Genomic DNA, 103136 nt, shown 5'->3' with positions numbered 1-103136 from the left:
CAACAAGTATGTGTCTACTATGTGCCAGGGGCTGTGCTCAGTGCTGGGAGAACAAAGAGAAAAATGAAGAGATTACGTTCTACTGGGAGGGCAACAACATGTACACAAATAAGTCTGAAATAATTAGAAAAGTGATTTTAGGTGTGGGAACGTCACTAACAATTGGGGGGATCAAGAAAGGCCTCATTTAGGAGGTAGCATTTGAGTTGAACTTTGAAGGTGGAATTAGGAGTTTCAAGGGCAGAGGTGAGGGTGGGATCCTATTCTACTCTGCAACAGCATAGAGAGAGGCGGCAATATTCTATTATGGCGACCAGCAAATAGACCAGTTTGGCATAGAATATATGAGAGGGACTACTGTGAAATCATTGCAATAGTTCATGGGATAAGCGAGGAACACTTAAACTAGGATGGTGACCATGTGCTAGGAGAGAACCAGGAGGGATGCAAGAGATTGTGAAGGTAGAATTGACATGTCTTGGAAATTGATTGGATAAGAAGGGTGAGGCAGAGTCAAAAACCAAAGGTTATAAACTTGGGTGATTAGGAGGATGATTGATATTGGGAGGAAAAATAATGATCCACATCTCAGGTATCTAGCAGTCATTGGGTGATACTGGAATGGAGATTAAATGAGAGAAGAGAGTTAGATGTAGGTAAGTGGGTAGTCATAGATAAACATAATTGAACCCTGAGAATTGAGATCAGAAAAGGCCTATAACAGAACCCTTTTGTGTAACCACTGGATATAGTGACAATCAATACAAGTTCATTACCACTAGCAAAGACATTTGAAAGAGCGTTAACATTCAGTGTTCTTCCTTTAGGATGCTAGGTAGCTTGATCAAAACTGACTTTCTTCAGTACATAATGCACATTCTTTAAGTCAAGTTTATTGCTGCATGTGCCTACTAGAGCTTCCAGACAGGGTATCTCAACTAGCAGCCTTATAAAGCTGTATTTTATAAAATATTAATTGATATTTTTTGTTTTTACTTAAGTAACCTCTGTAACTTTCCCCCCTTCTAAGAGAGCCATTCCGTATCAAAAAGAAATTTTTTTTAAGAAAAGGCAGATCAGCAGAAAAAAAATACATCAAGAGGCTCTGAAAATATATGCAGTGTTCCACACTTGAACCACTTACTTCTGCAAAAGAGTAGGGGGAGGTGAGAAAGATGATTGTTAGTACAATAATACACCATTGTCTAAATGATAGGTTTTTTTTTTTTAAATGAATGTGACTGCTGTAAACTTAAAAAAAATCACTTTCATTTTGGGAAAATACCCTTGAAAGACTCATTTCTTGGAAAGTGTATATAAATCTTATCTCTTCAGAAATGTGTTGTCTTCATATGTTTACTGCATTTTACAATATGAATGGAAGTTCTAATTAGGGCTGCTGACATCACCGGAGTAGTGTGCAGTTTTATGCTCGGCTAAGTCAGATTTACTTTGTTGTCATCAAAGATGTCTGTTTATTCATTTCTCTTCTCTGTCATGTTCATTTTTTTTTTCAAATTTAAGTTAGAGAAGTATATAGTACTTTCAGGAAATAACTTTCTACTACTTAAATATTTTCACCTGTTAAATGCTTGACTTTGGGAAATCCTACTCCCACTACAAAAGGGGTTTTGTAATAGGCTTCTCGCTTCTCTGTAAGTCATACATTTCAGGTGACATATCAAATGAACTGTGAGACCTGTTGTGAAATAGATGACCTGTTTTACCCTGAGGAAGTTTAAGGGCAAGTCTAACATAAATAAAGGAAGCCAGAGAAACATGAAGTGATTCTGAGGAACTGAACTTAATGGAAGGGCTGGAGAAGAAATGTTATTGCTTTAGCTATTTTCTAGGACTGAGAGAGCTGGGAATTCCTCAACCCTAATGTACTTAGACTGTGTTATTTGAGGTTACAGCTTTGTTGTTAAGTCCTCTACACAATCAGTCAATCAACAAACATTTATATTAGCATAAAATGCCAGGCACTATGCCAAGTACAAGGACCAGTGTTGACTCTGGCTTCAGAAATCATCAGGACTTCTACTAAAGTCCTACAGTATTCTTAGAAAGAGTCTAGCTCCTGGTAGAAATACTTAAATCCAAATTTGGTAACTTATTCTTAAAATTATTCTTTCTTTGTAATTCATTGGTTTATAGAATACTGACGGTGTTACTATGAGGTCGTTTGCTTCAGTCTTGTGAACTTAATTTGTTCTGCTAATCAAATCTTTCTGTTTTTTAAGCAATGCCAAGTAATTTTGGTGTTTGCTGCATGGTAGCATATTTTGAGGTCTCAACTTGTTGGGTCCCTTCCCACTGTTTTTCATTATGTCCCTTGAAATAATTGCCATTTTTTTCCCTACCAGTTGAATTTTTCCCCCTCTAGTTTTATACCCTTTAGTAGCTTGGTATGGCATTGAATCTGTAAATTAATTTAGTTAAGCATTGTAATATTATATTGCTATGACACAACCATGACTAATATTTGTCCAATTGTTTAGGATTGTCATTACTATAAAGGTTTTATAGTGTATTCATATAATTCTTGTGTGTTTCTTGGTAGTTTGCCTCCCATATATTGTATATATTCTGTAATTATCTTGGATGAAAGTTCTTTCTCCTTGCAGTTTTGCTGCTAATATACAGAAAGGCCAATATTTTTATGGGATTTATCTCATATCCTGTTACTTTGTTAAATTTAGTGTTTTGCCTTTTTGTATAGGTTTTTCTAAGCTTGAATTTTTCATTGTCATCTTCAAAAAGTGCTAATTTTGTTTTCTCAGTTTATTTTTCTTGTCTTTTTGCTATACCAAGTACGTCTATGTCAATAATGATGACAGTGGATATCCTTAGTCTACTTGTTATATTATTTGAAAGGCCTTCAGAATTTTTCCATTATAGATAACACTAGCTCTTGGTTTATATAATCTCTGTTTAACAAATTAAGGAATGACCCATTTATTCTGATGCTTTTAGATATTTTCAAACACAAAGGTGTATTTTGTCAAGCTTTTTTGTTTCTTGATGATTTTTACTGTTTTGTTAATATATTTTGTTTATAGTTTCCTAATATTGAGCCAGTTATGCATTGCTAACATAAATGCATTGTAACATATATTCTTTTTAATGTTTTTGTAACCTCTTTGTTAGTATTTTATACAGCATTTTGGCATTGAAATTCATTAGGGTTATCAGTGTTATAGTTTTCTTTCTCTGCTTTATTTCCCTCTTGTTTGGGTATCAGGACTGTATTTGTCTCAGAACGAATTTGGTAGGATCCCTTCCCCAATTTTTGTAAACAATTTATAAAATATTGGAATTAATTGTTCTTTAAATCTTTAATAGGATTTGATTGTAAATCCACCTAGTCCTGTATACATCCTGCCCCCATCCCCTTACCTCTGACAGTTCTGTTATGGCTTGTTCAGTTTCTTTTTCTGAGATGGAATTATTTAAAACTCCTTATTTCTTTTTCTGTTGTTTTGGGCCATCTGTATTTTTGTAAATATTTTTCATTTAAATTGTCTGTGTTGGAGAGCATATCGTAGGCAGAATAGCTTGTAATTATTGTATTTCCTCTTGCGAATTTTCATTTTTTGGTTTTGATATTGATAGTTTGGTTTTCTTTTCTTTATCAGATTTGTCTTTTGCTAGTTCTTTTAAAATAGCTCCTAGTTTTATTGCCAATTTACAAAAATAGTTTTCCAGTTTTGTTAATGTCATTAATTTTTTTTTGCTGTTTAGTTGGTGTTTTGCTCTATTACTTTTCCAAGTTTTGGGTTTTTTTTTTTTAGATATCCGGTTTCTGGATTTGTTTGTTCTCTCTTTTTTTTCCCCTCCCTCCCCCAATTACTTTTCAGCAGCACTCAAGTATTCAAAAAACTACTTAATATGTGGTCAATTCTAAAAAAAATATTATTCAAGGTCAAAATAGAGATATACATTCTCCACTTTTACAACCCAACTTTTCCAACTACAATTTTTATTGCTATTTGATACAAATTTTAAACAGAACCAACATTATAAAACTGTAGTGTTCTTTATATGTACAGTACACAGCTTATTTCAGTAGCTTTCACCATTCATTTTCTCAAAGGATGAGTTGAAGGTAATTCCATAGAGAATATGTAATTATGTCCTTATGAGACCTTTTTCCCCCCAAAAAATCAAGTTTTCTTGTCATTCGGTCGATAATGTGTATTAGTAATAAGATTCTCATAGTTTCTTTTTTGCAGCATGCTGTTAGATAATTGTTGACAAGATATGGGCCTTTTTCCTTCTACTGCAGAGCTTGATGCTTGACTACCACTAGATCCACAAGAACTATAAAGTGGTCCAGGACCATATGGCTCATACGACTTTAGGACATTCAGTACATTTGGAGAATCAGCTTCATTTGAATTCAGGAGCCCTTGCTTGATTGGTAACAATGACACAGGTGGACAGGGACAATCCTGAGGTAATAGGTTTGCAATTCTGTTTGGAACATGGTATCTGTTTATATTATATTCTCTTCTCTAATTGGCTCCTGTTGCAGATTCAAGTTCAAGAGTAACTACATTAGATTTCATTCTTTTCAAAGATGGTTCACCAAATTCCACATTGACAGTGTCTACATTTTGACTGCAAAAATATTCTCTTCCTTGATTACTAGACCATGGAGAGTCACTTTTAAGAGGATAGTCAGAGGAACCATTGACATTATTGCCTACTATGCCAGGTTGAGAAGATATGCTCAGAGATTTTAATTTTGTTTCTGGTCTTTTTATTCTGTCAGGTACTGGAGAAGCACTGGTTTTAGAATGCATCTCCGACTGCTGTCCAATCACACCTGTTTGAGCTCCAATATTTTGTTGTGGTCTGTGAGACTTCAGGTTACTTGGGGCTAAAGTGCTAGAGTCTATTCCTGAAGAAAGTGGAACTTTGCTCAGCAAGGGTAGGCACTGCTTAGCTTTCTCTGGCTGCGGTGACTTTGACTGAGTTGCTAGAGAAATCTTAGATTTATGTGAATAGGTAGATAAGGGAGGCATATCCTTTCCAAGTAAAGCTGGTGGGCATCCAGTACGCCTACTTTTAACTGAAGACTTATTTCTACCATTTTTATGAATGTCAGGATTGTATTTGTGCATTAATCTCTGATGCATCATTAGAACTTCTGGGTAAAATGTTCTGTAAGTACAAAATGGGCAGGTGCTTGTTGCTAATAAGCCTTTGCTGACAGAAACAGCTGCACGTTCTTGGGCAGACCCAATGGATAAATTCAAAGGCTTTTCCTCAGAGTCCATGTTTGGTTTATGTTTGCAGTTAGGAATACTCTCTTTTATTTCATCTATGTTATTTACTTCACTTCCATGGTTTGCAGTATCTCCTCTGCCAGAAAGACCATCCTTCTCTGTTTTACAAACAGGGTTGTTTGCCTGAGGCTCAATTACTGATTTCTTTTTTAATTTGTCCAAGTACGGAGTGACTACATTTTTATTCATTTTATTAGCACTGTCGTCAACTGTATTTTTACTGGAATCCTGAATATCCTTATTTATGTTTGAATGTACACTTCCCAAAACATTTGGAAAGGCAGAAGGCATTTCTTTATGTTGTTTTGCAGCTGTACAGCCTTTAGTATCTTTGGTACCATCAAAAAACCTTTTCAAATTTTTGGTTTGAGCACCATCAGTTGTTAATAGCATATCTTCAGTTTCCCGACTCAGTAGTGAGTTTTTGCCATCATTCTTTACTTCAGTGGTAATATCAATTTGCTTGTCCTTGTGATATCTCTCTAAATGATACCTCAGAGAGGTTTTCTGAGCTGCAGCATATTCACAAAATTCACATTTGTACGGTTTTTCGCCTGTTGAGTTCTGAGATGAATATTGAGGTAATAATTTGAACGGAAGTACTTTCCACAATAGCTACACTCTCCGGATGAAGCAAGATGTTTAATTTTTCCTCTTTCCAAGCCATCTTCATTTTTATCTAAATGAAGCACTTCAGAAAGTCCATCTTCTGATCCATCTTCAGAACCACCTTCCACTCGATCCATTGTTCCATTTTCATCTAGAGCTGTGGCTGAATCTGGAGAATATGTTCTGTGTTGCCTTCTCTCAATAGAAGTTGGAGATTCAGCATCAGTTCCCCTTTCTCTTTTATGAACTCTTGAATGAAGAACTAGGTGATGGTATGTTCTAAAAACCTTGCCACACTCAGAGCAATGTGTTGGTTTCTCTTTATTATGTGTTAATTTGGGATCCCCATCCATTGAAGGCACTTCACCACTGGTGTGTTTAATCTTTTCTTTGTCTTGTGAAAGGCCAATTCCTGCACAACTGTTTTTATTTGTTTTGGACTTCCCAGTACTTTCAGTATGGCTTTTATTGGCATTCCAAATCTCTCCAAGTTCTTCTTTATCTGAACATGAATCATCATTGTCTGTACTTCCTTCTTGTCCAGGTTCTTTCAGTTCTCCACGGCCAATAGTAACTTTGCCTTTGGTAGCCAACTGCCATGCTTGATATGTATTAAATGGATCCAACTCAGCGATCCATTTTGCAGGTTTCTTAATTTTTTCAGGTGTTGGGTTTGGTCTCAAGTTTAGAAATTGAAGAAATTCTTTCCTCTGAGATGACATTCCTCCTTCACTAGAGTCAACAGTTTGTTTCACTAGCAGAAATAGACTCTGGTGTGCTCAATTAGGCTTTCTTTATTTGGAAATAGGAAGCCACAAACCATGCAGATTTTGTAAGGTGATGTGACAGTTTCAGCTACTTGCTCCTGTACAACCTCATTTATTGTTATTGGACTATCTAAGCCTTGCTGTAGTTTGTTTCTGGACCCAGGTTTGCCAATGTGTGTCCTCATATGATTTGTAAGGAACCAAGGTTCTTTGAATCTTCTTCCACGTACACCAGTAAGTGAAAAAGTCCTTATGTTTTTTCACGTGGGTCTCAACATCAAAGACTCCACCAAATGTTTGCCCACAGACTTCACAACTAAATTCTTCATTTTCTTTGCCAGTCTCCTTCAGAGACTCTGTTCTCACTTGACTTTTGTCAAGAGGACTAAGATAACTCTGCTTCAACACAGAGAACTGCTGGTTCACAAAGTGTGGGTGGATGTTAAGATCTTCTGGATGTTTAAAAGTCTGTTCACAAAACATACAGTCCAAAGGCATACGTCCTTCTGCTTGTATTAAAAATTTATCCTGAAGGTTTTTGTAAGAAATTGTGTTGGTCCTTTTTATTGATATTGATGCATCATTAATTTCCATATGGGAATCAACTGTGCTGGCTATAACATCTGGCCCATCAATATAGGCTAAGAGAGGTTGAGTTGGTGTGTTTCTGCCACCTTTCAGATATATTTAAGAGGAATAATGTCAAAATTCCCTCAGAGAATTTCTGGGGTTATAATAAGGATACTTTTATGATGTATAACCTAAAGTAGGTGTCAGTGTTATGGCAAATGTTACAGATGTCCACAATTAATTTTATGCTTATTTTTGTAAGGTAGAGGAATCACTGAAGTAGGTGAAGTCATCTCCATAAACAATGTATAAAGATTCCTAAGACTGTTTCAGACTTGTTGTGTATCAAATCAGCATAAAAATTAGTTCTATTTACATCTTCATGTAATTTGAATGATCCAGTTGAGCTGGAAGGAGTCAATCCCAGCAAGGTTGATAATGAATTTCTAATACCTCAGGCGGGAGGAGGGCAAAGGTGGGCTGGGCTGAGGAGGTGAGGGACGCCTGGGGAGGAGTGTGAGGGGGTGCATGGAGCAGGGAGAAGTGCGCCCCCTAATCCTCCACGCGTAACTACTGCCTGGGGGCAGCGGGGCTCGGGGGCCGGGGGCAGGAGGAGGAGAAGGAGGAGGAGGAGACGAAGATAGTGGAGAAAGAGGAGGAGGAGGAGGAGGAGGAGCTATTGGAGCTGCTGCTGGAACTCCTGCTGCTGCTGCTGTGGAGGCTGCTGTGGCTGCAGAGGAGGAGGAGGAGAACAGGCTTCTCCTTTGCAGTTGGGGATTGTTTGTAAATTGTTATGGTGCAGCTGTTGCTCCCTCCTCGCTCTGGATCGCCAACCCCCAATACCTCACCTCCTCGCCCCCTCCTCCTGACCAGCTCGGGCAAGCCAAGGCTCCGCCCCCTCGGTCTCCCCAAGCGCCCTCCTCCTCCTCCTCCGTTCTCTCATTTGTTGATGAAAGTGTTTAAAGATATAAATTTTCCCTTAAGGACTGCGTTCCTGCTTCTGACAAGTTTTAATATGTTGTCTCTTTGTTGTCATTTTATTTAATGAAATTGTCTGATAACTTTATGATTTATTCTTTGACTTACTAATTCTTTAGTGTTAAATTATTTAGTCTCTTTAAGCTTGAATGCTTTCTTCAAGCCGTTTATTGTTAATTTTATTGTCATATGGAAAATATTTAATATTTTTGCTTTATGAATTTATTAGATTTTTATGCCTTAACACATCACCAGTTTTATTGTGTGCATAAATAGTATTTTTTTAAATAATTACATGTAAAAATAGTTTTCAGTATTGATTTTGAGCTCCAAAATTTTCTCCCTTCCTCCCTTCCCCCCTCCCCCCCCAAGACAACAAGCAAACTGATATAGGTTATGCATGTGCAGTTATGTTAACCATATTTCCACAATGGTTATGTTGTGAAAGAAGAAACAGAAAAAAAGGAGAAAACCTTGAAAAAAACCCCAAAGAAAGTGAAAATAGTATGCTTCAATCTGTATTCAGACTGCATTGTTCTTTCTCTGGATGTGGATATCATTTTCCATCATGAGTCTTTTGGAATTGTCTTGAATCATTGTATTGCTGCAAGAGCCAAGTCAGTCATAGTTGATCATTGTATAATGTTGCTGTTACTTATGTTTTCCTGGTTCTGCTCACTTCACTCAGCATCAGTTCATGTAAGTCTTCAGATTTTTCTGAAATCATCCTGCTCATCATTTGTTATGGCACCACAGCATTCCATTACATTCATATACCACAATTTTTCCGCCATTCATTAATTGATGGTCATTCCCTCAATTTCCGATTCCTTGACATGGCCAGTTTTTGTGACATTCACAGATAAGAATAATGTGTTTTGGGGAGCAGAGCCAAGAGTGCAGGGTAAAGGAAGGGACTCACCTGAGCTCTCCCAAATTCCCTTTCAAGCAACTTTGAAAATAACACCTCAAATTGAATTCTGGAGTGTCAAAATCAACAAAAGGTCGGGGTGAAATAATTTGGTCAACAAGGAAGGTCTGTCTCACTGGGTTGGTGGTCAGACCTGGAGCCCAGTGCAGACCACACAGTGTAGGCATTGGGAGGCAGTTGAATCAGTGGTGGCAGCAGTTTTGTGAGCTCTTAACCCACAGATGGCAAGGGAGTCAGACAACTGGTCAGAAGGAAATTACAGGGGATCTGTGCTGCTACTGGGTGCAGAACCCTGTTGCATTGGCCATACACAGTTCTGGGTTGCAGATCCAGGGCAGAGAGGAGCACTAGCTCACTAGCACTTTGTAGCTACAAGGGTACAGGAGCCCTGGTCAGGGTTTCAGGGCAGAGAGGAGTGCCTATAGTCACTCAGACCAGAGTACAGGCCAGGAGATCAGTGCCCACACTTCTTAGATCTTACCACCTTGGAAGAACTGAAAACTTAAGGACCCCCAGAGCTAGCTCTGAAAACAGCAGCATGAAAAACCTGAAACTCGAGACAGTGTCCCTTCAACCCTAGGAGTAGAGCCCAACTTTAATATAAAGTTATAAGTCAAGAAATTGGCTGAGAAAATAAGCAAAGAACAAAAAAAAGAATCTGGTCATAGAAAGTTACTATGGTGACAGGGAAAAATCAAGAGGGAAACTCAAGACAACAAAGTCAAAGCTTCAAAGTGCAAAGCTTCAAAGAAAAATGTGGATTGGTCAAAGGCCCAAAAAGAAGTCCTGGAAGAACTCAAAAAATATTTTAAAAATCAAATAGAGGTAGAGAAAAAATTGGGAAAAGAAATGACAGTAAAAAAGAAAATTATGGAAAGAGATTCAACAGCTTGGTAAAGGAGGCACAAAAAGTACTAAAGAAGATTACACTTTAAGGTACAGAATTGGCAAAATGGTAAAAGAAGCACAAGAATCCACTGAAGAGAATTCCTTAAGCGTAATTTGGCAAATGGAAAAAGGTACAAAAATTCACTAAAGAAAAGAACTCCTTAAAAACTGGAATTGGGCAAATTGAAGCTAATGACTCCGTGAGTCATCAAGAAACAATAAAAGAAAATCAAAAGAATGAGGGAAAAAAATGTGAAATATCTCATTGGAAAAACAACTGAAAAATAGATTAAGGAGAGATAATTTAAGAATTACTGGATTGCCTGAAAGCCATGATCCTGGACCTGGACATCATACTTCAAGAAATTATCAGAGAAAACTACCCTAATATTCTAGAACCAGGGGGTAAAATAGAAATTGAAAGAATCCACCAATCACCTCCTAAAAGAGATACCAAAATGAAGACCTCCAGGAATATTATAGCCAAATTCCAGAGCTCCCAGGGGATCAAGGAGAAAATACTGCAAGCAGCCAGAAAGAAACAATTTAAATATTGTGGAGCTACAGTCAGGATAACACAAGATTTAGCAGCTTCCACATAAAGGATTGGAAAGCTTGGAATGTGATATTGTGGAGGGCAAAGGAGCTAGGATTACAGCCAGGAATAACCTATCCAACCAAACTGAGTATAATCCTTCAGGGGAAAAATAGATATTTAATGAAAGAGTTGACTTTCTTTTTTAAATTTTTTAAATTTTAAATTTTTTAATCTATTTTGGTTTATCAACAATCACTTCCACAAGCTTTTGAGTTTTAAATTTTTCTCCCCCTCCCAATCTGGTATAGGCTATACATATACATTCTTATTAAACTTATTTTCACATTAGTCATGTTCTAAGGAAGAATTAGAACCAATAGGAGGAACCACAAGAAAGACGAAACAGAAATAAACAGAAATAAAAATATAGCAAATAGTATGCTTCAATTTGCATTCAAATTCCACAGTTCTTTCTGTGGATATGGATAGCATTTTCCATCATGAGACCTTTGAGGTATCTTAGATCCTTGCATTTCTGAGAAGGGCTAACTCTATCAACGTTAGTCATTGCACAATGTGGCTGTTATTGTGTATGATGTTCTCCTGGTTCTGCTCACTTCACTCAGCATCAGTCCATACAAGTCTTCCAGGTTTTTCTGAAGTTTTTGAAATGCTCTCCAACCATTTTGGAGAGCAGTTTGGGACTATGCCCAAAGAGCTATAGAAATGTGCAGTACCCTTTGACCCAGCAATAGCACTTCTAGGACTGTATCCCAAAGAGACCATACAAATGGGGAAAGGACCCACATGTACAAAAATATTCATAGCAGCTCTTTTTGTGGTGGCCAAGAATTGGAAATTGAGAGGATGCCCATAAATTGGGGAATGGCTGAACAAGTTGTGGTATATGAATGTAATGGAATACCATTGTGCTATAAGCAATGATGAGCAGGTGGAATAGCTGACTTTCAAGCATTCCTGATGAACAGAGTGGAATAGAAAATTTGACTTTTCAATACAAAACTCAAGAGAAGCATTAAAGGTTAATAGGAAAGAGAAATCATAAGGGATTTAATAAGATTAAACTGTTTACATTCTTACAAGGGAAGATGATACTTGTAACTCCTAAGAATTTTCTCATTAGGGCAGTTAGAAGAGGTATACATAGACAGAGGGCACTGAATTGACTATGATAGGATGATTTAAAAAAATTAAAGGGTGAGAAAGAGGGATGCACTTGGAGAAGGGGGAAGGGAGAGGTAGAATGGGGTAAATTATCTCACATAAAAGAGGTGTGAAAGGAAGAGTTTTTAGAGTGAAAGGGAAGATGGAGGATGGAGTTGAGTTATGCTTGAACCTTACTGTCATTAGAATTAGCTCAAAGAGGGAATAACAAACACATTTAGTTAGGTATAGAAATCTATCTTGCCCTACAGAGAAGTAGGAGGGGAGGGGGATAATAGAGTGGGATGATAGAAGGGATAATAGAAAAGGGTGATAGAAGATTGGGAGAGGCAGTGTTTGGAAGCAAAACAGACTTTTGAGGAAGAATAGGGTAAAAGGAGAGAGTGGGAGAGGAGGAAGGGAGGGGAGAGGAGAATAGGGCAAAATAGGATGGAAAGAAATACAAAATAATCGTAACTGTGAATGTGAATGGGATGAACTCAACCCCCAAAATGGAAGTGAATAGCAGTGTCTTAAAAAGCACAATCCAATAATTTGTTGTTTACAAGAAACACACTTGAAGCAGAGAGACATACACAGAGTAAAGGTAGGGGGTTGGAGCAGAATCTATTATGCTTCAGCTGAAATTAGAAATATATTTATACCACATCACACCTATCAGATTGGCCAACATGACAAAACAGGAAAATGATAGATGTTGGAAAAGATGTGAGAAAATTGGAACACTAATGCATTGTTGGTGGAATTGTGAAATGATCCAATCATTTTGGAGAGCAATTTGGGACTATGCCCAAAGGGCTATAAAAATGTGCATTTCCTTTGACCCAGCAATAGCACTTCTAGGGCTGTATCCCAAAGAGATCATAAAAATGGGAAAAGGACTCGCATGTACAAAAATATTTATAGCAGCTCTTTTTGTGGTGGCAAAGAATTAGAAATTGAGGGGATGCTCATCAATTGGGGAATGGCTGAACAAGTTGTGGTATATGAATGTAATAGAATACTATTGTGCTATGAGAAATGATGAGCAGGCAGACTTCATAAAAACCTGGAAAGAGTCATATGGACTGATGCTGAGTGAAATGAGCAGAACCAAGAGAACATTGTACACAATAACAGCCACGTTGTGTGATGACTAATATTGATAAACTTAACCCTTCCCCACAATACAAGGATCTAAGACATCTCCAGAGGTCTCATGATGGAAAATGCTATCCACATCCAGAGAAAGAACTATGTAGTTTGAATGTAGATTGAAGCATGGTGTTTGCCCTTTTTTTTTTCTTCTGTTTTGTTTCCTCTTTCTGGTGGTTCCTCCTGCTGGTTCTAATTCTTCCTTACAACATGACTAATGTGAAAATAAGTTTAATAGGAATGTATGTGTATAGCCTATATCAGATTGTGTGCTGTCTTGGGGAAAGAGTGGTGGAGAGAGGGAGAGAAAAATTTAAAACTAAAAAGCTTATGGAAGTGATTGTTGGTAAATCAAAATAAATTAATAAAAACATTTTTTTAAAAAAAGAAATATACGTATTCCTTAGTTATTGCTGTAGAGCTATCGTGTCCAACTTTTCTAAAGTTTTAATCAGAAGATTAGCTTTTTTCTTTTTCATCTTTGTTAGACTTATCTAGGTCTAAAAGGGGCACATTAAGGCCTCCAACTATTATAGTTTTGTTTTCTGTTTCTCTATGTAATTTGATTAACTTTTCCTTCAAGTACTTGGATGCTAAATCTTTTGGTGCATATATATTAATGAATTGATATTATTTTGTTATGGTACCTTTAAAACAGAATATAGTTTCTTTGTTTATCTTGTTTTACTACCTACACTGTTGCTCTATTTGACGTTGTGATTGCCCTCTTGCTTTTTTAATTGTCTATAGCATAATAAATTCTGTGCCATCTACTGATTTTATCTCTGTGAATCTTTGTTTTTTGTGTTTCTTGTAAACAACATGTTGTTGGTTTTTGCTTTCTAATCCATTCTACCTTCCTCCATTTTATGGGTGAATTCTTCCCATTCTTGTTCACTGTTATGATAGTTAAGTGTGTGTTTCTTTTCACCAGAATCTCTAATTCTTTTCCCTCTTTTCTTTTTACCTCCTTTTTAAAAAAATTAATTTATTTTGATTTATCAACAATCACTTCCATATGCTTTTGAGTTTAAAATTTTTCTCCCCATTCCTCCCCACCACCCTTCCCAAGACGGTGCACAGTCTGATATAGACTATATATATATACATTCCTATTAAACTTATTTTCACGTTAGTCATATTGTAAGGAAGAATTAGAACCAATAGGAGGAACCACCAAAAAGAGGAAACAAAACTCAACAGAAGAAAAAAGCAAATAGTATGCTTTGATATGCATTCAAACTACATAGTTCTTTCTTTGGATGTGGATACCATTTTCCATCATGAGACCTCTGGAGATGTCTTAGATCCTTGTATTGTGGGGAAGGGTTAAGTTTATCAATATTAGTCATCACACAACGTGGCTGTTATTGTGTACAATGTTCTCTTGGTTCTGCTCATTTCACTCAGCATCAGTCCATATGACTCTTTCCAGGTTTTTCTGAAGTCAGCCTGTTCATCATTTCTTATAGCACAATAGTATTACATTACATTCATATACCACAACTTGTTCAGCCATTCCCCAGTTGATGGGCATCCTCTCAATTTCCAATTCTTTGCCACCACAAAAAGAGCTGCTATAAATATTTTTGTACATGCGGGTCCTTTTCCCATTTGTATGATCTCTTTGGGATATAGCCCTAGAAGTGCTATTGCTGAGTCAAAGGGTATGCACATTTTTATAGCTCTTTGGGCATAGTTCCAAATTGCTCTCCAAAATGATTGGATCATTTCACAATTCCACCAACAATGCATTAGTGTTCCAATTTTCCCACATCTTCTCCAACATTTATCATTTTCCTGTTTTGTCATCTTGGCCAATCTGATAGCTTACCCCCTTTTTACAAACAAGAAGGTAGTACACAAAATAATCTGAAAAACAGTGGTGCTCTATATTGAAGTGATCTATTCTTACTCCTCTGTGTCTCCTATATATACCAATGCCAAACCCCAGCTTCTGGTCCTTACACTTCTTTCCCTTTAACCACCCCTTTGTGATCAGCCTTCAGAAGTTGAAAGTTGTTTTGCTTATGACTGTTCCCTCCCTGTATCTAATCTCTCCTAAATCTCTCCTCCCTTCTTGTGTCCTTGATGTTTGATGTATTAGCGTCGTCAAGCAAAACAGATTCCCATGTTGGCCATGTCCAAATATGTTATTTCATTTTATGCATGAGTCCATCACCTCCCTATCAGAAGATATGTAGCATGCTTTACCTCTAGTCCTCTGGAATTGTGGTTTGTTATTGTATTGACTACAGTTCTTAAGTCTCAAAATTATTTGTCTCTTTAATAATTCAATTATATTTTATTTTCAGTTGTGAATTTCCTCCCTCCTACCTTCCCTCCTTCACCCATTGAAGAGTCCCAAGAAAACCAAAACCTGTTACAAATGTGTATAGTCAGAAAAAACAAATTCCTAAATTAGCCATGTTAAAAAAAAAGATGCTTCAGTATACACTCTTGAGTTCATCAGCTTCCAGTGTAGAAGTGGATAGGATTGTTTCAAAATGAGTTCTTTGGAACTGTGGTCAGTCATTGTGTTAATCAGAGTTCCGAAGTCTTTCAAAGTTGTTTATCTTCGCAATATTGTGGTTATTGTATAAATTATTCTCATGGTTCTATTCACTTTGCATAGCATACAAGTCTTCCCAGGTTTTTCTGAACCTCTCTGTCATCATTTCTTTTTTTTTTCCTCAGCCAAAGACAAGGTTTATTAGAACATTGATCAGCGTGGGTGAGATTTAAAGAATCCACCATATTGATCAGTCTCTTAAGGAATCTAAGCATTTGTATCGCTAATGCAAGTGGGCCAGATCTTAAGAATCTGAGCCCCTTAAAGGAGGCCTTATATACCAAAAGACTGTGGGAGGGATCTAGGAGAGGCCTATTAGTCTGGGGTGACTAGAGGAGGGGACTAAGGAGGATCTGGATGGGAGTAGCCAGTAAGCCGGGTGACAGAGAGGGAACAGAGCACCAGGGACCTGTACCATGTGGCCAAGGAAGAATGGAGGCTAGATAGGATTAAGGTTGGGAAGTGGCTGGGGTCCAGAGGGAGGTAAGTCTGCCACCATTTCTTATGACAACACAATAGTATTCCATTAAGTCCATATATCATAATTTGTTCAGTTATTCTCCAGCTGATGAGTACCCTTAGTTTCCACTTCTTTGCTCTAACAGAAAGAGCTTCTGTCAAGATTTGTAGGTGAATCTTTTTTCTCTTTCTCTAATCTCTTTGGGAAATAGACTTAGTATTGGTATCACTGGGTCAAAGATTATACACATTTCAGTGACTTTTGTGGCATAGTTCCAAACTGATTTTCAGAATGATAGGAGCAATTCACAGCTCCCTCAATAGTGCCTATTTTCTTACAGCCCTTCAACATTCATCATTTTTTTTCTTTCTTTTTTCTTTTGGTTATCCTTGCTAATATGATGAGGTGAGGTAGAACTACTTAAAATTTTGCCTTCTAGTTGCTCATAGTAATTTTTTTCCCCTTTGACTTAGAAACCCTGAGATTCTGGCTATGACATTCCTGGGTACTTTCAGTTTGGAGTTTCTTTCAGTTGATTAGATTTCATCTATTTTTACCTTGTCTTCTAGTTCTAGAAAGTTTTCTTTTCTTTTTGCTTTCAATTTTAATTTTTTCTCAGTTACATATAAACAAAACATTTTAACTTTTTTTAAAAAAATTTTTAATTCTATATTCTCTTTCTCCCTCCCCTTCTTGAGAAGACGAGCAATTTAATACAGATTATACATGTTCAGTCATGCCAAACATTTTCATATTAACCATGTTGCAAAAGAAAATGCAGACCAAAAAACCCAAAAAATAATAAAGTTATTTAAAAAAGTGCTTCAGTCTGCATTCAGACTTCATCAGTTTTTTCTCTGGAGGTGGATAGCATTTTTTTTTTATCATAAGTCTTTTGGAATTGCTGGACAGTTTTCTTTATGATTTCTTTTTTTTTTCTTATTTATTTATTTTTAGTTTTCAATATTCACTTCCACAAGATTTTGAGTTCCAAATTTTCTCCCCTTCTCACCTCTCCCCAACCCCAAGATGGCATGCATTCTGAATACCCCTTTCCTTAATCTGCCCTCCCTTCTTTCCCCCACCCTTCTTTTATCCCCTTCCCCTTCTATTTTCCTGTAGGGCAGGATAGATTTCTATACCTCATTGCCTTTATATCTTATTTCCCAGTTGCATGTGAAAACAATTTTTAGCATTTGTTCTCAAAACTTTGGGTTCCAAATTCTCTCCCTTCTCCCCTCCTCACCCTCCCTCATTGAGAAGGCAAGCAACCTGATAGAGGTTATACATGTGTAGTCGTGCAAAACACTTCCATAGTAGTCATGTTGTGAAAAACTTCCCTCTATCCTATCCTGCCCCCTTTTTATTCTATTCTGTCTTTTGACCCTGTCCCTTCTTAGAAATGTTTGCTTCTCATTAACCCATTCCCCAATCTTCCCCCTCCCCGCCATCATCCCTTTGCTCTCTTATCAGAGCAGTTTTCCTTGATAATTTCTTGAAAGATGATGTCTAGGCTCTTTTTTTTGACCATGGCTTTTCAGATAGTCCAATAATTTTTAAATTATCTCTCCTGGATCTATTTTCCAGGTCAGTTGTTTTTCCAATGAGGTGTTTCACATTGTCTTCTCTTTTTTCATTCTTCTGGTTTTGTTTTACAATGTCTTGATTTCTGATAAAGCTACTAGCTTCCAATTGCTCCATTCTAATTTTTAAGGAGGTATTTTCTTCAGTGAGCTTTTGGACTTCCTTTTCCATTTTGCCAGTTCTGCTTTTTAAGTCATTCTTCTCCTCATTGGCTTTTTGGACCTCTTTTGCCATTTGGTTTGGTCTATTTTTTAAGATGTTATTTTCTTCAGTATTTTTTTGGATCTCCTTTAGCAAGCTGTTGACTTGTTTTTCATGGTTTTCTTCCATCATTCTCATTTCTCTGCCCAGTTTTTCCTCTACTTCTCTTACTTGCTTCTCAAAATCCTTTTTGAGCTCTTCCATGGCCTGGAACTGACATGTGTGTGTGTGTATATATTTATATATATATACACACACACACACACATATATATACACATATATACATATGTATATACATATATATATATACATATATATTTTTTTGGGGGGGCTAGGCAATGGGATTAAGTGACTTGCTTAGGGTCACACATCTAGTAAGTGTTTGTATCTGAGGCCGGATTTGAACTCAGGTCCTCCTGACTCGAGGGCTGGTGCACTATCCACCTAGCTGTCCCCTTGATTCATATGTTTCTTGGAGGTTTTGGATGTAGGAGCTTTGACTTTGTTGGCTTCTTCTGGTTGTATGTTTTGATCTTCTTTGTCACCAAAGAAAGATTCTATGGTCTGACTTTATTTTGTGCTGTTTGCTCCTTTTCCTAGCCAATTACTTGAGTTATAAACTCTTTGTTAAGGTAGAGGTCTGCTTCCAGTGTGGAGAATGTACTGTCCCAAGCTTTGGGGGTTTTGTGCAGCTGTTTTCAGAGATACTTCTAGGGACCTATAAATTTTGAATTGTTCCAAGGTGGTACAATCAAGGGCAAAGTGTTTACTCCTTTCCTGGTCTGGGCTCTGGCCTATGAGTGACCACAAGCACTCTTTTCTGCCTTGGAACTATGAGGAGGCTTCCCTCTTCACTGCCACCACAAGCTCCACCACACCAGAACTCCTCCTCACCCCAGGATTGTCACCCAGAGCTGTGACCCCGAGCCAAGCATGGGCAAAGCAACAGACTCTTGCACCAGCACCAGCAGAGATCCTTGGAATCCGCCTCTGATCAGCCACTTGATTCCCTCTCCATCTGTGGGCTGAGAGCACTAGAAGCAGTCGCCAATGCAGGGCTGTGCCAGGATTGGGGCTGGACCAAGCTCCTCTCTCACCGAGGTCTGACAGACCTTTCCTACTGACTTTCTGAGTTGTCTTTGGTGTTTGTGGGTTGAGAAGTCTGGAAATCACCACAGTTCCTCTTGATTCAATCCCCTGAGGACTGCTCCAGGTTCCCTGAGGTCTGGTCTTTGTCTGTGCAGCCTGCATGGCCCATGCCAAATTGTGATCCTCTCCTAGCCCTGTGTAACAGATCTTTCCGATCAACCATCCAGGTTGTCTTGGGCTGGAAATTTGTTTCACTCTGTCTTTTTGTGGGTTTTGCTGCTCTAGAATTTGTTTAGAGCTAATTTTTATGGTTATTTGGAGGGGTTTGGGGGAGAGTTCAAGCAGATCACTGCTTTTACTCTGCCATCTTGGCTCTACCTGATTTCTTGAAATGTAGAATCCAACTTTTTTGTTTGCTTGTTTGATCATGTTTTTCAGAGAGTTCAATGGTATTTAAATTCTCTCCTCAGCATGTCTTCCAGATCAGTTGTTTTTAAATAGTGTATGACCTTACATTTTCTACTTTTTTAGCCTTGTCTCATGGAGTCACTGAGTCCTTTTGCTACATCCTAATTTTCTATGACTCCATTGCTTGGATAAGGTTTTTCTCCTTCTGTTCTAAGCTATTTATTCTCATTCCAGTTCTTTCTTTCAGAGCTCTTATTTCACTTGTAATTTCAGTTTCTATCTCTTGCTTCATTTCTTCAAGCCATGGTTGTAGTCTTTGTGGTCAAACCATTCTTTTCCCCTCAAGGACTTTGCTTTTACTAGTTGTGGAATTACTGTTCTCTTATTCTGTGTTTATCTCAGAGTACTAGCAGTATCTGAGACCAAGGGCTGCAGTCTTCTGACCCCTGCACTTGTCCCCAGTCAGGATGCACTTGTGAGGTTTAGGTCCCTTTACTAAGTTCTTGCCATCTTCCCTGGAAGGACCCCAGAACCCAGCACTCCTGGCTGCCTTTCTGTACAGTCTTAGTCTGGATTAAGGTGCATACCATTCTTTCTATTAGTGTTCTTTCTCTAGAGGCAGCTAGATGGTGTGGTGGCTAGAGAGCTGGCCCTACAGTCTGAAAGACCTGAGTTTAAATCTGGCCTCAGACACTTAACTAGCTGTATGACCCTGAGAAAGTCATTTAACCTCTGTCTGCCTCAGTGTCCTCAACTGTAAAAGGTGATAATGATAGCACCTACCTCCTAGGGTCGTTGTGAGGGTCAAATGAGATATTTGTAAAGCACTTAGCACAGTGCCTGGCACATAGTAGGCACTTAACTAATAAATCCTTATTTCTTCTCTCTCTCTCTTACTTGTCGCCTTGTTTCCCTCCTCATTTTCCTGCTTCCTTCTTTCTTTCCTTCCTCCCTCCCTCCTTTCTTGCCTTTCTGCCTTCCTGCCTTCCCTCCCTCATTCAATCTTTTTTTTTTTTGTATCTCTACTGGAGTATATGTGGGAGAGCTGTGGTCCTCTGTCAGCTTTGACATCACTATTTTAACTAGAAGTCTGGTCATCATATTTTTACTGTCCTGGAGAGTCCTGAGGCAGAAGGGGAGTGACCATGACATAGTAGGAAAAAAATGGGAAACCAGGAGATGGGAGGCCATCTGTCTTATCTTGGCCCTCCCATTTACCAGCTGTGTGACTCAAAGCAAATCACTTCTACTCCCTAGGCTTTGAATTTCCTTGCCCATGAAATGAAGTGGGGAGGTGGAGGAGAGGGCTGTGTGATCCCTTCCAGTTCTGACATTTATGATTCTAGAATGCACTGTTCCCCAAAGTGCCATGATGTAATCTGGACAACTTTTATCATGAGCTCACGTGAAGCTTCCATGTCAGCCACATTGATAACAGGAGTTCACATTGACATAAGGCTTTTTAGGCTCTGAAGAGCACTTTGTATACATTAGTTCACTGGCATGTTGAAAGTGTCTTCCTCTGCTAAGTCATTACAAGTCTTGAATGCTTGTTAGTCATTAGTCAACAAACATTTTTGGAGAATGTGATACTATCATGAGGGAGAAAATGCCTTCCATGTGTATAATGCTTTTCCAAGTACTTCCCTTGTTTGTTTCATTTTCTCTCTGTAACCATCCTTCGGGGAACTGGGGACAGGTATTACTCTGCCTATGTAAGAGCGACTTTCATAATCCAAATCAAAATGGCTATAGCCACCTGAGCCCTGAAGGGAGAGCTCCGTGGGGCTCTTCCAGCAGAGGGAATTCTGCCAGCCACCTGGTCCAAGGACTGGGGCCCAGGTGGCTGCTTCTTCACAGTTGAGGCCCCTGGAGAGTGTGCAGCTCCCACAGGCAATAGAATTCACCGAGGGGAGCGGTGGTTGAATTTTTATATGTGTGGTTTTCAAATATATATGCAAAAACCCTGTGGATTGAATTGTCTGTTTAGCTCTTGCCAATGTTATGCACACAGTCTACATGGTAATGAAGTGAAGGCAGGAGGTCCCTGGAGGTGAGTGGTTTTGAGTTTTTCTATTAAGTCCACATGCACCGAAGGCATGAAGAGAAGCTGAGGCCCTCTCAGAATGTTCCTAATCTCTGATTATTAAAACACTTAGCTGAAGAACTGGCAATCACAGAAAAATTGGGGTCATCCCTGGGAAAGATGGGTGGGGAGACTATTGTGGCGAATGTTTGTTTTACCTCTCAGATTGGTGGTGGTGGTGGGAAACATGCATATGAAATAGGCCTAACCTTTTTCTACTCCAGGAAAATGAAAAGTGAGAGGAAGTAGAGACTAGCTACAGCAGGATGGTCAAGAATGTGTGAGTGTGTGCCCCCTGGCCTGGGGCTTACTGCACCTGTTCTGGCTTTGTTTACTGGCTTTGTGGCCTTGGACAAGTCATCAGGCAATCGAAGGAAATCATACATATAAGGCACTTTGTAAAACCTCTTCACAATACTATGGGAAGGTCAGCTATTACTGTTGTGTGACCTTGGACATTTTTTTCATTTGTAAAATGGGAATGGGCAGAGTTGGACAAGGTGAAGTGCTATGGTCCTATAAATCTTTTAAATGTCTTACAGTTTTCTTGATTTCACCTAATGCTACCTGAAGATTGTTAACCAGACTCTAACGCACCAGGGGACGTGGTCTTTCCAGTTGTTCTGTGGCTGTTTTCTAATCTACATGTGTCAGTGAGAGGGGGGCTCTGACTTGTCCCCAAGATGTGCCTTGATTTGTTTAACTGGAATTAACCAAACTCAGTGGATAAAGAGCAGGGCTTTACTCAAAAGAACTGAGTTAGAGTGTTCTCTTTACTTGTTGTGTGACTTCAGACAAATCATTTTATTCTGTGCCTCTATTTCCTTATCTATAAAATGAGCAGGTGGACTAGATCAGTGGTGTCAAAGGCGGCATTGCTGCCCCCCCCATCAGCCCCCCAGTGTGTGGGTGGAGAGCCAGATTAGAATGTAGTTGGGAAATGTTTAACAAAATAAATAAAACGCAATAGAACATAGATAAAATTAATGTGTGTTTTTCTAAGTCAATATGCTGCCTGCATGGGGTCCTTATGGATGGTCCAGCGAGTTCCCCACCCCTGATTCTAGTGGCTCATCTGTAAGATGAGACTGTTGGACCAAATGATCCCTAACATGTCATTCCACTTGGAATACTCAGTGCTGTGGTGTTATACTATTTCTACTGTCCCACACTGCCTTTCTTCCATTATTCAGTAATTAGCAGGGGTAAGTACTAGAAATAGTTATTAAGCAGATGAGCAAGATTTGAAGGCCAAGAGCTAGTCAAGCACTTGGTAGTTCTTGGAACTAATAGAGGCAATGTGGTGACCTCAATGAAGAAGTGGCCTCTGGCTCAGCAAGACCTGAGTTCAAGTTCTGTCCATTACACATACTGGTTATATGAATATGGGCTAGTCATTGCATTGGAAAAGGACTTTCTTACAACAAAGAAATCAGAAGTCTGCATCTGGACCCTCCCCACTCCCCCAAATAAAATAAAATCAAGATCTTCTGACTTTAACCCAAACCTCAATTATTTCTGCTGAGATGTTGTTTCTCAACCACCAGAGCAACCTGCAATCAGGCAAAGGAAGGCTTCATCTCTGTCAGTTCATCAGAAAATTAAATGGCCCTTAATATGGTGATACCAGAAATTATACTTGTCTTCTTAATAAGTTTAATAGCTAACTTCTAATGAATTTACCTTTAACTCTTTAGGGACAATTTCTCTCACCACGAATCACATTACTCATGTGGTGTCAGCTGATTTCTTAAGAGAAATGAAATTATGTTGGCTGCCAGGGGCACTGATTTCTGTGGAAATGAAGCCTGTAGTTTTCTGTGGACCACATCATTGGTGCTTGGAGGCTTGAGCTGTTTCTGCTGAATTATTGAATTTACCTTTTGTTCTGAGTTTTAGTGATGGGTTAGGGTGTAGGCTGTATATGGGCAAAATCCATCTCCATTTACCCTTTTCTTTAAAAACAAAACTAAACTAAACTGTAGTGGCATCTTTGAAAAGCAATAGCAGCCCTAGGGGTGGCAGCCTGGAATGCTTTGCTCCGGGAGCCAGATGTGGATTTGAATCCTAGCACCTAATGACTTTGGTCAAATTCCTTGCCTCTCTGGGCCACAAGTTTCCTCAGTGTCTAGTGAGGGCTTTAGATTTGATGATCCCCAAGATCTTTTCAATTCCAACATTTTATTGTTGTTGTTCAGTCATGTCCTATTCTATGTGATTCCATTTGGGGTTTTCCTGGTGAAGATACTGGAGGTGTTTGCCATTTCCTTCTCCAGCTCATTTGACAGATGAGGAAACTGAGGCAAATGGGGTTAAGTGACTTGCCCAGGGTCACACAGCTAGTAAGTTTCTGAAGTCGGATTTGAACTCAGAAAGATGAGTCTTCCTGACTCCAGGCCCAGCACTTTATTCACTACACCACCCAGCTGCCTCTTTTTATTAACATAGCAACATATTAAATTCAGATAGGAACCACATTTTAATCCAGTTTGAGCCATGCTCAGGAGTGTTATGGACCTCATGTTGGTCATGTTTGACGTGGTCAGACAACATGTGGTCTAGGCTTAAGAAAGTGATAGAGAAAATGTTAATTATGCAGATTAAGTTTAAAAATGTGTCATGAGCACTTTTAAATTTTCTTTCTGGAGATCCAGTTGTTAAACATTTATCAAGACACCCCTCCCTCCTATAACAGAAGGAGACCCAGTTGTTAAACACTTACCAGCACACCTCTACCTTCCCCTAACTAAAGGAGAGCCAGTTGTTGAATATTTGCCGGTACACCTTGCCCTCCTCTAACTGAAGGGAGCCTGTTTCTTTGCAGTTGTTTCTTGCCTCTCTTCTGAGAAGCAGTGCTCCAGGGGAGTGCAGTTGCGTTTATCACTCATGGACTAGGGAGCTTCCTAAACCCAGTTGAGTTCATTCACCTTTAGAATAGGAAGGGATCCTAGAGGCCAGTGCTCTCATTTTATAGAGAAGAAAACTGAGGCCCGGAGAAGGGAAGATGCTCATGGTGGTGAGCAGGATATAGGGTTAGAACATTGGCTGTATTGTTTGTATTACCTCGTGGATCAGGAGCAGTATTGCTTTAGTGGAAAGGGAGCTAGACTTGGAGCCAAAACACCTAGGTTCAAAGCACAGCTCCGTTGCTTACTATTTATGTCATCTTGTGAAAGTAGCTTCTCAGAACCTCAGTCTTCCTATCTGTAAAATGGGGTGACAACACTTGTGATACCTATCTCATAGGGTGAAAATGTCATAGAAATGTGAAATGTCATTTTTTGTAGGGGAGGTGGCTTTTAAATAACACCTAGGAGGACAGGCAGAGGGTTTTTTTTTTTGAAGCAATCAGGATTAAGTGACTTGCTTAACAGCTAGTAAATGTCTGAGATTGGATTTGAACTCAGGTCCTCTTGATTCCAGGGCTGGCGTTCAATCCACTTTGCCACCTAGCTGCCCTGTAGACAGAGTTTTCAAAAGCATAGGTCAGAGGAGAATATCCCAGTCTGAAAGCAAAGATGTGAAAATAGGAAAATGCAAGGCTATAGTTCGGGAATGGTACGTAATAAATGCTTCAATTTGGATGAAACATGAAGTACTTGTGGAGGAGCGATGAGCGGTAAGTCTAAAAAGGTAGGTTGGTGTTTGAGCGGAATCTAATCTCAGAGCTGTAGCTTAGTAGAAATGGATTTGTTAAATCATTTCTTCAGAATAGGGGCTTTTAAAAAATTGATTGTTTTTTAAATTTTTTTTTTTTGGCTAGGCAATGGGATCACACAGTTAGTAAGTGTTAAGTGTTTGAGGCCAGATTTGAATTCAGGTCCTCTTGACTCCAAGGCTGGAGCTCTATCCACTGTGCCACCTATTTGCCCCTGAACAATTGTTTATTGATACTTTTTGATTTTACACTGAAGTCAATTTGAACAGATCTCTGCCTCCTTATCCCATTACCACTCCTGGAACTTAACCTTCCCTTTTAACCAAGAAAAACAGTTAACATATAATTGATACTATGACTACATGCAATATTCTGCTGTAGAAGTCCCCAGCCCCTCAACTGAGAGGGAGGTATGTTTCATTATCTCTTCTATGGGACCCTTATTGGTTCTTCAACATGCTGAGTTAGATTTCCTATTGGTGGCCTCTTCATTTATGTTGTTATAGTTATATATCTTGGTTTTCTGATTCTTCTTATATAACACTGCATCAATTTCATGTGACTTCCCATGTTTGTCTGAATTCCTCTTATTGTTCATTTTTTATTGTATGAGCATCCATTGCATTCATATATCACAGTTTGTTTGGCCATTCCCCAATCACTAGGCACCAGCCAAAAACAGGCTTTATTAGAGGAGAAAATATAAAGAATATGAAGACATTAGCCATTTAGAGGAAGAAGAGGATGGGAGTGCTCCTGATGCAGGAAAGGAGACTGGGACATCCATGACAACTTTCAATTTGACCTGCAATGAGATCTGCCCACAATGATGGACAGTAAGCCCATCTCTTCCAGAGGACAGCCCTGCTCATACTGGTGAGTTTCTTACTGCTTTTTGCTCCCTGTTGCTTCCTGGCTCTGTGTGACCCTGATAACCATTAAACATGGTCTGAGAAATCCAACTAATCTGAATACTACCCCAGGTTCAAGTAGATCCCAGCCACTGTTAGTTGATGAGGACAAAAAGCCAGACAGATTACCAGGTCAACTATAATTAGTTTTGAACAGTGTGGGTTGTATCATCTTTCATGATTCCCTATTACTTCCCTGTTCTCCCTTGCACTGAAGCAGAAGTGCTATCCCTCTCTGATGTATCGTGGGGTGAGGAGGACAAGACATGATTATAACATTGCAAAGTGATTTGTGGTTCTATTTTTGGCTTTGTATCTCCAGCCTAGGACCATGCCTTGCACACAGAAGGCACTTGATAAAACTTGTCAAACTAAATTGAACTGGTATGATTTGTTGTTGTTGTTCAGTTGTGTCCAACTAAAAAAAATATTCCTTCTTTCCTTCTGATGAATTTTCAAGGACTGGACCCCCAGGCTTCCCTTTCAAAGGAGATTTTTTTTCAGTTATCTTTTCTGGGTTCTCCTGGACCATTTGCTCTGGGCCTATGAAGAAGGATCAAGAACCAGGTCAAATGATTTCATGAAAAAACCCAGTGGTGGTATTTGGATGGCAGAGGGAGAGGACACTTCAAGAACTCCGGGTATGCAATAGTAAGAGAGCAATCCTTTTAGATTTGTACTGTGCTTCCCTCATGAAAACAAGCCTTTGAGAGAGTGAAGGGGACAGAACCAGGAGAACACTGTACATGGTAACATCAATATTGTATGATGACCAGCTGTGAATGACAGCTATTCTCAGCAATACAATGGTCCAAGACATGGTTCCAAAGGCTTCAGAATGAAAAATCCTATCCACCTCCAGAGAAAGAACTGACAGCATATTATTTCTCTCTCTCTCTTTTCTTTCTTTCTTTCTTTCTTTCTTTCTTTCTTTCTTTCTTTCTTTCTTTCTTTCTTTCTTTCTTTCTTTCTTTCTCTTACTTTCTTTCTTTCTCTTTCTTTCTTTCTTTCTTTCTTTCTTTCTTTATTTTTCTCTCTCTCTCTCTTTCTTTCTTTCTTTCTTTTCTCTCTCTCTTTCTTTCTTTCTTTCTTTCTTTCTTTCTTTCTTTCTTTCTTTCTTTCTTTCTTTCTTTCTTTCTTTCTTTCTTTCTTTCTTTCTTTCTTTCTTTTTCTTTCTTTCCTCCTTCCATCCCTCTTTCCATCCCTTTTTCCATCCATCTTTCCTTCTTTCCTTCCTCTCTGTTTTTTTATTGATTCAAGTTTTCTTCCACAAAATAACTAATATGGAGATATGTTTTACATGACTACACATGTATAAACTATATCATATTGCTTACCCTCTGGGGGAGGGGGAGGGAAAGAGGGAGAAAATCTGAAACTCAAAATTAAAAAAAAGAATGTTAAAAATGGTTTTTACATGTAATTTGGGAAAGAGAAAAAATGTTACTTAAAAAAAAAGAAAAGAAAAGACAGCTCTGTGAGTTAGATAATGTATATATTATCCCAGTCTCTGGGATATATCGAGTCTCTGAAAGGTTATATGTCTAAGACGTGATTCGAGTCAAGACCTCACTACTTCAAGTTCACTTTGTTCTTCTAGGTCACGGTTCCTCCTATTATTGCATCTACCCTATTATGACTAATTCAGAAGGAGAAATGCTCTAGGTTTCCTCAGATTAGGAGATTAGAGTTCTGAGAGTAAGTTAACTCCACAGGGGGCAGAACTCCCCAGGCTCAGCACAACAGAGGGACATTGTACAAAAGATAATGACCAGCTGTTCTTCATCACTGTGGCAGAAAGAGGAAATGGGTTTGTGTTGCTCAAGAATTTAGGCTAGACATAAGCAAGAACATCTTGCATAGCATTTTTAGAGATTGAAACGCAACAGATTTTCATCTGAAGAGACCGGTATATCCTTTGTATAATGTATAAGTTCCTAAGATTGGACAGGATCTTAGGAGTCAAGCCCCTTCATTTAAAGCTGAAGAAACTGCAGTGGAGACAGAAGCAATTTGGTCAAGTCATGTAGGTAGAAAGTGGCAGGGCCAGGATTCAAACCGAGGCCTTCTGGGGACAAATCTGGCTCTCTTTTCATTATACCTCATTGATATGCCTGACATAAATAATGAAGAGGGGAGAGGGAATTTGGCCACATCAGGTGCAAAAATTGCCATTCGATGGTTCTTGATGCGTTGGTTGTGATTTAAGAAGGTGACAGAGTCTAGACCCAGCAAGGGCCCTTAGGGACCAGCAGGTTGAGTGGTTCCCTACCTTATTGAGTTTGAAGACCCCTTTTTAATCCAGAAAAATGTCATGGATCTCCACAACATAGCTGTCATTTTATTAGCATCTTTCAGCTGAGAAAATATACAATAACAAAAAGAAACTATGAATTCAGTAAAACTTTTACATGAATTTGTATTTTATTAATCATAAAATTTACATATATTCATACATATGTATGAGACATTCAGTTGCAGAAGGTACAGTTGATTAATTATGGATTTGCAGACCCTTTGCAATAGCTCTGTGGCCCACAGTTTGGGAATTCTTGATCAAGTCCAAGCCACTTATTTTACCAATGAGGAAAGAGATGCAGCGAAATGAAGTGACTTGCCTGAAGTCACACGGGTGCTACCTGTCAAAGCATGATTTGAAGCTGGAATCTCAGATTCCGACTCCAGTGTTCTGTCCACTCCTGAGGCAGCTAGGTGGCCCAATGGATAGAGCACCAGACTTGTAGTCAGGAAGACCTGAATCCAAATCTAGACATTTCCTAGCTGTATGACCTGGGGCAAGTTACTTAACCTGTCTGTCTCATTTTTCTCAGCCGTAAAATGGGGATAATAATAGCACCTGTCTTTTAGAGTTGTTGTGAGGATAAAATGAGATATTTTCAAAACCTTAAAGGACTATATAAATGCAAGCTATTATTATTATTAGGGACAGCTAGGTAGTGCAGTGAATAGAATGCTGGGCCTGGAGTCAGGAGAACCTGAGTTCAGATCTGGCCTCAGACACTTACTAGCTGCGTGACTCTGGGCAACTCACTTAACCTGTGTTTGTCTCAGTTTCCTGCCTCCCGGGATTGCTGTGCAGATCAAATGAGAGATTGTTTTGAGGATCAAATTATAAAGTACTTAGCGCAGTGCCTGGCATGTAGCAAGCACTATGTAAATGTTAGCTTACTAGTTATGTGACCCTGGGCAAGTCACTTTATCCTGTTTATAAAATGAACTGGAGAAGGAAATAGCAAACTACTCCAGTACCTCTGCCAAGAAAACCCCCAATGGGGTCACAAAGAGTTGGACATGACTGAAAAATGACTGAACAACAACCACAAAATTGCTGAAATAAGTATTTATGGAGCTTTTCATCCTTTCTCCAAGATGAGATTCTTTATCTTTGTACCAAAGATGGTGTATGTGTACTTGTGAGCTCCTATACATAGTTGAGCCAGTTTTTGTTTTTGTTCTTGCATTAGAACAGAATTCATGAGCTGAAACCAAACTGAGATTTCTAAATTAGTTTCAGCTGAGGTCCTTTGCTCAACTAGGCTATCCTTTTTTTCTGTTTGTTTTTCCTCATTTTGAATTCATTTCTTGAGCTTGGAGCAAAAACCAAACCAAACCAAAACAAGTCTCTGAAAATGACCTAGTTGCTGATCCAGCTACTCAAGGTCAGCCTAATATCCCAAGGGATGGGTGAAAGCTAAGTAGGACTCCAGGTCATTATTTTCAGGAACACTCAGTACAAAGATGGCAGTGAGCCAATCTTGTTAGTACTCTCAACTGCAATGAGTGAAATGGAGGTCAAGAGGGCGAGGAAGAAAAGATGGATTTTAGAGGGTGTAGGGGAAGGAGAGTGCTTAATACCCAATCAGCAAAGACTAGCTGATGCCTGGATGAAGACTGAGGAAATTAATGGATTTTTCTTTATTTAGTTATTTTTGACTCTGCCAGAGCTGTAACTAGGAATTCTTTTACCTGGGGCAAAAGTTGTGTGTGTGTGTGTGTGTGTGTGTGTAAAATTGTTGCAGTGGACAGTGTTCAAAAGAGTCTAAATCATGGCCCCATGGAATTTGTAGTAGAAGTTATTCCAGAAAAGGGGCTGATGGGACACTAGGCATGGCCGTCTAGAGTCAGGCAAGGGTGTGGGGTCATGCACATTTATTGTCAATCTTCTGAACATCCCTCATATATGCAACCTTCTCTGACCCTGCCACCACCTGGATGCAAGCCCTTGTCACCTCATACTTGGACTATTGTCCAAGCCTTCTGCCTTAGGTCTCCCCTCCCTCCAGTCCATCCTTAACTCACTTGTCAAATTGATATTCCTAAAGTTCAGGCTTTGCTAAGTCACCTGCCTTCACCTCACCCATTAAGTAAACTCCAGTTACTCCCTATTACCCCATGATCAAATAAAAACTCCTCTGTTTGGTATTTAGAGCTCTTCATAACTGAATCCCTTTCTACTTTTCCAGTCTTCTTACACATACTCTTCTCCATGTACTCTGCAATCCAGTGTTCCTGGCCTCTTTGATGTTCCTTAAATGAGACATTCTATCTCCCAACTCCTTTCATTTTCACTGGCTGTCCCCCAAGCCTGGAATACTACCACCTCCTCTCTCTGCCTCCTGGTTTCCTTCAGTCAATCAGTCAGTCAGCCACCAGCAAGCATTTGTTAAGTGCATATTGTGTGCCAGGCACTGTACTAAGTGAAAGGGATGTAATGAAAAGCCCCCCAAAAGCAAAAAAAAAATCCCAAAAAACAAAACAAATAACCCAATCCCAAAACCAAACCAAACCAAACCAATCCCTACCTGTAAGAGGCTCACAGTGTAATGGTGGAGACAACAGGTAAACTACCATGTATGAACAAGGTATATACAGGAAAAATTGGACATAACCTCAGAGTGAAGTCACTAGTATTAAGACAGATCAGGAAAGGCTTATTGTAGAAGGTGAGATTTTAGCTGAGACCTGAAGGAAGCCAGGGAGGTCAGAAGATGGAAATGAGGAGGAAGAGAATTGAAGACAATGAGGCTAGACAGTGAAAATGTCCTGCGTTAGGAGATGGAGCATCTTGTGTGAGGAATAGCAAGACCAGTGTCACTGGATCAAAGACCATGTGGAAAGGAGAAAGGTGTAAGAAGACTAAGAAAGTCTGAAGGGATTGGTTGTGAAGGACTTTAAATGCAAAATAGAGGAGTTTATAATTGTTCCTGGAAGCAATAAGGAGGCTTTTTTGTTGTTGTTTGTTTTTTTGCTTTTTGATGAGGCAATCGGGGTTAAGTCACTTGCCCAGAGTCACACAGCTAGTAAGTGTTGTATCTGAGGTTGGATTTGAACTCAGGTCCTCCTGACTCCAGGGCTGGCACTCTATCCACTGTTCCACCTAACTGCCCCAATAAGGAGGTATTGAAATTTACTTAATGAGAGTGGCAGGGGATGACCTGAACTTTGTTTGTTCAGTCATTTTTCAGTCATGTCTGACTCTTCATGATCCCATTTGGGGTTTTCTTGACAGAGAAACCAGAGTGGTTGTCCATTTTCTTCTTCAGCTCACTTTATAGATGAAGAAACTTATGCAAACAGGGTTAAGTGACTTGCTCAGCTAATCAGTATCTGAGGCCAGATTTGAACTCAGGTCTTCCTGACTCCAGGCCTGGCACTCTATCCATTGCATCACCTGGATGCTGACCTGAACTTCAGGAAGATCAATTTGACAAGCGAAGTGAAGATAGACTGGAGTGAGGAGAAACTTGAGGCAGGGAGATTAATCAGAACAATAATCCAGGAGTAAGGTGGTGAGGGGGCCTATGCCAAGGTGGTGGCAGTGACAAAGGAGAGAAGGGGGCACATGCAATAGATGTTCAGAAGGTAGAATCAACAGGACTTGGCAACAGGTTGGATATGGGAAATTAAGCAATTAAGGATGACACCCAGGTCAGGAGCCTTGGTGACTGGAAGGATGGTGGTACCCTTGACAATAAAAAGGAACATTAAGGAGAGAGGAGAGCTTGGGGAAATGATAATGAGTTCGGTTTTGGACATGTTGAGTTTCAGATGTTGAAAAGACATACAGTTCAAAATGTCCAACAGACAATTAGAGATGTGAGACCAGAGGGTTAGGAGAGATTTTAGGGATGGGTAAGTAGATCTGGGAATCATCAGCATTAAAATGACCATTGAATATGTTATGGGGCAAGTGACTTCTCTTTGAGTTCATGTGGTAGGTAACTGCTGCTTAAAAAAATCGACCACAATGAAGAAATTATTGAGGTTAAAAAGCCTCTAGGTTTTATTATGCTTAAACATAGGTTCAGATCTCAGACCCCAAACAAACAAGCAAATAAACCTGAATGAAGATTAGGATTTTAATATGACCTCTTGTGGGCAAAATTACATCAGAATGACATCGTGCATAAGACAGATTCATAATCCCATGCTTCCTTCAATGTCATAAAAGTTGAACAAACTTAGTTAAATGTAGTTATAATCTCATACATCCCCCAATAAAACAACCTAGTTAAACAGATTCTACAAGTAAACCAAGTCAAGGTTATAGATTAAACACTGAGTTTGCAAAATCCTACACTCACAAAACCATTTTTAAAAAAAGACATAATGGGCTAATTGAGAGGAAGAGATTTACAAGTCATGAAGACTTGGCATCATGAATAAAATATTTTTTTAAGATGCTGTATTCCCTTCTTCTGCACATTTGGTTTCTTATCCCAGGAATGTCAGAAGTCTTCCCTTAACACCACCATTTCATGAGTCAGGTTTTGGTCAGGTGAAGTTAATATTAATAGAAGGAAAGCTTTCAGTTAACCAAAAGTTGCAGAAGAAATGGTCCTGAGCCTTGAATAATAAAAATTAATAAAAATAAATCAAAGATGAAAAATTATCACAAATCCATGGGAGCTGATAAGATAATTATAATATTGAAGGAGAAGAAAACAGGAGTCAGTACAGAGCCTTGAGGGGTACCCACAGTTAATGGGCATGACTTTAATGAAGATCCAGCAAAAGACATTGAGAAGGAGGGGTCAGATAGGTAAGAGGGAATCCAGGAATGAGTAGTAAGTGTCATAAAAACCTAGGGAGTAGACAATGTCAAGAAAAAGAGGGTGATTGACAGTGTCACTTGCTGCAAAGAGGTGAAGAAGGATAAGGAATGTAACAAGGTCATTAGATTTGGTGATTAAGAGATCATTGGTAACTTTGGAGGAAGTAGTTTCAGTTGAATGATGGGTTTGGAAGCCAGACTTCAGAGAGTTAAGAAGAGAGTGGGAGAAAAGGAAGTGGGTAGATGGCCTTTTCAAGGAGTTTAGCCCCAAAAGGAAGGAGAGATGTAGGATAATAGCTGGTGAATGGATGGATTAAGTGCGAGTTTTTTGAAAATGGTGAGACACAGATGTTTAGACAGCAGGGAAGCAAACCAGTAGGCAGAGAGAGACTGAAGACCAGGGAATGAGTAGGGATGAGAGAGGGGGCAATCTACTGGAGAAGATAAGATGAAAGGGGATCACTTGTGCATGTAGAAAGGTTAACCTTGGCAGGGAGAAGGGCTACTTCATCATGTTAGAGAAGGGTGAGGGAGGAGATAGTGGCCAAAGGCATCTGAGTGAATTTTTTGAGTGAGGTTCTCACCTAAGAGAGTTGGAAGGGAGAGGATTGGGAGGTTCAAGGAGGGATGAAAAGGTTTGGAAAATATATACAATGTACCACATTCATTGTCTCTATTACCAGTGAAGAGAGGTGTCTTTTCATGTTTCTTCTTTGGGGTCTTGTTTGTTTATTGTATTTTGACAACATTTAATTGTTTTATGTTAATTCTTTCTATTCACATTGTTGTAGTCATTGAGTATATGCTTCTGTAAACACATCTGATCTGTACTAGATCCTGTAACTCTTTCCTTCTTCCCTGTATTTATTGTATTTGTTGTTTCATATTTTGTTACAATAACATTCCTTTACTTTTAAGTACCATAACTTGTTTAACCATTCCCTAATTGATGGGCATTTACTTTGTTTCCAGTTTTTGCTATCATAGAAAATGCTGCTATAAATATTTTGATGTATATGGGGATTTCTTCTTATCAAAATCCCTGCTGAGATATAAGCCTAGAAGTGGATTCTTTAGGTCAAAGGATATGGACATTTAAGTCACTTTATTTGCATAATTCCAAACTATTTTCCAGAATGGTTGTGCTGATTCACCTAGCTCCACCAGAAATGCACTAGTGTGTCCATCTTACTATAACCCCTCCAACACAAATTATTCCCGTCTTTTGTCACCTTTGACAAATTGCTAAGTGTAGGGTGAAAGAAACTTCAGAGTCATTTTGATGTGAATTTCCTGATTCTTAGCATTCTTTGATATGGTTAATAGTTTGAAATTCTTTTGAGAACTGTCTTTTCATGCCCTCTGACCACTTATTTATTTAATGAGTATATGACTCTTGGTGCGTTTCAGCTTTACTCCCTTGCTTTCTGACCCTTCCTTTGGGTTTTCTTCATGAAACAAGCCCCACTTGCTACAGAGCTCATTAGCAAAGCAAATCCACTATTTCTGTCAAGAAACTTATTGCTTTAAAGAAAGTATTTCATTTCCAACCTCTCTGCTGAGGATAAGTTTTCCACCATCTCCTTTCTCTGGGTTACCTTCACTCCAGGAGGCTGTGTTTGAAGGCAGAAGAGTGACCTACTATGCTGTGTTTGCTGAATGCAGTATTTATGACCCACTTTGATGTGGACCAGACAGATTCTAAAATCAAGACGGTCAAAATTGCATGTGTTCAAAGACCCCAATGGGTGCAAAGGAAACTGGTTTTCTTTACGCAGAAAAAAAAGAAGTCACAGTTTGAGGAATAACTGAACATCTCAGTGCATCGTCACCAGCTAATGCAGCAATATACACAGTAATATATATTAACACCCTTGGCATTGACTCATGATACTTCAGTCCTGTCAAAAGAGCCCCAGATATATTCAATTTTCTTCCTCTTCTTTTCTCCACAGGAGACGTTTCCTCATCAAAAGTCTGTGAGCTGGCCTGAATAGGAAGGACACAGCTCTTGTCTTTGCTGATGAGAAAAGACTACATGTGTTGACAATGAAGGATTAGGAAGAGAAAATTGTAGTAGAAGGCAAAGATGTGAGGGAGAACGGGGCAGAGCTCTTTCTACTGAGATCTGGGTGATGCCACTCTCACTGCCCCTTCTCATGATATTTTGGCAGTGACTCTTGCAGGACATTGTCATTACTAGCTTGGTTCTGCATCTATGCTTGTGTGATTTAAAGGGGTCAGAGAAAGCATAAGAGTTGTACCACTCAGCTTGATATGGGAGGGGGAATACTGCTTGGTAAGACATTAGAAAGCTGTTGGAACAAAGAAGCATTTCTATGCATAGGGAGGCAGGGGCAGTGAGCTGAAGTGGAAAGCACACTAGCTTTGAAGTCACAAGACCTGGTTTGAATCCCAACCCTGCTGGATTAGGACCTGTGTGACTGTAAGCAAGTTATTTTGTGCCTTGGTAAAATGAAGAGATTGAATGAGATGAGCCACAAAAGTCCCTTCTTGTTATTAAAAACTAACATTCATTTTTTTTACATGATTGCACATGTATAAACTATGTCAGATTGCTTACTGCCTCAGGGAGGGAGGAGGGGAGGATAGAATCTGGAACTCAAAACTTTTTTAAAAAATGTTTAAAGTGTTTTAACATGTAATTGGGAAAAATAAATATATTAAAAGAGAAAGAAATGCTTTGCTTAAGGGAAAAAAACCCTGACATTTATAAGATTACAAAATTCGCAAAGCCTTCCACATGCATTATCTCAATCAAGTCTCACAACAACTCTGTATACTAGGTAGTACCAGTATTGTCATCCTTATTTTACAAGTACACCATAGTCAAGGGGGAAACAATAAGGCTCTGAGCTTGTAGAGACCTAGGTTTATCTTTGAGGTCCTGACTCCAAAGAGAAGTGAGATCAAGTTTATCTCTCTCTCCAGAGTAGTTCCAGGGAAACTTCTAAAACAAAGTATCTTTCCTGTCTAGAAGTCTCTCCATAGTGTGGGTACCAGGATCCCTTTTAAAGGGAGTACTCAGTATCCAATATGGATACCAGGTAGATGACAGCTGAAATGTTAAAGATGCAAGTTATTGTTAAATCATTTTTCAGTTTTGTCCACTTTCTCCATGACCCCCTTTGGGATTTTCTTGGCTGAGATATTTGAATGGTTTGCCATTTCTTTCTCCAACTCATTTTACAGATGAGGAACTGAGGCAAACAGGGTTAAGTGACTTGCTCAGGGTTACACAGCTAGTACATGTCTGAGGAAGAATTTGATTCATGAAGATAAATCTTTCTGGTTCCAAGGCCAGTGCTCTACCCACTGTACTACCTAGAGGCTCCTAAAGATGCAGATGAAATACAAATGCAATGAAATGCAAAAACTATAAAACATTTAAAGCAACTCATTACACTCATTATGCTCTGGCCAGAAAAGAAAGACAACTTTGTGGGACTGCTGAATAGGTAGTTCTCATTTACCACAAGCTTGCGTTGTCCAAGTAACTTGCAAATTTCAGATCTCCTGGACAACCAGATTTTTGTTTTCTTTATTCTTTCAGCCGTAGCATGTTCCTGGCTACGGTCATCTTTTCCTCTGAAAAGCTTGTGGTTGTGGAAATCTTTTGATCAGCAGCAAATACTCTACCTAGAGACTCTCAAACTCATAAAATTATCACTAAAGCTAGAAATGTCCATTTAGGAAAAGAAACAAAGACAAAATATCTTACTTACCTAATTATTGCAATTGCCTCTTTTATAAAAAATTAAGTCTTTTTTTCAATCAGCAAAAATCTACCTTCTTTTTTTTCTCACCCCTCTCCCCAAATTGTGAATGAAAAGCTAAACCAATATTATAAACGTGTATAGTGAAGCAAAACAAATTTCCAGATTGACCATCTCTCTCTGTGTGTCTCTCTCCCCAAATATATTTGTGTTTGTGTGTGTATACACACATAGATAAACACACACACCTATACATACATATATGCATATATACATACACATACATATATGTATATATTGTAATGACACCTTTAAATTTTTGATTTCCTTTTATTCCTTGTGCAACTTTTGGTTAACTGAAAGCCTGTCTTTTATTAATATTAATTTTATCTGACCAATTAAATTTAACTTTATCTGTTCCATGGAATGTAAAAATTTACTTAAAACCTTAAATATTCCTTAGATAAGAAGCCAGAAGAAGAATCTCAATTGTCCCTGACTCCTTGGTGACATGTAAATATTCCCCCTTAATAAGCCTATTTGTTAATTCTCTAAATGTAGTTTAATCTGTAACCTGACTTAGTTAACCTAGAGATTCTGCTTAACCAGGTTTGTTTATGTATGGGATTATGACTCTGTTTAACTAAGTTTGTTCAACTTTTATGACATTTAAAGAAGCAAAGGATTATGAATCTATCTTTTCTTTAGCTTTTCTAAGTTCTAAGGTCTAAGAAGAATGTATAAGATTGCAATATATAAAAGAATTATTTCTGTCACTCTGATATAATTTTGCCTACACAAATCCTAATAGTTATTTAGGTTTATTGTTCTTTTTGAGGTATGTTTGAGCATAATAATAAAACCTAGATTACATATATGTAAATGCATATATAATTTTATACTGAGTCCTTCAACTCTATGAAGAGGTGGGTAGCATATTTCATCACTAATCTTCTGGAATCATAGTCGATCGTTTCTCTGATCAGAGTTCCTAAGTCTTTCAAAGTTGTTTGACTTTATGACATGGCTGTCTATAAATTGTTTTCCTGATTCTGGTCACTTGACTCTGTAGCCATTTATGCAAACCTTCCCAGGTTTCTCTAAAACCATTCCTTTCATCATTTCTTTCTGCAGAAAAAAAAATTCCATCATCTCTATATACCATAACTTGTTCAACCATTTCCCAATTGATGGGCACACCCTCAGTTTCCAATTATTAGACAACACAAAAAGAGCTATAGATATTTGTGTACATCTCTGGGGTCCCAACTGGGGAAAAGCCATAAAATACAGCAATAAGTTAAGAGCCATAAAAACTTAAACTCTGTGAAAAGTGGAAAAACTGGATATGGTGACCTGTTAAAAATAATAACTTAGATACTGAATTATAACTTAGACACTGAATAATAACTTAAGACACTATGACCTATGAAAGCCATAACAAGCATATCATGACCCATATGTGACTCTATGGCACATGATCAATACACAAACTTATGTTTGGGTGTAATGTTGCCTTAATGCTCAAGCTCATTACTAAGCAGAAAACCAAAAACATCCACCAATCAGTAGTGATGTACTCTCCAGCCCCTCCCTTTATCTGTTTTCTATGATTACCACAGGGATTTTTGGGGTTCTTGAGCGGGCATCTGCTAAATTGTCTGGCCGCCACCCCAGACCAAAGATTGCCCCTGTTTTGTAAGTATTCATGATGATTGATTAAACTGCTACCTGTAATCAGCCTAGACATACTTGGCTTCTTCCTTTGGTATCAAAAGAATACTCCAGGGGGCAGCAAGGTAGCACAGTGAGTAGAGCACCGGCCCTGAAGTCAGGAGGACATGAGTTCAAATCCGGCCTTAGACACTTAACACTTACTAGCTGTGTGACCCTGGGCAAGTCAACCCCAATTGCTTAAAAAAAAAAAGAATACTCCATAGTTATGGGGGAGGGACAGCATTCCCCAGCCAGGGGAATTCTGGACCTTACAACATCCTTAGTTGAAATTTGCTTTGCTTTGGAGTAATCCCTTCCTCTCTCTATCCTCATTCTATTTCCCCTTCTCCCTTTTCTACTTTTCCTTTTATTTAACTGTTGAATGAAATATATTTTTGTACCTAACTCTGTGTGTGTGTGTGTGTGTGTACATGCATGCATGTGTGTTTGTGTGTGTGTGTTCTTTCCTTTGACCAATTCAAATGAGAATAATCTTCAAGTGTCATTGGCTTCCCCCACTCTCTCCTTGTTTGTATAGACTCCTACTTACCCACACTGATTGTATGGGATAATTTTCCCTAACATTCTCCCTCCCTTCCCACAAAGATCAAGACATAACAGAACCACTCTCAGGCCTTCTGTCTAATTAAACTCTGTCTATGACCCCTCATAATAATAGTGTTCGGAGGAGACACATGTATCATCTCCCCATATTTGAATGTAAGTAGTTTATCCGCATTTAGTTCCTTATGATTGTGTATTTGTGTTTTTTATGTTTCTCTTAAATTCTGTGTTTAAATTTCAAAGTTTCTATGCCACTCTGGTTTTTTTCATCAGAATTGCTTCTAAGTCCTCTATTTCATTAAAGATCCATTTCCCCCTGTAGGATTATAATCAGTGTTATGAGTAAGTTACTCTTGGTTGTAAGCCCATATCCTTTGCTTTCTGGAATATAGTATTTCAAGCTCTTTGCTCCTTTATTGAGGTGGCTGCTAGATCATGCATGATTCTGAAATGATCAATATTGAATCCTGTATCATTTCTTATTGATCCTATTTACAGTTGATTACCTTTGGTCTCCTGTAATTGCTTAAATCATGGCTCTTTGCCTCTGAACTTAGTTTAGAGATTCAGCTGGTCTGTAATGGGTTAATTTTAGAACCCATTTCTCTTTGTAAGCACTGATCTAATCTTGCCTCAAGGAATTAGCTGACCATGAGGGATGTGTGTGAACATAAGGGAGTTGGGCTTAATGTCTTTATACCACTAAGTTATCCTTCAAGGACATCTAGTTTGCTGGCCAAAATGTCTGGACCACTCTCTTGCAGTGGGTTCAAACAATGAACACTTCTTAGTCACAAGGAAGAAGGAGGGGGTAGTTGCTAGTTCCTCATTATCAAACTTCTGACCAATCATATTGTCCTCCATGCCTCAGCTATGTAACCAATCATGTTGTCTTCAACCCCATGATGTCACCTACTTTGTTCTGTTCTTTGTTCTGTACTCCCCAAACTTAAAACTATCCCACTCATTTGGGGTCTCATCTTATTGAGGAAACTGAAATCCTATTTATTGGTAGATTCATGCTTTACCAACAAATTGGTTTTGTTCAGGACTTTGTGCCTCAATTTACCTTATTTTTTTTTTAGGCAATTGGGGTTAAGTGACTTGCCCAGGGTCACACAGCTAGTAAGTGTCAAGCAGTTTACCTTATTTTAACTATTACAATACTGACTATGGTTCTTTGTTACTTTCTTTGTGGTTGCTTGTAATATTTTTTCTTTTACCTGGAAACTCTAGATTTTGACTACGGGATTTGGGGATTTCTTTCAAGAGCTGACTGGTAGATTCTTTCTATTTCTACTTTGGCTTTTTGTTCTAAAAGATCTGGGTAGTTTTCTTTCAAGACTTCTTGAAATAAAATGTTTAGACTCTCCAGTAATTATTTTTCTTTATCTTTTCTACAGTTATTTTTGTTATGGGATACCTTACATTTTCTTTTATTTTTATTTTAATATTTCTGGTTGTCACATGGAATCATTGGCTTCTATTTGGTCCATTCCAATTTTCAGAGTGTTTGTTGCTTGGGCAAGGTTTTGTGCCTTATGAGCTAAGCTGTCAATTCCTTTTTTCCCATAGCTCTTATTTCTTTTGCAATTTTTTCTTTAAGTGCCCTCATTTTAGGTATAATAAACATTTTAACTCTTACTTCACTTCTTCTAGGAATTCTAGTTGTGTCTTGTGCAAGCTGTGTTTTCCTCTGAGGCCATGTTTGTCGATATTTTGAAGTCATTCTCTTCTTCTAGATTTATGTCTTGAGCATTCCTGCCACCATTATAGCTTTTTATTGTAGGATTGTTTTTTGTTTGTTTATTCTTCTGATCTGCTTTCTCACTTCAAACTTGAAATTAGGCCTAGGCTTTCTGCATGTCTGGAGGGAGTGTCTGAGCTGGTCCTTCTGCTACTTTCTTGGGGGTATTGAGTGTTATGTTATTTTAGGATCTCAGACTGGGTGGACCTAAAAACTTTTAGTGATCCAGGGCAATTCTGATTGCTGCCTCTCTTGGTCTGAGCTCTGCAAATTGCTGACCTTGGTTTGAATCTGAACAACAGGTCTGTGGCTTGCCTTCTGTGGATTTCCAGTAGACTGCTGCTGGATTCACCTACTATCAGCCAGCTGGAAAGCCCTGCTGGTTCAGACCATAGGCTTCCCTCTGTTTTCGGATCCTTGCCCTGGTTATTCCTCTACTTGCTTCAGACTAGGCTAAAAATTGGGACTGAAGAGCCTGCTCTGTTCCTGGTGTCTGAGCCACACCACTGCTTTCTTCCAATTGTTTTTCACTCAATATATTTATTAAGGCCCACAACAGATCCTTACTCTGGAATGTCATCCCCAGGCATAGGTCCTCTTCTTAATCTGCCCTGGATTTATGACTTGGAACTGAATAGTGAGTGACAGAGCTGCCATATACTAACTCTTGTTTCTGCAATCTGCATAGTTACAGTATTCGTGCATGGGTCTGGCACCTTGTCTTGTCCTGGTGCACAGCCTCTTTTATGGTCCTCTTTTAATCCCTGGGCTCTAGAATGCTCAAAATGGGTCACCCCTTGCCAGACCCCATCCCCAGTGAGCTGGAGAAGGAAATGGCAAACCACTCCAGTATCTTTGCCAAGAAAATCCCAAAAGGGGTCACAAAGAGTAAGAGACCCCTAAAAAATGACTGAACACCAATATCAGATATACCAAGCAATAAAACATTATTTCCTACAAACACCTAAATAATCATCCCCCAAATGTAACTAAAATGAATTTTCACAACTCCTGGGTCCTAAATGTGGACATCTGTTAAAAAACAAAGGATTTTTATTTCATGAATACTATACTCTCCTCTTTTGTAAAATGTTTTCTTTATAGCAACTCAGTCAAGAAGGAAGAAACCCATGACATATATTTTGTTTGGTTTTGGTAATCTTGAGTATTTTCTATGAATATAGAAGACTGATTTTTAATGGATTAAGTCTACCTTTAGCAACATTTAGTCAGTCATAATTTTGAAAGAAAGATGATCTGTTAGCTGGCATTTATATAGCACTGAAGGTTCACAGAACACTTCACACATGTTATCTCATGATATCTATCATATCTGTCACTAGGCTGCCAGCTCTCTAGCATGTTTTTAATAATCTGTTGTTTCTGATAATCAGAAACAACTGTTTTTTAATGCATTTTTCTGTCCACATAACCAGAAACTTTAATATATTGTGTTTCCTCATGATTTACATGATCAGCTGCTTCTTCAGTGCCTTGACACAATAGGAGGCAGCAATATTTGGAATTAAGCTCACTGAAGGCTGTCTGTGATCTAAAGCTTGTCTATAATCTATCCTGGCTGGCAGCTAGCCCTCTTGATGGGCTAGTCTGGGGCTGGGCACAACCTAGTTTGCTCCTTGAAATAATAGTGTGCTCTCCCTGTTAGAAGAACAACAGGTAAGACATCAGGAGTTTCTAAGGATTCAGAACATGCCATAGCAAAGATACTTCTGTAAACATTCCACATTAAATGTCAGACATTTTATATTTTTTGTTTTCTTTTTTAAAAAAAATTTTATTTTTATTTTCAGTTCCAAGTTCTCTCTCTCCCTCCAGCCCCTCCCCCACACATTGAGAAGGCAAGAAATACAATACACATTATACATTTGAAATCATGCAAAACATATTACCACATCAGCTATCTTCTGAAAAAGCAAGACAAGGAAAATAAAGAAAGGAAAAAAATAACATGTTTCATTTTGCTTTCTTGAGTCCATCAGTTTTCTCTCTGGAAGGAGATAGAGTTTTACATCATGAATCCTTTGGAGTTGTGGTGGATCACTATGGATCAGAGTTACTAAGTCTTTCACATGTGATTATTGTTACAATATTTTTGTTACTCTGTACAATGTTCTGGTTCTGCTCCCTTCACTTTGCATCAGTTCATATAAGTCTTCCCAGGATTTTCTGAAACCATCCCATTTGTAGTACATTTTAGTACAATGTAAGTTTCTTGAGGGAAGGAAGTGTTTCATTTTTGTGTTTGTATCCTTACTGGAGAGGGAAATGGCAAACCACTCCAATATCTTTGCCCCCCCCCAAAAAAACCAAATGGGTCATGAAGAGAAACAACTGAGCAAAAATTCTTGCTGCCCTGTACAAGTCAATAGTTTTGTTAAGTGCTTACTATGTGCCAAGCACAGTGATAAAATCTGGGAATAAAAATACAAGCAAAAAGAAAGACCTTTTGTGCCCTCAAGGAACTTACACTCTAGTGAGAGAAGGCAACAACATAAAAAGGAACTGAAAACTGGGAGAGAAGAAGTCAGAAAGTCAGGAGTAGTACCCAGAGAGTGGAGTGATACTTCCTCAAAATAAGATCCTGAGAGAAACTCACCAATAAAAGGAGGTAGGGGGATATTCAAGGGTAAGAAGGCCTTGGGGATAGGAGTCTGGGAGTATGACAGGGGAAGTTCAGAGACTCAGTAGCAGAGACAGGAGAGGAGTGAAAGAGTGAACATGGCTGACCTGGACACTTATTCAGAATAGAGGTTATGGGAGGAACTCACCAGTTAGAGGAGGGGACTACAGGAATGGAGGGATTTTTCAAGGCAAGAAGTTTGCTGTTGAATGTCTAGAAAGTCAGGAGAAAAGTTAAGGAGATATTTAATAAGTGTACAACCTCTGCTGAAGTAACTTTCTGATTTTGCATATAAGTGTTTTCCCCAGAATGTTTTGAATCTTTGGACATCAAAGACAGGTGGGAGTGCTCAGCTGGAATATCCTTAAGGGCACTACTATAAAAGGCAGATGTAAGAATCCTGCTCTAGTCCCTTGTTTGCAGGATTTTGGAGAGAGAGAGAAAAAGAGAGAGAGAGAGAGAGAGAGAGAGAGAGAGAGAGAGAGAGAGAAGAGAGAGAGAGAGAGAGAGACAGAAAGAAGGAAACAGCAATGCTCTGTATCATTTTCTTATATGCATTGTGTGTGTGCTTTTCACTAAGAGACAGAGACAAAGGTCTGGCACCAGGTACCTGCAGGAAAGGGGGGGGGAGGCTTCTCCAGGGTTGGCTTACTAAAGTAGAAAACAAATAGCCAAGGTACTAAGCCAAGCAGTCAAATTTGCCTGGTAGGCAGCCAAGACTTGCAGTCAATGATTGCTAATTGAATGAGCCACATTTTTGTACCCACTTTGATTTTGGAGACTGAGAATGATGGTGAAACTCCTTTACCAAGATAGTCTATGCGTTCATCTGATATCACCGTGAGAACAAAGAGCCACGGTGTTAAAGAGAAGGCAGGAGGATTGGAAATTCAGACTTTATCAGAGACATCAGTGGTTATTTTAGACTACAGGTTCCCAAAGTGGGCGATACCAGGGAAGTGGTAGTAGCCTTGGGTGCAATTGAGGGGCATTGAATAAAAATAAGGGGGCAGTGGAAGCATAAGGAAAGAAGAGAAGATAAGAAAATTTTGAAAAACTGTTTATATGTGTTTCATCCATTGTGTAACATTTAAAGTTGTAGGAATTACATTATTTTCCAAATAAACATGCTAAATGCAACTTATAACCTAGTAATATACATATCCTTTTATATGTTTTGAAAAAAGGGAAGTAATAGGGAAACACTGGAGTTTATTAAGTATATGTGGGGATCAGATATACCTTAGGAAAATTTCCTCCGCAAATCTGTAAAGAATTGGTGTGGGGAGAAATGAATTAGGGAGAAAGTTGGGAAGCTTTTGCAATATTCATGAGGTGATGAAGTCCTGGATTAGAAGGGGACATATATAAGAGATTTTACATACACACACACACACACACACACACACACACACACACACACATACACACACACACAACTAGTATGTGACTGGATATGTGAGGAGAGTGAAGATGACACTGAAGTTTCAGACCTGGATGACTGGAAGGATGTTGGTACCCTCATTAAGATGAATGGATTTGGGGAAAATGGTTATGAGAGGTAACAAACAGGTCAGGATCACATTAAATGATAAAACTAGGAGACCTGTAAAAGAAAACAAAAATAGAAGAGAAGAAGAATCTTCTAGGAAAAGCACCCAGCAAAACACATCAAGGCCAAGGCTACACTTCATATTTGCCTCAATAGGATGATTAGTGCTTTATTCTTCTTTTTCAATCTTGTTCTTAATTACCTTTAGGATAAAAAAATTAAATATATCATTCAGTAATGCTGTGTTTACTTAGATTTTTGTCCTTGTTATTAATAGAAACACTTGGAAGCGAATTATATACACACACACACACACACACACAAACACACACACATCCTATTTCTTTTTGAGAAAAGAGTCTTGCTGCTTTTCTCAAAGTAAATTTTTTTTTGTTTTGGTTGGTTAATGGGGTTAAGTGACTTGCCCAGGGTTACACAGCTAGTAAGTATTATGTGTCTGAGGCCAGATTTGAACTCGGGTCCTCCTGAATCTAGGGCCGGTGCTCTATCCACTGCACCACCTAGCTGCCCCTCACAGTAAAGTTTTTATGAAACTTAAAACATTTACATCTTTATCACATCATGTTTTCATTCTAGCCCCTCTTTGAGGATATGTGTGTGTGTGTGTGTGTGTGTGTGTGTATGTGTGTGTACACCTCATAATTTCATCTAGAAAAGAGGTGGTACTGTGCAGACCTAATATACACATGAATGCACAGTCTTTAAAAAGGAGATGGATGGCAAGCCTAAGAACTTATTTACCTAGTTATTTAGGATAGGAACTTGAAATAAATAATAATCATAAATTTAAAACAGTAAAATTTAAAAAAAATTAAGATCTTTCATACGTGCATATGGTATAGTAAGCCAGAGATGTTTGAGTATTGAAACAAAAAGATTCATTATATTAAAAAAAATAAGCTTTTAAAGACTACCTGCCATGGTTATAGACATTTGGTGTGAAATGAAGAAGTAGGGGTATGGTTATGACAATACCAAGACTGTCTCTTCAAGGGCACAGATTAATCTTATAAAGGTGTTACAGAATAAAGTTTCCCTAGCTCTGGGTGATTCCATGTAAGAATCATAATTAGCCTGGTTTTTTTTTTGGTGCTTACAAAATGTTTATTGATTGAGTTTTATTGTCACATTTAGTCTGTACTACTATGGTGTTTTTGTTTCTTTATTAATTAATTGATTTATTTTTAGTTATCAACATTCACTTCCACAAGATTTTGAGTTCCAAATTTTCTCTGCATCTCCCCCCTCTCCCCATCCCACAGGATATTATCTTTTTTAAAAATGAAAAAGATTACTCATTAGTGGCACAAAAACTCTTTTTGCTCTCACTCATTCAATCTTCAAAAAAATTTAGTAAGCACTTGATATGCTCTCAAAGAGCTTACATTCTGGTGGTAAGATACATCTTGGACACAAGTAAGTAAATATAAACTATACACATGCTAATATAAAGTAATTTCAACAAGGAGAGAGTATTAACAAATGGCGGGGGGATCTAGAAGGGCTTCCTGTAGGAGGTACACAGTGAGCTGGGCTTTGGTTTTTCCAAAACCTTATCTTTTTGATAAGGGATAGCTTTGCCAAGATGCAATATCTTGTTCAGGAAATAGGTAGGAGGGCAGTGTGGCTGAAATGGGGAGTGCAGGAAGGGAAATAATATGAAATAAGGCTGTAATGATAAGTAAGAACTAGATTGTAGAGAGTTTTAAATGCCAAGCTGAGGAATTTGCATTTTATCCTAGGGGCAATAGGAAGCCAAGGGTTTTGAGGACGGGGTGTGACATGGTGAGGTATGTGTTTTAGGAATATCAATTTGGCAGGTGTATGGAAGATGGCCTGGAGAGGAGAGAAATTTGGTGAAGGGTGACTGATTAGGAGACTATTGCAATAGTCCCGGGGAAAGGTAACAAGGCCCTGAAATCAAGTGATAGCTGTGTATGTATAGAGAGAAGGAAAGGATGCCATAGATGTTGTGGAGGTACTTCCTTCCTTCCTTCCTTCCTTCCTTCCTTCCTTCCTTCCTTCCTTCCTTCCTTCCTTCCTTCCTTCCTTCCTTCCTTCCTTCCTTCCTTCCTTTCTTCCTTCCTTTCTTCCTTCCTTCCTTCCTTCCTTCCTTCCTTCCTTCCTTCCTTCCTTCCTTCCTTCTTTCCTTCCTTCCTTCCTTCCTTCCTTCCTTCCTTCCTTCCTTCCTTCCTTCCTTCCTTCCTTCCTTCCTTCCTTCCTTCCTTCCTTCCCTCCTTCCTTCTTTCCTTCCTTTCTTCTTTCCCTTGCTCCCTTCCTTCCTTGACTTGGTGATAGATTGGATATGGGGATTGAAGGAGAGAGAAGAGTCAAAGTTGGCTCCAAGTTCATGACCATGGGTGATTGGAAGATGATGATGCCCAGAACAGACATAGAGAAGTCTAGAGGACTCTGAGATAAATTTGGATGGAAGTACTATGAGTGCATATAACACAGCATCAATGTATCCTTCCTATTGCCTAAAACTTGATACATATGTGAACTATGTAAAAGAGGAACTATGTGATGCAGAAAACACATATTGTTGCTGTGGAATAATTTCACCTCCAACTGAGAAATACTGCAGGTACCTAAACATACCCAGCCTCTCATGCATTATTGAAGAATGATCCATTGTTATTCATCTCACACGGATTCCAAGCTACTGCAAGGTCACAAAGGCCCTTCCGCTAATCTCTCTTGGACTGTTCTGGTTAGGATGAAATACAAGCTAGTTCATACCACAAGCTGATTTTTCTGATAACTTCTTGTGGTGTTGTGGGCCTCACTGTTAAACATGGCAACCATTCTTGGGAGATAAAACTGCTGTGGAATTGAGAAATTGAAGCCCCAAGGTAGACATGAGTCATAAATAATACGTAGTTATAACTTACAAAATGGATAAAACTTACAAATTCTTTGGGCCAGTTGCTAACAATATTATTTGAGCCGCTTGTACCAATTTGTCTTATCTAATGACTTAGGAGAATTAGATAGTTGACCCAAGACAGGTGTTTTAAAAATGAATTATTTTTTAAATAAGAAAGTATTTATACATACCCTTTAGTGAACTTCAAAGCTTCCAGAGTTGGGCAATTTTTTGGACATTATTTATGATGTACTAAATGGGAAAATCTACCTATAAATGTATATAGTGCCTATTATCACTGCTATGGGGCAGCAAGAGAACCTGAATATTCTCCTTTTTGAATCCATTATTTTGGACATTGGTCTCAGGGAGGGAAGACAGATAGGAAGCAGAAAGAGAAGGTGCCTTTAGGAAATGCTAAATAAGGCAGACTAGAAATTCTGTCACAGAGGGGTGACAGGGGCCATGGACAGGAGGCTCATCCCCTAGCATCTGCCACCTCTTTTGAGACTCTATTTGTCTTTTAATAATTTAGACACACTTTGTGTGTGTGTGTGTGCGTGTGTGTGTGTGTGTGTGTGTGTATGTGTATGTGTGTGCCTGTAGGAGGGTATGTATGTATAAGTAGTCTTGAAACTATAAATATTGGGGCAGCAAGGTGGTGCAGTGGATAGAGCACTGGCCCTGGATTCAGGAGGACCTGAGTTCAAATCCAGCCTCAGACACATAACACTTACTAGCTGTGTGACCCTGGGCAAGTCACTTAATCCCATTGCCTAGCCAAAAAACAAAAAAAACCTAACAGCATTAAGGAATAGTGGACAAAGTCATTTAAAATATCTCAGGTTTGAGTATAAGTAGCATACCAGCAAAACACTGCCTTTACCCCTATTGTTTGAGGAGTGATTAGATATAAATTAATTGTCTTTAATTTATAGCTTGTTTCGTTATGAATGAAGAAAAATAGCAGTATTATTTGTATTTATAAATTTATAGTAATTTGGGTTAAAAAATGAATTTCCTACATACAAATAAATGCTTCACCTCTAAGAACAAATCATACATGTGTATAGCCCAGTCACAGCCCTAGAGTGAGGCAGGCTGTGCTGGGGCAGTGGTCCTGCAGACATAATCTATGATGCAGATTTCTCATATATGGTTAGTCCAGAACTGTCTTTATAAATAAATCCAAAAATGAATCAAGAACCCTAAAGCCCAGGTACTTATTTAGCCAAATTCTCCTTCTCCAGAGTAGGGGAAAGATTAATTTAAAAACATGTTGACCTACTTCGTGTGGCTTGCTTGGTGCTGCATAGTGATTTTCTGTTCTTTTAGAACCCCTGTTTGTGCCTTGTCCCAAAGCCATACCATGAACCAGATAGGATCAATGTGTGCTTGCCTAGGATCATCTGGGGCATTTGCCAAAAGATATCCAACCTGTATACCCATGAAGGAAGACCCCATGTCAGTTGACTGGTTCACGTTGGGCAAAGGGCAGCATGTGGAAGTACTTTTCTCTCTTCGGTGGGACGCAATAATTTTTCTTCAGGTAAGGAACCAGTGGGAGCTAAGTAGAAGGCCTGTCAACTGGTGTACTTGCTTTTCCTTGAACCTGATGGTCCCTTTCTATCCTCTTCACCTTTGCCTAGGCTGTCTTCCATGACTGAAATCACTCCCTCCTCACCTCTGCCACATAGAATGCCATGCTTCCTTTAAGGGTCACCTTATGGGGCACCTCCTATGGAAAGCTTTTACTGAGCTCCTTAGAGTTCTCTTAAGACTTTTGTTTGTATTCCCAGCATGTAGGGAAGTTCCATGTAAATAGTCAGCTCTTAAATGCTTATTAGATTAGATTGGCTTGGACTAGATTCAACTCTCAGTCTTTGAACTCTACTTCTGAATTTTGGAGGTCTACAGGAGGGAAATAATGATGGCATCACTCTATGAAGGGTTGTCTAGCCCAACTTGGATTAGACCAGTGCTTGTGTGGGGGTCAGGGAGGCTTTCCATGCTCAGTGGGCCCTGGAGTTAACTCCTTCAAGAGATCCAGAAGTAAATTATTGTTTGTTTTCCTGACCACGTGAGCTTGTGTCTCAGTAGTGCAGCGGTTGTCTTCTGAAAGGATCAAAAAGACTTCTTTGTTTCCATTATGTGATTCTAGAGAATGATAGAGGGGCAGGCATAAGAGAAGAAAGATGTCTGTCCCATGTGGTGAGGCTGTGTACAATGTAGAAAGGCCAAGAAGATCTTGCTTGGGGCAAGGACTCCACTGCTAGGTGAATGCCAGGGAAGTTCTAGAGCCAAAGGGGAAATACAGGGAATCGTCATTTGATGGTGCTATTTAAAGTGCCAAAGGAGCAGCAGGATGGTGCTGAGAGATGGGGATGCAGAAAGAGAGTGAAGGAGTGATAGTGGCCTCTGGCTACTGGAGGGAGGGAGCACATAGACCCCATAGGAGAAGACAGAGCAGCTGACACTGAAATGGCTTTGAGAACTACATTAGCAATGCCTGAGGCAGGAATTTTACTGTGTTTTGCTGTGAGGTTTGGGGAGACAGTGGCTTAACATTTAAGGGGAAAGGAAATGAAGTTGAAGGGAAGGAGGGGGTTATAGTTATGAATTTGTTAAAGGGCCCTGAATACTCATCTATTCTCTACTTTTGGTAAATGATTTGTTAGCTTCAGTGCTTGCAGATGTCTGGAGGTCTTTTGAGAGACATGGGCCATAATTCTGACATTTCCAGTGGAGATGGTGGGGGAGGGGGAAGGGGAAGATGTGTAAAAAAATAAGCCATGGTAGTTATTTAACTTTTTTCAATATTTTATTGATGTTTTATTTTTACATTATAAATGTTCATGGATTACTCCCATTTTGTGAAAGGTCTTTTGTAACAAAGTAAAATAGTAAAATTTTAAGTAAACCTAATAGTACAATGATCTTATCTGAAAGAGAATGTAGCATTTCACATTGTAACACCACCATCCCTTTTCTATTACACCTTTAATTTTTCTTTCTCTTAGTCCCCTCCCCATTGGGAAACAAACAAAAATCAAATTTCTTATAACAAATATGCATAGTCAAGAAAAACACATTTCCTCAATGGCTGTTTATCTAGTATGTATGTGTATATGCATATATATGTATATATACTCTGTGTGTGTGTGTGTGTTATATGTGTGTGCATGTGTGTGTGTGTGTGTGTGATGGATGTCCATCAATTGAGGAATAACTGAGTAAATTGTACTGTAAGAAATGAGAAAATAGATGACTTTAAAAAAGACAGACTTGTGTGAACTGAAGCAGAATGAAGTGGAAGTGGAGGAACAATTGATAATATATCATCAATATTATAAAAATGAACAATTTTTGAAGACTTTTATAAACCAATAAAGAATAAAATAAAAAAAGCTAGGAGAATTTATACAATAACAAGAACACTATAAAAACAAATAACTTTGAAAGTCATAGCAATTATTTTAGGGAGAAGTCTGATAGGTTATATTAATATATTGATTTAATAATCAATCGAGCATCAGTGTTAATCAATAACTTTTGGAGTTGCACCAGTGGAGGGAATTTCCACATTGGGAGTTTCCTACAGTAGTGAAATCATAAATGTCGGTCGGAAAAAAGGAGTAAGACCATAGGATTAGAGCTGACAGGAGCTTAAGAGGTCATTGAATCCAAACTCTCCTGCCTTCCCCCGCCCTCATTTTATAGATAAGAAAAGCAAGGCTCAGAAAGGTGAAGTGACTTGCCCAAAGCAATTCAAGTAGTAAGAAGCAGAGCCAGAATTGAAATCTTTTTCAGCTTTTCAGATGTTTGGGTTCTTGATAAAAAGAGAATTTAGATATTTATGTAACTACAGACCTAACTAAATTTGTAATTCAATAGCTCTGAAGGCTCTTCTCATCATTTACCTTTCATCATTCCAGACTCAATTCCCCTAAAAAGACTCTCCTTTTCCTCCTAAATACTCTCAGCAGCCACGCTCACTCTCTGTTCCTTATGACTACCTGCTCAGAGTTATCTTCCTCCTCTGAGCTACCCCCAGCCTTTCCCATCCACCTGTCAGATATTGAATGAGATTCAGTGGATAAAACTATATGCTGCGTTCTGCATTTTGTTCCTGAATGAGCCTCCAAGAATATTAAATAACAAAATGAGGAAACAGATCCTGGATAGTGATCAAGGATATTCATATTTCATGAACAGGACAGCAGAGTTCCAGAGAGGCTTGCCCATGCTTCCGGGGTAGGAATGAATAATAGATAATTGACTTCAGAGCTGGATGGGACCCCAGGGACCATCTAATCCAATGCCCTCATTTTCTTTTTTTTCCTTTTCCTTTCCTTTCCTTTTCTTTTATTAGGCAATTGGGGTTAAGTGATTTGCCCAGGGTCAACCAGCTAGTAAATGTCAAGTGCTTGATCTGAGACCGGATTTGAACTCAGGTCCTCCTGACTTCAGGGCCAGTGATCTATCCACTGTGCTACCTAGTTGCCCCCCTCATTTTCTAGACGAAGAAAATGAGGCCTGGTGAGCAAAAGGATCTTGTCCAAGGCTACTCAGATGATAGTAGCTGCACTGAGACTTATGTTTCCTGACTTAGCATACAAGGTGAGAGACTCAGTTTACATTTTCTAGTATAAGGTCACTTTTTCCAGTGGAGAAATGTCCTGTGAAAATGCTCATGGGGACACCAGTCCCACCTGGAGACTTTGAGGCCATCAGAGAGGCAAGCATAAGCTGCATCTAATTGTTGTCCTTTTCTACTGGCAGAAAAACACATACGCAGGCTGAGTAATGTGTCCCTAGGCATGGATGCAAGTATGCCCTTGTATTCTTTCTTAAATCTGGGACATTCAGATTGGTCTGTGCAGACTTAAAAGGGTATATGTACGAAGTTAGGGGAAAAAATTTAAGAATCGCAGAGACTAAACTGCTTCCAACCTAGTTTTTAATATTTGGTTAGCTGAGCTTCCCTCCCTCCACACAAACTTGTGATTTCATGCTTGTGAGAGAGCTTCCCTCAGTGTGGAAAATCCCTCCACTTAGAAGGATCAATAACTTCTCTATAACCTAGTCCTAAAGCAGCAATTATCTGTGACTTCGGTTTTTTAAATATTTTGATAACTAGATTTCAATGTAATTGATTTCCTTTGTAACTCTATGCATTTTATTTTATACATTTAAAAACATTCTGAAAAGGAGTGCATAGGCTACAAAAGGGGATCAGGTGCACAAAAATTGTGAGCATTGCTAAGGTACCTCAGGTGGCACCAAGCTTACCAAGAGGTCAGGTCACTTGCCCAGGGTCACACGGCCAACATGTGTCAGGCATGGGACTTGAACATTTCCCAACTCCAAAGCCAAGTCTGCTGTAGCCTTCTGCCCTTCTGCAGGTATGGATGTTAATGGTAGAAGATGTCCACATCTTTCCTGAATATCAAATAACTATCAAATGAGAAGTCTTTGTATTTTAAGGTAGCAATCTCATTTCATTCCCTAAGGCAAAAACAGCAAATGAGTAATCAAACAGTGCTTGTTAATAAGGGGGATTTCAAAGAACTGTCCTTTCATTAATATGAGAAAGGGAGAATCAAAAGGAAGTATTTAAAACTGATTTGATTATATGTTTTCACCCAGAAGTTTAATAACAACCTTCTTATCTTCAGGGAGGTTTTATAGACATAGAGTTTAATTAGAAAAGACGATTGCTACTGATAGGAATGAGAAGAGCGGAAGGATGGAATTCAAAGCCAGTTTGGGATAGAAGGTGTCACTTTTAGAATTAATCGATCAACAAGCGTTTCTTAATCACCTATAGGCAGGGCTCTATGTCGGGTGCTGAAGATAGAAAGACGAAAATGAAACAAGAGTTTACTCTCTAGAAACTTATATTCAGTACAGAGAATCCTGGAACTTAAGCTAAATTGGATTTTTTTTTTTGTAGAATACTGGAGTGGAAAATGACCTCGGAGGAAATCTAATGTTGTCGTTTGTCTGTTAGACCTATTATCCAAAGAAAGACGGTAGAGGGATAGCCTCTGGAGGGATGTGATTGTCTCTTTGTCTTGGTATCCCCAGCTCTTGGTACATGCCTTGCAAATAGTAGGCCTTTAATAAAAAAAATTTTAATTAAACTTAACAACGGAAGAAACTGAGCCCTAGCGAAGCTGTCACTTTCCCAGTGTTATATATATTACCTCCCTTCCCCCAGTAGAATGTAAGCTCCCTTTGTTGTTAAGTCATTGCAATTTGTGTCTGACTCTTCATGAAAAGAATGCATTTGGGTTTTCTTGCCAAAGACACTAGAGTGGTTTACCATTTCCTTCTCTAGTTCATTTTATAGATGAGGAAACTGAGTCAAACAGAGTTAAGTGACTTGCCCAGGGTCAGACAGCTACTAAGTATCTGAGGTCAAATTGGAACTCAGAAAGATTAGTCTTCCTGATTCCAGGCCTGGCACTCTATCCACTGCACCATCTGGCTGCAGTAGGTCAGAGAATATCTCCTTTGTACCTGTATCCTCAGCAGCTAGGACGGTGCTTGTCACTACGTAGATATTTAATAGATGTTTGTTGAACAAGTCAAGACTAAAATCTAGAACTCTGACCCCTAGTCCAAGTTCTTTCTAGTAGCGAGGGCTTTTGGATGCCTAACCTAAATTCCCCCTGCTGTTGGTTTAGCCTCTTTCCCCATCTGTCCTTATGAGGAATTGAAAAATAGAAGCTCAGTATCACCTATTATATTGTTTTTGCTCTGCATGAAGAACTCTGCAATTTGTCTCCATTTCAGATTTCTTTTCTGCAGTGAAATAACCCCAATCTCTTTAGCCTTCTCTGGAGCCGATTATCTCCCAATTCTTTTGTCATTTATAACCAAGAAACGCTGGCTCTTAGATTCCTGTTCAACAGAGCTTTCCCTCATTATTTCCTAACCTTTGTACCTTCTATGAGAACACGCTAAATCAAGCCTGTGGATTCTTGATACGGATGTCTGGCAGACTGCAGTGTTCACAGAGAGGTTTCCTGCCTAAGCTCCTTGATGAAAACCAGGGCTCAGAGAATGGGCTGGATCTGTGGCAAATGAAAAACAATGACATCTCTGCCTGCTCCAAAGTCGACACGTGGGCAACATGCCCGTACTAAGGTCTCAATGCCAGGGCAAGGCTGAGCTAACACCAAGAGAGAGGTTGTAATGGGAGCTCTTAAAAAAAAAAAGAATCTCCAGCTAATTAGTTTAGGTGAGCAATTCTTTTTAAAAGGGACTGTTCTTTCAGCTAACTTGTCATGTGTGAAAATGAGCACTGACCCAGAATTCTCTGACAGAACTAATGCTGCACCTGAGCCAGCCTGTGCCCAGGGGGAGTAAGAAAGAGCCCATGACCAGGGAGAGAGAATTAACATCGAGAATCAACAGCTGAAAGAGTATTTCGATTTTAAAGTATGAAGCATATCAGACTCCAGTGGTTTGAACAACAGGACCCAGATGGCCATCTCTGTTATGCCAACTTAAGGTACAATTCCTGCATCACCCAAAAAAGTACCCAGTTTTATCTTAAGAGTGGCAAAACTTCTGCCCACAGTTTCAAATCGGGTCACACGGTTTTAACCTGCAATCAGAATGTCTGAACCAGGGGCTCTTAACGGGGGTGTGTGTGTGTGTGTGTGTGTGTGTGCGCGTGTGCGCGCTGTGTGTTTGTGTTTATGTGTCCTGGACCTCTTTGGCAGGCTGATGAAGCCTGTGGACCCTTTCTCAGAAGATTGTTTTTAAATGCATAATTAATCAATTAATCTATAAATATGTCATAAATGCCTACTAGGTTCCAGGTTGGCACCTTGTTGGGAACGTTGGGAATACAAAAAGAGGCAAAGGGCATTCCTTGCCCTCAAGGAATTTATAATCTAATGGGGGAGACAACATGCAAACAAATATATACAAAGCAAGCTATAGACAGGATAAACAGGAAATAATTAACAGAATGAAGGCACTAGAATTAAGAGGGGCTGGGAAAATAAAAAATGAAATGGTAGTTGAGACTTGATGCTGGGAAGGTCAGTAGTTGGAGTAGAGGAGGGAGAGCATTTCAGGCATGGGCCAGCCAGAGAAAATGCCTGAAGCTGAGAGGTGGAGGACTTTCAAGGATTACAAAAGAAAGAAATGAGGCAATATTTTTCCCATTCAAGTTTACAGAACCCTTTGAAATCTATCTACAGACCCCTTAGAGGTCAAGTTAAGAGCTTCTGATCTAAATAAATGTCTGAAACAAACAAAAAAAGAATACAAAAACCCATCATTCAGGGCAAGAGATATGCCATTGTTTAAAGTAAAGGTGATGTGTACCAGATGGACTCAGGGTGCAGATTGCGACTTTTTTTGGGACATGGCCAATTTGGGAATTTGTTTTGCTTGACCATACATGTTTGTAAAAGGGTTTGTTTTTCTTGCTTCCTCAATGAGGGATCAGGGAGATGGAAGAGAGAGAGAAGGTAGATCTTTATGAAAGTGAAATGTAATTTAATTTAAAAATAAAAAAGTAAAACTAAAAGTATTAGTAGCAAGAAGGATTTAACCAAAATGATATTTGAAAATAGGCGATTAAAAAGTCAGAGACTATTTCCCTTATCTTGAAATGTCAAATATTTCCATAGTGAGTTGATCGGTGTAATTCCCTGTTCATCCTTTAGTACTTAAATTGTATTTCTTTCATTAGGATTGTACTGATTTATTTGGGCAGTTGTGGTTTGGAGCCAATCCTTTGCTCTGTACCTCTAAAGAAGGGGATTAGATGCAGAGTTGGACTCATTTGCTACCTTCTCCATTCCCTTTTAAAATTTCTTTTGATATCTTTTTATATATTACTTTTGTTTCTTAATATCTCCCTCTCTTCCCTTACAAAGTGAGCCATCCCTTGTTTTTGTTTTTTTGGAGGCAATCAGGGTTAAGTAACTTGCCTGGGGTCACATAGCTAGTAAGTATTTGAAGCCACATTTGAACTCATGTCCTTCTGACTCCAGGGCTGGTGCTCTATCTACAGTGTCATCCAGCTACCCAGAGCCATCTCTTGGAATAAACAATAAGAAAAAAACAGCACTTCAGCAAAACTAACTAATGCATTGAGTTGGTCTGATAATCCATGCAGTGGTCCATAGTCTGTCCACTTTTTCAGAGAAGGGAGGAAGGGGCATTGTCTCATCTTTTCATCAGTTGATTCCTTTTGGAGATAGACCTGAGTGAGTAGCAGAGCTGAGAATGGATCTAGGTCCTGGAGATTGGGGTGTTAGGGCGAGGATGGAAAATCTGTTTATTTTCAGTCTTCCTGTGGGAATGGTTGCTGGCTGAAGAAGCACTTAGTGATTGTGTGTGCTATTATCTGGCCCAAAAGAGAATGTTCCTGGACGCTGAGCTTCTAATGAACCTTAGCTACTTGGACTGAGAAGGTGGGGTGACTGGGTAGGGATTTCCTGGGTAGGCAGCTAGATGGTGCAATGGATAGAGCTGGGGCCCTGAAGTCAGGAAGACCTGGATTCAGATCAGACCTCAGACACTTTACTAGCTATATGACCCTGGGCAAATCACTTAACCTCCATCTGCTTCGGGGGGGGGGTCAGAACAGCACCTACCTTACAGGGTCGTTGTGAAGATAAAATGAGATAATATTTATTTTTTAAAAAGTACTTAGCGCAGCATCTGGCACAATGTAGGCACTACATAAATGCCTATTCCTTTCCCTTCCCCCAGTGCCAAACTCTTGGAGAGAAGAGCCTAGAACAGCCTTCTAGAGAAAAAAGGATCTTGGAATTGCCTGTCAGCAATCTCAGATTCAAGAATTCTGGGATCCACCCTTCCAGAGAGGTGCTGTTATTTATTTGTATATAACTCTTCATGACCCTGTAGACCATACTGTCCATGGGGTTTTCTTAGCAAAGATACTCCAGTGGTTTGCCATTTCCTTCTGTAGTGGGTTAGGGCAAATACAGGTTAAGTGATTTGCCCAGAGTCACGCAGATAGTGACTGTCTGAGGCCAGATTTGAACTCAGGCAGAGTCTTTCTGACTCCAGCACTCTATCCACTGTACCACCTGGTTGCCCATGGAAGTTCTGACATGCTCTTTTTTTCTAACTTGTGCTACCTTGCTTTTACTGGTGAGATCCTTGAGGCTCACTAAATTGGTGCCAGCCTTAGTATGGACAACTGATCCATTTTTAGCCCTATTGCAGTTCAGAACTCCCAAATTAAAAAAATTCATCAGTCTCAGCCTCCCCAGGAATAGAGATTACAGGTACAGGTACATATCATCATACCCAGCTCATGCATATAATTTTAAAGTGAATTATAATGAGTATTTCCTCAATTACTATATGTTTAATGCATCAAAATGTTCCTGAATAGATCAGATTTTAAAATATCCTTTAAACTACTTGTAAGAGGGGGTGGTTGGAGAATACTTGATCAATTTGATGTCCTCAATCAAATTGATGAGGTTACAGGTTACAGGAATAGGGGAGTCCCTGACCAATTTGATGAGTTTCCCAATTAACTTGATGAAATTATAGAGTATGTGACTTTGTTTGGAAACATCCTAGGGACACCTCTTCCATGGAGTGAGTCAACATGGCCTTTGGTAACTTTAAAAATAAATTTTTGTTTATTTTGTTAAATATGTCCCAATTACATTAAAATTTTTTTAACATTAATTTAAAAAAGTTTTGAATTCTAAATTCTTTTCCACCCTCCCACTGCTCCCTTTCCCCTTGAGAAGGCAAGCAATATGATATTGATTATATGTGTGAAGTCATGCAAAATAAATTTCCATATTAGCCATATTCCAAAAGAAACCTACGCAAAAACAAGAAAAATAAAGTGAAAAAAGTATGCCTCAATCTGTACTCAGAGTTCATCAGTTCTCCCTCATAGGTCCTTTGGAATTGTCCTTGGAATTGCTGTTACTGTGTACAATGTTCTGGTTCTGTTCACTTCATTTTGGGTCAGTTTATGTAAGTTTTCCCAGGTGTTCCTGAAACTCTCGTGCTCATAATTTCATATAGCACAATAGTATTCCATCATAATCATATACCACAATTTGTTCAGCCTGGCCTCTTGTACCTTGTTGAGATGATGTAGAGCTCCTACCTGGTTCCCAGTGACTTAATCCTTCAAGGTGATTGGCAGGCTGCTATTAAGGAGGATTTGACTCTTCTTGGAGGAATATACCCTCTCCAAGGTGTAGAAGAAAAAGCTGACAGGCCAGCCCAATCTCTTTTGGACTTCCTTTTTCACCTTTGCCAGTTTAGAAGACAGACTCATGTATATCTGAGCAGTTCTCTCTCTCTCTCTCTCTCTCTCTCTCTCTCTCTCTCTCTCTCTCTCTCTCTCTCTCTCTCTCTTGTCTCTCTCTCTCTGTCTCTGTCTCTCTCTCTGTCTCTGTCTCTCTCTCTCTGTCTCTGTCTCTCTCTCTGTCTCTCTCTCTCTGTCTCTGTCTCTCTCTCTGTCTCTGTCTCTCTCTCTGTCTGTCTGTCTCTCTCTCTCTCTCTCTTTCTTTCTGTGTGAAGCATCATGCAGTTGTTTTTATCCTCCCCCTCAGGTAATGGCAATAGTTACCTTTGGGCAGAAGCAAATGAGAGTTGCATGTGTTTACAGGTGACCTGAGAAGGGAGATCTGGAGAATTGACTTTCCCTGCTCATGAGATGAGAACAACCAGGGTAGTGATAAGAGTCCCTGCAAAAACAGATGACAAAGGAAAACAAGGGTGTGTCTACTTGGAACAAGAGGGTAGTTCATAAACAATGTTTATGAACTCAAAATTCCCATGTGGAAGAGAGGGAATATCAAATACCATAGGCAGTAGATCCTAGAATCTAACCCTCTCAACAGAGAAGGGAGATTTCCTGGGCTGCATGGGTTTTGAGGTTTTCCTCTTGGGTAACCTCAAGTTTGAGAGTTTAGAGATCAACTTATGGAGAGAGAAAGGCTTTTTCCTTCTCCAGGGTTCTTCTTGGGGGCAGGTAGGTGGCACAGTGGATAGAGTGCTGGACCTGGAGTCAGGAGGGTTCATCTTCCTACTAGGTGTGTGACCCTGGGCAAATCACTATACTCTGCCTTAGTTCCTCATTTGCAAAATGAGCTGGAGAAGGAAATGGCAAACCACTCCAGTATCTTTGCCAAGAAAATCCCAAATGGAGTCAAAAAGGGTTGGACATGACTGAAAAATGACTGAAAGTACTTCTTGGATGCATAGTTCCTAAGCAGTGTACTTGGAAAGTAAAGCCAATGAGTTATTTCAGCAGGCCAGGTCTGATGTTAGGAGATCTGTTTTTCTAGAGCCCCAAAATATATTGACTTCTTGGGGAATTACAAACCACTGAAAGACATTGAGTGTGAGAGAGAGTGGTACTTAGCTAGATGATGCAGTGGATGGAGCTCTGGATCTGGGATCAGGAAAACCTGAGTTCAAAACTGTTCTCAAACATTTGCTAGCTGTGTGACCTTGGGCAAGTCACTTAACCTCTTTTGGCCTTTATTTCCCCAACTATACAAGGGGATAATAACAAGATCTGCCTCACAGGGGTTGTTGTGAGGATCAAATGAGATAATATTTGTAAAGTACTTAGCACAATGTCTGGCACTTGGTAGGTGCTTTAAAAAATGCTTATTTCCTTCCTCTCTTCCTTCTGTGAAAGGGCAAGGGATTCACCAGATTGTCAAAGGGCTGGCCTGATGACAATGCCAAGTTCAGTTCCTTTCTGGGGATAGCTAATATGTGTTTCTGTATCTATTTACGGATTCCTATGAGTACTTTGAGTTTTCTGCATTTTCTGTGGAAGAAATAAGTGCTGTCTTATTCATATGCCTTCTTATCCTGAGTGCCTGCATGAGCTGGAGCCCTGTTACCCACTTTGGGGGAGTTGAAACACAAGGCAAATGTAAGTTTTTAAAGGGATTTTCCTGGAGTTACTTCAAATGGCAGCAGATAGCAGATAGAGTGCCAGGCCTGGAGTCAGTACTCAAATCTTTTCTCCAGACACTTACTTGCTGTGTGACCCGGGCAAGTCACTTCACCCTGTTTGCCTCAGTTCCTCATCTGTAAAATGAACTGGAGAAGCAAATGGCAAATTGTTGCAATTTCATGGAGTGTTGTGGGGGGTCATCTCAAAGAATTCAGAGTTGGGCCACCTCTAATCCAAGAATAAGCATTTATTGAGGATTGATACCCCTCAGAAGTGGACTAGGTTCCAAGAGGAACCAGCAATTTAGTAAAACAATATAGGCAAATTTATAATGTAATCATGCTGATTACACAACAGAAATTATGAATATTATAAAGGCAGGAGAGGTTTGTCAAGGGATTAGGTAATAAGGGAGGGGTCCCTTCTATGGTTCAGTGGTCAAACATCCTAGTCGTGCTGCTTTCTGAGTGGCTAGCTATTGTGGTCCTGCCTGGTTAAGATGCATTGTTAGGTATTATGGTCCTGTCTTGGGCTAAGTGGATGATGTGATTGTGGTTGTATATGAGGACACACCTGTTCAAATACGTGAAGTGGATCTGGGGGCAGTGGCTTGCTAGGGGCAGTGGCTGTATTGAGTCTGGGGGATGCCTTATTAGGATTTTTTACTCCCCCCAAAGAGCTGAGAACCAAAATTTTCTTCATTAAAATAATCTTTACCTCATATTCTCAAACCAGTTCAGTATGCGTTTTCTTTTTAATGTAATTATTTCCTAACTTATTACCTAAAGGAGGAGGAATAAGGAACTAGGAGTAAAATGTGATCGAATCAGAATAAAAAAAGAAACCATATCAATCAACCCCAACTATGATCAAATCAGAATAATAAAAGAAATTGTGTCAACCAACCCCAACCATTTTGTTCAGTCATTTTCTGGTTGTATCTGACTTTTGGTGGCCCCATTTGGCAAAGATACTGGAGTGGTCTGGCCTTGCCTTCTTCAGCTCATTTTACAAATGAGGCAAACAGAGTTAAGTGACTTGCCCAGGGTCACACAGCTAGTAAATGTCTGAGGTCATATTTGAACTCAGGAAGATGAGTCTTCCTGACTTCAGGCCAGCACTCTATAGATTGTGCCACCTAGAAGTACCCTAAACTGTGGTACTTCCCAAATCCCAGATCCTTAGTTTTTGTGTAGAGCTACAGGTATCTCTCCTAGAGGTCCCATACCTTGAGCCAAATTCTGAGGCAACATATCTGTGTAATGAGAGTTAGGGTATAAAGGGGTGGGGAACCTTCAGGAGAGCTCTTTCTCCCTCCCACTCTCAAATCTCCTTCTCTACTGTGACTAACACTGGAGGGGAATGGTCTCTTCTGCCAGACCCAGCTAACCCTTCTCCCAACTATCCTCCCTGGCATGGCTCTCTGCATCTATGACAATGCTTTATCCAAACTCCACAGGGCACCGTATTTTAATTATTAGACAACACCAAAGTGTAAAGAGCCTTGGTCAGGGACTCAGGAAACAGGAGTTTGAGGTCCAGCTCTACCACTAACTAGATGTGTGACCCAGGATAAGTTCTCCTTCTCTGAGCCTCAGTTTCCTTGTCTGCAAAATGAGGGGTTACAACTAAATGATCTCCAAACCCCTTTCCAAAACTAACAGTCATATGATTTTAGACCTCTTCCCCCAGGTACAAAATGGTAGCACCTTATTCCTAAATGAAATTCTCTGGGGGCAGCTAGGTGGTGCAGTGGATACAGCACCAGCCCTGGATTCAGGAGGATCTGAGTTCAAATCTGGCCTCAGACACATAACACTTACTAGCTGTGTGACCCTGGGCAAGTCACTTAACCCCACTGCCTAACCAAAAAAAAAAAAAAAGAAAGCCAAAAAAACCTAAATGAAATTCTCCAGCCTTTGTTCTCTTATGTCCAGAGATTAAAAGATGGATGGAAAGCATGTGTTGGCTGTTGCAAATAGTTGCTAAAAGCCATAGATGGATTTTTAATTTTTCTTAGAGCAGAGGCATAGTTCTTTAATACACATCAACACAGTGAGAGAGTCTGGCTTCTTCAACAGAGATGAGGGCAATAGTTTAATCTTTTTTTTTGATGAACTAATCTAACAACAGAGGTGAATCAGACCAAGACATTTTAATTGCTCTTGTAATAGAAGGTGGCAGTTCTCCATTTTCTTTTTAATAGCTTCTTTAAAGAGCTGTTCAGCTTGTTGCTTCTTCTAGGAAAAAAAAAAGAAGGCAGAGTATTTCATCACGTCCTAGGCAAGTGGCTAGTTGACCATTGGAAAATATGAACCACATGCTCTATAGCATGGTGCTTGTAAGGGAAGGGTGTGAGTCCAGACTGACTCTGAGTAGAGTTGACCCCAAGACTGTGGTTGTGTCACCATCACCTTAAGGGACTCAACTGAGGGACCCGTGAGAGGTCAGGGGCTTGGGTGGGGATCACGGATCCCAGTAAATGAAGTCTCTTGTTGCCTCTGGACATACAATGAAACAAAATCTGCCAGGTCCTTTATCTGCCTCTCCAAGGAGAGTCGAGGAGCCATCTTTCCATTTCTCTATGACTGACTTTTATTTTCTGGCTTTATTTCTATACTCTACAGAACCTTATTATCCTGCAAAATCATATCGGCCCCCAAACTCAAACTCTGCCCCTGGGACCTCTCTCTCCCTCTGATTGGACAGGATAGCGCGTAAGCAGTGGAGAGCTCCTCCCTTTAAGGAGGGTGAACCCAGGGCAGCCATCTCTTCATTTCCTACCTGCCTGCACCTTCTGGACGTCATGCTCCTCCCTCCCCCTTAAAGCTTCCCCATGAAGGCGGGGACTGTTGTGACCCCTGTTCCAAAGCCTGTTGGTATGGAACTCTCCATTGATGGAGGTGAATGCTCTGCTCTGTACGAGGGCTGGGGTGGAGTTGGAGAAATTCGAGAGCTTCACTTCTAAGCCAAGTCCCCTTCAGGACTCTCCAGGACCCTTTGGTGAATTTTCAGGCAGGAGCCATCCGGTTGCTTCTGGCTTCCAGCTTCAAGAGAGAAGATGGAAAAGGCCAACTTCACTTCTGGTTGTTGAAGGAAAAGACTCTGGGAAGACATGAGAGGAGCTGGCAGTTTCCATCACGTCCCTGTTCTCAGCTCGCTACTGTGGAGACTTTGGGGAGTTTCCCCTTGGGTGAAATCCAGGGCTTTCTTTCTTGGTTGAGCCGAGTTCTCTTGCTCCTAATGGGAGAGCTCCTTTGCTCTGTGATAGTCTAGTATATATTCTCCTATATATAGGACTATATATATAGTGCCTCTAGCATAAAATACAAATTCCTTTGTTTAGTTTTAAAAGCCATTCATATAGTTATAGCAGCATAATTATAGCAGCTCTTTTTGTGGTAACAAAGAATTGGAAATTGAGGGGATGCCCATCAACTGGGGAATGGCTGAACAAATTGTGGAATGATTGTAATGGAAGACTATTGTGCTATAACAAATGATGAGCAGGATAATTTCAGGAAAAAAAACTTCTTTGACTTCTGTTTGGCTACAATTTAGATAAATGGGTTTCTTTGCTATTCTCTATGTGTGTTCATTGTGGAACTGGTATTAGGTGGGTGAGAAAGGAGTGAAGCCTTGAATGTAGAGCTTGGGGTCCCACTTCCCTCCCAGAAATGACAAAGCACTCAGAAGTCAGGTGGAACCCAATCATATCTTCTAGATGCACAATATTTAAGGGAGCAGATAGATCTAATTCTAGCCTGATAACTCCCTCTGTCTGAGGAAAGCATAATGGTGACCTCTGGCCCCAACCTCCTGCATCCTCTCCTGGCAGTAAGGAAAATCTCCCTTGGAGAAGGTGGAGGGGAGAAGAAGCTAGAGATGTCTATTCTGCCTCCCTTTGAGCCATAGCATGACAGGACTTCATGTGTGAAGCTCACCCCTTTTCTCTCTATACTGTCTTTTTCATTTCTCTAAATTCTTAATGCTTAACAGAGTGCCTGGCACATAGTAGTTGTTTAATAAATGTTTATTAACTGTTTATTGATTATCTGACCAGTTTTGTTTATTATGAGAATATCGATGTTTATGGCCTTTAGTTTTTTCTAGTAGTGTGTCAGTATGTTGACCATTGGACAAAAAGCTCACAATTTAAACACCTCTAGTGAAGTTAATATTTGTAGATAATAGCTAGGTGGTGCAGTGGTTAGAGCACTGAACCATTAGACAAGAGTGTGACTCTAGAGCAGGGATGGAGCAGCTGAGGCTTCGAGACCACAAGTGGCCCTCTAGGTCCTCAAGTGTAGACCTTTGACTGAACAAAAATCTGTTAAGTTTGGATTGAGCCAATGGGCTGCACTTGAGGACCTAGAGGGCCACATGTGGCCTCAAGGACGCAAATTCCCCATCCCTGCTCTAGACACATCACAAACTCCATTTGCCTCCATTTCCTCATATGTAAAATGTATATCTCTAAAATAATCTGTAAAATAATAGCACCTACTTCCCAGGTTTATTGTGAGGATAAGATAAGATAATATTTGTAAACTTAAAAAGCTATTATTTAATAACTCTGTGAGTCTTACTATCTGCTGACCTCTCCTTTGCTACTCCATCATGGTCCCTGCAGAAGTGGAAAGGGTCTGCATAATACAGAGGACCAGTATATATGTGTGTGTATATGTGTGTGTGTGTGTGTGTGTATTTCATTTCACTGGTTGCCATGGCCAAAGAATTCACTACCTCATGGCCACCCTACCAAAGATGAGTTTCTCCATAACCAGTTGATCCTTGGACAGCAGGCATTAGGTCTCTGGGGGTATATACTTGGAGTTTTGCAGTGTGGTAGCAAGGCAGATAATTGACACAGTGGATAGTGCCAGGCTTGGAGCCAGGAAGACTCATCCTTCTGAAGTCACATCTGGCCTCAGATACTGAATAGCTATATGACCCTGGGCAAGTCACTTAATCTTGTTTGCCTCAGTTTCCTCATCTGTAAAATGAGCTGCAGAAGGAAATAGCAAACCACTCCAGTGTCTTTGTTAAGAAAACCTTGAATGGGGTCATGAAGAGTTGGACACAACTGAACAACAGCTTATGCCAGAGTTTATATTTTGCTGGCACCTCTATACTATCATGAAGCCTTAGAGCTGGGAAGGAATGTCCATGTCATTTAGTCCAACTCTCTCATTTTGCAGTTGAAGAAACTGAGGCTGAGAAATTTTAAGTGACTTGTTCAGTGTTACATATTGGCAGAGTCAGGATTGAACACCTATCCTCCCACTCTAAACCCAATATTCTTTTCACTGCACCACTCTGGAGGACAGCTAACACCATTTTCTTCTTCTTCTTCTTCTTCTTCTTCTTCTTCTTCTTCTTCTTCTTCTTCTTCTTCTTCTTCTTCTTCTTCTTCTTCTTCTTCTTCTTCTTCTTCTCCTTCTTCTTTTTGCTTTTTGATGAGGTAATCAGGGTTAAGTGATTTGCCCAGGGTCACACAGCTGGTAGTGTCAAGTGTCTGAGGCCATATTTGAACTCAGGTCCTCCTGACTCCAAGGCTGGAGCTCTATCCACTGCGCCATTTAGCTGCCCCATCATCTTCTAATTAATGATGTGGATCCACTCTCATATATGGCAGTTAAATACAAGGTTGTTATAGAGTGAGAGAACTGGCAGTGAGTGGGGTATGAGAAAGTCATGTAGAAGGTGGTGCTTGAACTGGAAGGAAGAGAGGTTTTCCGTGAAGTAGAAATGAGGAAGGAATGTATTACAGGTACGAAGAATAGCAAATACAAAGACTTGGAGATGGCAGATGAAATGCTGTATGTGAAGAACAGAGAGAAAGACAGAAGTAATACATTACAAATCTGGAGAAGGAAATGGTAAACCACTTCAATATCTTTGCCAAGAAAACCCCAAAGTGGGGTCATAACTAATCAGACGTGAATGAAAATGACTGAAAAACCAAAAAAAGTAACCACAGAAAATCAGCTTGGGACCAAGTCATGAAAGCTTTATTTTAAAAAAATTTAATAATATTTTATTTTTTCCCAGTTCCATGTAAAGACAATTTTTAACATTTGTTTTAAAAAAAATTTGAGTTTCAAATTCTCTGTTCCTCTCTTACCTTCCCCCTCCCTGAAACAGTAAGTAATTTGATATAGATTAGACATGTGCAATCTTGAAAAACATATTTCCATATTAGTCATGTTGTTAAAGGACACACAGACAAAAGAAAAAAACATTAAAAAATAAAGTGAAAAATAGTATGCTTGATCTGCATTCAGGCTCCATCAGTTCTTTCTGTGGCTGTGGATAACATTTTTCATCATGAGTCCTTTGGAATTATTTTGGATCATTGTATTGCTGAGAATAGCTAAGTCATTTACAGTTGATCATTGTACACTATTGCTGTTACTATGTACAATGTTCTCCCAGTTCTGCTCACTTCACTCTGTTCGTGTAAATCTTTCCAGGTTTTTCTGAAATTATCCAGGTTGTCATTTTTTTTTTAATAGCACAATAGGATCCCATTTTGAAGTCCACTTCATATACGCACAATCATATACTTGTTCAGCCATTCTCCTTTTTCTTTTTTGGCAAGGCAATTAGGGTTAAGTGACTTGCCCAGGGTCACACAGCTAGTAAGTGTCAAATATCTGGTCTGAGACCAGATTTGAACTCAGGTCCTCCTGACTTCAGGGCTGGTGTCCTATCCACTGCACCACCTTAGCTGCCCCGCCATTCTCCAGTTGATGGACGTCCCCTCAATTTCCAAATCTTTGCTACTCCAAAAAGAGCTGCTATAACTATATGAAGGGCTTTAAAAGCTAAAAAAAGGAATTTGTATTTTATGCGAGAGGCATTAGGGAGGCACTGGAGTTTGTTGAAGAGGGGAATGACTAACGGAAAATCACTTAGGAGGTTGTGTGGGGGATGAACTGGAGGGATGGGGGCGGGACTCAAGTCAGGGAAACCAACTGCTTTTGAAGCCCTCTAGGAGAGAGGTATTGAGGAAATGAAATAAGTTGGTAACTGTGTGCTTAGAGAGAGAGAAAGGGCTGGATGAAAGAGATGTTTTTGAGGTAGACACAGCAATATTTGGCAACTGATGGGATATGTGGGCTGAGAGATAGAGAGAACTTGAAAATCAAGCTGAGGTTATAAACCTAGGAGGCTAAAGAATGCTGTTGCTTTTGATAGAAATAAGGAAGTTTGGAAGAGGGGGAGACTTGGGGAGAAAGATATTGGGTTCAATATTTTTGGACATGTTGAGTCTGAGCTATCTCTGGGACATCCTGTTTCAAATGTTCAAGATCCCAGCATCCACTCTTTCCATGCTCCCATCCCCCAGGCACAAACACTTCCTCTAGGACCTCCCTAACAATTGAGTGTCACCATAGTCTTTGCTCTGTGGTCTATCACTTCGTACATGTGCGCTGCTGACTCAGCCACTTCAGGCACTTTTTCATCTTCTTAATTACAACACTCATCTTTCTATCACCCACTTAAGAAATTTTCCACACACCTTTATAACACATGCAGGAACTGGATCACATACCAAATGATCACCACACCAGCATTAGAAGAGCATATTGATACCATTTAAACTGCTGAGGAATTTGTAGACATGCCTAAGAGCTGTGAGAGGATGCCTGTCCCTGCTACTTTCTTTTTAGAGCTATCAACTTGGGTATCCTTGGAGTTTAACAATCTCTCTTATGTGACTTTGGAGATATGCATGTATACATATACATATATGTATATGTATGTATGCATATATGTGTGTATTTGTATATCCATGTATGTGTATATGTGTGTGTGTGTGTGTGTGTGTATTTTTAAGATAGGGTAGAGTAGTGGATAGAGATTGTACTTGGAGTTGTGAAGAACTGGGTTTGAATTGTTTCACAAATACTTGCTATGTGACCCTGGGCAAGTCATTTAACCTTTGATTCTTAGTTCCCTCATCTGTGAAGTGGGGATAAAAATACTGCTTACCTCACAGTGTCAGTGAGAGGATCAAATGAGATAAAATGCTTTATAAACTCTAAAATACTGTGTAAATGTGAGCTATTATTGTTTTTATTCTTTAAATGGGAGACAAACATCCTTCATTATTTTTAAATGATTTTATTGGATTAATAATAACAAAGGATTATTTATTAGAGCACTTAAAATATGTTTCAAGTTCTCACAAGTGAGGATGAAACTTTTTTTTTGTTCTTTGACAGTTAAAGTCCACCTCTGTACTACATTTTCTTACTTTCGTATTGTCCTTTGCACCATCCCTGACTTTATGGCCATTGAGTAATCCTGAGTTATTTGAATCAGGGTTCCTTCATAGCTGGAGGGCTTTCTCTTGGATGCTTGCAAAATTTATTGTTTGGCATTGAAATTTTGAAATTTAACCACTATATGCTTTGAAGTTTCAAGCATGATGTTTTTCTCTAGTAGTGATCTATGGATTCAATCAATATTTTCTTTGTTGTTTGCATTCAAAAGTTCTGGGCAGTTTTCCTGTATTTTTTCTAACATGATTTTCAAATTTTAAAACTTACCATGTTTCTAGGAGACTTTTCATCCTTAAGTTATCATTGTACATTCTGGCTTCGATACATGTTCTTTCAAAGTATTTTACTTCTGTGCAATTTTAATTCACTTCTTTTTTTTTGTTATAAATCTGTCATTCTCTTTTCAGACCCTGTCATATTTCACAGAAATTATCAAACAAATATTTATTAAGCACCAACTATGTGCTAGGCAGTGTGTTAGAGGCTGAGGTAAGAGTACAAAGAATGAAGCAATCCTTACTCTTCTATTCTAATAGGGGAAACAATAAGTATATGTAAAGTTACATACAGCAGAAGTGTAAAGTTAATAATATGTATATTTATGTAGGTTTATACAAAGTAGTAAAATGCAAGGTACTATGGGAAGGAGGGCACTAGTAGTTGGGGGGATCAAGAAAGGCTTCATGTAGAACATGGTACCTGAGCTACATCTCAAAGGAAGAGAATTACTCTGTGAAGTGGAGATAAAGAAGTACCTTCCAGGCCTGAGAGATGGATTCATCAAGTTAGGAAATGGAATGTCAGGCTCTATTAGCTATTGTGTTCTAAATTGTCTAACTTATTGTTTGTTTCATTGGTTCTGATTTGAAAGCTTGGATTTCTAGGGGCAGCTAGGTGGCTCAGTGGATAGAGTATTGGCCTTGAAGTCAGGAAGACCTGAGTTCAAATCCAGCCTTCGACCAAACACTTGACACTTACTAGCTGTGTGACCCTGGGCAAGTCACTTAAGTGCCCCAACTGCCTACAAAAAAAAAAAAGAAAGAAAACAAGCTTAGATTTCTGGCCTAATTCCCATTCTAATGCCTATGCCTTCTAAACCATTTTGGAAATTTTGTTCTGTTGTACCATCATCTCTGAGGAATGGGCCTGGTGTTAGAAAGGCCTGAGTTCAAATCCGGCCTCAGACTCTTTGTAGCTGTATGACTCTGGGCAAGTCACTTAACCTCTGTCTACCTCAGTTTTCTCATCTGTAAAACAAGGATGATAATAGCACCTACCTCCCAGGGTTGTTGTGAAGATAAAATACTATGCAAATTATGTAAAATATTCAAAAAAGATAATACACATCTAAATGCTATTATTATTTTTTTAATTGAAGGTTTTTGGTTAAATTTCTTTCATATTATATTATCAATTCATTGTGTTATGGCCTTGTTTATTTATTTATTCATCTGTTCATTTATCTATTCTATTTATTTACTAATTACTATTTCTTCTTCTTTCTTTATGTGTCATGCTGTTGGTTTATCTGCTTAGGACTAGGCTTATATCCAGCCTGTCTCTCTTGGACTTTTCATTTTTCAATCATTTTCTTGTATGTTCCTAGCAAGCTTGTATCTGGCTCCCCTCCTCACTCTTCGACTTTCCCCATTTCCACTACTGTGGGATGTACATTTTCTCCTGCATGGACTTCTGAAATTGGGAGTCCTCAGCTCCATGGAATTGTACAGTGTGGGAGCCCACGTGATTCTCTTCTCAATTTAAGTTCTGCAGGGAGAAGACCAACCTCAGCAGATTAATAGTGCCTTTTCCTTTAGGCACAGAACACCTTTACCCTTTAGCTGACACTGTATCTCCCATTCCCAGGATTGCCTTCTCTTTCTTTCACCTGGTTGGGCAGAATCAATGTCTTCTATTTCTTTTCAATGTCTTGTCTTGTTAGGGCAGCTAGGTGGTGCAGTGGACAAAGTGCTGAGCCTTGAATCAGGAAGAACTGAGTTCAAATGCAACTTTAGACACTAGCTGTGTGACCCTAGAAACAGCAGTCAACTTCTGTTTGCCTCAGTTTCCTAATCTGTAAAATGGAGCTGCCTCCAAGGGTTGTTGTGAGAATCACATGAGATAATAATTGTAAAGCACTTATCACGGTGCCTGGCATAATATAAGCTCTAAATAAATATTAGCTCTTATTGTTAATTATTATTATTTTCTGTAGGAAGGTTCAAGACTGAGTCACTGCCAGGGAAGGACTGGGCAGGCTCTTGTTTCCTGTGCCTGACCCACAGAGTGGTCTGGAGGAGGGGGTGGAATGAGTGGGAGCCTTAAATATTTAAATTTTTCCATGTTATTTCAGGTTTTTTTTTACTTTATTTGATGTTTCTCTCTTCTTATTTTGTTGGTTCAGCTCTCATTGCTATAGATTTGCCTCCCATTTCCTGCTTTTGATTATTATATATTTTTTAGGTTGGGGGCTTATTGGGGTAAACAACTACTTGGCCATTTTGCCAATAATGTGCAGCACCATCCCTCTGACAGAAGGGGAAGAAGAAGCCCATAAATTGAAAATTCCTTTCACCGTTTTGGGTCTCTCATGATTTTCTGAGGCTTCTAAAATAAGGCACTAATTTAGCTGAAAGTATCCATTTGGGGTCAAAATATTGATAACCTGCCTGAATGTGCTTTGTAAGAAGACATTAAGCCCTTGACTATCCTCAGGAAAATTGAGATAGAGTAGACTTATTTCACTGAAATGTGGTCTATCCTGCCCAGTGCTCTTTTCATTTTGAGTTATAGGTTGGAATGGTTTGTTATTTCCCACTGAGTTAGGCTCCATAATTCATACTGTCTCCTGAAAGGGAATCTTATGTGTTGAGGTTCAATATCGGAAATGAATTGTGGTGCCTCATTTTTCTGCATTAGCCCATTAAAGGTATGAGCCATGTGCATCTTGGGGCTGAGCTGAGGATACAGCTCCCTAAGTCTGAGTAGTAGGAGCAAGAAACAAAGGGAAGGGCCTCATCTGGACATCTCCTGTTAACTCCCCTCAACAAGTGAGTGATCCTGACAACACAGGGCTACAGAAAGACCCCGGAAAGAGTAGGAAGCAGAATCAGAGGTGATGTTTATCTGTTGGCCTTTTCTGAGCTTGTACTTGTGATTTTTATTGATGTTTAGGGAGCTCCAGGTGAGGAGACTCCCTCTACCAATACAGGTCAGCTGCTATTCTATAACTCATAGCCTAGGGTCAAGCAGAGGTAAGACCTGAATCAAATTCTTTTTGATTCCAAACCCAGTAATCTCGATTCAAATCTCACCTTCTGCAGGAGGTCTCTGGATTCCCCCAGCTTCTATGCCTTTCTGATGCTATATCACCTACTCCATATACCTCTTATATGTACCTAGTTATTACATGTTGTCTCCCCCTTGGAAAGTAAGCTCCCTGAGGGCAGGGGCTATTTTTGCTTTTCTTTAGGTCTCTAGCACAGCGTCTGGCATGCATAAGCACTTACTTGTTGACTGACTTACAACACCACGTTGCCTTTAGTGCATATATATAATACGTGGCTCAATTAAAAATATTGTGCCAAGTTAGAGCTTAAATCATTTGGTGTTGATTGCATCCAAGTTTTAAGGAAAGAAAGTATGGGAGAGAATTGCTCAAATGAAGACTCTAAAGGCTACAAATGAGGCCTCTTTTGTTCTGCGGGCATTGTGGCAGCAGATTGGCAGCTGAGCTTATCAGCCTGGCATCAGGTACAGGGTTTCAACACTAGAACAACATTGTTCCTGAATCAACTGTACTGCTCTGAGAAGGACTTTGGGAATTTTCAGACAGAAGTGTGGCAAGGAAAGCAAGGTTTTTAAGGAAGGAGATAGACAACTACAACCTCTTCTTTTCCAACTTCTCTGCTGAGCAGAAGAATACCGCATCAAAGGCCAAAGCCTAGCTAGCAGAGGACTGACTTTAATTAGCTTTGGAAAGATCCCAAGATGCTGGTTAGTACTGGGGAATTGAAATATTTGTTTCTCAGTTTGAGGGTGACTGAAAATCAGTTTCAAATACCTATGTGATGGAGAAAGAGAGGGATTTTACCTCTGATCTGGTTTTGCAGATAGCTTCAAAGACATTACATCCACAAATGTTTTTATGAGCCTGAAAAATTTACATTGACCGTCCTCCCCCCTCTTGGAACCTTCGGCCTTGAGGCCACATGTGGCCTTCTAGGTCCTCGAGTAGTGGCCCTTTGACGGGATCTAAACTTCACAGAGCAAATACCCTTCATAAAAGGATTTGTTCTGTAAAACTTGGACTCAGTCAAAAGGCTGCGCTTGAGGACCTAGAGTGCCACAGATTCCCCACCCCTGATAGACAATCCTTCCATTTTAGAGATGAAGACACTGAGACTCCCAGAGGTTAAGGGTTCTGTGCAAGGCTACATAGATAATAAATAACAGAGCCAGGATATGAAATCGGGGCTGTGACTCTAACAGCAACCTTACCCTGGTACCATACTTCCCATTTCTTCCCATCCTTTTCACATCAGGGCCCATGACAATTTACCCATCTCTGAGGTAACCTTGAGGCCAAAGTATTTAAAATAGCAAAGGAGCTGCAAGTCAGCTGAGTCCTTCAAAGGTCCCTGTGATCACCTCTCCCACATACCTTACTATTAACGGTAGGACAAAATTGGCTAGATCACTTCTGGAAACCTTGGGAGAGGAAAGAGAAAACATCCATCATTTTGAAACATTTGCCTATGTTCAGTTCTTTGCTTTAAAAAATGAATAACAATTTCAGTTAGATTGAACAAAGTTGGGAGGGTGGAGGGGAGAAAGGAACCATCAAATGTTCTGGGAGAGATTGCAGCAAGTGTGTTTTTATTTGGAAGCTGAGAGGGCTAGTGAAATCCAAAGTCTAGAAATACTCATTCCTTTTCTGTGTTAGAGACACATAGAGGTGATGGAATCATCCTTTCACACCAGGGGAGGGGCCTGCTTGGTGAAGGGCAGTGTGGAGTGGTGGGGGAGGGTAGAGGTCACTTAGCCGATGCCTTGACTCCTCTACTCCAGGTCCTTTTTGGAAATATACTTCCTTTTTGCATTTCTTTCCCTTCCTTAATCTCAATCTCCGGTGCCTCTAGGCTTAGTAATTGAATAACTCTGAGATGAGCAACCATATGGTAGCAGGGCACTGGACCAATCACTAACTCTTAGGGCTATAAGCAACATGTTCCCAGGCATTCTTTTCTCTTATTCAAATATAAGCTATTTATTATTTATAATCAGATTTGAATTTCCCCAATCCTTCAGAAATCAGCCATTCTTTCTCCTTGGTATTCATTACATTGCGGTGACACCTGCTGGCTGAGAGACTGTGGATGTCTGGGTCAAGGACCCTGCATGGAACAGTGCAGAGTAGCAGGCCAAATAGCATTTGCTAGAACAGACGGGAATGGGGAAAGGATATTAAATATTTTCATCGAGAGTCAACAGGAACTAGAGAAATTCTATCGGGGAAGAAATCCCTCACCATCCTTTCCCTCTTATTACTACATTGCATCTTTCCCCATAAGCCTAGTCTGCTTTAAAGCTGTAGGGGGCCTAGGATGGGTGGGGTGGGGTGATAGGGAGACCCACTGCCAGGAGCTGTTGGGGATGGAGGAACATGTGTCCCGGTCAGCAGTTTCTTAGGCTATGGAATGTCTATCCCCCAGAGCTATTTCCTGGTAGCCCTGTTGTGGCCCCATATGGAGCAAATCCCTAAATATTTATATGGGACCTATTATGTACCAAATACTTTTTACAAATACTATCTCATTTGACTCTCACGACAACCTTGGGAGGTAAGTGCTATCATTAGCCCCATTTCATGGTTGAGGACACTGAGACAAACAAAAATTAAGTGATTTGCCCAAGTCACACAGCTACTGGATATCTGAGCTGGATTTGAACTCAGGTCTTCCCAACTCCAGGCCCAGTAATCTATCCGTTGTGTTGCCAGCTGATTCTGCCTTTGAATAAACTATGGTGATGTGTATACCACACTTTAAAGTTTGTAGACTGGTTAGGCCAGGTACAGATTAGGCACCTATGCTCAGTTATAAAGTCATCAGACAATCTTTGAAACAATTGATGAGATATTTGGTCTTTCTTTTGTATGGGGTCTTATATTGGCAGTAGATTTCAACATTCTCTTACGTTTGTATTTATTCTGTTCTGCAGTTATTTTCTGTCTTCCACTATTCATCTTGCTATATATGTATATTGAGAGAGACAGACAGATGGATAGACAGACAATACAGAGACAGACAAACACAGAGAAACAGAAACAAATAGATATAGAGAGAAAAGGGGAGGGAGACTGAGAAAATGTGAGAGGGAGGAGAGACAGAGGTAAAGAAAGAATACAGAATTTCTAACTACATGTAAGGTACATGTCTACATAGCTATGTAGAGGAAGATAGCTATTAATTGGAAACAGCAGCGTGCATAAAGATACAGGGATATGTATCTTGTACACAATAATTTTTAAAATATTCTCTTTCAAAAGGCCATATGGAGTGTTGGACTAGCAGTTGGGAAGTTCTGGGTTCAAATCCTATCTCTGATACTTTATAGTTGTATAGTCATAAGCAAGCTGGTCATTTAACTTCTCTGGGTTTCCTCATCTGTAAAATGGATAACATTTATTATTATCCTGTAGTACCTACCTCACAGCGTTGTTGTGAGTCTTAAGTAAGATGGTATGTGCAAAGCACTTTCCAAATTTTAAAGAATTATAAAGACATTTTACTATGATGTAGCCAGTTTATCTATACGTATGCTGCTATACTAGCACAACTTAATAAAAATGTGTATATATGTATATACATATAAATACTTATATATATATGTCTATATCTGTGTCTGTAATGTGTATGTACATGTGCATATGTGTGTATGCACACACATATATCTGCCTGGATATCTAGAGAGAAGAGGGGAAGAGGTCCATTCTCCTGTTGGTTTAGGGGGATTGGTGCTCTGCTTGCACAGGTCTAATATGGACTAAGAGGAGGGTGTGTAACTCAGGATGGGGTCCCTGGGAAACTAACCAATCACCAACATTGTGATACATGATCTGGTTAGGCTGCTGCTGCTGCTGCCGCTGCTGCCGCCTTCCTTTGTCTTCTAGTAACACTATAAGAAAGAAGGGTAAGAAAGAGGAATGGGCTACTCATTATCAACCTTTTGCTTAAAAAGGTGGGGGACCCCCAGTTTTTTGGACAAACTTACTGTGTTGTTTAGACATGAGCATTCTGGGGTCCAAACACCCCATGGCTCATGTGGCTGCACAATCTATGTATCCTTTCTTTCTTGCTTGCTATTATTAAACACCTGGCATCTGCAGTGAATTTGCTAATGATGCTTCCCTTTCCAAAACTTGAAAGAACCTTGTCTTCTGGCCTGATGCTCAATCTAAGGAGGTAGGAGTGAGTGAAATGTTGGATCAGCCTTTAAGTCTGAAAATGCTTTTCAATGGAAGTAACACCATCATCATCAATGACAAACAATTATTGAACGCCTAGTAATTTGGGTTTATTTGTAAAGATGACAGAATGATTTTGAATGCTTTACAGATTGTAGGAAATTTTATATAAAGAAGAAAGAAAATGAGATGATGTCCCAAAAGGGCCTTCTAAATCCAAAAAAGATAAACTTTAGTTTAAAAAAATCTGTTAGAACTGATATATTAGGACCATAGGATTATATATATATATATATATACATATATATACACATACATACATACATAGACACACACACATATTATATAGTAGAAAGCATCTCATTTAGTAAAAGTCTCTCGTTTTCTCAGATGAGTGAATCAAGGCCCAGAGAGGTTAAGTGATTTGTCTAAGGATACACAGGCAGTAGCAGAATTGGGCTTTAAAGCCATGTCTTTTTATTCTCAACCCAGGCTACAACTATAACAAATATAGTATTCAGAGCATAATTTAACCATTTCAAGTGATTGTAGACCCTTATGGTTTCTATATTTTGCTTTTATGACATATTTCTAGGTCATAGCAATAATTCTTTCTTACTGCAAAGTCCTTGATCAAGAAAGCCACATCAAAATATACTATTGTTCTGGTGGAAACACGACCCATTTTATTACAGTTTCCAGGAATGCTGTGGCAAAAATAAAGAACTACTTGTATGACCAGCTATGAATTTTTTACTATTTATACCTAATTTACAATGGAGTATAATAATGACTTTATTTGATTATAACACTAAACTATTCTCTATGATCAGTCATAACAATCTGGTGCTTGACCCTGCAGGTACAGCTGTCACATTCTCCCAAGTCTTCCTCCTTGGGGCTAAACCTTCCCAGTTCCAAAAAGGAGATCCTTCTACAGAATGGTCATCTCACCATTCTTGTCCCTCTCTTCTGGGTGTATCCCAGCTTTTCACTCTGAACTAGACACAATATTCCAGGTGTTCACTGGAATACCAGCACAGAGTACATTGGGACTGTCACCCCCCATGTTCTTGACCCTGTGCGGCCCAAGATTGACTTAGCTGTTTCGTCCATAATGTCAGAATTGTTGACTTACACTTAGCCTATGGTATACTGAACCATCTTTCTCTATTCCCCACTCCCCACAGTCTTTTCATATCAACAGTTGTGGATACAGTGGTAAGTGCACCGTATATGGAGTCAGAGGATCTAGGTTTAAATCTCACCATATACTTACTAAATTTTTTACTGGGCCCGGACTGAACTCCTCTCTCACTGAGTTCTGACAGACCTTTCCCACTGACCTTCTAAGTTGTCTTTGATGTTTGTGGGTTGAGAAGTCTGGAGACCACCACAGCTCCTCTTGACTCAATCCCCTGAGGCCAGCTTCAGGTTTGCTGAGGCTCTGTCTTTCCCTGCCCAGCTCACACAGAACTGCGCTCCTCTCCCAGTCTGGCGCAACAGATCTTTCCAATCAACCATCCAGGTTGTCTTCGGCTAGAAATTTGTTTCACTCTGTCTTTTTGTGGGTTTTGCTGCTCTAGAATTTGTTTAGAGCCATTTTTACAGGTATTTGGAGGAGTTTGGGGAAGAGCTCAAGCAGGTCACTGCTTTTACTCCACCATCTTGGCTCTGCCCAACCAAATCTAAAATAAAATTTTGAGTTCTAAATTTTCTCCCTCCCTCTGTCTTCTCCCTCTTCCCTAAGACAATAAGCAATTTGATATAGGTTATATATATGCAATCATGTAAAACAAATTTCCATGATAGTCTTGAAAGAAGAAATAGAACAAAAGGAAAAAGCTACAAAAAATATAAAGAAAGTGAACACAGTATACTTTGATCTGCATTTAGACTCCATAACTCTTTCTCTGGACATGGCTAGCATTTTCTATCATAAGTCTTTTGGAATTGTCTTGGATCATTGTATTACTGAGAACTAAGCCAATCATAGTTGATCATCACACAATGTTGTTTTTTACCATGTAGAAAGTTCTCCTGGTTCTGCTCACTTCATTCAGCATCAGTTCATGTAAGTCTTTTCAGATTTTTCTGAAATCTGCCTACTTGTCATTTCTTTTAGCACAGTAGTATTCCATTACATTTATATACCACAACTTGTTCAACCATCCCCATATTGATGGGCAGTCCCTCAGTTTCCAATTCTTTGTCAACATAAAAAAGAACACTATAAATATTTTTGTACATATGGGTCCCTTTCCCTTTTTTATGATCTCTTTGGGATACAGACCTAGTAGTGGTGTTGCTATATCAAAGAGTATGTATAGTTTCATAGCCCTTTGGGTATAGTTCCAAATTGCTCTCAAGAATGGTTGGATCAGTTCACAACTCCACCAATAATGTATTAGTGTCCCAATTTTCCCACATCTTCTCTAATATTTATGATTTTCCTTTTCTGTCATATTAGCCAACCTGATATGTGTGAGATGGTACCTCAGAGTTGCTTTAAAATTTGCATTTCTCTAATCGAAAGTGATTTAGCATTTTTTCATGTGACTATAGATAGCATGGACTTCTTCATCTGAAAACTTTCTATTCATATCCTTTGACCATTTATCAGCTGGAAAATGACTTGTGTTCTCATAAATTTGATCAAAATCTTTTTGGATCCTATTTTTGTTTTTTTCATACATTAACTGTCCATCCCAGATTTCTGTCATCTGCAAATCTGGTAAGCAAGTCATTTATGCTTTTATCCAAGTCACTGATAAAAATGTAGACTAGAATAGGACCAAGGACAGATCCCTATATATATAAAACATTGACATTGATACCTAATTACTACTTTTGGAGTCTGATCATTCAACCATTTCTGATTCCACTTAAGGGTCCCATATAGCCTATATCTCTCCGTCTTGTCCACAAGAGTATCCTATGGGAGCTTGTCATATATTAGCCTTGCTGTAATCCAGATGTGACATGTGTACAACATTTCCCTGATCTACCTGGTTAGTGTCCCCATCAGAAAAGAAAATAAGGTCATCCTACTATGATTTGTGTTTGAATTCAGTCTGGCTCCTTTCTAAAAAAATCTCTTAAATTTTTTAAAAATTCAATTTTGTCTTATTTTTAGTTTCAAATCACTCCCTCTCTCTTCCATCCATTGAGAAGGCAAGAAATGTAATACTCATTACAAATATAGAGTCATATTAAGCACATTTATTTGTTAGCCATGTTCTGAAAAAAAAAACAAGAAAAAGAAAGAGGAAAAAATAAGCTTCAATCTATATTCTGAGTCCATCAGTTCTCTATGTGGAAGTAGATAGCATTTTTTCACCATGAGTCTTTTGGGATTGTGTTGAGTCATTGTGTCTTTCAGAATTTCTAAGTCTTTCACAGTTGATTATCTTTATGATATTACTGGTGCTTTGTAAATTGTTCTCCTGCTACTTCTCATCTAACTTTGCATCAATTCATTCAGGTCTTCCCAGTGTTTTCTGAAACCATTCCCTTTATTATTTCTTACAACACAATAGTATTCCATCACATTCATATACTATAACTTGTTCAGCCATTCCCCAATTGATGGGCATCCCCTCAGTTTCCAATTCTTTGCCACCACAAAAAGAGCTGCTATAAATATATTTTTGGTACACATGGGTCATTCTCATTTTCCTTTGATCTTTTTGGGGTACAGATCTAGTAATGGCATTGCTAGAACAAAGAGTATACACAATTTTGTTGCTTTTTGGGCATAGTTCCAAACTGGTTTCCAAAATGGTTGGACCAGTTCACTTTGCCAACAGTGTATTATTGTCCCTATTTTCCCCCATCCCCTTTATCATTTGTCATTTTCCTTTTCTGTCATCTTAGTCAATCTTCAATCTGACAGGTGTGAAGCAGTACCTCAGAATTGTTTTAGTTTGAATTTCTGTAATTAATGAATTAGAACTTTTTTTGTAAGACTATTGATAGTTTTGATTTCTTCCTCTGAAAAGTGCCAGGTTAGCTCTTTGTCATCATCACTTTCATTTCTAAAGGCTCATAAACCATTCCTTTCAGAATGTACTCTAGGATGTTGACAGGAATTGTTTAAGTCAAATTGACAGGGTCAAGTTCACTGGTGTATGATATGAAGAATCCATTTTCTTCCCTTCTTTGAAAATTGGGGTCATATTTGTCCATACTCAGTCCTGTAGACCCTCTATTTTTCTTTGTGATTTTTCAAAGATCACTAACAAAAGTTTGGCATCCACAAATTCTTTCAGTACTCTGCCCAGATCTAGTATTGGAACTCATTGAAGGCAACTAGGTACTCTCTTACTTATTTCCTCATTTGTTGTATATTTTGACTTCCTGATAAGCACTTTGGTTCTATCCTTTCCAGCCTGAAGAGCTGGAGAAAACAGAAAACAAAATGAGCATAGTCAGATCATAGATTTGGAGCTGGAATAAACCTTCTAACCCCCTTCCTTTTACAAACCAGGGAATCAAGGTCCAGAGAAGTTAAATGATACAGGCAGTAAGTGACAGAGATGACACTTGAACCCAGCTTTCCTAATAACAAATCCAGCCCAAGTAGTTCTGCCTTTTCCCTTCCTACTATCTGCTACCATCTCACCCAACCTTTGAGTTTCTGCTTGCTCCCAAAAAAGTGGAAAAGCACACCCTTCTTGCTGTTCCTGGCACTCACTGCCAGCCCTTCTTGGTCCAACTTTTAGTCTTTCCAGCACCATACTTAGAATACTGTGTTCCATCTTGTATTGATCCTCAGTTACATGTATTACCTATTCTGTCTTCTGTTCATGTCTCTTAAAAATAGGAGTCAGTTTTCTGTGTCCATGGTTTTTCTCAGAGACATCTATTCCTTTTCTTGTGAATACAATTTTTCTTTGAAATGATGAACTTAATTAAACATAAGCATTTCAATATACAAAGAACAGAAAAGGGAATGCATATGAAACTGAATTTTGGTGTAGTTTATTTTAAAAAGTGTATTTTACAGCAAGATGAATATGGTCCTGCTTTATGTCCCCTTATGAGGTTCCTTCTCCTCTCTTCTGGACATTTTTAATGTTTTGTTGAAATTCTTCCCCCCCCCCCCATCATTATCATTATCCACCAACTCCCTATTTCCCCTAATAGAAGCCTTTCTTTGTAAGAAATAAATATAGTAAAGCAAAAAAAAAACCCCAACATATTGGTTACATTTGAAAATGTATGTCTCATTTGGCATTGCTAGTCTGTCATCTCTTTGCCAAAAAGTAGGAAACTAGTTTTATCCTTAGTTTTTTTGAAATCATGACTAGTCATTGCATTCAACAGAATTGAAGTCTTTCAAAGTTGTTCCTATTTATATTGGTTGTGCAGTCATGTCTGATGTTTTTGACCCCATTTGGGGTTTTCTTGGCAAAGATACTAGAGTAGTTTGCCATTTTCTTCTCCAGCACATTTTATAGGTGAAGAAACGGAGGTAAACAAGATTAAGTGACTTGCCAGGTCACATAGCTGGTAAGTGTCTGAGGCTGGATTCGAACCCAGGAAGATTCTGATTCCAGGCCCAGTGCTCTATCCACTGTAACACCTAGCTGCCTCATTTACATGAGAGGAAGCAAGGTGGCTCAGTGGATAGAGCACTGGATTTGGAGTCAGGCAGGATAACTTGAGTTAAAAAGGCAGACATCACATCTTACACTCCACTTCTCTGTTCTGCCTAATGTCTACTTGAATGCCAGAAACATACATAGTAGGTCTTCAATTAAATCTTGGAGATTGATTGACCTATAGTAATAAACCTTCTTTTGGTCATATTTTATTGATGCCTTTTGTTTTTACAGCATAGTCACTCTGTTTTGTTCATTTAACATTTTTATTCTGAACTTATAAAAAAACAAATAAAATGGGCATTTGCATATACAGAAAAACAGAGCAGAACAGGAAAAGATGGTTATATGTGAAACTGCAAGTCTCCATTTTTTACAGGAGGTTTTTCTTTTTAAGGACATAATAAGGTCAACCTATAGTTTTCAAAGCTGTCCTGCTTGTCTAGACTTCTTTTTGGCCTATCATTGTCACTTCTGGATATAGTGCCTGGACATAGCATTGGCCTTTCCATTACAGTAAAGAAAGGTAGTCCGACTAGTACTAAGAAAGGTACAGCGTCTGATAGTGTATATGGTATTCTGCATCTACAATCCACCTCCTTTCTGTTGAGGGAAGGGAGGTATGTTTCATCATCTGGTCTCCACCAACAAGGTTGGTTATTACAAGGAATGAATCTTTAATTATAGTATTTCAAGACAGGGAAGGATAATTTTGTTCAGGTGGACTGGAGGCAGTAAACGACATCACAAAGGCTTCCGTTTAATCTAACAGCTGGTAAGGTTGTCTAAATTTGGGAGACCTAATTGAAGAGTTAACTATGCATTAAATACACATTCAAGAGGATATTTTTCTTTTAAAAAAAACAGTCATGACACCACCAGATGAAAAAAAGGAAGCATATTATTCACCTTTCTTCTCTGAATTGCCCTTATTTTCTCTTCGTCTCTCTTTTTATCCCTCTCCCTGTATTCATTTTGTAGGAAACCTAAAATGGTAATTAACAGAAAATACATGTGTAGGTGTTGCCGTTTTCATCAGGAGATGAAGCTCTAAAACTGCCACTTCATAGATTGTTAGAGAAACTCACTTCTCTGAAAGTGGATAAAGGAAAAGTTTCAGGTAATCAGTCAGCTTGCCTACCTGACTAGGGCTGTGCTTAATGACATGAAAACTGTACATTGGAACTGCTCCCACCTCTGTCTCATCATCTCCTCTCATTCACACTCTTGTTCTGATGAAGGGGAGTCATAAGCATGGTGACATTCAAAAAGCAGGAACTCAGCAAAGGCCAGACTTGATTCATAATCAGTGTGGGAGTGACTGTCTTAAGGATGTAATCTGCACACATCGAAGTAGAGGATGGAGATCATTATTTTGATCAGCCAAGTCATAACAGGAACGATCTATCCCAAGGACTTTTGATTCCTAGAATCTTCGAATGGAAGGGACTTTAGGGATCAGCTGGTCTAGTCCTCTCATTTCACAGATAAGGAAACCAAGACTCAGGAGAGGCATAAAGAATTCATCAAAGTCAGCACTGCCTAACTAGCAGAGTTGGGACTAGAAATCTAGGTCTCCTGACTTCTTTCACCAACATCTGTCAATCACCTGACAAATCTACATAACTTTTGACATGGGAAAGTTTAACCACATTCCTGTTTCCAAAAAGAAACATGGTCAATCCAACCCAAACCAACCAGGTACTGTGCTAAGCTGGGGATACAATTAATACAAAGAAAAACAGTCCCCGCCCTCAAGGAGCTTACAGTCTATGAAACAATGGCAACAATGCAGCACAATGACATAGGATCACTGAATCTCAGAATTAGGTGGGATCTCAGAGGTTGTCCAGTGTAACCAGAACCTGTCCAGGAATCCTCCCTGCAACATCCTCAGTCTTTATTAGATGACTTCTGGTAAGAAGGAACCTACTACCCTACCTCCCCTCCAACAGCTCATTTCACTTTTAAGGAGCACTAATGATGGGACTTTTTCACCCTTTTGGGTCAAGAGCACATAAATAACTCCTGAATTTTGCCACCTTGGGGCAGCTAGGTGGTGCAGTGGATAAAATCCCAGTCCTGGAGTCAGGAAGTTTCATTTTCCTGAGTTTGAATCTGGCCTCAGACACTCATTAGCTGTGTGACTCTGGGCAAGTCACTTCACCCTGTTTGCCTCAGTTTCTTTATCTGTAAAATGAGCTGGAGAAGGAAATGGCAAACCACTCCACTATCTTTGCCAAGAAAAGCCCAAATGGGGTCACGAAGAGTCACCAGACACTCTTAAACAACAACAACAACTTTGCCACCTTGCTCATCTTTGTAAAATCTTTACGAGAATGGTCTACTCACATATCAAGAATGTTTCTGGTGAAAATATGAGAGGGGAACAGGTAGATGTTGCATACAATTTATTATAAAAGACCACATCTTCCTGGCCAAACAATTTCTAGAAAGTGCAAAAAATATAAAATCCTCCTGTTTATTATTTGATGATAACGAAAAACTGGACTCAGTAGAGCAAAATGTGACCATAAAGACTACCTCTAATAATCTCGTTTGTACATGTATTAAATTATATGGAGCAACTAGGTGGCACAGTGGATAGAGCACTGGCACTAGAGTCAGGACGACCTGTGTTCAAATCTGGTCTCAGACACTTACTAGCTCTGTGACCCTGAGCAAGTCACTTAACCCTGATTGCCTCCAAAAAGAGTCATATGCATGATTTGAACACAGCTTTATTCAGGCCAATCATTATCTGGCCCCATGCCCTGGCTCCCATGACCTGCTCAGCTGATCATTCATAGTCACTATAGCCTCACTTCTTTTTTTTCTTTCTTTTTTTTGGAGGCAATTGGGGTTAAGTGACTTGCCCAGGGTCACACAGCTAGTAAGTGTCTGAGGCTGGATTTGAACTCAGGCCCCTTTGAATCCAGGGCCAGTCCTCTATCCATTGTGCTACCCAGCTGCCCTCACTTCTAATGGATTGGTGGGATCTCAAAGGCTGGAGGCAGCTTGGTGGCCCAGTGGATAGAGCACTAGGCCTGAAGTCAGTCAGGAAGACCTGAATGCAAATTCAGCCTCAGACTAGCTGTGTGACCCTGGACAAGTCACTTAACTTTTGTTTGCCTTAATCCACTGGACAAGGAAATAGCAAACCACTCCAGTATCTTTGCCAAGAAAACCCCATGGATTTTATTGATGCGGTTCACAGGGTCACAAAGAGTTGGACATGACTGAACAACAGCAAAGCAAAAGCTTGGAGAAGATCTAGGCAGTGGAGAAAATCAGGTTTTATTTTCCTGCAAGGTACCTTCCCAAGTGCCCAGCCAGCTGGCTACAATAAGCAGGGAAGGTTGTTATGGCCCTGTTTTATACTTTGCACTAGCTAGGGCTTTGCTGTGAGGTAAAATCCTGGTGCTGAATTGCAGGTGCTCGCTAAACCCTGGCGCCTTCGCATTCATTGACTGCCTACTTCTTCTTCCATAGTCTGGTTATAGCTGAGATAAAACAAAACAAGAGAAGCTGAGAGAGACAGTTTAAAACCTGCCAGACACTCTTGGGTATGCCTCTGAGGCAAACAGGGGTGGGGAGAGGATGCTTCCCAAGCCTGGCAGGTCTTAGAAGAGCCTTCTTTACAGTGAGAAAATCAGGGGAAGGTGGATCCTGGAGGTCATAAGCCTGCAAATCCTCGGTGAAGAAGTAGGCTCTCTGGCTTCAGGCTCTAGTCACAATGTATCTACGAGCTTTTGTGTCAGACATGAGTGCACTGACAGATGTTCAGCAAGGGCTCTCCGAAAACGTATGACACACTCTAAAGTTTAATCTGCATTATTAAAAATTTCTCCATCGCTTTGTTAAATCTTGTCAACAAAACTATAAATCAAGCCCTGATATATAGGGTCTGCCAATTTCGGAGGTATAAAAACTCACAATGAAAATTTAACGACCTGCTTTTGTGAGCCAGTCAGAGCTGGCTCCAGCACACCCCTGCAGCTGAGTCTTGAGCCTTAATTCAATTTAATAGACAATGCTGCAATGATTCAGAGATTACTGTTCCAATCCTAGCCCTCAAAGAGCTTGTAACCCAGTAGGGGAGAAAAGACAAGTGCTCAAATAACTACAATACAATATAGTCTAAAAAAATAACTATTGAGCCCAAGGAGCTGTGATATTCTCCATTCTCCACCCAGCAGCCTCTCCCGCTAGACTCAGTCAGATAGTGGGATGAGGTTCAGCACTGGGAAAACCTTGCCTCTAATGAGAAGGGTTATGTTTCTTTTTGGGCTTACTACGTAGCTGCCCTGGAGCCCTGAGGATAATTTTCTTAAAGCTTAGGTTGTGTACATATCTAAGGTTTCCCCAAAAGGGAGTCGTAGAAAGATGCTCAATGCACGATACTCATCAGGTGTGAATCAAGTATTTTTCCCCCTACCCATAAAAGAAAAACTGAGCACAAAATACCTACAAGCACACATTGACAGAAAAATTTCAACAAACCAATAAGTTATAGTCCTAACTACTGTTATAATTTGCTTAGAAGTTTAAACTCAAACGTCATCATGATACAAAACACTTTGTGGGATTGTTGAGTGTTGTTAACATTTTACCTCAACTCTACGAAATCCCCCTCAGCATCTGTCTACTGACTAGTCAGGTCGGAACTTGGCTCATTTTTCTGTTGGTTATCATCTGCTCCAGGAGCATTAGAGCACTTTCTGGGAGTCCATGGAACTCAGTACCACCAAGCTTCTTGAACTTACAAGGTGGCGTCCAAACTCATGATTACTACTTATTCATCTAAACTCAGGAAAGTAGAAGCACAAATAAGGCTGATGCCAACTCAATGATAGTTGAATGTGAATACCTACAACATCTTCTAGGAATAATAACAAAAAGTTACTACATTCATCGTAGGGGATTGGAATGTGAAATCAAAAGATAATTGGAATAGGCAAGTTTGGCCTTGGAGTTCAAAATGAAGTAGAGTAGAAGTTAAAAGAATTTTGTCACAATAACTTGCTGGTCATAGCAAACACTCTTTTTCTTTTTTTTTTCCCCCCTTGAGGCAATGGGGTTTAAGTGACTTGCCCAGGGTCACACAGCTAGTGAGTGTTATATGTCTGAGGTCACACTTGAACTCAGGTCTTCCTGAATACAGGGCTGGTGCTCTATCCATTGCACCACCTCGCTGCCCTGTACATCCCATTTCTAAAGAAGGACAATACCAAAATACATTTAAATTACTCAACAACTGTGCCTATTTCACATGCCAGCAAGGTTATGCTTAAGACTCTGCAAGCTAGGCTTCAGCAATATGTGAACCAAGAATTACCAGAAGCACAGGCTGGTTTTCGAAGAGGCAAAGGAACTAGAGACAAATTGCCAACATTTGTTGGATTATGGAGAAAGCATAGGAATTCCAGAAAAAACATCTTCTGCTTCATTGACTACACTAAAGCCTTTGATTATGTGGATCACAAAAAGTATGGCAAGTCTTCAAAGAGATGGGAGTACCAAATCATCTTACCTGTCTCCTGAGGAACCTGTATATGGTTCAAGTTAGAACTTAACATGGAATAACTGATTGGTTTAAAATTGGGAAAGGAGGACGACAAGGCTGTATGTGGTCACTTTATTTAACTTATATGCAGAGTACATCATGTGAAATGCCTAGGTTGGATGAATCAAAAAATAGAATTAAGGTTTCTGGGAGAAATATCAACAATCTCAGATCTGCAGACTATACCACTGTGATGGAAGAAAGTAAAGAGGAATTAAGAAGTCTCTTGATGAGGGTGAAAGAGGAGAGTGTAAAAGCTGGCTTGAAGCTTAACGTTAAAAAACTAAGGTCATGGCAACTGGTCCTATCATTTCCTGGCGTAGCGTTAGATTTCATATACTTGGGCTCAAAGATCACTGAAGACAACTACAGCCATGAAATTAAAAGACAGTTGCTCCTTGGATGGAGAACTGTGGCAAATCTAGACAGCATACTAAACAGCAGAGATATCACCTTGTTGACAAAGGTCCATGTAGTGAAAGCTATAGTTTTTCCAGTATGGCTGTGAGAATTGGACTATAAGGAAAGCTGAGTGCCACAGAATTAACACTTTTGAATTATGGTGCTGGAGGAGACTTTTGAGGATCCCTTAGACAACAAGGACATCAAATCAGTCAATACTTACAGAAATTAATTCATATTACTCAATAGAAGGACAAATACTGAAGCTGAAGTTTAAATACTTTGGCCACATAATGAGAAGATAGAATTCATTGGAAAAAATCCTGATGTTGGGTAAGATTGAAGGTAACAATAGAAGGGAATAACAGAGGATGAGATGGACAGACAGCGTCATTGAAGCAATGAACAGGAGCTTGGAGAGACTTTGGGAGATAGTGGAGGATAAAGGGGCCTGGCATGCTATGGTCTATGAAATCATGAAGAGTTGGACGTGGCTGAACGACTGAACAATAACAACAAACAACAGGGAAGATACTCCACATTCATCAAGTGATTCCTCTGCACAAGTTATGCTAGGCACTGAGGATACTAAGACAAGGAAGGATTATATGATCATAGATTTAGAGATGGAATGGACCTTTAGAGTCAATTTAGGGAACAACTCTCTTATTTTGCAGATGAGAAAAATCATAGTCTCAAGAGGTTAAGTCACATAGCTAGTGACTATCTGAGGCAGAATTTGAAGTCTGGTACTCCTGACCCCAAGTCCGATGTCCTAACCACAATCCTTTTATAAGAATTGTTCAAAAAAGTATGAGATAAGGAAAAAAAGGAGCTGACATTTCCTATAAACCAGTGAAATTGCTATTTGATCACTAGTACTCTCCTACTCTGAATTTCCTTTGTAGTTTCTGTAGGATTAGGGTTCTGGCAGACACCCCCAGTGATGGATTAAGAGGTCTCACTAAAGGCAATCCAACATAAGAGAGTCACATTGTTCTCTTCTACATTTCATTGGTCAATTAATGATGGAGTGAGAAGCCCCACCAGAAGGGAACCAATCTAAGGTTGGTGGAAAAGAAAGAAATTTAGGCAGATAAAGCCTTGCCCTTAAGGCAGCAAACCACCACATGAGATGAATAGACACACCTTGCTTTAGAGATTTAAGCAAGAGCTATTAAAGGTGTCTGTTGGACTTAGTTGGACAATCCACATAGGCAACCAGCCGATGGTTGTTAATAGAACTAGAATCAACCAACTCTCTCCACTGAGTTACCTAATGTAGCTCCCAGGTATCACAGCATTAAAAGGACCATGCCACTGTTCCTACTATTGTTTTCAAGGCAGTGGAGACCCTCATGCTTTTTAGCTGGTTGATATCTCAGTAGAAATTCATACCTACCTGTTTGCAGCAGACCTCTAGTAGGGGAGGTTGGGGAGGAGAGAAAGCTTCTGATGCCTTCATGGGGTGTTGCCATCACAGCCTCAGCCAGATTAGGGTTGGGAGGAAAAAGTGGTTTGATTTCCCTGAAACTTAGCTGGGGCTTGGGCATCAGCACCCCAGTGGATGGTCCTCTCCTTCTTTCCACGCCTTATCTGTACTTAGGCTGCAATGCCAGAGCTAAATAGGCTATGAAAGTTCAGATTTGGGAGGTATGTACACACCAAAGCTGGGTGTGAATCTCCTTTATAACATCCCCGCCAGAGGGTCACCCAGCCTCTCTTGGAAGACCTCCAGTAATGGGAACTCGCTCCCTCTCAAGACAGCCCATGACCCTTTGGGGCAGCTCTAATTATTGGGAGGTTTTTCCTCGTGGAGAACTGGAATCTTCCTCTCTGCAAATTAAACTCTTTGTTTCTAGCTCTGTCCTCTCTTTTTAAAATTTCTTGTTGAATTCAACAATCATCAATAAGCACGAGCATTTCAGTATAGAAAGAATAAAAAAAGATCATATATAAAACCTCCAACTTCTGTTCCATTCAGTTTTTTAAAGCATATAGTAAATTTAGCACAATAGTAACATTTCCCCATTTGTGTTTTCTTCTGAACTTCTTTTTCTTTTCTTCAGTATGCTCTTTTTTTTTTTTTTTTACATTTTATTGATTTTTTTCCTTCCTCTTTTGTATCTCTGTCTCTACTCACTAACTTACTCTTATTGCCAGTGGAAGTTTTTCCTTATAATAAATATCATAAAGTAAAGCAAACCAAGACATTAACTATGTCTGAAAATGTCCCTCTTGTGGTACACCTTTAGGCCATCACCACACTGCCAAGATAGAGGTAACATGTCTTGTCATCAGTCTTCTGAAGTTATGATTGACCACCATATTGATCAGGGTTTTGTAGTCTTTAAAAATACATTTTATTCTAGGGAGCTTAGAAGTAATTAAACCAATCTCATTTTATAGATGAGGAAACTGAGACTCAGAGAGGTTAAGTACCACAAACAGGAAAGGGCAGGGCAGGGATTCACACTCAGAATCAAAATCCACATCTTATTACTATGCAAAAATGTCCCCCCTCTTCTCCAGGCAAATATATATTTTTTATTATTATTTTTTTATTTTAAGGCAATTGGGGTTAAGTGACTTGCCCAAGGTCACACAGCTAGCAAGTGTAAAAGTGTTTGGTCTGAGGCTAGATTTGAACTTAGATCCTCCTGACTTCAGGGCTGGTGCTCTTTCCACTGCCGCCACTTAGCTGCCCCTCTCCAGGTAAATACTTGTAATGTAATTTGCAAGACACAATGGAACTTTAAATTCCCTCATAGCAGCCTTGAGGGTTCCTCTATGGGATATCTAATCCACCTTCTTTCCTATTAGCAGTCCTGAGCCTTAGCATTGGGCACTATTGTATACCTAGACCCAAGGGATGTAGCAGGAAAGCAATAAGACATGCCATTAACCACCGGAGAAGATCAGGCTGACGGCTCTATACAGCTTGCTAGAGCACCTTTGGAATATGGCATCAGAAGCACAAGCTTCTTGGTTATTGGTATCTGGACCTGCTTGAATGTTATAAAACAAGCAGAGGAGGGCCTCATCCTACTGCTGTAGTGAAGCCTCATTAAATTGAGATTTGATGAATCAGTAATATGGGCTTTGCAGGCTTGGATTGTCTAAAGTATTCAAGAACGAGAGCAGGTTGCTGTTGGTGAATGGCAGATAGCAGCCATTTGGGATAAAAGGGCAGCTTAAAAGCCCACACTTCACAAACTAGAGTGGAAACACCAGGGGCTCATTCTTTGGAATTCCTTGAAAGAGGGGGCAGGCGTTATTTTTTCAGGTCGCTTAAATTTTTCAGTTGATTTAATATTAACCAGATCTTTTACTGTTCTGTAACAGGCAAGCATGGACCAGCATATTTGCCATAAAAAGCTGTTTCACTTGCTTGGTAAGCCTGTAAGAAGCCAGGGTGAGGGGTGGTGTTAATTTGAATGAAAATCAAAAATAAAACCAGATCGCCAACAAACACTTCTATGGGCCAGGCACCCTTCTAGCATGGGTCGTTTGCATGGACCTGAAGAGTGGGCAATGAGAATTTACAGGATGGTGGATTTTGGGACCCCTTGCCTAGTTGTGCACATGCTTTGCAGTGACCCTTTAAAAATGGAACCAGCAAAAGGCTTTCACATCTGTCTGCTAGTCAAGTCCATACCACTAGGTGTCACTAGAGGACAAGCTTATCAGAGCACTCGCCTCTGCAGGAGGATTAATAAAACGTTCCCCCCCATTAATATTTTAAAACTGTATTTGTACTGTATACATTTTACGCATCACCATTTTCTGAATTCTTTATGTTTAATGTAACATTCCCTCCTGGAAAGGCTGTTTTATCCTCTTTTTACTGTAAGCCCTCTTTCTGTTTAGATGGGACTAAATTCCCAATTGCACAGAATGCATTCAGATTTTCATTCGTTATTAAAATGTCCTGGTAAAGATGTGCATGCCTGACTTTTTTTTTTAAACCTGAGGAGGAACATTTATTCTTAGGAGGGCTTTCCAGGTCTTAACATCAAAAACTCTAAACTTGATTCCCCCGTTTATATGATTTTGGCTCTTTGGAAAGGGTTCCTGATATCTTAGAACTGAGGAGGCACCTTGAGGGGTCATCTTGCTTTCAGAAAGGGTCAAGCCTAAACCATCCTTGACAGATGAAAATCAATGCTGGTTTTAAAGACCTCTATTGAAAAGGAGGTATTTATTAAAACAAAAGGCCTTTCTCTGCTGCCTCTCAGGTCCCTCATCTGTCTCCCCACCTTATTCTCTCAGCTTTTCATTGACCAATCTCCTGGGACCAAGGTCAGTAAGAAGAAAAGTATCTTGGGAATATCTGTATTCATCAGGAATCCAGACAAGAGTAGAGGACTTATATTCCCAGAGGGACCATTCAGTTGCAATTAAAAAAACCTAACAAACTTCTTTGTCATAAAGGGAGTGAAATTCAGAGGCTTGTGGGCAATAGACTGTCTTGGACTCAGCTAGAATTCTAGGTAACAGTCAGGAACAAGTTTTTAAGAGGGCTGGCTAAGGTTGTCTACCAACCTTTTGCCCCCAAGCTCCTAACTCTCCTCTTAGACAATGCCTCTCACATAGTAGGCATTTAGTAAATGTTTGCTAAGTTGAATTGCTTAAATATTAAAAGGTCAGAAGCTTCAGAGCAGAATGTGCTGTGAAAGTACAGAGGAATCACCTAGAATCACTCTCACTTTTCCCAAAGCATTTCCCCTAGGTATGCGGCTCCAGGCTGTTTGTGAGGGTGACACAGCCTGTAGAAATAATGAGATAATCCTCTCATTATACACAGTACCGCATAGACCCAAGGACGGTCTCCAGTTCTGGGTTCTATAATTTAAGAGACAGGTGGAAATGAGTTTGGAGGACAGCCACAAGAATTGTTAAAGGAGTGGGGAGCAGAACCTATGAGGAAAAGTTGAGGTTTCAGAATTGTTTGTTTTGGAGGAAAGAATGTGGGAAGTGAAATATGAATATTTTCGTTAGGTCAAATCACTGGCCTGACAGTTGCTCACTCCTCTCTTAGGTGGTGTTTGGGAGGAGGTGGAGGGGAATGCAGGGGATGTGAATGTAGCTTTCTGATCTGTCAGAAGAGACTTGTCCTTCTTGGAAATGCTGGTTGGATTCCAGGGACCAAGAGATATCCCCATTTACTCTTATCTTTCTGTTTCAGGGACTTAGTGATTTGCTGTAAAGTATTTCACTTCTCTGATGAAAAACATGACCTAAATGTTAATTAGTAAGATAATCTGTTGATAATGTTCCCTTTCTCAGTGAATGTGTGTGTTGAGTTGTTTCGGTCATATCTGACTCACCATTCCCCATTTGGGGTTTTCTTGGCAAAGATATTAGAGCGGTTTGCCATTTCCTTCTCCTGCTCATCTTACATATGAAGAACTGAGGCAAACAGAGTGAAGTGATTTGCCCAGGGTCACACAAATAATATGTCTGAGGCCAGATTTGAACTTCGGAAGATGAGTCTTCCTGACTCCAGGCCCAGCACTCTATACAATGCGTCACTTCTATGCCCCATTTTTTTTTTCAGTTGTTTCAGTTGTACTGGACTCTTTGTGACCCTATCTGGGATTTTCTTGGCAAAAATACTGAAGTGGTTTGCCATTTCCTTCTCTAGCTCATTTTACAAATGAGGAAACTGAGGCAAACTATTAAATAACTTGCCCAGGGTCACACAGCTAGTAAGTGTCACAGGCCGGATTTGAATTCAGGTCTTCCTGATTCCAGGCCAAACACTCTATCCACAGTGCCACCTAGCTGCCCCTTTCAGTAAATAAAGACATTTAAAAATGGCTCATTCAGTAATTAGCTTTTTCTGACAGTTCAGCCAAACTTGGCTGAGCTAGAACGGATTCTACTTGCAAAAGTCCATTTGGTATTTAGTTCAATGCTTGTCTCACCCCATAGATAGGAACTCCTTTCAGGGCTGCCAGCACAGTGCAGAATTGTGAGCTGTGTTATGACGTATGGTAGGTCTTTATAGGATTGGGTGTGTAAGGCTAACATTTCAGAGTCTGTGATGTTCTTACCTGCTGTCCCTATTATCTGGGTAAACTGTCATAAGGTTGTTATTGTTGTTGTTGTTGTTTGTCATTTGTTTCTTGCAGAGTATCAATGATATCACAGGATAATATCTTGACTTGTACATGAATTGGATTTAAGTGAGGCAGAGTTGCACAAAGTCGTCAACCTCCCTCTCTTTCCAGAGTCATCAAGTCCAGTGGCAGGACAAAAGTCAAGACAACTGGTGATGGCCTGGGATGCAGCGGGTGACCTTGGAGTCTATGATTTCTGACCAAAAAGAAGTTGTTCACATCTACCCCTTCTGCCTGGGAAAGTCTTCACATGCTTGGGGTATATATCCACCAATTCACTGGTGGGTTTGAGCCCCCTCAGTTACCCCCAACCTGGTTTAGCCCATCTGCTGAAACGAATTACCAGCTATGGCCACTGTGCATTCTACAGCTTCTTGGAGCCACAGGTTAGAGTTGGGTGATAGGTAGACACCAAAAGTGGGTGAGCAGCCCTAAAAGGAGCTCAGCAAGCCTTCACACCAGAGGACATCCTCCCTGGATATCCCATACACCATAATAAGGTGAAAGGAAGCACATTGACTATGTACTCATTATTTCATAAAGAGATAAATTACGGCATACTTTTAAATTTAATTATACTTTTGATTCAAAGCTGCTAGAACTATTAAATATGAACATTTATTAATCTTTAATTACTATATTTTACCTGTAGTACTTAATTTAGAGTAAGACATAAAGAAATTAAACTACGTAGGCACAATTAGGTACTCTACTTCTCTCTTTATTGAATTTAATCATTTAATCCTCCCTCCAACCTTTAGTATAATATACCTTTCTAATTCTCCTTGTACCTTTCTTAGTATTCAAGATATTTTAACACATACTTAGTCCTGTACAGAGAAAGATGGCAATCTCTCTTATCTGCCAAGAAGAAAAACTCAGCTCCTAATCATAGTTCTGGCATAAGGAGAAAGGGGTGAGGGCCTTGATGAGGCAAGTGGTTTCTCTTTCTGTATTTCCTAAATCAAAAGATTTGGAAATCAGGTACAGATGCCAATTCACTAGTCACAGCATTGGGTAAATAGAATTGGCAAGTTAGGAGGCAGTGAACCCTTGGCCAAACCTCAAAACGCAAGACCCATGAAAATGGAGTGGACATAGAAAAGATTCAGCAAAAAAGTTTTATTTATTTATTTATTCAGCAAAATAATCACAGAAGGGGTGATCAGGATGGACACATGCGGGTCTGTCCTCTAGGTTACTAAATGGAATTAGGTACCCAATATGAGGAAAGCAGGGTAAGTTTTTTAAAATTAATTAATTTATTTTTAATTTTCAACATTCACTTCAACAAAATTTTGAGTTCCAAATTTTCTCCCCAATTCTTCCCTCCCCCTCCCCCAAAGACTGCTTGCAATTTGATATAGGCTCTACATATACATTCATATTGAACCTATTTTCCCATTAGTCATGTTGTAAAGAAGAATTAGAGCCAATGGGAGAAACCACAAGAAAGAAGAAACAAGCAAAAAGGAGAGAGAGAGTGTACAAATAATATGCTTTTATCTACATTCAGACTCCATAGTTCTTTTTCTGAATGTGGACAGTATTTTCCATTATGAGCCCTTTGGAGTTGTCTTGGATTGCTAACAAGAGATGAGTCTATCAAAGTTAGTTATCTCACATTGTGGCTGCTTCTGTGTACTGTTATTCTTCTGGTTCTGATTACTTCACTCACCATCAGTTCACGTAAATCTTTCCAGGTTTTTCTGAAGTTGGCGGAAAGCAGGGTAAGTTTTATAGGATTCTTATCTGGGTCAAACAGAAGCAGTCATCGGGAGTAGGAGATGGGGGAGCTGTGACCTGGGTTGTGGGTTAAGGTTTAGGACTAGGGACTCATGGGGGATTGAAGGGAAAATTGGTAGTTAATTAATATTCAAATTTATTGTAGATTGGAAAAGGGGCTTTGGGCCACTACAATTGGTCTTATTCTGACAGAATGACTCACGGTGATTTTTTTTTTTCAAATTTCTATTTAACCCTTCCAAGAGGCTGCTGTCATTCTCACAAGGGCTTGTTCGCAACTCCAGAACTTCTAGTTAGCATTTCATTAAACACCCTTATTCACAGCTTCCCTCTAAAAAGTCATGACCCCCTTCAACAGACTGAGGATGCCTATGGATCCCTTCTCAAAATACCATTTTTAAATTCATGAAATAAAATATGTAGGATTATAAAGGAAACCAATTATACTGAAATATCAAAATATTAAAAAAACCAACCAAGTTAATGAACCCTAGGTTAAGAACCTCAACAATCTCAGCATTTTATCTTTTCTCTGTCCCAACCAAAGGAACGCTAGTTATTTAAACATCCTAACATACCTGATCAGTGGAAATATCCCTACTATTGTGTCTTCCTTGTGGCAAAACAGAAAAAGAATATCTATCTATCTATCCATCTATCTATATCCATATAGGTATATATATATGTGTGTGTGTGTGTGTGTGTGTGTGTATACATCTATACACACACAGAGAATATACGGACATACACAAAAAGAGAATATATACACACACAATGAGAACACACACACATATACATATATATATATATATATATATATATATATATATATATATATATATATAGAGAGAGAGAGAGAGAGAGAGAGAGAGAGAGAGAGAGAGAGAGAGAGAGAGAGAAATGTACAAATATAATTTTGAAAATGTTTATAATAGCAACACAACGCTGGTAGTTTTCTGCAAATTCTGTGTTTCTTTCACCCCTCCCACCCCAGCGCCAATCATTAGCTTCCCTACCAGCTAGTTTGCCCTGAAGTCAGGAATCCAGCTGCCAGGTGTTTGCTGATTAATTTGTGTTGAATGGCCCCTTAACAGCATTATCAACGTCAGAGGAGCAAATATCTCTACTCTCTAATAGAGATTGCATTTTTTCACTAAAATGCTTGGAATTAGACCTTCAAGCTGTTCCCACATAGGACTACTAAAATGTGTTTACAACCACGTACTGATGACTATGAATAGGAACCCCCTGAAGTAGTTCCATATATCTCAATTCTCACAATTCAAAATTATAATTATGTTAAATATGTAAATTGGTTCCAGTCCAATAGAAAAATACAATGTGAATTAGAACAATAAGATCACCATTTCCCCCCCCCCCCATTAATCGAGACCTAGTTGTATATAGGGACAGGTAGGTGGCACAATGGATAGAGTGCTGGGTTGGAAGTCAGGAAGATTCATCTTCTTGAGTTCAAATCTGATCTCAGACACTTACTAGCTGTGTGACCCTGGGGCAATCACTCAACCGTGGTTGCCTCAGTTTCCTCATCTGTAAAATGAGCTGGAGAAGGAAATGGCAAACCGCTCCAGTTTTCTCTAGCAAGAAAACCCCAAATGGGGTCACATAGAGTCAGACACAACTGAATAACAAACAAAAGGTACATATAACTAAATTTAAAGACCAAAATTTAAAGGGATTGCTCCATGACAAACCACCCTCTTTCTCCTTTTTTGGTATTCCTCTTCCATTCTTTCGGTAACTAAGGTGTCTCCCATTAGCTGTGTTGTCCTTGTCAGTGCCTCACATTCCTGACCTTTCCTAACCTCTCCTCAGAGTACACTGGGATCCTTTTTCTAGGTCCAGCTGCTGGAGATAAATGAGGAGGTTTGAAGATATGTTGGATGAGAAACAGCTGAAGGAGGGGCAGCTAGGTGATGCAGTGGATACAGCACCCGGCCTGGAGTCAGGAGGACCTGAGTTCAAATTTGGCCTCAGACCAGATACTTGATACTTACTAGCTGTGTGACCCTGGACAAGTCACTTAACCCCAACTGCCTCACAAAGAAAAAGAAACAGCTGAAGGAGCTGAGGATCTTCAGAGTGGAGAAGAAAAGAGTTTGGAAGAACTGCTGACTTGATTGCTGTCTTCAAGTATTTGAAGAGCCATTCCATAGAAGGAGGGGTGTGTTGGAGTTGTGCGTGTTAAATTTCCAGAGTGAGTATTAACATTTATGTAACTCTTACTACTATGCGCTGGGCATTGTGCTAAGGGCTTTAAAAAATGTTATCTCATTTGGACCTGACAACAACCCTGTGAGGTAGATATTATTATCCCCATTATATACATGGGGATACTGAGGTTAAGTGACTTGCCCAGGGTCACATAGTGTCTAAGACTGGATCTGAACTCAGTTCTTCCTGTCTCCAGGCCCAGTCCTCTAAACACTGAGCCACCCAGCTGCTATTTATACCTCAAAAGTAGGGTATGCTAAAAATCAGGGTTTGATTTATTGTTTGGTCGATTACCAAGAATTAATTTGTGAAAAAAATATTAATAATGCAGATTGAGCTTTAAGGTGCGTCATGCCTTTTGGAGAGCTGGTTATTAAACATTTACCAGCGTACCTCTGCATGAAGAGACTTATTTTACCTGATTCCTGAGGGCAGAGGTAGGTAGAAGGTATGGTGAGACAGATTCTGGCTGAATACAAAGGGAAAAAACCCAAAACTTACTAACAATTAGAATCTGAAAATGGAATGGACAACCTCATTAGGTAGTGAGTTGTCTATTACTAGAGATGTTTAAGTAGTCCTATCATTTAGAGCTGGGGAAAAAACTTTGGACAATCTTCTTTTTAAAATGAGGAAATGAAGGTCCAGAGAAGCACAAAGCTCACCTTTCTTCTAGGCTTTAAGGTTTACAAAGAATTTTTTTTTTCACAACAGCCCTATGAGGTAGGGAGTGATGCATAGGGGAAACTGAGACTCTAAGAGGTGAATGATTTTTCCAAGATCTCCCAGGTAACAAGTACCAGAGTCATTCTTCAAAGGCAGGTCCTTTGCATTTAAAATCTAGTGTCCTTCTTATTGTACATGGTCACTTATGAGACTATTAGAGAGGGAATTCCTGCTCAGGTATGGGCTACTCCTGAGGTCCCTTCTAACTCTAGAATCCTATGACTTGTGATTATTTAATCTACTTGTAACTGGCAAAAAAATAAGATACCTTAAGTTTTTTTTTTACCAGCTGATACCATGTAAAGAGGCATGTGAAAAGAGGCACGCAGGTGGCATAGAGGATAGAGCATTGGGCCCAGAGTCAGGGAGACTCATCTTTCTGAGTTTAAATCTGGCCTCAGATACTTACTAACTGTGTGACCCTGGGCAAGTCACTTAACTCTATTTGCCTCAGTTTGCTCATCTGTAAAATGAGCTAGAGAAGGAAGTGGCAAACCAGTCCAGTATCTTTGCCAAGAAAACCCCAAATGGGGTCACAAAGAGTCCAACACAACTAAACAACAATGTGGAAAGAACATTGGACTTGCAACCCGGAGAGACTTGGTTCTGATCTAAACCTCAGTCACCCCACCTAGAAAATACAGAAGGTACTATTTGCAGTATTTGCTTCACTGGTTTGTTGTTAGTCAAATGCTTTGTAAACCTTAAAACCCGGAAGAAAGATGAGTTTTTATAAAAGCAAGAATCAACAAAGTACTTATTTGGTACTTCCCATGAATCATCTAGTATAGCTAGTTATCTTACCTGAGTGTCTTGTCTCTCTTGCTAGATTGCAAGCTCCTTGAAGGCAGGAATTATGCTTTTGGATTTCTCTAGTGTCTTGCACATAATTGATATTCAGTAAATATCTGTTAATTGACTAACAAATGGAAATAAAGAGAAATGAATTGAAGAGGAAGAGTGGTGGTGGAGAAAAGGAATTTCTTTTTCTAAAAATGAGCCTGTTAAGCCTTGTGAAATATCCCCAAAGGTGAATGTATTCAACAAATACTCTAATTTAATCTGTCAGTGTTTCTTTGCTCTTGCATATTTACCATTTACATCAATTTGTGCTTTCATATAATACATTTATGGAATTTTGTATGTGCCCATAAAAGGTATAAAACAGTGAGTTACCTTTAGAGCGGTGCTGACAAAGTGGTACAAGCCACAGTAAAAAGGCTGGAGCAATGGGTGGGCAAATAAACCCCAGGTACCAAGTGAACTCTATACATGTCAGTTGCTGCCATCCCTGTTCCATCCTCTGCATGAGCTATGGGTGTATGTAGGCAATTTAGAGGCTGGGAAGATAATAACTGGGTGTCTTTGCCTACCTCCCAGACATTGCTTGGGAACTATGTTTGCTATCTATCTGGTTAGCTGAGGTCCTGGCTCATGCCCTAACTTGTGGGGCTGAAGCCTGACTAAGAGACTGGGGGCTTCCAAGGAAGGAAACCAGAATAATGAATTCTTGTTTGGGGAGAGCTTCTCTGGTTTCTCATCAGGGCATTGAGGTGATGCTGGGTTTTTGAGAGCTAGGCCATCAGAGGCCATGTCTCAAAAAGTCTTACCATGCTGGGAAGACTGAGTAGGGACCTGCTTAGGTACTGTGTTTATCAACTGAGGACCAGCCTAGCTGAATTAGCCAAGTCCTTTCTCGTTGGCTAATCTGTGAGGGCCGTAGGGTGAACAGACATCAGATGCTACTTTCTGTACTTATTATACTACCTCCAATCAGTCCACTACTCTCAACAGACTGACCGCAGCTCATGCCTTCTCCTAACACAGTGGACTGCTTTTCCCAGTTCCATTTTACAATTAGAAAAGATTTTAAGTTGACAAAACATATGAACCAACATAATAATCTTGATTTCATGAGTGCAGGAAGTGCCTTCACTGATGTAGATTACAACGTTGTCTATGTTTTAGCATGTATGTGGGCTTCATGAGTTGAATCTAGTTTAAAAAAATCCATCATTTGGTGAATGGGCAGCCTTCTGTTACTGAGACTTCCTTCCTTCCTTCCTTCCTTCCTTCCTTCCTTCCTTCCTTCCTTCCTTCCTTCCTTCCTTCCTTCCTTCCTTCCTTCCTTCCTTCCTTCCTTCCTTCCTTCCTTCCTTCCTTTTCTTCCTTTTCTTCCTTCCTTTTTTCCCCCTTGCATTCCTGTCACTGTGCTCTAACTCTGTCTCCTCCCTCAAACAGAAGGTTGGGGGGCCTTCTCCAGTACAGTGGCTGGAAAATTTTGTTTGAGGAAAGAAGGTCTTACTTCCAGGAAGAGAAATTGAACTTACTAGATGGTAGGAGAGAAGAGCCCACATCAAGGCCCTAGGTTTCCATACTCAGCTCCAAGGGGAGCAAATTCTGGAATGCTAAGATCAATGATCAGCCTTACCAAACCCAATTCACCAATCAAGGGAGGACCAACTTTCAAATAGTGGGACAGAAAAACAGATTGGGTAAACATGGGCGAGAAAATACAGGGTTCCTGAGAGAAATCACAACATATGCCAGCTTTGTATTTAAGCTCTTGTTTTATAGGCATCATTTTTATTTCTTTGTGCCTTTCTTTTTGGCTGGTAGAAATGTTTTCTGACTCTATCAGGTCTCCAGTGATTGGTCATTGGAGAGCAGATGGGAAGTATTACTTCTGGACCCAAGAAAAGTCAAGGAGAAACTGCCTTAGTATACTGGAAAACTTTTGACCCCCCCCCCCCACCCAGAGACAGTGTGGTCCAGGGCTGAGACAATAATGTATTATCCTAGACTGTGAAAAGAGCTAGGCATCTTGTAGTCAGAAAGGGTCATTTCCTACTGGTTAATCTGGTATTCTAAAGAGTGGATCTCTAAATGGTAAGATTTAAATGCTATGCCAGCATAGGCAGAAAGGGTCAGGTGTTTGTTTGGGGCAGGGTTGGGGGGAGAGACAGGGGGCATTCTCAGCCCTACTTGATTTACAGTATCTAGGCCGCTCAGTCCAAAGATGACTCTAGGAACAGGGCCCCACTCATTCCTATAGGCCTCCCACCTGGGGCATTGACAAGGTGATTCCCAGACCCTACCCACCACTCTGACTTAAGACATCATTTGTTACTTACATAGCAATAATGCACCTTTCATTTAAGCCTCACATCACTGTGAGATAGGTATTAAAATATTATTATATTAATTTTCCAAGTAAGGAGAATGAAGTTCAGAGAGCTTATCTGAGGTCACAGGGCTAGCAATCGACAGGTCATGGACCTTTGTCATTAAGTGGAGCACCCTCTTCTTCCTTCTCTCTGACCTCAGGTCACTCAGATCCCACCCCCAACTTTCCTGTCAATACCTTCTTCCTCCCTTCCCCTTCTGGTTGGGTAGATGATGACCTCTATTCCTATGCCACTATAGGGAACCCTGAATCTCCAATGCCTAGAGAATCTTAGGTCTTCATCCTCTTCCCAATGGTGTTGTCTGGGCCCTTCCAATCTCCTTCTCTTCTGGGACAAACACCTTGATTCAGCTTGAGAACAGCTGGGCCTTGACACCTGCCTAACCACTGACCTTTTAGGACCAGCAAGCCTTTCTGTTTGCTTTGCAGCAAAACTCTCCTCTTTATGTTGTTTTCCCCAATTAAAGTGTGAGCTCCTTAAGATTAGGGACTTGCGTCTTTTTCTATTTGGATCCCAAGTGCTTAGAACTGTGTTTGGGTCCTAAGAAACTCTATAGAAATGCTTTTTAATTCATTCATTCATTCATTTCATTTATCGACCACAAACCCAGGTCTTCTGATTCCTAATCCGATGCTCTTTCTCTGACAAGGCATTACTCCTCTAAAGAAGAGATTTCCTGAAAAGAGGACCTGCTGGCCCTTTGAATCCCTGGGGGTGAAAGTGTCCATCTTGGCAGCTTAGTTAGAGCCACCAGGAGTACCTGGCATCTGCCTCATTTGGCAAGAGAGGCTGCCTTCTTCTAACGAGAAGCAAGAAGAGCAGCGTACAGCTGCTGTTGGACTTTTGCCACTCCTAACCTCAGGTGTGATTGCAGTGGTTGAATTTCAAGCCTTCTTTATATTTCCCGTGTGAAATGTTCATATTTAAACATTGAACTTGAATAAAATTGTATAGTAAGTTTCACTAATTTATTTTACTTTACTAATTGGAGTCTGAGCATCTTGAACTCCACATGCAAATGTATGCTAAATAAGACAC

At 39.6% G+C, this 103136-nt stretch overlaps 1 protein-coding gene across 1 annotated transcript; it reads right to left on the bottom strand.

The window, feature by feature from the left end:
* Positions 1–4060: 4060 nt before the first annotated feature.
* Positions 4061–76354, bottom strand: LOC110222330 (zinc finger protein 217-like). Its single transcript, XM_021007259.1, is given in 10 exon segments — positions 4061–5854; positions 5857–6666; positions 6669–6895; positions 6897–7063; positions 7065–7114; positions 7117–7337; positions 7694–7970; positions 20886–21079; positions 76131–76215; positions 76312–76354. Coding segments are annotated over 10 exon segments (3762 nt in total). The 3' UTR covers positions 4061–4166.
* Positions 76355–103136: the final 26782 nt, after the last annotated feature.

The sequence above is a fragment of the Phascolarctos cinereus genome, unplaced genomic scaffold (assembly GCF_003287225.1).
Source record: "Phascolarctos cinereus isolate Bilbo 61053 unplaced genomic scaffold, phaCin_HiC Scaffold_4;HRSCAF=312, whole genome shotgun sequence".
Classification (NCBI taxonomy): Eukaryota; Metazoa; Chordata; class Mammalia; order Diprotodontia; family Phascolarctidae; genus Phascolarctos; species Phascolarctos cinereus.
This window is presented reverse-complemented; position numbering and strand designations above follow the sequence as displayed.